Source organism: Dryas octopetala, chromosome 4, assembly GCF_963921425.1.
Source record: "Dryas octopetala chromosome 4, drDryOcto1.1, whole genome shotgun sequence".
Lineage (NCBI taxonomy): Eukaryota > Viridiplantae > Streptophyta > Magnoliopsida > Rosales > Rosaceae > Dryas > Dryas octopetala.
In genome coordinates, this window is record NC_141369.1 from 10773534 (window position 1) to 10917712 (window position 144179).

Sequence of the window (144179 nt, forward strand, 5' to 3'; positions counted from 1 at the left end):
TGCATGTACTTAACAAAGGCACATTTAATGTATGTTGTTGATTATAAAATTTGACAACGTTGCGTGATCGAGATGCGAGTTGTCAAAAGAGTAGTTTCGCAACAGCTTACTTGTATCAATTTGCTTTTCATAATTCTAAATTAAACAATTTAGATATTTGACTTTTCAATTTTGCTAATTAAGTTTGTTTTCCATCCAAAACTATTTTTGGCAACACAAAACGCTCTTTGTAAAATTCCTCACTCCTTGTAAAACATTAACCCTTAACTATACCCATTTTTGTAAAATTTCTTACTATGCGCGCTCTTTGTTTAGCATAATGAAAATGGGTGTAAATAACATCAAAATTGACCTTTTTTTGCTCTGTGTTGCCAAATAGAACTTTGGATCAAAACAAACTTTAATTGGAAAAATTGAAAAAGTAGTAACGTAGGTCCCGTTTAGTACCCTATTTAAAAACAACTTTTTAGTTTTAAAAACAAAAATCATTTTTAAATTCAGAAAATGTGTTTGATAAGCCTTTTTAAAAAATTAAAATATGGAAATAACTCAAAAACAGGCTTTGTTTTAAAAACAATAAAATATTAATTTTTGCGTGTTTTTTCTTACTTGATTCTGCTATGACAAACTCTCTGCAATGTTGTTAGCTTCACAACAATAGATCTATGCAAGGTTGGTTTCTAGTCTGATATAAGGCTTTTGGAGTCGCCCAGACCTCCATCCTCTTTAACTAAAGAGACACACTAGGAGTGTTTCAAAGAGACACACTAATTTAGAATTTAAGTTAGTTTATCTTTAACCTAGCTTAGAGTTGATAGTTGATTTTTGAGGTAACTAAAACAAAAAGGAAAAGAAATGCAAGAAAAATAAAGTAAATAAAAGGGCAATAACTCAAATATTAAATCTAGATGGTATGAAAACCAAGATTAAAATTTCACACCACCATGTATACACCAAGTGAATTTTTTTAGTAATTTACCATAAAAGGAGGGCATCCAAGAGTCAACTTGATGCCATTTTCTAAATATGTTTATGATTTAAGCACAAAAATTGATTATTTATATGGTAGACCTTGTTTTTGCTTAAAAATACCACCTTTTAGCAACCCAAGTGAAACCAAAGTTAGGTAATAACTAGAGTTCAAAAAGATTGTATTTTAAAATATTAAAACCAAGCAGGAATGTGAAAATAGTCTCTAACTACCCATGATACATGATATCATGGGTAAAAAATTGCTTTTTTCTCATTTTTTAAACAAGATCTAAGACTTGTAAGATCTAACCAAGGAAAAATTAACTAAAAACTTTAACTTGATGATATATCATTGTGGTGCTTCATCCTTACCTTGGTATCTAGTGACCAACTATGGCGAAAATAAAAACAAAGAAATAAATACTAAAACTAAAAGTGCAAAAGAATAAATAAACTAAGCTCATAATATTAAAAGATAAGAAGGAAATAAAAATAAACTAAATAAAAAAGACAAGAGTAGAAAATAAATAACTCAAATACCCATTAAATAAAAATAGAGAAAATGACTACATAAAATAAAAGCATAAAAAGAAAAAAAAAAACTCTCATAACTCTCCATAAATTCCACCCCCAAAGAGGTGGATATTTCCTCACCAAAACAGAAAATAAAACTAAGAAATTTAAAAGCTATAAATAAAAGTTCCTAAAAATGTGGCCTAAAGCTGCCTTTTATAGGCAAATATACAATGGAGACGGGAAATTGCTAGGAAATTTCACAGCCAAAATATTGGGGAGGAAAGGACATGTGGCGGGCGTGCATTGGCTGGGAGAGAGGGAAGAACAGCACACAAAAAGCTGGAGGCAGCTGTGCTTGGACAGCTGTCGCGCGCAGAGAAGAGAGCAAACGGAAGCAGCGGCTTGGCTGGGCTTGGAGTTGCAGCTTGCTCATGTGCGGAAGGAAGAGAAAGATGAAAAGAAGGAGGGGCGGCTCAGCGGCTTGGCGGCTTGGCTGGGCTGGAAAATGGCTCACATGGGTAAGGATTGAGGAAGTTGGCATGCGGAAGTGGGATAAATCTTATATGGGGCTTGCTCCATTGGGGCATCTCTCACATGAGGTGGGACCCACATGCCCCACCGAAGACTCACTCTGCAGAAGGGAGAGAGAGAAAGGCTGGGGCGGAAGCTTCAAGAAGCTTCCTTCCCTCTGCTGTGACCCTTCAGCTTCCACAGCTGGGCTTGGGCTTGGGCTTCATCTTCATTCTTTCTTTTTGTTTCTTTTATTTGGGCTGAAGCTTTTGTTTCTTCTTTGGGCCTTTTCTTCTCCAATTCCTTCTCTCTTTTATTTGGGCTTTCTTCTACATTTCTATCTTCTTTTTATTTTGTTTTTGGCTTTTTAATTTATCATCCTACAAAATAAATAAAACACCAATTACTAAAAACTCATAAAATTAATTTAAACTAAATAAAAAAAATAAAACATAATTAAATCTAAGAAAAAGGATAAGAACTAATAAAACTCACTAATTAACTAAATAATAAAAATAAGAAGTAAAACACTAAAAATGTTAAAAGACATAGACAATAATGTATGATTTTAAAGATATAAAAAATATATAAATTGAGCTCAACAAGATGCAAAGGTTGAAGGTGAAGATGCAGAGCTTGAAGGTTGAAGATGCAGACCATGAAGGTTGGGGATGTAGAGCTTGAAGCAATTAGGGCCTAATAAAAATTTTTTATTTTTTCACTAACATATGGGTTAGCAGAAATTTTCATTAAAGATTGAGGGAGATGGTTGGTTCAAATGGTGTTTTATAAAATGTCTGAGTGAAAATGGCAAGACTAACTGTCTAGATGTTTTTATAATTCAATTTTAGATTTACTACCAAACGGTTATCAAATTTTGCAAAAACTCAAAATAAAATTCATATTTTTGGATTGTATTTCAGTTTTTGAATCTTTTTTTTTGGGAATGATACCAAACAGACTCTTAATTTTTTAAATTGAAAGTCTAGAGAGCAAACTGATACAAGTGTAATAGTCAGGAAAGTAAAATGACACTTATCTCTTTTTACCCTCGTGAAAAAAGGTCAATTTTTACGTTATTTACATCCATTTTCACAGTGCTAAACAAAGAGCATAGTGAGAAATTTTACAAAAATGGGTATAGTCCCACTAAAACTTAATGTTTTGTGTTGCCAAACATAGGTTAGTGTGCTATTTAACCTAATTTGGCTCTAATCCTGCCTCACTTTAATTTTCTAACTCATTTTTTAAATCGAGAGGTATTTAAATTTTTCTAATTTTCTCATTTTAGTCTATTCCGTTTACATTTTTGTTAAAATTGATCATGCAACTCTTACTAGACCACCTTTTTAAGGACAAAAATGTCTATGCACATATCTATTTAAGAAGGTTGGGTGTGGATTTTTGGCACAAATGAAGGGCGAGAATGGGGGGACATTGGGCGAAATAATCAAGGTTAGAAGATGACGAGGTTAATATTGTACATGGATTTTTTGCCTTTAAAAAAGTGGTCACGTGAGAAGCAATGAATCGAAAAAATCTAAACAAATAAACAAAATAGATTAAAATGAGAAAACTGAAACAGTTTAAGAACCCCTTGATTTAAAAAATGAGTTGGAAGATTAAGCGAGAATCAAGAAAAAGTTGAAGCACTATTGCTCTAATTAAGCATTCTAAAAAATACGAGAATGAAAGTAAAACTTGACCCAAACTATAGAAACCAAAAATAAAATTTGGATAAAATAAAAATACAAACATTAGAGATTCAACTAACTACCAATCTATTTGTATCTAACAATTATATACTTAAATTATAGGATGGATAAATTCTAAGTGCCAATCTTGTTCTAGCTCAAAAGAAATCATGCATTGAAATCTTAGAATTACATTATAAAGGTTGAAATTGTTTTCTAATATGAATAACATTATATAAAAACCCTTGGACAAATTAATATAGGTGTAAAATAAAACTGCACAAGCAATCGTGATTAGCACGATTGAGGTAGACACAACACAACCTTGACACAAGCACAAGACAATCACAAACCGGACAAGCACAGCACAAGTGTTTAAGGCCGGACCATGGCCGAGGCTTGTTTTAATTTTTTCTTTTTTATTCAATTTATTTATTTTTAATCTTTTAACAATAAACTGAAGGGGAAAATTTGAAAAAAAAAAAAAATATATATATATATATATAAATGCAGAGTGTACGTGTACGGTGTACCCGACCAACTAAATTTTCTTTTATGCTGAACTGCTATTTCTGATAAAGCAATTTTCTATCTTCAGATAAGAATTAAAACTAGTACAAATATCTCGTCATGCTTCACAGTTGTTCATTGTACAGCTTTGCCTGACCTTTTCTTCTTGCAGCCTAACCAAATGCGAGTACTAAACCAACTATCACTATCAGCCAGTTCAAACCCCAAATAAAGGAAAGTACTTGTCAAACTTTCTACTACAAAACTGGACACCCAGCATAACCCCAAAAATATGCTAGGTGTTTTCTATGCTACTCTTTCTTTTTCTTCTTTTCCTTTTGATCCCCCAACCATGGTTTTGCTATCTAACTCAAAGTTGCAGTCCTTGTAGCCATGAGGAAGACACCACCTGGGCCATGGGAGACTTGCACTCAGTAGTGCCTTCAAGTATCTAAACTGGATCAAGGCAAGGATAATTGACCAAGATTGACCCAGAAGACATTCTCAAATTGCTGTCAGGATTTTGATCATTCGTTCTCTTCCAAATTCCCACTAATTCCATCAAAATTGAATAATGGAGTAGAAAACTCACAAGGCAGGTTACTTAGGTTAGGAATACCCTTCTAGACTGACTGCATCTCACTGTGCAGTGTACTTGTTACGTTCTTTAGTTGATTGAGCGCACATTTTACCCTGTGTCTTTCTTCAATGGTCATGCTGATTTCGTCTGAGGACTGCATAAGCAAAGTGGGAGACAATTAAAGATCTCGATATGATGCACACACAAAAATGTAACTCTAGAATTATGTGGGAGATGATCATGAATTCAAACTTAAGTGCCTGGAATCAAACCAGATCGCACCCAATGTAAGAATTACTCCTAAGAAATGCTTGTTTTAATGGCAGAGCAATCAGAAATTTAGAACATCAAGGACTTTCCAAGCCATGAAGTGCTTCAAATTACAGTTTGAATTCTTTTGGCCAACAATTTACAGCTCAAACTTTTATTTGCAAACAAATGTAACGCTGTATAATATTACTATTGGCTCATACATCCATATATATATTTATCAATTCTTTCATGCATTCAATATATACATACATGTGGAATAATTATTTGTTGTATCCCGTTGCAGTGGAATTGCAATTTCCTTTTTTTTTTTTTTTTTTTTTACTAATTATGTTTTATATTTAATATTTGGAATTATCATAAGAATGATCAAAATTCAAATGAGGACCTACTTCAGGTATGCCCCCACCAACAAAAAAGAAAAAAAGAAATCAAGATTCTCGGAAATCTACAACTACTAACCTAGTCACATGCAATGCATGTATAAAAGAAAGGGTTGAGTTGATTGAACTTTGAGAAGAAATTATATATATTTTTAATTTTGTTCATCACAATCATCACTATTCATTAAAATTGTTGTAATATTTTTTTTTAGTTTTAAGGGTGTATTCACCCTTGTACTTCTTATTAGCTGACAAAGTGAAATCTCCTAATAATAGTATAGATATGCCAAGGGTGCAAACCAATACCTGTAAAGAGACAATGCTTTCCAAGATACAGTCAATCTCTGCCTTGAATGAACATATGATTTTCCAAATTTTGTCATCCTTCTGCATCAATAGAAGCATGGAAACGATTGCATCTACCATACTTGAAATATCTGTAGCATAGTGGGTGTGATCCCGAGGTAAATGTGGCAAACTACTTTCAGTTATCCATGACCCCAACGTTTTCAATACGTGATTCAGAAGTTTGTGACTTTTATCAAATAAGAAAAAGCAAGGAATGAGATAATAACAGCATGCGCTTGAACAAATGGAATTGGTGGCCTTCTTATCATCTTCAGCAATGCACTGCATCAAAGGAAGAAAACTGAGAGTAATAAAACTCAAGAAGGCAAAGGACTTTACCTTTTTCTGGAAAAGAATAATATGCAGCATTGTGCAATAATTTAAAAGTTCATGCACAGGATGGCACAAATGTAACACATCACATTGAAAACATACAGAAATCATCACAGCAAGATATCTTACAATAAATATATCCTCAAATTGATAATTATTTAATAAATAGACATATATAGACATCTCCCTCAAATTGATAATTATCTAATAGTCCATTGAGTCTTGCGCCACAGCATGCAACTATAAGAATATGACAAGGCCACTAGCAACATATCACACAAAGATCCGTTCATAGAGGTTCCTATTGGACAATGATACCTGCTATCCACACAAAACATAACAGGGTAACATGTCCCCATGTCTTTGTTGGATGTCCTTTCCCAAGGATAATGGGTTTGTGCATGCATTACTATAAAACTAGAAATATATAAATAAGAATGTTCTAATTACAAATATGATACGGGTGTACACTACCGAACTGATGGCAAGAACAAGAGAAACCCAACCATTCCCTAGCTTCAATGGGATAATCCGCTGCTACAAACATGATGAAAGATATTCATTTTTAATTAAAAGTCCTTTCAGGATGCATGATATCATATATCAGATTTGTGCATGCTGTAAAACCACTTAACTTCATGTAACAGACTAAAATACATACAATAACAGATTCCAAAAGGAAATGCCATCCTCGAAACACATACGCCAAACTAAGTGGAGAGTGAAAATGAGGAAGTAAAAAGTAAATTTGTGGGTGGGGGGTGGGGGGAAGAGATGCTTACATGCACAACGTCAAAGAGATATCGCGGAAGGAAATTGCCTAGGGTTATAAAAGCTTGTTCAGAAATTATTGCTGCTTTAGAGTCCAGTGTAATAAGCACCCTAAGCATAGCACAAGCATTGTCTAGAGGAGGATAATGCGACTGAAATAAAAACAAAAACCAGAATCAAGTACAACATTATAACTTACGAAAGATAAACATGAAAGAAAAGTCAGTTAAGAGGAAATAGATGTGAAGTTAAAGAAAAATAATCAAATGAAGTTATTTAGTCAAATTACCATCTGATCGATTATCATATTCTCTAGTATCTGAAAAACAAGAGAGTTATCACCCATCTGCGATAGGCATGAACAAACAATGCTGGTGACTGACTTAAAAGTTCCCCGATTTGAGATATTCACATCACTCTCTATAACAGGATAAATATTTTCTGCAAAGATAAAGCCGTTTCAGGTTTAGAAACCAATTAATTACAATCATAAATCTGCATACAAGTAATGAATTGATTCTCTTTTTTTTTTTGGTCATGACTGAATTGATTCTGTAGAAATTAATATTAAGGCATCAGATATTTTAGCAGCAAAAGAACAAGCAGTTTAGTATTGTCCAGAACAGCAACTTTTTGGGTCCAAAATTCCTTCTGCAAATCTCAGAGCAAGATAGTCAGTTTCAAAGCAGAGCAATAATTTTTTTTTGTTCTGAAGCAGCTTTTTAAAATTTAAGTTGACAACAATGTCTTACACTTGCAATTTAATTACCCTATTGGTAAATTATTCCATAAAGCATGCAAATTGATAAATAATTTGATACCTATTTTGCAAAAACAAACCTATCATGAGTACATAATTGAACCAATACAAAGAGAATATTTCATGTTAGTCATACGCATAACATGAACGGGCCAGAGAAGAACTTCTGTCAGATGTACCTGGGAAAACTCTGAAACGGGAGAGCAAAGTGATGAAGAAACTAATGTGATCAGAAATCTGGATATGCCCAGACTTATAAGCTGAATGCAGGACCTCTACGATTCGAAATAATACATACTGTTCCAGATCAGGACCTGAGATGCATAGGCAAGAAATAAAAATCTCACCAAGAAAAAAAATCCAATATCGCTAGTAAACACTATACTTCAACAATGTTCATACATTCCTGGAAAGTAGAAAAGAGAATATTCATAATTACTTAATACTGTTAGCATACATCATCAATTATCCTACAATTGAATAGGAACTGCTTACAGCATACCAAACCGTAAGCTGTTAAATTCATCTAGAATCTAACCGGGGCAGACATGAAAAACTTACATTGGCAACAATAAGCTATTGATTTCAGAAAAAGTGAATCCAAGTTAGAGAAATAATAGAGGCAACAAAGAGAGAGTTCCTGAGAATCTCTGGGAAGCCTTACAAAAGGACCATACACTATATTTCCTGCAAGGACAAAAGAAGGTACCATAAGAAGCCAAATTGTACACCGGTGGGTGATTAATCAATAAAATGAAGACAAGTGCCTCTATAGATTGGGCTCTTTACCATCATCTTGTTTTATGCTGAAAAATTCTGCCAGTGAGAATTGTATGTTGTCATATTCCCATGCAAAGGAAGAGTTCATCAAAGCATGTTGTCCCAGGCGAAGTAGAAAGCGCAACACAACCTGCAAAATTATTTAATTTTAAAGGAAGATTAAATGAGTAAAAAGCCTATGTGATGATTAATAATGACAATGCAAAGAAAAAAAAGATAAATAATGACAATGCAAAGAAAAAATAGATAAATAATGACAAAATTGCAGATAAGTCATGACATAGAGATACAAGAAGCAAACAATTTCGGGCATTTTCATCTTTAACACTGTCACAATCCAATGTCTTGTTTCTGACTGCATACTGCTAATTCTTTTACAAGGTTAAACAGATAATCACCTGGGAACAGGATGGGTTCTTATCACCTAGCAGGATTAGCAACATAGGAAGCTCTCTTATCCAGGCAATCTGAAAGCCTAATATCTCGGGATCACTTGGATCCAGGTACAGCATGTCTTGTCTCTACAGTACGTAGAAAAGATACCAAAATTGATCTTAGAGAGAGAGAGAGAGAGTCTCATATTTTTTGTGCATAAAAAATGCCAACTGGTTTACTGAAAACAAGCTTGAAGAAATTGCAAGTAGAAGGTACAGAATCAAGCTTACAGGAACTAGCATCTCCTCTATTATGGAAAGGCAAGCCAATGTCAAAGAGGACACAGGATTGCAATCCTTGAATGTCTTAGTAAAAGCCTGCAATCAAAGATGATTAGATAACATCATTTTCAGAAGAAGTTAATTGTTTTAACACCATTGTAGTATGCATAGCTTGGGAGCTCAACCATCGAAATCAAAGAAAAAGGAATTCAGTTGACATAATATGGCAATCTGCTGATGACAAGCTGTTGGAATTTAAATGTTTTTAAAGCACAGGTCACACCTGAAGAAGACGATACTTCCAGTCATTTTCCACTTGCAAAACAAGTTTAGGAACAAAAGGAAGAAGTGATATTAAATGTTTCTCCTGGGCAGCTTTACCAGAACGTGTTCCAGTGCAGATCTGAAAAATAACAAATCCAACTATTTAAAAGAATCCATTTACAGAAAGTATCAGAATGTTAAGATAACATAAAACATACTATACTACAGTACTTTTAACTTACTGTCTATGTCTCCTAAAATACTACATACGATCAATGGAAAATTTTAGACCATAATTTTTTTCCTCAAAGTTTTGATACTGCAAATAACAATCTATCACTCACATTATTCTATTAAACACAGCATCATATATATCTTTTTTTCTAGGAAAATTACACAAGCACCTACCAGTATTTCAACCCAAAACTAACCCCCACCCTAGTGATTAAGGGGGGAAAGGTGATGAGGCCACCACCAACTTTGTTCATATACATTTGCAAAATGAGAATATTTGTCAATAAAGATAATTTTTATAAACTGAGTTTGTCACTAAGAAATGTTTCCTTATTTTTTTTTCTTTTCCTTCCATAGGGAGTGAATTAGTAAATATTATAGGTTGATTTAAATACATATGGACCCCATGACTAGCATGTACCAAACAGATTGGATGGGAATCATAACTTTGCCCTCAGACAATTGCTACAAATGCATCAATTCATTGTACCGGATCAATTGAAGAAGCACATTGCTATTATATTTGTACTGTCCCCTCTTTCTCAATCTTATCAAAACTATCAAGAACAAAATATTAGTAATACAGGTGCAAGATACAGAATTTCCAAGAGCATGCAACTTCATATTAAAAATTAAAATATGATGGTGCAAGAATCAGACCTTTCGAAGCAGCGCATTTTCTAGAAATTCTAAAAATTTCTCCAATAGAATAGCAGGAGGGCAGATCCATTTTCTTAAGTGCAAAAATATCTCTGTGATCACAGTGTTCAAGACAAAATATTTAACATCATCCTGCCAAGAAGAAATAGAAATGAACCGATTCAAGTTATGAAAAGAGCAAGTCCAGTTAACAGAGCACTTGTTTCAGAAATAAGAGATCCTTCATGACGAGGGAAATGAGTTACTACACAGAGAGAGAGAGAGAGAGAGAGAGAGAGAGACCCCACTGCCGCTGCACTTTTGCGCTGCAGTGACACCTACGTAGCCCTAATAAAAACAGTAAATCCTACATCATAGGCCCATTAATCCCCTAAACCAGACTAAAACATACTCCCAGCACACCTAATAACCCAAAAAACACCATTGTAACTGCTTCTTTTAGTGTCACTACATCCACTGCAACTGCACTGCAGCGACGAACAAAAAAAGAAAGAACCAAGTGTTCAAAGGGAGTCCAAACGCTTTCTCAAGAGGGTTCAGAGAGCGTTCAAATGCTTGACGCAAAGTTTAAAAAACGCCGTGAATTTGTCCTTAAAAGTTTTTTCTTTTAAAAAAAAACACCTGGAGGTTTTTGAGTATTTCTAAAAATTTTCTAATTAAAATATCAATATTGAGAGAAATTAGAAGCAAGTGGTAGAACAAAATTGCACGAAGAGAAAATAAGAGAATAATAATGCAGCTAAAAAGAGAACTATCAAGGATAATATTGATATTTAATACTATAAAAACTGGTATCGGCTTTCATGTTTTCTAGACTATGAAAACAAAATGATGAGTGTAAACTTATATTAAGATTATACCTTTTCTGAAAGTTGATTTGTCATGTTAAGGGGAAACAGAATTAGTAACTTCTTCAATAGTGTCATAGATATAGTTACACCCAACGTAGTCACATCAAGCCCCCCTTGAGAAGGTCCCGATTCCAATTTACCCTCATCAGTCATATGTACAAAGAACTTGACTGCAAGATTTATACTGTTAAGTATGGACAGCATACAATCAAATGATTGTGCATCAAGAACTGAACCAGTCTGAACTGCCGGTATAAAATCTTGGAAACAATTGACTAGAACTGGCACAAGGTCTTTTAGTTTTGGGATGATGATAGAACACCCTACAAAAATAAAGAAAAAAGATGAAAGGCGAATATAAAAAGGAAAGAAAAAAAAAAAAAAAAAGCATGTTTAATAAAATGGAAGTGCTTGGATTGTGGAATGATTTGTCCCACTTATTAACAGAATGTAAGGGATAAACTATATGATAATAATATCAGAGTGAAATGTGAATTCTCCTGTTGTGAGAAACACTGTAAAATGCAAGGCATTTTAAAGTAAGAAGTGCAGACTAATAAAATTCTATAAATAAAGTACTAGGATCTGAAAGTTCATGTACTTCAACTATCAAGGTCATATTGGTCTATGCTGTGAGTCTATGACATGACAAGACAAATAGTGCCATCAGTAGAACATATACACACAACCGGTAAGAACAAATACACACAAGGTAAGAGTGTTTCACATACCAGAAGATTCTGCAGGCACATCAGGCTCAAAAGCATGCAGAATCCCTTGTCCAGCATCATTCTATTAAGTAAAAATAAAGTATTAGAAAGCATTTTGCATAACAAAGGCAAAAGATTAATAAATTCAAATTCTTCCTCTCGTTCCAAATTTTTCATCCAGCTTTAGAAGTCAGATATGAAAGGAGCATCATATAATGCATGACACACATAACAAGTCCATAAGTATTTATTCTAAGTTTTCACATGTTTAAACAAGGTTACTTTTCATGGAATCATGTCCAAACCATGCTTAACACCCACTTTTAAAATGAATGTTGAAATAAACAACAGAAAACATATTTGAAAATTTGGATGTGTCCAAATTCAGAAAGATAAAGATCCTTTTAATTTTAACTTTACGATTATAAGTTTCTATTACAGTAAGCCCATTTTAGGTTCAGCCTAAGTGCAACCAAAATGCCTTTCAATTTTTTTGTATTTGGAAGACAAATGCATTCCAAAATTAGTACATATATTAAGATTCAGTTAATTCATGTGCATGTTCCTGGTGCTATGTATTCCCATGCTACATGAGAGTCTATATACTTCTTAAGCTAGCACCTGATTGGTGAAATTCTCATTATAAACATTAAACTCACCCACAACTCCAGATGAAATATCACAAGCTTAATGATAGGCACACAAGACCCACAGTAGAACCAGACAAAGCCTCTACAGATATAGACTAATATTGGTGAAAATTTTAAAGGATCAATAAGACAATGATTATGATAACAATAATCATAACAACAAAAATTAGCAGCAGATTCTACAAGTACCATGAAGACATACGGTTAAAAGATACAAGAAAACAAGCAGGTTCATGCTGCACACAATTACAAACAGGAAAGGGGAAAAAAAACATGCAAACCAGCGGCAACTTCTCACATGAGCAAAGCAGGCTTATTAGTAGTATTCAGAATTAAAAAAAAAACTAAAAAGAACCTTTTCACATGAGCCAACTTCTCTCTTGTTACATGGCAGCAGCGACAAGCATCGCTCCAACCCGGCAAGAGCAGTCTTGAGCTTGCTCTTGTCCTGTAAATAAAACTGGTTCCTCCGCAAAATATCCTCAAAGTTTTGAAGAATCTGTCAATAAAGCAATCAGTAAAAAAGTCTTAAAATTATCCCTAAACACAAAAGAGAGTGGTAACATGGAAAGACTTTTGAGTGAACCTAAACCTTGGCATCAAAAATAAAAAATTTAAAGCACAAAGTGACAGAAAACACACATGCAAAAAGGACGAAGCCATAATTAATTGATAGGAAATATAGCAATGACAATGGCAGGATATAAAGGCAAACCAACAAACTGGATCACAGATCCAAACCCCGATAAGGATTCAATAAAGGATATCTGCTTTTATTAATCACACGTCCAAGGGGAAACAAGTAAGAAAGAATGAAACATTTAAGGTAAAAGATAAAGAAATCAAATGAAGTCCAGACTCAATCCTATTTAGCCCGAGGAATGAAAAAAAGCATTTATTTCCAATTATTTTGATTCCATTACATTGACCTAATTTTTGTTTCTTTCTCACACTGAATAACAACCTGAAGTCAACATTTATAAGAAAGAACCAGTAACTTGCCTGTTATTGAGCAAAATATGAGCAAAGGAAACCTAAAGAGAATAGGTCAAGAATTACAGAACAACAAGTTATCCACCATAGTCTTGTAGCAAAAGAATATTGTCCAATAAAGCCTCATTCAGCAACACATGACCACAAAACAGTACCGAAGCTCCTAAGTTAAGTAAAAAATTTCCAAATAATATTTAGTAAGGAATAGCATGCACTATTTCAAAGACGATGATGTAACATTGAAATTTTGTGACAGCTACATAACCACAAGCAAATACCCAAATTTCAAGTCCATCCCACTAGAACAACAAAAGCATAGGAGAACAACTTATTATATAACAGTTAGAAGTTAATGATAAAAACATAGATCAGAGATCCTCAAATTGTCTACATTTGAATAACGCATCTAGTATACAATTCCAATAAAAACAGTTTTTTATGTGATCCAATAAAAACATTTTTTTATGTGATCCAATAAAAACATTAGATACAGTTTTACAGCATAATCTTAGGTACCTTTTCAGAATACAAGAAAAAGGAAGGCGGATAGTACTGGATAACAAGCTCCAAAAATTTGAAAGCCATCAACCGAACATCAACTGCTAAATGTGTCATTGCATTAAATATATAGGTCATCATCAACGAAATGAAAAGCTCTTGATTATCCTGGACGACAAAAGAAGGAAACAAATGACACAGTAAATTCATTGGTTAAAAGAACAACAAATTGAACGATAATAAAGATGATAACAACAATATATCTCAAAAAACAATGTTATAATTAGATGAATTCATAAGTGCAACAAAAGAAGCTAACTATCAAATTGTTTTACAGTACTGAAGCTGCATAAAAAAAATTTATAAAGAAAATTTATGTCAAATTATAAAGAGATAAAAAAAATTAATTGCAGTTCCCCAGCTAGGAACTGGCTTTTCAGATCCATTTCTACTATGCAAAACTGATGCCTACTGCTCCAAATGGTGGAATTCTGACCTGGCCTTTAAAGCTTAAAAGCAAGAATGTTGTGGATGGCAACAATTGAATGAAAAAAGGAAGACACATATATCTTCAACCAATTAAGAGCAAAAAATAGCATAATTAACCACCCAAAAGTTACTTGAATAGGGAATTATCTAATATAATTGTCTTTCTTTCGCACTTATACATTAAATGTTGAACACAATTTTATGTACTTCATGTATTAGTGTTCAGACAAGAAAGAAAAAAATTACCTCCTTAAAACCAGGGAAAATCACTGCCTTAAAAAGTTGATATAGCGTTTCTCGAACCACTCTGTCATCATCGCCAATGCGTTCACGCAGTTTTTCAATAACAGCGTACTTGTGCAACCTCAACTCTTCTGGATACTTAAGGAACAAATCCTTAATACCCAACAACGCATCTTTAAAAAGAAATAAAACTTAAGAACATCAGAATTACGAGTAGATACAATAGAAAAAGTCAATATGGGAAAATAAACTTCCTAAACAACATAATTATTGGACAGGAAGTAACTTCTTCAAATTGAACACAATGAAAAAATCAAATGAATGTGCAGAAAAACATGATCAACGATCTAGGTAATCTGTTTTAGGATCAAAAACAACAATCTACAGTTATACTTATATCTATGGTATATATTAATAAAAAAAACACTACTAGAAGTATAGAAATATGTAACCCCAATAATTAGGCATATTTAGATTGATGTCCCCCATGAAGCAGCACCAATCATATCCAATTTTTTTTTTTTTTTTTTACCATTCTTAGGCTGGAGAAAAAATAAATTGAATTTTGAAGCTTTTATTACATGTTTCATTGATTTATTGACCTTAACATTTTTTTTTAGGAAAAAAAAAAAACTAATGACAACTTTGCAACATAGCCTACATTTCTATGAGGCTTATTGAGTACATATTCCCTTATTGATTACGAATGACAGATAATAATGGTACTCTATCGAACTCTATTTCCTAAAACTTTTTGAATTAATGATCATATTTTACAAGGTACTATTAATATTTGCATTAAAAAGATATCTCAAAATAACAACAAAATACCTTTACGAACTTTGGAGTTGTGATGAGATGTTTGCTGAAGCAGTTCCTTCAATGTCAAACCTTTCTTGTTCACTGCTAATCCTGCTTTCTCCGATGCCACACTCTGCTCGGGAAGAGTAATTGCTGCTCATAATGACCAATGTTCATGAGACATGTTTAATTATCCAGGGTAACAAGCACAAATCAATGAAAAATGACACACAGAGTACAACAATTAATAGGAGCAAAGGAATTCAAAAACAGCTTAACCTATACCTTTGGATTTTATTTCGGTATTCGTAGCATTGTTTGCTGGTGGCAATTTTCTGCCAATCTTTCGCTTAATTTTCTGCAAAAAATAAAATAAAAAATAAATAACAAAAAGAAAGAAACAAAGGCATCCCATTAAACTTTCAATACACAATAAACTCAGAGTATCAAATAAATTATTGATTACTTTGAAGTCGACGCCGCGCTTTTGCTGCTTCTTTGCAGGAGCCTTAGAGCGTGCCATTTAATTTCTGAACAAAACGAGTTACATTTTTTGTTAAATGGAATACAATTTAATTGACGAAATTAAAGTCTACGCTAAAATGCTAATGATAATGCTTGAAGTGCAATACGGCGTCGTATTCTAAAGCCTTAGTCGATGAGTAAAACCCAGAACTCCAAGAACACAAAATCAGGCTAATCAGCTCAGCTTCGTTTGGTGGCTAACAAAACTAGGTAAGTAAACCAAAGATAACAATTTCATACTTGAAGTAAAAGCTGAAGTAAACAGAGGGCACAATCAGTAATCGAGCATTCAAGTGCAGATACAAAAACACCCACCTGAAGAAATTTTTGAACTTGAGTGCAGAAACACAACAACACCCAGTTACCCACTGAAGATGAGAGCTTGAGAGAGAAACCCAACTCGTTTTTTTGGCTCTTGGCGACGGAGGAAGAGAGAGGTGTACGGAAAAAGAGAATTAAGAGGGTGAGTTGGGTGACTATAAGGGTCATTGGACACGTGGCGTAATACTGACCATTCGATTCTTTCAACGGCCAAGATTAAAAGCCAAAAGCATGGTTCGGTTTGTTAATGTTTTGATCAATTTTTTTTCCCTCCAATTTTGATCCATTGCGCACACAAAGCAGTTATAAAGAATCCCAATTCCGTTAGCAGAGGGAAGAAAGAAGAGTTAGAAGCGGCCATGGAAGAAACACCAACTGAGATCATGTTTCTTGAAAACCCAGTTGCAAAGTCAGAGCTTCAGGAGCTGAGGATTGGGGACCCATTTTTGCTCAAGTTTCAGAGAGACCCTTCTGATCAGAAATTCCCCAAGAAACAGAAATTGCAAAGTCAATGTGGGTTGGTAATTGATGGAGCCAATGTGCAGAAAGAAGAGGCTGTGGAGTCAGAGAAACAGAGAAAAAATGAGTCCAAGAAATCGAATTGGGTCCCCAAGATAACTGGTTTCACAAAGCAGCCATGGAGTACATGTGGAGAGAATATGATCAGGAAAAGAAGCTTTGAAGAGGAAGAAGAAGCTGCAAATTTGAAGAAACAGAGAAAGAACTGCAATAACTTCTCTGAGTCTGAATCTGAACCACCATCACCACTTTCTATGGATGATACATTGAAGATGCGTTTTAATATCATGCAAGATTCTGAAACAATGTTGGTCCTTCGGAAAAAAGCGTTGGCCACAGACTCGAATACAAAGAACAACCGTTTTTCAATGCCTCTGAGGAAAATCAAATCAGAATTCATGGAAGCCAGAGAGATGGAATCGCAGGGTAAGCGTATCCGAATTAGAAATGCCTTATTTTGAACCATGAAGTAGTGAGAGAGTTATACTTTTTAGCTATGGTCATCAGAGAGAGAGAGAGAGAGAGAGAGAGAGAGAGATTGCACAACTTAATGTGGAGTTTCTTGAAGCAAATAATGAGGGAGAGGGAAAAGGAACATTGCACAACTTCAATCTCACACATGCAAAAGATTAGGGTCTTAATTCAATTGACTGACTTCACATGAATTAGATCAGCTTGTATGATATTTCATTCCTTAGTGAAATTTTACTTTCATTGTTCAAAACCCTGAGATGGACAATAGATATTGGTAGTTTGATCACAAGTACTTCAATGGTGATATCTGATGCTTCATGTATTTTACTGAACATTTGATCTTAATGGTACATAGTTCAATGAGTTTTTTCAACTTCAAGTTGAATGAACACTAGTCCACCTAAGACAAACAAGTTTATCCGCAAGTTTAGATAAACATAAATCTTAATTGCTAGCTTTGGCAAATCAAGTGGCTACTGCTTACATGGTTCTAATTAAAAGAGAAATGACCATGTAATTAATGTGAATTAGTATTATATAACTATGGTTGTGTCTAGTACTATTGCATATATTGCATTTGAAAGCAATGAGCAAACTAACAGAAGAATAAATTATATTCTAAAATTACCATATTTTATATCGGAATTCCATACCATCCAACATATATAACAAAACATTAATTATTGAGTTCTGCTTATAATTCTCAAACTAATTAGCAAGCATTTTGTATGAGAAGTACATTTTTTTTTGGCCATGGTATGAGAAGTACTTAATTACGTGTATTGTCCCACAAATAAGGACGCACATAAGGACACAAGGACATAAACACATATGGACATAAGTTTAATTAGCTAATAACTTGTCGTGACATCAAATAATTGCATAAATAGTCATATGAGCTATATATTAATCTTATTAGTCCATATCAGAACATTTTATGGGGCACGAAGCTTATTTCAGATCATTTTTTGGGGCACGGAGAAATACAGCAAGGCCATTCTCTTCTCTACATAAACTGCAGAGTAGTCTACCATTTCAGTGTACCTGCTCTTTACTTCATTTACTGTATCAAATCCTAGCTAGGTGTTTCTACTAGCTACCCAGCAACCATGGAGTTCATTAACCAACAGCTGTCCAAATGTATTTGTTTGGGGTTGTTGCTTATATGCATGTTGGGGGCTTGGTCTTCTGATGCCACTTCTCGCACTCTCCAAGATGCATCAATGTATGCGAGATACGAGCAATGGTTGGCTCGTTATGGACGTGTATATAACAACATTTATGACAAGGAGACGCGTTTCAAGATATTCAAAGAAAATGTGGCATTTATAGAATCTTCCAATAATGATGCAAACAAACCTTACAAATTAAGCATCAATCAATTTGCAGACCTTACCAATGAAGAATTCAAAGCCTCAAGAAATAGGTTCAAGGGGCATGAATGCTCCACAAAGACCACTTCTTTCAAATATGAAAATGTGACTGCAGTTCCAGCTACAGTAGATTGGAGGAAGAAAGGAGCTGTAACGCCCATCAAGGATCAAGGCCAATGTGGTGATTATCAAGCATCTAATTTTTATTCTCCTTTTGAAAGAAGTTTAAATTGTTTCTATATGTTCTAACTTCTAGCTATTTGCAATCAAAATATATAGGATGTTGTTGGGCTTTTTCAGCAGTGGCAGCCATGGAAGGAATTACTCAGCTTACAACTGGTAAATTAATCTCTTTGTCTGAGCAAGAGTTGGTTGATTGTGACACCAGCGGTGTAGACCAAGGCTGCGAGGGTGGCTTGATGGACGATGCCTTTCAGTTCATCAATCAAAATCACGGGCTTAGTACCGAGGCTAGTTACCCCTACACCGGTGTTGATGGTACTTGCAATACCAAAAAGGAAGCCAACCATGCTGCCACCATAACTGGCCATGAAGATGTTCCTGCAAACAGTGAAAGTGCCCTTCTTAAGGCTGTTGCTATGCAACCAATTTCCGTTGCCATTGATGCTGGAGGTTCAGATTTCCAATTCTACTCAAGTGGTGTCTTTACAGGAACCTGTGGAACGAGCCTTGATCATGGTGTTACTGCTGTTGGTTACGGGGTCAGTGGTGATGGGACTAAGTATTGGCTAGTGAAAAACTCATGGGGCACAGAATGGGGTGAACAAGGCTACATAAGAATGCAAAGGGATATTGATGCAGCGGAAGGTCTCTGTGGCGTTGCTATGCAGGCCTCTTACCCCACTGCTTAATTTTACTTGCAAATCAAAACCAATGCCTACTACATATACCTTGTAGGTATTATGAAAATGTATGAACTTATGTAACCAAAAATAAAATGTATGAACTTATACGTGTAATACTTAATTAATAGACTTGAATGTATGTATAAGAAAACTAGCAAGTTTTAATTACAGAAATGAACTTCAGTTTCTTTTAATTAGTTGAATTCTCCAAATATATGTCTAAATTCAACCACTTCATTTGCTTGAATTATGCAATTCTCCAGCAGAAAACGCTTTCCTATCAAAAGGAAAAAAGAATTTTCTTTAAATAGCTTTGGAAGAGATAATTAAAGAATCCAGATAACCATTTTCTAGACACTTCACTAGTATGAAGCACTGGGGCATAGGGTAATTAAACATGTAAGCAGGGCAGTTTATGAGAATATAGAGCCATATACCTGAAGTTTATATCTTTCATTCCCAAAATCAAGATGCATATTGCATTGATATAACAACACCTATTGGTTAGATGTTGGCAACTTGTATATCTATTAATTGGCATCCTAAAGAAGTATAAATTAAAGTTCCAAGGTGCATTACTTTTCTTTCCCAAGCAGCAGGCAGCTGCCTCATATGACTAAAAGAAGGAAAACAAAAACAAAGAGCTTGCAACAACCTCATATGAGTAGCCAAAAAAAAAAAAAAAAAGAAACAAAAAAACAGAAAAAGCTGCATGTTGAGGACACACAGGTACGTTCTGTTCTCTAGCTGAGTCAGAACCACCACCACCTTCTTTGGCATAGAAATTGAAGATTCGTTTTGACATGCAAGGTTCTGAAACAATGTGGGTGATTCAGAAAAAAATTGTTCCCCATAGACCCGAAGACGAAGAACAACTGTTTGTCAATGCCTTTGAGACAAATCAGATCCAAATTGCTGGGTAAGCCTATCCGGATTAGAGGTGCCTTTTTTGAACCATGAAGTAATGAGAGAGAGAGAGAGAGACATTGCACAACTATGTTGAGCTTCTTGAAGCAAAACACAAGGTAGAGGGAAAAAAGATAGCAGCCAAGAGAGATATATTGCACAACTTAAATCTCATGCACACAAGATTAAGCTCTTAATTCAATTGAATGACTTCATATGAAGTGGATGAGTTTGTATGATACTTGTTTAACTAAACACCTTTTGTTCTGGAATTTTTTAAAAATGTTTTCATCAACAATAAAGCACCAATATATGTTCAGTCCAAAACCAGTCATTACTTGTTAGAACATCTGATTTGAAATCAATTGGCACTTTGTGAAAGACCCCGCCAAATCTTGAAATATATCCTACTCTCAATTCAATAAGGATGTCCAGCTAAAAAAACTTGCAATATATCCGGCAACTGAAGGTCCTCTCAAATAGAGATGCTCTAATACTATGTGGAAGTTAGAACATCCAACCAAAAACCAATTTTCAATGGATGGAGTAATTGAAAATTTGAATTAAATTCTATGCTTATGTCTAAAACGTTGTTGTTTTAGGGTTAAGTATTTTTGGATGTGGCAAAAGCAAGCACGAGGAAAAATGATTTTCAATATGATTTAAAATGAGAAAGTTTTTGCCAAACCATATGTGAAATCCCTTGAGGTGTTCTGAATGAATAGCCGGCTCTTAGAACGTACAATTGTTCTTGAATAAGCATTATTTGGAGACATCACCAGCTTTTCCCTGGCAACTCATCCAATGATGAACTGCCCTCCTGAAAGCTCCTTTAATAGGTATGATGTTTTTTAAGGGGTTTATGCATTATGTGGTTTTGCAAACAAATTGGTCTCCGATAGTCATTCTTCACCAACACCACATTTGTTTTCTCTTTTTGTGACTTTGGTATCTAACCCTCCCAATACTGATAAGCAAGTTCCATGGACAAAACCAAACATATTTAGAGTCTTTCCAACAGCACGAAGGAGTAGCTAGCAAACAAAGACTTTCAAAGGTGGTCTAATGTCATTACACAATGACAACTTAATAGGATCTTGCCTATTAAGATTTAAGACACATGTGCCGAAGCCATTGAACTCTTTGAAGAAAGAAAATGCAAAAAAATAAAAGCGATAGCTATATATGCAGTACTTGAGCTCATGACCAATGATATTCCTCCAGCTCAATTAAGTAAAAGGAATTAAAAGCAAGTCAGTGCTATTCGATGGGTGCAGGCTTGCTAAAGCTTTGCAGTCGTTGGAAACAGAGAAATTAATATTAGCCTTAGGAGAAAAAGAAGAAAAAATTGCTTAGTAGGTAAAAAGAAAATTAAACACACTTAACGTACGTATCAATATCCAATTATGATTGATTTATAAATAGACTAACTTGTTATCTACAACTTGAGAACTCCAACATAAGGTTTTACCGCTGATCCTAACAACAACCGTCCATTGTGTTCTTCAACACGACTAATAGACTCTAGCGTCATACCACCATTTTCATCCAACATCTTCAAAATATGTCATTGTTCATCAAACTTTACTGTTATAGGATCTCCTATATTAACCATGGGACCACCGAATTTTTTGGCAGCTCCTTAATTCCTCTCTCGCTATTCGATCAATGGTATTCAAAATTCTCCATTACTGTTTCTTTTTCTTAATGTTATCTTTAGCCCTTTCTAATTGACCAAAAAGTTCTAAGACATGAGTTTTGGGTCCCCAAAGCCAATACCTATGAATTTTATGTGTCACCCCTTCGGATATTATTATGAAAGAACTGTCCTTGCTCAGAGCCACGCCATTTGGAAAACGTACGTACTCAAGCCATAGAGCAACACTGTAACCATCTTTGTCCAAGAGTTATATTGTAATAACCTTCCTATTTTGTCTCCAGAGCAGATTGACGAAGGCCATTCCTTTAAAAAAAGGAAACAACAAAGAACATGTTAAGCAAATTAAAAAGAAATTATTCATGTAATAGGTACTTTCTTTTGGTAATCAAAGGGTGTCCTGGCCAGCTTTCGCGCTAATAGGTACCTTCTTTGGTATATAGTGCTACTGTCTGTAAAATAAACCATTCAGGAAACATAATGAGACTCCTCCTACATAATTGGCAAGTTTTTGACATGTTAAGCAAATTAAAAAGAAATTATTCATGTAATAGGTACCTTCTTTTGGTAACGAAGCGTGTCATATGCCAACTTTCGCGCTAATAGGTACCTTCTTTGGTATATAGTGCTACTGTTTGTAAAATAAACCATTCATGAAACATAATGAGACTCCTCCAACAGAATTGGCAAGTTTTTGGGCTAGACCACCATTAAGGGAAGTTTTATTTGCATTAAAAAAGATTAGTTTGGATTAATCCTAATTAGATGGTTAGAAAATATAAATTTTACATCATATAATATTACTCCATATGATCGAACTCAGTTTCTTTTGGTTAATTGCATTCAATTTTGAGTGTGGGATAAAGACTCTCTACCAGTGGCGAAGACATGGTGTGGCAAGGAGGTCAACTGCCAACCCCTTTAACTTTTTGTTCATAACGAATTTTGTTTTTTCATGTATTGATAATGAAGTTGATAAATATAGCATAAATTTGACTAAATTTGTTTTTAATATCAGGATTGATCATTTTGATTTTCCATCTCTTTATCCTTTTTTGTTTGCAAAGATTTTATTCATTTAAAAAATATATATGGATTTGTAAAAGTGATCTATATTTCACTTTAGCTTGAAATACTCAATTTGATCTTTTATCAATAATGCTAAGAGCCTCAACTGTTTTTCCCAACATTTATTTTCCACCTTATGTGTGTCATTATTTTACTGGACATAGTATTTCCTTTTCTTTTTAGATTTTCTTTTTTAGCGTCCAATGTATGAATGATATGTAAACTGGGAAAAAAAAGTTGAGATCTTTAGCACTACTGATCTTTTATTAACATTTTTACAACTGGGTTCGTGAATTGGGGTTGGCCTAATTGGCCGAGGATAAAAGCTCCTCACCTACACACTCGGGTTCGAACCCTCAATGAAATTTTCTACTTTTTTTAGACATATAATAGGTATTAATATTATAGGTTACTCCATTTTTTTATAGATTGTCTTTACCAGGTTTAGTGAAATTTTTGAAAATTTAAAAATATCATTTGAGACCTCCCCTCCCTCCCTTCATTGACAAAAAATTAAGGACAGTACTTGGGTCACCCAACCCACCCAAATTTTGATTTCGACAATGATGGTGCATGATCGGAATGTTCACTTTTTAGATAACCTATTAAAGATCATCTTTGTAAAAAATCAAATCAATCGGAAATTGTTTGATTATATAACTGTTGTCAATTAAGTAAAAAAAATCGATATTTTCTGATTAAAGAGTGATTTTTTGACCAAATTGTTGATTTTTTCTATTTAATCGACAACAGTTATATAACTAAACGATTTCCGATTGAGTTGATTTTTTGCAGAGATAATCTATAATAGGTCATCTAATTAAAAAGTGAACGGTTTCAATCATGCGCCGGAATTACCAAAATTGTGATTTTGGGTGGTGGGGTGACCCAAGTACTGTCCAAAAATTAAACAAACAATATTGATGAAAAGGACTAAAGTACAAAGTACACGGGAAAAATAGGAGGACAGTGTGACACATGGAAATGATTGGGGACCATTGCTACAATTAACCCAACAAAACAATAAATTATTTAAAAACAAAACTATTTACAAAGATCAACAACTAACTAATGAGGTGAAAGATGTTTGTGTCTTTATAAGTCCACTAAATTATGAATAATTTTTAATACTTTAAACGTGATGGTCAATAACTTCTACATGATAAGTTTGTCATAATAAACTTATTGATAACAATTTATAAATGTGTGTGTGAAGAAGCGTAAGAAACTAAGAACTATCAATGTAAGTAATTTTAAGAAACACTATCAATATAAAGAAAAACTTGAGTACTTGATATGAAATGATCAATTCTGTAAATATATATAATATATATAAGATATTGGAAAAAATTAAAAAAAACTACAATATATTGATCTTAACCGTACGAGGAGGTGTAGGGGAACTGTGTCCAACCAAAGCAAGATCTTTTATTCCTCTCCACTTGAAGATTCTTCCATCTGAAACCCCAACATAAGGTCCAGTCAAAAGCAATGCTTTCGGTCCGTCACTCTCTTGAGGCCAATTAGCTGCGCTAAGAATATATGTTAATTAGTTGCAAATTAAGATTGACTTGTCTGAAAAACTCTTGTAATAAGAACATTTATAAACAACATAACAGCTCATGTATGTATATATATTTATTCATATACTTGTTTCTAGATTTCCTAATTAATTAAGAAAATTAGTGTTCTAAGCAAGGAGTAAAATTTCGAAATTTTCGCCGAAAATTTCGTTTTTTAGAGATATGAAAATTTTAACACCATACCAAATTAATTTCGAAAATTTCGCCGAAATTTTCGATGTAGAGACCGGAGAGAGAGAGAGGGAAGGCTGAGACCAGAGGGAAAGAGGCAGAGCCGCCGCCGCCGTCGCCGTCGAAGGAGGGAGAGAAGAGATCCGAGGAGGGAGACAAAGAGGGAGATCGGGAAGGGGGAGGGAGAGGGAGCAGAGAGAAGAGAACATGGAGGAGGAGGGAGTGAGGGACCAGGAGAGAGAAAGAGAAGATGAGAACTGAAGAAGAAAAGAGAAAAAAAAAAAAAAGGAAGAGGTGAGGTGAGGTCAAACTGGTTAGTCACGGGCTGGGCAGGGGAGGTTGAACTGAAGAAGGAAAGAAGAAGAAGAAGAAGAAAAAGAAAAAGAAAAAGAAAGAGAGAGAGAGGAGAGAGAAGAGATCGAGAGAATGAGTGTGTAGTAGGGGGTAGGCGTGAATCACGGGGGAAGAGAGGAAAAGCAAAGAAAAAAAAGAAGAGAAAAGAAAGGAAAAGGAAAAAAAAAAAAAAGAGAAAAGGAAAAAAAAGAAAAAAAAAAAAAGGAAAGATTTTTTTTTTTTTTTTTAAGGTAGATTGAGATTTGGAGTCTTTAGGCAATTGAAAAAAAAAAAAAAAAAGTTTGAGATTTTATTTGGGGTTTGATTTGGTCATTTTGGTGTTTCGTTTAGTTGTAAACATAAATCATGAAAAAGAAATTTATCCCCTTATCATGAAGTTTCATTTCCTTAATGTTCGGTTTTCCAATTATGATAATTTGTAAAATTGAAATTTTAAGTAAACCGTTGTCGCCACTGCTGCCATCGGATTGGTTCTATTTTAACCAAATTCGGCTTAATTTAACTATCAAAGACCATTTTCAAGTCCCTTTAAGTAAGCTTGCTACTTTCCATTGGCACATTGGTGATTTATTCGTGTAATTTTATTATATAATTATTAATTAGTGAAGTATTTTTTTAATGGTATTGTCTCCGGCGCGCATTATATTCATCACATATCACATGAAATATACTATATTATTTGATTTATTCAATGTTTTTTATCAATGTAGTAGATAATATATTAAATAAACATATGGTCAAGTTTCATTCAAAATTTTCATATTTTAATAGCAATTTTCGTCGTTTTTGTCCAATTTTATCGAAATCGATATTTTAATCGAAATTTCTGTAAAAATTTCCATCGAAATTTTCATCGAAAATTTTTTCGAAACCGAAATTTTACTCCTTGGTTCTAAGCATGACAAAATTAGCTCTAGCTCAATGTTTTTTATTTTTTATTTTATTTTTATTGATGTTAAGATTAATTAGATAAAAGGCACCACAATCAATGTCCATGGAGTATATATATATCAAGAATGGTCGGCAACTCAGGGAAGGGAGTCAGTTGAGCTGCTCACTCATGTCTGGCTTTATGTCGCATCTTGTATAACTGATCGACCAGCTTCAAAAGGGCTATGCTGAAGCTATTTTTGGTGTAGGGTACTGAAAGGATATGTAAACAAACAAGATTTTTTTTTTTTTTAATTTTTTCCATACTAAAAATTCGATAACATAAACATATATGTAATAATCCCGAGTAAAAAACATGCTGATTCTTCTCTTAGTTTGCATATGCTCAAACATTAATTATGTTTTGTTCTTGTATTTGGAGTAGAGCAGAAAAAAGTACATGCAAAATATTAGGGAATTTGGACTAGATCGATTGATCTTTTCCTTGATAATCAACATACACACACACACATATATATATATACACGAATAAAGGCCTAAAAAATAGACGATTTGGATTGTTAAAAAATTACATAGAGTGGGCCCATTCGCTTCATCCAACATTTAACCCTAAATATGGGATTCCACACTTGAAGCTCCCTATATATATATATATATATCAACTATTGATAGTGACGCAGCGTAACACGCAAATAAAAGAGATTAGGGAAAACCAACGTTAACCCTAAGAAAGAATCTGGAGTCCACTAGAGAAATGAGAGAAATGAGAGAAATGAGAGAAATCTCAAAGTTTTCTGATTGAAAATGATAATAATGAATAATACAAACAGCCAAAAAGGTTGTTTAAATACGTTAATCCTAGATGTTTGAAATTCAAAACGGAATTAAAAATGGAAATAAAGTGCAATTTAAGAAACTTATTCAAAAACACTAAATTGCTTATTTGAAGCCCAAAAACACATTTGTTTTCTCTTTTTGTGAGTTTGTTATCTAACCCTCCCAATGATTGATAAGCAAGTTCCAAAGGTAGATTTTTACTCTGTTCGGCTAAGATTAGATTTTTAGGTTCAGGACTTAGAACTACAATTACTGTTTTTTTCATGCACTGAGAAAAAGATGGTGTAAAGTGTAAACTGGATTGTATGTGACATGAACAAGATTAAATTTGGCATAAAAGTGAGGCATAGCTACTCAAATTATTTAATTGGTCCTCTTGTGCCTAAGAAGATCATTAACCACAGTAACATTGTCATAAAAATTAATAGAATTTAGGGGGAAAGAAAACCATATATTAAGTAAAAAAAATGGTCCACCTTTCTGAAATTTTATTTTCATTGATCAATTTGATCTAAAAGCTTGAGATGAACAATAGATATGGGTAATTAATTTGATCACAAGTTCAATGGTGATAACTGATGCTTTATTTTACTAAACACTCTTGATGGAAATGGTAATTGAATGTAATTAAGTTGTTGCTTTACTTTGAAATGAGTTTTCCAATCTCAAATCAAGTGGGAAATCAAATTTTTTTTTTTTTTTTTTTTCAAACGGCATAAGTTGGCAAATCAATTGGCTGCTGCTTACATGGTTCGAAAAGAAAAATGACCAAGTAATTAATGTAACTTAATTGAAGTATTATATACATGAGGTTGTGTCAAGCTATTATTCCATGTATAGCATTTGACAACAATGAGCAGACCAAAAAGAAATAAAAAAGTTCTACCACTATCATATTATATATGAGAATTCATTCATCCACACTTTGGTCATTCACATCTGGTCCAAACGAAATCCTATACAAAAAACTTTTAATGCTTTAAAGATTCTCATATAGAATCACATCCGGACCAGACGTGTACGCGAGAAAATTTCATATATACCATCAAAAATATATAACGAAACATTAATACTTAATGAATTCTGTATACAATTCCCGAATAGAGTTGATGAAAAAATAATACATATATTATTCTTTATAAGAAGTACATACGTGTATTGTCCCTCATAGTTTAGGGTGCACCAGTCCATAATAGGGCCAAAAAGAACCAGTACACACACAAGGACATATGTTTAACTAGTAACTTGTCGTGACATCAAACAATAATATCAAGAGTCATATAAACTGATCTTAAAGGTCCATATCAGAATATTATCAAAGAAAAAAAAAAAACAAAAAGAAGGTCCATATCAGAACATTTTCTGCTGCACCAAATATATTAATTGCAGAACATTTTTTGGGGCACGGAGATTTATATGTAGCAAGCCCATTCTCTTCTCTATATAAATTGTGGTGCAGTCTGCCATTTCAATGTACCCTCTTTAACATTTACCTTAACAAATCCTATAGCTGTTAATTCTCTGGCCACCATGGAGTTCATTAACCAGCAGCTGTGCAAATGCACTTGTTTGGGGTTGATGTTGATATGCATGTTGGGGATTTGGTCTTCTGAAGCCAATTCTCGCACTCTCCACGATGCATCAATGTATACGAGATATGAGCAATGAATGACTCGTTATGGACGTGTATATAATGACAAAAGCGACAAGGAGACGCGTTTCAAGATATTCAAAGAAAATGTGGCATTGATAGAATCTTCCAACAACAACGCAAACAAACCTTACAAACTAAGCATCATTCAATTTGCAGACCTCACGAACGAAGAATTCAAAGCAACAAGAAATAGATTCAAGGGGCATGAATGTTCCACCAAGACCACTTCTTTCAAATATGAAAATGTCACCGCAGTGCCAGCTACTGTAGATTGGAGGAAGAAAGGAGCTGTAACCCCCATTAAGGACCAAGGCCAATGTGGTAAGCTTCTATTTAATTAATCAATGATTTTTAGAGGAATTAATACTGTTCTCCTTAACACTTAAATGGTTTCCTTTTTTTTTGGCCCGGAACACTTAAATGATTTCTAATTATACTATTTGGAATGAAAATATATATATATATATATATATGTAGGATGTTGTTGGGCATTTTCAGCAGTGGCAGCCATGGAAGGAATTACTCAACTTACAACTGGTAAATTAATCTCTTTGTCTGAGCAAGAGTTGGTTGACTGTGACACCAGCGGTGTAGACCAAGGCTGTGAGGGTGGCTTGATGGATGATGCCTTTCAGTTCATCAATCAAAATCATGGTCTTAGTACTGAGGCTAATTACCCCTACACCGGTGTTGATGGTACTTGCAACACCAAAAAGGAAGCCAGCCATGCCGCCACCATAACTGGCCATGAAGATGTTCCTGCAAACAGTGAAAGTGCCCTTCTTAAGGCTGTTGCTAGCCAACCAATTTCCGTTGCCACATGATGCTGGAGGTTCCGATTTCCAATTCTATTCAAGTGGTGTCTTTACAGGAACCTGTGGAACAAGCCTAGACCATGGTGTTACCACTGTTGGTTACGGGGTGAGTGATAATGGGACTAAGTATTGGTTGGTGAAGAAGTCATGGGGCACAGAATGGGGTGAACAAGGCTACATAAGAATGCAAAGAGATATTGACTCCGAGGAAGGTCTCTGTGGCATTGCTATGCAAGCCTCTTACCCCACTGCATAATTTTGCTAGCACATTAAAATCATTGCCTACTATATATACATTGTAGGGTATTATGATAATGTATAAACTATGTGTAATACTTAAGTTATAGACTTGTTTGTGTGTATAAGAAAGCTAGCAAGTTTATAATTATGAAAATGAACTTCTTATAGTCCGGATCAGAACTTTGTGGCTTGCTTCCAGATGTCTCTTTTACACTCTTAGATTAAGAAGATGGTTGAGATTTTAGAAAGCCAACTGGTAATACTTAAAAAAGCATCGGTCTGTGCCCCATTTTAAACAAAAGGAAAAGTAAATTCTTGAAACTCCTGACATCTCATTAGGAAGGACAACTCAGGAGGAAAAAAAGAAAACAAATCTTGTACATAGCACCAAGCCTATGTTTATGTTCTTTGTGCTAATATTGTGCTTATGTTCAAAACATCATCTTTTTGAGCTTTTGTGTTAAATTTTTACCTGTAAAGATATAATTAAATGGAATGTTGGATATAAAATAAAATTATTAAAAAAGTATATATATCAACAGAGAATGTCAAGTCTTTCAGGAGATCACATTTCGAAAAGTGTGGGCTCACACAAGTGTTCACTAATGTGTGCCCAATTAAGAAAAAGATATCTAAGCTAGGATACAGTAATGATCACTCGCTCACCATAGAGTGGGGAATTCCCCGCTCACCTAACCACCCAGCAACAAATTTCAATTATCGGAACCGTTCATATTTTAGGGCATCATTCAAAGATCATCCTTGCCAAAAATCAGCCAAATCGGAAACTGTTTAGCCAGTGTATTACTGTCAACATCATTTCAACCTTATCTGATGAATTGTATTTGTCTGCAAAGTTTAGAGGACCAAACAATTATCGATTTGGCTGATTTTTTACAGGGACGACCCTTAAGGATGGACCTAAAAAATGGATGGTCTTGATCATTGAATTTCCCGCTCCGTGGTGAGCGGGTGGTTAGATGAGCGGGGAATTCCCCGCTCTATGGTGAGCGAGTGATCATTTCTGAGGATATATACTAGTTGCTACTGTTCTAAGTCCATATGAGTTGATAATTGTTGGAAATTTTTACAAATTCTAAACCCATAACTGATCTATGATTATGGGATTATGATTTGATTAGCTCTTGATTTTGTCATTTTGAATTGATTAGCTTTTATTTTGTGATTAAAAGTTTATTAAGTAATTAATTAGGCATATATTATGGAATTATACCTATTTTCTATATTTGGGCTCATTTTGTACTGCATGTGCTCGTGTTGTGCTTAGCCCGGCCATTTCGTGCTCGTGCTATATCATGCATGATGGGATTAAAATTTCGAAGCAGCCCGACTCGTTTTATGCTCGTGTCCCACTGATGTCGACCTGGCATGTTTGACAGTACCCTTAGAAGAACGACAACCTTCTTAATGGCCAATGTGGTTGGTAGATAATGAGAAATAAAGAGAATGAAAAAGTGAGGGTTTCTAGTAGGGGGAGTTTTCGACATAGTTGACAGGGAGGGCCAATGTCGACAAGCCAGTAGAGGGAGAAGGGGAGGAGGACACAAACCCAAAATTCATTTCTTTTTAAGTTTTTTAATTTTTTTAATTTTTTAATTTTATTCAAGGGGCAAAATTGGATTTTGAGGTTAGAAAAATGAGGGGTATAGTGAGCAATTTTCGGTATAAGTATGATTTTCCTTATTTTCAAGGATAGGATGCATTGTCCCTCACTTGTCCCTCAAATTATGTTACTATTGCATATATAGTGCTAATGGTTGTTACTATCCAACGACAACTATATTATAAAACACAAAAACAAAAAAAAACAAAAAAAATTGGCGAGCACTCAGCATGAACACCGAGCACTTGGCTCATTAGATTGGACCAACCTAAAGGTGATTAGTTTTATCAGCCCAATCTTGATTGTATGGCTATGCATGTTGATATAAGGTGCCCATTTGTGATGGTGCATGGTGCATAGGAACACATGCATCTATAGCAAAGTATTCAAACAAACTAAAACAATATAGCTATATATATATACATATATACATATCTATACACTTGGGTTGTCTGTAAGTGTACGTGGGTGTGTGCAAGTGGGAAGCAACTGGTGGCAGTTTGTTGTGTAATTTTTTAAAAGTCTATTACACACCCATGAATAAACAGCTTTCATGAATCAAATTGTGGGCCACTATTGGAGCACCCATCTTCCTCTCATTACACACCCACTTCTCACATTATACGTACTATTTTTCTTTTAATTTATTAAATTGCTATACACCACTAAAATTCTTAAAATATCCTCGTTACACAAGGAAAAACAAAAAAACCAAAACCTAACACAGGCCCCAACCCCATTGCTCGCCAAAACTGTCGTAGGCGGTCCAAGCCACCGGCCTTCCTTCCCTTTCCTTTTCTCTCCTTATCTCCTTCCCTCTCTCCATTTTTTTCTTTTCTTCTTTCTTCTGGCCCTTTCTTTCCAGTTTGTGTTAGAGGCTAGCAACCTTGTTGGCCTTTAGCTCGGTGGACGTTGACCACTAATCTGGACTTGGCATATGCAACAGACTAGAGAAAGATGGAGAAAGGAGAAAATAGAAAGAGATGCAGAGGGAAGGAGATACGAGGAGAGAGAGATATATATATATACATGTAAAAAGAGAAAGATCGAGAGAGAGAGAGAGAGAGAGAGAGAGAGAGAGAGAGAAGGAGGGGAGGCCGATGGGTATGTTGGGCCGCCAGCGACAATGGTGGCGATGAGGTCGAGGCCAGGGTAGGGTAGGTACTTTGTGGTGGCTAGCTAGGTTGTCCTTTATGGTTATTTGGGTTTGGGCTCAAATTATAATTCACAACATAAAAGAGATGAATGTGTAATGAGAGGAATATGAGTGCATATATATAGCAATTCCCTTTTGAATTTGAGTGAATGGAGTGACTTTTTGTCTTTTGTGGCGATAAATTGTCCTTAAAAAAAAACCCTAAATAATATATATAACAAAAAGTTTAGGCTGAGTTATTTTAAAGGAAGAGGTCAATTTATTTGTGGAAGAAGGAGTCCAAAACATTCAGCCACACAAGAAAACAAGGGACTTTTTTATTTTTTATTTTTTACTTGTGGGTCAAATATAAAAGGTCATATTCTTGGTCAGGCCTTAGGCAGCCTGCCTATCTTCAGGGTTCGAGCCCTTGGCAGCCCGCCTACCTTCAAGGCCGGGCCCTACGCAGCCCGCCTACCTTTAGGGCCTGGACCTAGGCAGCCTTCCTACCTTCAAGGTCAGGCCTGGTATTGTCCATGTGCATCTCTTCACGCAATGTTTTCATAATTTCATTTTGAAATATAAAATGAAATAAATTAGAGGCACTTACACAAAAGATAAGTAGATACTTACCCAATTTGTCATATAGAAAAAATGTTTTGAACAGTCCAACATTTTTTTATTGTTACACGTATGCTTTCTTAACCAGTCTTTGATTACAACACGTGTTAATGAAATATCTTTTTCCATAAAAGAGCAGCTAGCTTGGAAAACATAAGTAATGCACTTAGAATCTCTATTTTTGTTTTTATTTCTTAAGATGCATGCTAATAAACATACAACATTAAATTATAATTCACTACATAAAAAAGATGAGTGTGTAATGAGAGGAATATGAGTGCATATAGCAATTCCCTTTTGAATTTGAGTGAATGGAGTGGACGTTTTGTCTTTTGGGGCAGTAAATTGACCTTAAAAAAAAAAAACCCTAAACAATATATATAACAAAAAGATAAGGCTAAATTATTTAAAAGGGAAAGGCTAATTAATTTATTTGTGGAAGAAAGAGTCCAAAAAATTCAGCCACACAAGAAAATAAGGGTCTTTTTTTTATTTTTTATTTTTTACTTGTGGGCCTAACTAGTGGCCAAATATAAGAGGCCCTATACTTGGTCGGGCTCTATGCAGCCCGCCTACCTTCAGGGTTCAGGCCCTAGGATGCTCACCTACCTTCAGGGTCGGGCCTGGTCTTATCCATGTTCATCTTTTCACGCAATGGTTTCGTAAATTCATTTTGAAATATAAAATGAAATAAATTAAAAGAACAAACATAAAAGATAAGTTGATACTTACTCAATTTGACGTGTAGAGAAAATGTTTTGAACAGTCCAACATTTTTTATTGTTAAACGTATGCTTTCCTAACTAGTCTTTGATTACAACACATGTTAATGAAATATATCTCTTTCCATAAAGGAGCAGCTGACTTGGAAAATATTGTAGATTGGACGAAGAAAGGAGTTGTAACGCCTATCAAGGACCAAGGTCAATGTGGTAATTAAGCATTTAATTCTAATTAGAAATTTTTATTACTCGTGTTTCCAAATTTATACTTTTTATTAAATTTTTCATTCCTTTATCTTTTGTTGAGAGAAAGATCCCACATTGAAAAATATACAAAATATATACAATAAAAACATTCAAGATAATTTCTGGTATGATTGGCATAAGTTGCTTGGGAAGAACCATGTAATTCAGAAATTGGATGGTTGTGATTTCACTCCAATATAAGATTGGTATTAAAATAAAAGGAGAAGAAGAAATGTAGAATTGAGTAAGGAACAAAATGACACCTTGAAGGAAGAGAAATTGGAAAAAGAGGAGAAGTATATGTGGGCTATTGTCAATGGTGTTAAAGAGAAGGTTGGGAACTTCAGTGTTGGAATTATTCGTCCAAATGATGTTACAATCAATATACAAAAGGATGGCCCGATCATTCCCCATCCTTGGTGAAAGCTGGAAAGAAATAATGCATCACAATAATATCACGTGGTTAGCTTTCGGGAATGATTTAATCAATCAAAAGGAATTTGAAAGATTTAACCCAAAACCAATTGGCAATAGATGAACTATTATGTGACGTGAAAACACGTGTGGCTGTTTGGCCTAACACATGTATAACATGCTGATGCAGAACGGATGGCGGAGAAGTTTATGCAACAGTTTGATCGTTGCAAACCCAAGAAATTGGGGAAATGATTTCTACTAGTCGGAGGGTTTGGCTCTGAAAGTGGTATTAATGCATATCGTTTCGAAGGAAATCGCGAGACGAGTCAAACTCATCGCTGTATGGGCTTTTTCGGCCATCCGAGATCGTTAGGGCCTCAAAACTGCATTCTAAACTTTTAGACATTTTATTTATTTTCGTTTATATTTTATTTGGGTTTGTAATTATCCGTGGGCCTTAATTATATGGTTGTTTGCGCCCTAGGGTTTCGTTAAGCTTACTTAAGCAATTTTTGCAATTGCTAGCGTATTATTCTATTATTATTTTTATCAAACTAATTGTTGAGTTTTCTCTCAATTTCCTGGTGGATTCCAGGCTTCTTGTTCTTTTAGGTTTACGTTTGTAAACCTTTGGCTGATTGTACTGCATCACATGCTCTGATACCATGAAGAAAATTAGAACATTCAACTCAAAACTAACTGGCGATATGAGCAGAGGCTCTAAACCCTTATAAGCACTTTTATAAGGGACAACCCACTCAACATTCTCACACCTTCTTCCTTTATCTCTACTCACAAATTGTCTTCTCTTGTTCACTCCCTCTCACATTCCCCCTATCTTTCCCTAGCTCTCTCCTCTCACAATTATCATAGACCAAGTTAGTTTGTTTCCCCTTCAAATTTAGGCCTCATTTGTTTGATTGAAATGCTAGAGCCGAAATAGGGATTGATTGCACTATTTTCCCTCACTATCCTAGAATTGAATGGATTTGATATTTCCATCCAAATGTTTGGAACAAGCTAGTCTTTATTAAAGAATAGGAGAAGACATACGAAATAATTTAATACATTATCAATATGACCCTTTTTCAGTGATATGAATTTAGAATATATCAATGAAAAGTGAGATTTTGAGAATTTTATTGGGTGGGAAATATGGGGATCAGTAGGGGTAGTTGCCTATACTGGCCTTTATTTGAATCCGCTAGTGGGCACATATTTGTACGTGCACGAATTTCAAACCAAAGTAAAAGTGAATTTTAGAAACTCCTTATATCTAATTAGAAAGAAGTAAGATCAACTCATGAGGGAAAAAAAGAAAGTGGATCTTGTACATAGACAACACCAAGCTAATACAGTTGCATACGTTTGCCAAAAATGAGCCATGTGGAACTAGAGTGGTAGAATTTTGAGTCTTGACAACCTTAACTTATGAGATTTGAGACTTCGTATTTGAAGTATATTTTGGGAAGGGACGAACCTATTGTTATTGTAAGTTACAATGACTCAACCATGGATGTTTTCATATATGAAATTGTTTCAAAGTAGGTCAAGTATTGATCATCTTTAGCTTATTTTAGTTCCTTAAAAAAGATATTGTGCCTTTGAAGAAGAAGAAGTAGAAGAAGAATTAAAGATTCTGCTTCTTAAGTTTATTAATTAGAATCAGCCATGAAAGAAGCCCCAATTGGGGAAGAGGATGAGATAAAGTCAGAGCTTGAGGAAATGAGGATTGGAGATCCATTTTCACTCAAGTTTTAGAAAGATCCTGTTGATCAGAAATGGCCCAAGAAAGAAATCTAAGATGCATGATTAGAACTGAAGAAATTTTGACAAATTACAAACCATAATTGATCCATGATTATGGGATTGTGATTTGATTAGCTATTGTGTAATTTTGAATCGATTAGCATTTACTTTTGTGGTTAGGAGCAAGGAGTAAAATTTCGGTTTCGAGGAAATTTTCGATGGAAATTTCAACGGAAATTTTCGAGGAAATTTCGGTTAAAATTTCGATTTCGATAAAATTGGACAAAAACGACGGAAATTGCTATCAAAATATGGAAATTTTGAATGACACTTGACCATATGTTTATTTAACATATTATCTACTATATTGATAAAAAATATTGAAGAAACCAAATAATATAATAGATTTCATGTGATATAAGGTAAATATAATGCGCGCTAGAGACAAATACTGTTAAATAAAAATAGTTCACTAATTAATAATTACATAAAAATGACCTATTTTCAAGGGATATTTAATCATTTTGAATCCAATTGTCCTTAAAACATATGTGGACAAATAAAAAAATGGCATGTATTGTTATTTTCTAAACCACTTAATCCAATTACCAAAAACAATCTAAAGAGATTGTGAGATCCCAAAAAGTTGGTTTATAATTTATTTTGAAGTAAATAGTGATTTATTGATAATTATCTTGTTAATTCGGAGATATTAGAATTTTTATGAGAAATCTTGGAAGGAAATAAATTAATTTGAAGTCGTAGAAAAATAAAATTTATCAAGACGAACTCACCAGATTTTACAAAACGTTTTTCGGACCTCGAAGTTAATTTTGGTAAGTTATTTAAATTTTAAGTGATTTCGGCAAGTCATTGAGGAGTAATAAAAATTAGGAAAGACTCAGTCTTGATTTTAGTCTTATTGGAAAAGTCTCGGGTCAACGAGCGCATAGACGCAAATGAAACGTGTTTTTTTTTTTTCTTTTTTTTTTCTTTTCTTTTTCATTTTTTTCTTTTCTTTTCTTTTCTCTTCCTTTTTTTTTCTTTCCTTCTTCCTTTTCACCCGTGAGCTAAATATAATTCCAAACTAATAAAAAACTCCATTTTGACTAGTGAACATACTTAAATACCAGTTTTGGTCCTTAGGTTAGGGTCCTATTCTTGCAATTAAGCAGACTTGGTTTTGTTCCTTAACCTGAAGACAGAAACATATATATATATAGCTAGGTTTGACTACTAGCTTGTAGTAGTGTAGTACTAGTGCTGCTTGTATAGTTTAGGACTAGAGTTTGGCACAAGAATGCATGGGTGGCTGTTGTTGTTGTAGATATGGAAGCTAGCTGACCTATCCCATCAGATCTTTAAATTATTGAGGCTACATAACACTCATTTCTGGACGAAGATCAGTTTTGAATAGACACTGCGTGTATAGTATGATAATTCAATTTGTTACGATGCAGATCATATATTTAATTTATCTTAAAAAATTGTAAACTTTGATTGAGATAAGGATACATACCAAGTTACCAACATATTACATATCATTATATCAATGAAGGTTCTACGGGCCGTGACCACCCCTGCTATCCAATCTTCCCTTTCTCTCTCCAGCCTTCCATTTTCTTCTTTTCCTTCAGTTCTCAGTTCTCACGCAGGCACGCAGCAGACATTTGACCAAAAAAAATTCTCACGCAGACAACACTCCCTCCTCCCTCCTCCCTCCTCTCTCCTTTCTTCTCTCTCCCTAATCTCTTCTCTCTCCTCTCTCTCCCTCCCTCTCCCTCCCCCTCCCCCTTCCCCCCTCCCCCTCCCCGATCTCCTCTTTCGGAGCTCCTCTCCTCCCCGGATCTCCTCTCCCTCCGGCGACAGCAACCTCTTTCTTCCCGATCTCTTCTCTCCCTCCGGTGACGGCGGCCCTCACTCCCTCCAATCTCTGCCTCCCTTCGGTCTCTAGCCAAATTTCAGCGAAATTTCGCCCAAATTTCGACGAAATTTCGCCGAAATTTAGAGAAATTTAACAAAAATGTGCTTGGAGCATTTTCGAAATTTCGAGCGAAATTTAAGCGAAATTTCGTCGAAATTTTTCCGAAAAATAACAGATCTGTGATAAAATTTCGGAATCCCCAAAAAACGAAAATTTCGGCGAAATTTTTGAAATTTCATTCCTTGGTTAGGAGTTGATTAAGTAATTAATTAGGCATAGATTATGAAATTAGAGTTAGGTTCCTAATTTAGATGCATTTTGTGCTTGTGCTTATGTCGTACATGCTTGGCCCATTTCGTGCTCGTGCTATATTGTGCCTCATGGGATAAACACTTCAACGTAGTCTAGGCTGCTTCGTGCTCATGTTGGTCCGGGCTATTAATTTAATGGTACCTTTAGGAGGTATTATTTGTTGTTGTTCTAGGTTAAGATAAGTTGATAGTTGATAGAACCAATGTGCATAAAGAATATAATTTGGAGTCGATAAAAGAGAGGAAGGAGTCCAAGAGTGACGATTAACTTTCATAATTACCCTTTCAAGGACTAGTTGGTTGCATTAAACTTCACCAAAGACAAACAATTTATCCCAACAAGATTACGTTACGAATAAAAGAAACTTTAGAAATTAGATATAATGGCGCCTAAATTAGACGTTAATTATCTTATTATCTAATTAGACGTTAATTGATGACATGAAAATTGCGGGTCTCATATTTTTGCCAACCTATAAGGTCGAATGACCTTTCTTCAAGTGCAATTTTGGTACATCAAGTTTGATATAGATTTTGGAATAGGTCGTACGAAACAAAAAAAATATCAAACAGCTGAGATACTTTTAATTGGGCAGTCTGGGAGGTTGTTTGGCCTTACAAGTCAGGAAAATTGTGGGACCCACAACTGTCACGCCATAAATTAACCTATGAATAAACAGTTAGACAGATTATATAAATCAATTATAAGTAAATCAAAACGTTAGATACTAAATTGAAAAAATTGAAATGATAAGGTGCAAGTTGTGAAACGTACACCCAAAACCTCAAGGGTGTAAGTTGTAATTTGCTCTTAATTTAATCATTGTGTTAAATCCAAGGGTATGGTGCATTCTTAGAAAATAGGGGGGGGGGGGGGGGGATAGGATGCATTATCCCTCAATTGTCCCTCAAATTATGTCCTTAGGTAAGAACTTCTTGTGAAAACAAATAAAAATTAATAAATGTCATTATATTTTATTTTTCTTAGTACTTCTCCTCAAGTTATTTAATTGCATGATATATTCAAATGCTGAAATTTCTTGACAAAAGAAAAATACCAATCAATTACAATATTCAATGTGTATATTTACCATGTAAGAACAAAATGAAACATTAACATAAAAATAATTTTAGTATGTGCTATAGACTAAAGAAGCAATTTTTACATTCCACTTTCTCTTTTATACTCCAAATTATTTTGTTTTAATTCTCTTTAGAACTTTTATAATTACTCGTAATTTAACATTTACCCTTTTTATTAAATTTTCCAATCGTTCATGTCCTTCCTCTATCTCCACTCAAAAAACTATGTCTCCTATGTTTCACTTCTAGGTGACGAAGAAGACTTATCTTTGCTTGTTATAGAGATAACATCACTTTATGGAGAATTTTTATTTCTCAAATATATAAAGGGTTTTTTGTGTAATTTTAAATTCCATTAGTCTAATAGAATTAGAATATAGGCCCCTTCTAACTTTATGGAATGGATTCCAGTCAAATCCTTATAAGTACTTCACAAAATTATAATTTTTCAATGTGAGAACACACTCCACATTCTCACATCTTCTTCCTCTATCTCCACTCACAAATTGTCTTATTTGGTTCACTCCCTCTCACATTCCTCCCCCTTCTCTCTAACCTCTCACAATCATAAACCAAGTGAGCTAGTTTTTTCCCCTTCAAATTTAGGCCTTGCTTGTTTGATCGGAATGCTAGAACCAGAATATGGATTGCACTATTTTCCCTCATTATCCTAGAATAGAATAGATTCGATATTTTCATTATCATGTTTGGAAAAAGTCATTACTCAAGAATAGGGAAAGTGCAAATCATATAATACGTACATTATCAATTTGACCCTTTTCATTAATATAATTCTTAAATTTTTAGAATTATATCAATGAAAATGTGAGATTTTGAGGATTTTATTGGGTAATACGGGGAGTAGGGACAATTACCTATACTGGCCCCTATTTGAATCCGCTAGTGGTCGATCATACTTAAACAAGCAAAAGTTTGTACATGCGTGAGTTTCAAACAAAAGAAAAAGTGAATTAATTCTAGAAACTCTTTATATCGAATTAGGAAGAAGTAAGATCAACTCAAGAGGGGAAAAAAGAAAGTGGATCTTGTACATACTCAATACCAAGCATTTGCAGTTGCGTACGTAGGTTTGGCAAGGATGATGTGGAACTAAAGTGGTAGAGTTTTGAGTCTTTACAACCTGTTCACATGAGCTTTAGGAGGGGCCGTGGATGAACCTATGGTTGTTTGGAAGTGTTGTAGCCTGCAATGATTCAACCATGCATGGATGTTTTAATATATGAAATGTAACGACCCGACCCAAATTTCTACTAGAAATTTAAATTTTTATTAACTATGTTTTTAAGAGGTTTTTTTTAAAGGATATTGAATTGTATTTTAAAGATTTTGGGATTTATTTGGAAAATAAAACAAAGTTTTGATTAAATTATAAAATTTTTGTTTTAAAATTTTTGTTTTAAATTGGGCTTGACCTAAAGTTGATTTTTAAAATAAATGGGCTTTCGGTTTTGACTTTGGGTCCGTTAGATAGGTTTCGATCCCACGATTTCATAGACACGTAGCACGCGTCGAGATAGGGTCCGTTATATGAAATCGTTGCAAAGTAGGTCAAGTATTAATCTTTAGCTCCTTTTTCGCTTAGAAAAAACCTTGTGTCTTTGAAGAAGAAGAAGGAGAAGAAGAAATATCATGCTTCTTGACTTAATTAGTTAGAATCAACCATGAAAAAATCCAAATTGCAGAGGAGGATGAGATAATTCTCCTTGATAACCCACTTAATTGCAAACTCAGCTTGAGAAACTAAGGATTAGGGATCCATTTTTACTCGAATTTCAGAAAGATGATGTTCATCACAAATTGGGTTCATAATAAAAAGAAATCTAAGGATATATACTATTTTCTGTTGTTTCAAGTCAAGATGGGTTGATAATTGTTGGGAGTTTTGACAAATTATAAACCCATAATTGATTTATTATTTGATTAGCTCTTGATTATGTAAATTTTAATTTTTAATTTATTAGCTTTCAATTTTGTGATTAGGAGTTGATTAAATTAATTAATTATTCATAGATTATGGAAATAAAGATGTATTTCCCAAATTTGGTCCCACTTTTTGCTTGTGCTCGTGCTAAATCATGCGTGATGGGATTAAAACTTTGACCCAGCTCGAATGGTTTCGTGCTCGTGTCTTGCTCATGATCATGTCGGCCTGGCCTGTTTGACAATGCCTATAAGAGGTACTATTTGTTGTTGTTTAAAGTTAAGATGGATTGATAATTGATTGAACCAATGTGCAAAAAGAAGAGGCTTTGAAGTTTGCAAAAAGAAAGAAAGAAAGAGTCCAAGAATGACAAATTAAGTTTGGAAATTAGATATAATGCCGCCTAAAATATATATGTTTAATTTTAGTATATTCTTGTATGATTCCTCGATTGATCCCTTCCCTCTTTTCCCTCCACTCTGCAACTCCTCTCTCTCTATGTCTCTCACTTACATCTTCCATAGAAGGAGTTCGGTGACTTTGTCACCTTCAAGATTGGAGAACGATAAGCTTCTCTATGGTCAATGTGGTTGGTAGATAATGAGAAAGAATAAGAATGAGAAGGTGATTCTCTTGAAGTTTTTCTTTTTGTAAGAACAGTTATTTAATTGCATGATTGAAATACAAAAAGTTTTGTTGACAAAAGAAAAATATCAATAAAAAACAACATTCAAAGTGTATTTTTTACCATGTAAGAACAAAATGTAACATTAATTCTCTTTAGAACTTTTTATTACTGGTACTTGAAGATTTACACTTTTTTATTTAATTTTCCATTCCTTTTTCTTTCTCTATATATCTCCACTCACAAACTATATGTCTCCTCTCGTTCACCCCCTATCACATTCCTTCCCCTCTTTCTCTCTCTTTCTCCTCTCATAATCATAGACCAAGTTAGTTTATTCTCATTTAAGACACCGTTTGTTTGATCGAAATGTTATAACCGGAATATAAATTGCACTCTTTTTCCTTACTATCCTAGAATAGGATAGATTTGATATTTTCATTCAGATATTTGGATCGACAAGTCATTAATTGGGAATAGGAAATAACGAAATAAGTTAATACATCATCAATATTACTATTTTTCTTTTTAGATTCAAAGATTTTTAATATAAAAAATCTTTCAATTTCAATATCAAATATCCATTGGACAGAAAGTTGAAGGCCCTGTGGCAAATCTTTTAAAAAGTTGAAGCTTAAATTCCAAATGGTTAAATACAAGAATGATACATGAACTTTACACTGATTCTCAATTTGATCCACTAATTATAAAAAGTGTCAATTTGATCCACAAATTTTTCAAGTTGTATCAAAATAATACAAGCGTTAACTTCTATTCAAAAATTAACAGAATTTGTCATATGAAAATATGATGAATGGATTGAAATGCCCTTGAAAATGTGGTCATTTGCTGGACACATGACTAGTTTCCGTTAAATTTTTCGATAGAAGTTAACATTTGTACTGCTTTGTCACAACTTGAAAAGTTTGTTGACCAAATTGATATTTTTTATAGTTAATGGACCAAATTGAGATGCGCTATAAAGCTTATGGACCTTTTTTGTATATATATAGAAGTAGAACAAAGATCAAATATACACAATTCAATATTTATGATACAGCCATGCTCTTGTACCAGAAGTTGTGCAGGAGAGTTTTACACGACAAGCAAATCGACGATGTTCATGTTCTGATTGAAGGGTTAAAGGAAATTAAATAATATAACAAATCATATGCCAACACGTGTCCAATTTTTAAAATAAAACATTCCAGCTTTTGTCTCATGAATATATGATATTATTCATGGTATAAAAAAATCGCAGGCATTCAATCCCATCTAAGCTTGGAAAGCCTTGTCATGGAAGTAGAGAAATCGAGCAAATGCGACTGCAAAGACCACCACCACAAGTATCGATCATCAAAGGACACTGATCATCACTGCCGCCATCACTATCGATTGGAATGGGTGGAGAGGAGGAGGCCTAAGAGGAAAGAGAGGGATGATAGGAGTGAGCCAGTGAGGGTAGAGATGGTGATGTTGATGGTTTAGAGGATAAGAAGAAGATGACTAAGTGGGTTTCGAAGGAGGAGGAGAGGGAAGGAGATGATGGTAACTATGTGAATGTGAATGTGGGTGATTTTCATGGAACGACAAGTGGACATTAATTTGTCTTTTGATCCTGTACAAAAATTAAAGAAAGTTTTAGAAATGCACAAGGACTTGTCTGAGAAGCTGAACAAGTTGAAGAACAAGAAGAAAGAAGCATTATTCCAAATTCTTAAACCTCAATTGGATGTGGAGGACCCTGAATCAAATCCTTTTTTCGATCCAAACATGGGTATTATTATTAATAAAAATAAGACTTTGAGGCCAAAGAGGAGGATGAGCTTCCAGTTTGTAGAGCAAGGCAAATGGTCAAGACATGCTGAGCATATCAAGTGGAAGAAGAGTAAATTTGGAGAAGCACAAGTCAAAGAGCAAAAGGCCAAGCAGGCACAGTTGGAAAAGGCAGCAAAGGCATCACGGGATCATATTAATCCCAATTTGATCAAGGTATCAGAGAGAGTTATCACCAAAGAAAAACCCAACAAAGATCCAATTCCTGAAATTGAGTGGTGGGATATGCCCCTATTGCACTCTGCTACTTACAATGAAACCATTGGCATTGATGGTACAATAGCTGAAGATAAATTAAACATGGAAAAAATCACTATCTATATTGAACATCGTCGTCCTATTGAGCCCCCTACAGAGCCAGCTCCTCCACTGCCTCAACCTCTGAAGCTGACAAAGGAGGAGAAGAAAAAGCTACGTACACAGTGTCGTCAGGCCAGAGAAAAAGAGAAGCAGGAGATGATTAGACAAGGCTTGATTGAACCCCCAAAGCCAAAATTTAAAATGAGTAATTTGATGAGAGTTCTTGGCTATCAAGCAACCCAAGATCCTACTAGGCTTGAAAAGGAGATTCGCAGTGCAGCTGATGAACGTGAACAAGCTCATATAGACAGGAACATTGCCTGCAAACTCACTCCTGCTGAGCAAGCTTCAATACATTTTATGCTGCAAGACCAAGCTTCAATACATTTTATGTTCATGAATGCATGACTGAAGCTGGTGCCCGGAAAGTGTTTGCTTATGCTGTTGTTGCTCACTACTAGGATCTTGCAGTCAATTTTGCAACATAAAAAGAGTGCAAATTAAAGGAGAAAAAAGGAGTTCAAAAATCGCCTCCCAAAATTAGTTACTAATAATTTCGACTTCTCACACATTATATAAGGCAGTTTCATCATCTTTGCAACATTTTTTGAGTCTTCAAAGGAATGGAAAAGAGCCATGAGAATACTGAGTAAGACTCTTGTTGACTTCAAATAGATTTATTAGTATTATCTGACCACTTTCCTTAACTTTTTCTTTTTGTGTTTGACATGGACCAAAATTTCAATGTTTTGGTTTGCATGTGTACAACAAATAACAGTTTCTTTGTATTGTTTCTCAGATAATAATTTAATTACTTTTCTTTGCTTAGTATTTTTTGTGACAATTTTCTCTAGTGATATGCAAACTCATTCCATTAGAGAAATCCATTATACTGTTAAGAAATCCTTTTAAAACTTCTAGCATATTTAAATGTTTATGCATGTGCATTGTCTTGCAGGGCCCCCAATATGAACAAGCTAGCTAGTATGCACATAAGGACAAAGGTAGAGCTAGTAACTTATCCTGACATCAAATTAATTTATATATATCAATAGTCATCTATATTTTATGAGCTAACCTTAGAGGTCCATATCAAAGCATTTTGTCTGGCACGAAGATCAATTGCAGATCAGTTTTTGGGGCACAGAGACCATATATAGCAATTAATTAAGACAACCCTCTTCTCTATATAAACTGTGGAGCTGCCTACCATTTCTTATAACAAATACTAACTACTGCTTTCATTAATTAATTAGGTACCATGGAGTTCATTAATAACCAGGTGTGTATTTGTTTGGTGTTGATGTTGATATGCATGTTAGGGGCTTGGTCTTCTGAAGCCACTTCTCGCACTCTCCAGGATGCATCAATGTATGCGAGATACGAGCAATGGATGGCTCGGCATGGACGTGTATATAGCAACATCAACGATAAGAAGACACGTTTCAAGATATTCAAGCAAAATGTGGAATTTATAGAATCTTCCAACAACAATGCAAACAAACCTTACAAATTAAGTATCAATCAATTTGCAGACCTTACCAATGAAGAATTCAAAGCCTCAAGAAATAGATTCAAGGGGCATGAATGCTCCACAAAGACCACTTCTTTCAATTATGAAAATGTCACCGCAGTTCCAGCTACTGTAGATTGGAGGAAGAAAGGAGCTGTAACACCCATCAAGGACCAAGGCCAATGTGGTTATTAATCAAGAATTTAAATTTTATTGTCCTAACTATTGGTTGGTGAAAAATTCATGGGGCACAGAATGGGGTGAACAAGGCTACATAAGAATGCAAAGAGATATCAATGCAGAGGAAGGTCTCTGTGGCATTGCTATGCAGGCCTCTTACCCCACTGCATAATCTTACCATGTATCAAATTAAAATCAATGCCTACTAAATATACCTTGTAGGCATTATGATAATGAAATTGTAAGTTTAATACAGAATTAATAGAGCTGATTGTATCTATGTAAGAAAACTACCAAGTTTTATAATTACAAAATTGAAGAACTTGTTCAGTTGTATTTTCATTTTGCTGAATTATATATCCAACTGACTAAATCTAACGACTTAATTGCTTGCAATCATTGTATAGCGAAATACCTTTCCCATCTAAAGAGAAAATATTTAACTTTACATCAATAAATTGAAATATATATAATTTTGAGCCCAATATTTGTTTTTAGACTTTTGGACTACATTCTTTGTCTGTCAAAGAAAACTACATACGTAAACTGTTCACCAACAAATCACAGTCCTTTGTCTCTCTCTTATAAAAATTCTATTCCATTTGGTTTGACAAAATCTCTGGCCTCTTGGTCTCTATGTCCCTCTATCTTATTTTAGTTGTTTTTATTTTTGGAGGATATAACAGGAGAGGGAGGTGAAAGTTCAAGGGAAATCACAATTGGTATGATAGAGAAAAATTAGAAAATGAACTGAAAGTCTATATGTAACAGTAATACCATACCCCTGAATCCCACATCGGTAATGTACTTAAACAAGGCTTGGAAATCAAAAAGTTAACTTTGGATGCACTTTTGGATGACAAAATAGATATCACTTTTATATGATGCATGCTTAATAGAGTTTTGTTGTTTATTGTAAAAATATTTTATTGTCAAACAATTTAGCAAAATAACATTAACATATTGTTAAACTGTGAATGTAGATAATTGATACTGTTGACTCTAAACTAAATGTGTGATTGTAAATAACATCATGATAACATAATTTTACATTTATTAATTTTTCAAGGTTTAATATTTAAGACATTAAAAAAATAATTAAATGGGACAATCAAATAAAACAAGCTTAACTCTTTCAGGAGATGTTGACCAAAAAGGAAAAAAAAAATCTTTCAGGAGATCAAATACTGAAGTATGGGAGTGTGGGACCCATAAAATCCAAGAATAAGATGGTGACTTTGTTTAGATCAGTTCTTTTCTTTTCCCTCCAATTTTAATTTGGTAGCCAACAGCAAACTAAAACCGAGCTTTGCCTATTCAATCCGTTAGTAGAGCCATTGCTTGCAGTATATATAGTCTTAAGATCAAGTGAAATCTGTCTTCCACTTTCTTTGTTGGACTCCACATTTCATCAATCTTACAAACAGTTAGTGATCTCCAACGAATCACAGACTTCTCTTTGCTTTAACAAAGTTTCTTCCTTCTTTGAAGAAAGCAAGCAAGGACAACAATTAGGAGTCAGTCTTCAACGAAAAAGAAGAAGAAGACCCTACTGGGGGAAGATTTAGAAGCAGCCATGAAAGAAACCCCCATTGCAGAGGAGTCTCAGAAAACAAAGCTTCTAGATAACCCACTTGCAAAGTCAAAGCTTGAGGAGCCATTTGTACTCGAGCTTCAGAAAGATCTTGTTTCCCAAATGTCCACGAAAGAAAAAGCGGCAATGAAAGAAACAACCTCAATTGGGAAGGAGTCTGAGTCTCAGATAGTGCTTCTTGATAATCCAGTTGCAAAGGCAGAGCTTGAGGAGCAGAGGACTGGGGATCCATCTTTGCTAAAGTATCAGAAATTGTCCAAGAAAGAGAAATCTCAAATCTAAGGGGGTACTGGTTGATGCTCATCCAAGTGAACATGGGTTGATAATTGATGGAGCCAATAATGTGCAGAGAGAAGAGGCTTTGAAGTGTACAAATTTACAGAGAGAGGAAGACCCATCTGGGAAATTGTCCAAGAAAGAAAAATCTGAGGAGGTACTGTTTGATGCTGTTCCAAGTGAAGATGGGTTGATAATTGACAGAGCCAATATTGTGCAGGAAGAAGAGGCTTCGAAGGTTAGAGAAGAAAGAAAGAAAGAGTCCAAGAATGACAACTCTGCTCAAAACCCTGTTGGGAAATTGTCCAAGAAAGACAAGCAGATTCAAGAAGGAGATGTATCTACGAAAAGGAGATCAGAAAGGATCGCCAAGATGTCAGAGGAAGCACAGCAGCCATTGGATGGAGATGAATCTACGAGAAGGAGATCAGAGAGGATCGCCCAGATGAGAAAGTCTGAGGAGGAAGAAGAGAAAGAAGAAGAAGAAGAAGAAGAAGAAGAAGCTGCTACTTTGAGGAAACAGAGAAGAAAGACGAAGCTGCTTAGTCAGCTTAGATGAGATTATTAATGGCTTGGAGGGTCCTACTGAGAGAATTATTTTGACATTTACATGCAATTTTGGTAAAAGAAAAGGTACCATGGCTTTTCTCTAAATGAATAGGTCATGCAGATAGGGGTTAGATTTTGATTTCAGTGCTAAAATCTATCCAAATTTGTGAATTTTTAGATATTTTTACTAGTTTCCAGATTATTGATGTTGCTTAAATGAACTGGCAATGATTTGTTCATCCAATCCTCAAATTGAAAGTAGTGTGATGAATTTAGCTCCAAATATGATGTGATTAATGAAAAAAGAGCAATTCCTTTTGGGTTTTTATATGCTCTAGTAATTGTCTCCAGCTATGTTTATATTATTTAGCATCACTTGTCACTTTCCACTAAAGTTTCTCAAAATCATGTACTGCATGTGCCAACTTGACCATAACAGTATGCAAGATTGAAAAGAAGCATCAGTTTCAGACACAATTAGCTAATGCCTATCAACTAAGCAGTAAGACTTGTTACCTAAGTAGCTAATAATAAAGTTTATTGCAGAAACTCAGTCGTCTGTAAATTAAAGAAGTAAAGCAACTCAAAACTCAAACAGCAAACAAATTTTCCCAACTAGAGTCAACAATAATGTAGTAATGAGGCACTGCTGTAGTCACTGTCCTGTATCTTGATATTGTAAGAGCTGTTCCTACATTCACAAACAGCACTTTACAATGTTCCTTTCAGACTAGTCAGGAAGTATTCATCTAAAAGAAATATTCGTTTTTTCTATGGTTGAATCCATCCCTTCAATTGATTGTATAGTATCTAAAAGCACATAATTCCTTGAAAGTTTCCATTCCTTTTTTCTATTGGGAACAATATTTGGATTTTTCAGTCACAGAAGCAGAACAGGAGACAAATACTGCAAAATTTGAAAACAAGAAGCCATGGCTTACAGCCTTACTGCCTTACTGCCTTAGGTACTCTCATGCTTGTAAGTCTTGAAGAGATTTTAAGCATCATCTTAAACATTCTAATTAGCTATTAAATATGATTTTCAACCATATGGATATTCAATCTCTGCAGTGATCTTACAGCAAAAACTTAAGTCAACAACAAAATATAGAACCTTGACAGAGAGGCATATATATATATATATGAGATAGTTCTATCACTTCTATAGTGTAACTGATTAGTACATAAAAATTTGGACCTTTTATCTATACTGAAACACATTTAATTATGAGGCACCATGCGCAGTGGTGCAGTGGAGATATGAAAAAGATTTCATGGATTATCCCAATGATTTTAAGACAATTATCTTTATAATTCTGTATGTTATTTTCTTTATCCTTAATGGTTGTGAAAAACAATTAAGAATATACAGGGGTTTTTGGGCTGAGACAAATCCAATACAGGTATATAGGTGTTGAACACAACCTGTCTCCTTTATATTGTTGTTGAGGAAGGAAAAGCCAAGCACTTTGCAAATTTTGTTTAACCTTTTTGGGAAGCCATTAAACATACCAACATCTAGCCAACAGGTGTTGTTATATTAATGCAAGATATAAGTTTGGCTTAATAAATTCATTTATTAACCTCGATTCCCACCAGTTACTAAAAAAAACAAAAAAAAAACCCTCCTTATCTAAAAATAAACACATTCTTATAGTTTAGAAACAAAACAGACGTATTTTATACACCATTCAAAGGAAATTAAAAGGACTCCATTCTTTAGTTCATCAAACTTTCTAGTTTCTTATACATACAATCAGGTCTACTAATTAAGTATTACACGTGTACAAGTTCATGCATATCATTATACCTACAAGGTACCCATCTATAGTAGGCATTTGATTTGAATTTGATGGTAAATTTATGCAGTGGGGTAAGAGGCTTCCATAGCAATGCCACAGAGACCTTCCTCTGCATCAATATCCCTTTGCATTCTTATGTAGCCTTGTTCACCCCATTCTGTGCCCCATGAATTCTTCACCAACCAATACTTTGTCCCATCATCACTCACCCCGTAACCAACGGCTGTAACACCATGGTCTAGGCTTGTTCCACAAGTTCCTGTAAAGACACCACTTGAATAGAATTGAAAATCGATCGGAACCTCCTGCATCAATGGCAACAGAAATTGGTTGCATAGCAACAGCCTTAAGAAGGGCACTTTCACTGTTTGTAGGCACATCTTCGTGGCCAGTTATCGTGGCTGCATGGCTGGCTTCCTTTTTGGTGTTGCATGTACCATCAACACCGGTGTAGGGGTAATTAGCCTCGGTACTAAGCCCGTGATTTTGATTGATGAACAGAAAGGCATCGTCCATCAAGCCACCCTCACACCCTTGGTCTGTACCACTGGTGTCACAGTCAACCAGCTCTTGCTCAGACAATGAGATTAGTTTACCAGTTGTAAGCTGAGTAATTCCTTCCATGGCTGCCACTGCTGAAAAAGCCCAACAACATCCTATGTATGTTTTCATTGCAAATGGCTAGTAGTTACTAGTTAGAATATATATATATATATATATATATATATAAACGATATAAGTCAAAGAAGTGCTACTATTAGCACACCTTTTTTTTTCTTTTTGCACACATTTTTCTCTTACACACTCCTATATTTTTCTAAAATTTAAAATTTCTCTTTTAACACACCCCTCCAATTACCTCAGTACCCTCATTTTATCCAACACACCCCATCTATTCAAACAAAAAAAAAACACACACACACACACACCCAATTCCTCTCTTTCTTTCTCTTTTTTCCTCTCTCTCTCTCCACTCCCTGCAACACCAAAAATTAAGAGTTCTTTGGTTAATTTTTTGTATGTTTGAGATAATTTGGAGTGTGGGTTTTTTAGAGTTTAGGATTTAATTTTCGGATGGAGAATTATTAATGTCGCAGGTCGTTCGGCACTGCACTTCCGAAATTTTTCTCTTCATTCGGCAGATCACTGCCGAACATACTGAAAGTGTTCGACACTGTACTTCCGAACGGTTTATTGATGTTCGGCACTATACTTCCGAACCAGTTACAAATATATATATATATGTATATATTTTTGGCTGTTTGCTTGGGCGAGAGAAGAGAGGGGTGGCGTGGTGGCTGATCTTGACGGGGTGGTGTGGCTGGGTTGGTGCGAGCAGAAGGGCGTGGTGGCTGGAAGGTGGTGCGCGCGGTGGTGCTGCAAGCAGAAGGGGAGAGAAGCCATAGAGAAAGAGAGAAAGCCAGAAGGGGGTGGTGTGGCTGGATTGGGGCGAGCAGAAGGGCGTGCGAGTGGCTTCGACTGCACGCGGTGGCTTCGACGGTGCTGCGCATGGGTGGCTTCGACGATGCTACGTGCAGGTGCATGGCTTTGACGATGCTGCACGCAGTGGCTGGAAGCTGTTGTACGTGCAGCTGCTGTGGAGGAAGCTGCTGAGCGCGGTGGTGCTGCAAGCAGAAAGGGAGAGAAGCCAGGGAGAGGAGAGAAAGAGAGAGAGAGAGAGAGAGAGAGAGAGAGAGAGAGAGAGAGAGAGAGAGAGAGAGAGAGAGAGAGAGAGAGAGAGAGAGGCTGGGCTGGGTGGTCGCAGACAGAGATTGCAAGGCAGAGAGGGTCGGGCAAGGCACAGTTAATTGGGAGGGAAGGAAGAAAGAAGATGGGGTGTGTTGGGGAGGGCTTTAAGGTATTTTTTCAATGGGATAAATTTGTAAAATCACTAATAGAGTGATGAGGAGTGTGCAAAAAGAAAAAAAAGGGTGTGTAAATAGTAACACTCATTCCAAAAGCAGAATAAAATTAGATGCTGGATAATTACCACATTGGCCTTGGTCCTTGATGGGTGTTACAGCTCCTTTCTTCCTCCAATCCATTGTAGCTGGCACCGCAGTAATATTTTCATATTTGAAAGAAGAAGTCTTTGTGGAACATTCATGGCCCTTGAATCTATTTCTTGAAGCTGTGAATTCTTCATTTGTAAGGTCTGCAAACTGATTGATGCTTAATTTGTAAGGTTTGTTTGCATCGTAATTGGAAGATTCTATATGCGGCCTTGAAGCTTTGAATATCTTGAAGCGCATGTCCTTGTCGTTAATGTCATTGTATATGCGGCCATAACGAGCCATCCATTGCTCGTATGTTGCATACATTGATGCATCTTGGAGAGTGCGAGAAGTGGCTTCAGAAGACCAAGCCCCCAACATGCAAATCAACATCAACCCCAAACATATACTTCTGCACAGCTGTTGGTTAATCATGAACTCCATGGTAGCTTGTACTGGAAGCAGCTAGCTATCGAGGATTTGATATTTAGGTAAATGAAGTAAAGAGAAGGTACACTGAATTGTAGACTGCTCCACAGTTTTTATAGCGAAGAGAGAGGGGTTGATTTGCTATATATCGCCGTGCCCCAAAAAATGATGTACAATATTCTTGGTGCCCCATAAAACGTTCTGATATGGACCTCTATGATCAATATATATATATATAGCTGATATGACAATTGATATATATATATATATACTTTAATTTGATGTCACGACTTTGACCAAAAAAAAACGTTGATGTCACGACAAGTTAATGGCCAAACCAAACCAGTATAATGTCCTTATGTGCATACCGGCACTACTACTATGTACTTGTGGTGGACCTAAACTATGAGGGGCAATACACGTTATAGGATCTACTTCTCAAGTGCTAATAATGTAAACCTGTTTAGCTACCAAAATTGAAGGGAAAGAAACTGATCAAACCATGTCCTAGGCTTCATGGGTCACATGATGGTTAAGAAAAATATAACCAAAATTGTCACAATATGTATATATGTCATTCATTGTATCTCAAAAGGAATAAAAAAGAAAACGCCATAGATTTAGTGAGGGTGGGAGGGTGCTAGGCTGCTAGTTGATTCAACTAAAAAAGTCCCTTTTTGTCATATATACACACTAATAGAGGTCTGAGAATTGAAACTAGTTAAATCATGCCTTTATGAGAATTAATTTAAGACCGGAGCTACAAACCTTCACATTGGGGTGGCACCAAATATAGACAGAATGGTGGTATGAGATAGTGGGATTTGGGACTTACCTTTCTCTCTATTTAGGTGATGCCACCTCAGTGTCCCTGTTACCGGAATGTTCTTCTCAACAATATATTATAGTACTATTAACTAGTGATACTAACAAGAGGAATGCTAGGTGCCTTCTCTTTTGTGTTTTTTTGAATCGTTCAATTTTTAGATCACTTTTTAAATATCATCTCTGCAAAAATTTGAATGAATCAGAAATGTCTGATCTTAATACTACAATGCAGAATGAACAAGAGAAAAGAGAAGACACAAGGAGAATGAGATGGCACAAAGAGAAAGCACCTAACATTTATCTACTAACAATACTGTCAATGTACACGCACACAAAAAAAAACCAAAAACAAAAACAAAAGAGTAGCCACTAAAAAAAGTCGGATCACACAAATTTTTTTCGCGTGAATCGCTTACTCTTTGGATCTTATCTTTTGTCCTTGAAAAATAAAAACCCTAAGAAAAAACCAAATTACCAAATAAAAGAATAGGACATAAATCACTAATATGTATCCAAGACATGCACTCGGAATAAAAGCAGATGTTTTAGTAAATTTTCATCCACACTTGTAAGACACACAAGTTTGATCTAAAGATTGCTTTGTATGAAGTTTTTCTTACCAGAATACAACTCAAAGAAATTATTTTAAGCACCATTATATCTAATTTTCAAACTTTATTTTATACATATCTAATCTTGCAGGCAAACAGTTTGTCTTAGGTGGAGTAAGTAATTCAGCCAGCTGGTACATGAAAGGGTTTTGAGCCAAGTTGTAATCCTTGGCATCTCCTTTCTGCTTATCGGCTCCATCAATTATCAACCCATCTTGACTTGGAGCAGCAGCAGATACAACCTTCTTAGATTTCTCTTTCTTGGGCAATTTTTGATCAGCAGCATGGTCTTTTTGAAACTCAAGTAAGAATGGATCCCCAATCCTCAGTTCCTCAAGCTCTGCTTTTGCAGGCGGGTTATCGAGAAGCTTTATCTCAGGCTCCTTCGCAAGTGGGGTGTCTTTCATGGCTGCTTTTTAACTAATACACTTGAAGACCAACTCGTAACTTTCGTCCTTGTTCTCTTGCTTTCTTCAAACAAGGAAGAAAACTAAGAGAGAAGTGTGTGAGTCAATGAGCGCGCAGAGGCCTAAACCAAATCATAATGAGATGCAGAGTCTAACAAAGGCATTGAACGAGTGACTTGTTCTCCAAGCAATGTACAATGCAAGTACTCTACGTACTCTCCTAATAGAATTGGGATTCTTTATAAAAAAATAAAAAAACAAAACAAAACCTTATGAACCCTTAATTGTTCACCCCATTCCAAGGTCTAAACCATATCTACAACAAAGTTAGAGCTAGTCTACTCTTTTCAGAATACCGAAACGAGTAGGAATCAGATTACTTTTAGGAATTGATAGAGTTTTAGGAAACCCTAAAATCTCTACAAAAACATAATCAATTACAATACGTACGTACGTACTTTTTATTGAAATCAATACCACAAGAAGAAGAAGATGGAGAACAATAATATGGTACCTGAGCGCTGCCTCCAGCATTGAAGAATAGGATTGCAAATATCGGGGGGACCAACATAGTTTTGGTCATGCAAGGAGACTGTAGTGAGGTTAGACATGTGGCCGGGGGTTTATAGGAGGCTTGAAGTTGATGTATGTGCTGAGAAGTGGCTGGAATGGGGTTGTGAACACGAATGGGTTGAGGGTAGGGGATCGTCTCCAGTTCTGGGCATTCAGGGTCATGCAGCATCTCCACTTTGCTCTTGTTAATTACCTTGTAATAATAGTTAATTTAAGGGGTCGTAGTTAAGATTGCTATTCTCGAATAAGATCTGATTTTTATTAAATTCTGATAATATGTGCGTGGCAATCGAGCAAGAGATTTCCTTTAAATTATTACTTTTTTTTTTTTTTGTCAATTGAGATTTGATTCAAATGGTTCATACTTAATAGACTTATAATACAATACAAATAAAAACTTCAATATTTATAGGTAAATAGTAAATTTATGTTTATTATGCATAAATTAATATGAATTTATGATCCATATGATAGAGATATAAAGTAATTACAGTCCTTCTCTCATGCAAACTCGAGTCATGAGGATCTAGTCCAAATATTATACAGCCATACATTATGCACATCTTGTGTCTTGAAATTGTAAGAGCTGTTCTTATAACTATATGCTTAATTGATGTTTTGTTTGCTTTTATTTTTTTATTTTTTAGTTGTAAGAGGCAGCTGCTTGGGAAAGAAAATCCATGCACTTTGGAATTTTAGTTTTTACCTTTTAGGATGCCATTAAACATTCCAACATCTAGCCACAATAGATTTTGCATACATGGCACCTAGGGCTGCCCTTTGGTTTGGTTTTTACTGAACCGACTGAATTTTTTTAGTTTGGTATACCGATTTTCACAATTTAAAAATCGGAAATCCAAAACCGAAAAAAGTTGGTTTAGTTTTGGTAAAAACAAAAAAAAATTGGTAAACCGACCGATTACCGAAAGAAACCGAATCGATTATTACCGAAAAACCAAAATATATACCGAAAAAATTGAAACAATTATCGAAATTTAGTTATATATGCTTATATAATACTATTATGTTAGTGGTACAATAAATATTAAACTACTAATATCTTAAACAATTATAAGAAAATATAATTGTATAATGTTATCATATTAATATTATCAAAAGTGTAAGTTAAGATATAGAGTCATTCTTTAATAAAGTAAATGTTATTATTTTTAGGAAAATAAAAATCACATCTTTAGGTAAGTAATGCATATATATACTCATATTTATCGGTATATATACATACTAAATTAATAGGATATGTACTAATACATACTATTAAACTAATTATACTAATATATATTATTACTAGGGTAAAATACTAGTACTATACTAAACTACCAATACTACTCGTGCAAATATATATATATTCATCAAACATTATATTTTATACATCATATTTGATTAAATTTTAATTTATATTGGGTTATAATAATTAGTATTATTATAATTAAACCGAAAATGAACCGAAGATATACCGAAGTAAATAAAAAATGAATCGAAAGTATCCGATACCAAAATTACCGAAATCGAACCGAAAACTGAAATTTACCAAAAATTACCGAACCAAAAAATACCAAAACTAAAAAATACCGAATTTTTTATTTTTGGTTTGGTAAGCCTCAATACCAATCCGAACCGATCGATGGGCAGCCCTAATGGCACCTATACAGCACCATGTGTCCATTTGTTGGAGGGTATTTTCGTCTTCATCAGTGTACTTCTACTCTCATCACACACAAAAAATTTCTCAAACATAAAGCCACGTGATGGTTGCCAGTAGGCAAACTAACGAAATTTGTAACTTTTTTATGCAATAGGGTAAAGTGTTATAACTTTTTTATTGTTTTTTATTTTTTTTGGTTGTTGAAAAGTTCTTTCAAATGAAAAAAATTGTTAAACTAGTCTTTCTTAGTTTAGGCCCCATTTTGTGTTTGTGCTTGCCGTGCTTGATCATGTCATGTCTAATGATGGAGCTAAAAACTTCAACCCAACGACTCAGCTCATTAATTTACTTGTGTTGTGCTCGTGCTGGTCTAGCTCGTTTTGTGCTTATATTGTGTTGTGCCTATTTTAATTGTATTATGCTCATGCCAACTCGACCTGTATAACACCTCTATTTTTCAATAAGTTCTAATTTTTATTAAAATTTGGATCATATGTACATAGTAAAGGAGCCAAATATTTGCTTCAAAGTGTTTATAGACACATAATACATACACCTACAATTTATATGTAAATTTTTGGTTTGTTATGCATAATTAATATGATCAATATGATTTGTACCAAAAAAATATGATCAATATGATGGATATAAAGTAAGTGTGTGTATATATATATATATATATATATGATGCCCTAAAATATGAAAATTTGTTGCTAGGTGGTTAAGTGAGCGGGAAATTCTCTGCTCTATGGTGAGCGAGTGATCATTACTGTGTATATATATATATGTGTGTATCTATAAAAAAAATTGACCATATTTTGTTTAAAACTTTTATATATTAAAAATTGTCCACGACTAAGGATGACAAATATACCTCGTTGGGCAAGTATTAAGACCTAAACTCGTCCTGCCTAATAAATTCTTTACCCATTACTGGTAATGACATGGTGAGAACAAAATCGAAGTTGGTCACTTGGTCAGTGGTGAGGGCGTGAGACCCATGGGAACAAAAGGCACTAGCAACTTTTCTGGTGTCAAATGCGCAATGGATACACGTGCATTAGCCGTTGGGCAATGGCCAGTGGCTACCCAGTGGCTCATGATAAAAGGCCACTTCCTTACGGTGGTTGTTACCTTCAATGGGCACCATGCTCCCCAATGTCTATAGAGGGGTTTCCTAGTAGTGACAACTCGAAAATGCAATTCAATAATTGAAATCGTCTACTTAGGTTCCTTTTAAGATCTTCATAAATAATCAGTCACATTGATAATTGTTTGATCATCTAAACTATGCAAGCAATTAAAAATAGTTTGCTAGATAAAATTGAAATGACTTTGATGATAATCATATAACTAAATAATTCTCGATTTTGCTAATTTTTTACATAGATGATCTTTGAAGGATATTTTAAATAATAGACATTTCTTATCATCATTGAATTATAGGTCCAAAATAGAATGTTCTCATTTTGCTTAAATAAGTACATCCTTACTTTAATAAAGTAAGGGAGAACAAATCTTACTATATCGTAAGTGATTTATAACTATATCAATGCAATTAAAGCAAAATATCAGAATGAAATTAATGGAAACTGCAATATATAAAGAAGCTGAAAATGGACGATATCATAATTAATTGATTGAAGAAAAGGGAAGAATAATGCTATACCTTCAAAAGCAGCATATATATAATGAAGAACATAGAAGCTTCTCCAGTGGTGCACAAGATGTAGGGTTTTGCAGAGAGATAGGGAGGGAGGGAGGAGATGATAAATTGGTTTTGTTTGAGAATAACCCAAAAATTTAAATAGTTATTGTCGTAACAATTATTGTCACTGTCTAACAATGGCAATTTTAGAGCGCACAGTGGCAATTTGCCGATGATTCGATGGATTGTACCGAGTGCTTAGTGAAGATCTCGAACACTCGGCTCATTAAAGTGGACTGGCCTATCATCGTGTTTTTGAAGGTGGATTAGCCGATCAGGGTATTTTTCGTTCTGGACTTAAAAAAAAACCCTAAAAATTTAAATATAGTTTTCTTTATTTTTTAAAAAATTGTCACTTATGTATCACTTATAAAAAATATATATATATATTAATCACGATATTAACAAAATCATTAAAAAATCTCCGGAAATCATAGCATTTATTGGACCCCTCGAAATTGCCATCCAAATTTGGGTCAATCCCAGTAGGATCCACCTCAGTTCTACAAGTTGACGCTTGGGGTCTGCATGAAGGTCTGTTTTGGGCAAAGCAGCATAGCATGCAACATTTGGTCATCAAAGGAGATTCCAAAGTTATTATTGATGCTTTAAAATCGAGGCAATGTACACCATGACACCTTTCACCACATTCAGGGACATAACAACATTACTTCAGCATTTTGCACAAGTAGTTGTTCAGCATGTGTTTAGGGAGCAAGCTTTATTGCAGATTACTTAGCATCTCTAGGCCAAACTTGTCAGAATACTACTATATGCCATATGGACCCCCCACCCCCCCCCCCCCCCCCCCAACCCAACCCAACCCAACCCAACCCCTATCTCAACATATTTCCCTAAACTGTTAATAGGACTATGTCAATACTGATCTTTATAGAGGGTCTTCAGTTTTAGGCCATTAAGGGACATGCTTGGCATGAGGACACCTCACACACCAACCTAATACCGCCTTATTTTGCAGTAAATGGAACAGACTTACAACACAAGCCCCAACCTTATCCCCATCCTTGGTACCACCAAACCCCATTTAACGGCTGCTCAGTTCAAGATATAACTGCAAACTCACTACTCACTACTCACTAGTCACATGGATGAGGCACATCCTACACCAAACCTATACTGAGTCTCATTTCACCTGAAAAAGCGTTTTTGGTACCCCATTTAGATTTTTGAAACTGTCAACCACTCACAGTCAGTCTCAGTGCTCTGATGTCCCTCTAAAGCTCTAAGCCTACTAGCCTAGTTTAGTACAAAATAGAACTTCTCAAATTACCATGGTCTACAATTTTCTATATATTATCTGTTGTATTTTTTATATAAGAAATTAATGCTACAAGGTTTAAACTGTTATTCTGTTAACCATGCACGCATACATATATAGATAGTGAGGGTGGTGTCTACAAAGAAAAGCCAGTTTGGTATCTTAGACACATCTCATAACTTTATCTCCTCTGTTTCTCAATGGAATTACCAACAAAGGCACAAGAGACCAGTACTGGTAAGAAAACCCAATACAGAATTAAGACCATGAAACTCTGTTATAAATTATCTTACCCAGTTGATGAATTCAAGTGGCTGTTCAGGAGGGAGGTGACCCCTGAAACATACATTTTGAAGAATGTGGACTTTGAAGCTAGACCAGGAGAGATTACAGCTATTGCTGGTCCAAGTGGAGCAGGAAAGACAACATTGTTAGAAATACTAGCTGGAATGATCCCTCTGAGTTGTACTACTGGCCAAGTTATTGTCAATGACCAGCCAATGAATGCTCACTATTTTCGGAGAGTATCGGGTTATGTCACGCAAGAAGAAGCCCTCTTCCCACTTCTTACTGTAGAAGAAACACTCATGTACAGTGCTCGATTAAGGCTTCATAGCAGGCTCGAAAAGGCCACAGCTAGAGTGAGTGAGCTACTGAGGGAGCTTGGACTGCAGCATGTTGCCAATGTAAGAATTGGTAGTGAATCAAGCCGTGGCATTTCAGGTGGCGAAAAACGTAGAGTCTCAATTGGAGTTGATCTAGTACATGACCCGGCTGTCCTTCTGCTTGATGAACCAACATCAGGATTGGATTCCTCCTCGGCATTTGATGTAGCCTTGTTGCTTAAATCCATGGTTGCAACACAAGGTAAAACAATTGTGTTAACCATCCACCAACCTGGTTTTCGAATTCTTGAGCTATTTGATCAAATTGTATTGCTATCAAATGGAACTGTGCTTCACAATGGATCCCTGCACATACTCGAGCAGCGCCTTAGATGTGCAGGTTATTCCATTCCTCTGCATGTTAATGCGCTTGAGTTTGCCATTGAAGTTATAGAAGACTTAGTCATACATATTGAAGAAAGTGAAATCGAAGATGGTGAAAAAGAAGAAGAATATAAGCATGTCCGACCAAATTCAATCATAGGTAAGGCTCATGAAGATAAAGTCCTCTATGCCAATCCTCTGTTCATGGAGGTTTTCATACTGGGGCATAGATTCTCCAACAACATTTACAGAACCAAACAGCTCTTTGCTGCAAGAATAATGCAGGCAGTAGTAGCAGGATTTGTGCTGGGTACAATTTTTATGAATGCAGCTAATAACCCAAGAAAAGCTAAGTTACAAACACAAATTGGGTTTTTTGCCTTCACCCTCACCTTCTTGCTGTCTTCCACAACAGAAGGTCTGCCAATTTACCTGCAAGAGAGGAGAATACTAATGAGGGAAACCTCAAGAGGTGCTTATAGAATCTCTTCTTATGTCATATCAAACACTCTAGTATTCCTTCCTTTCCTATTAGGTGTGGCTCTTCTCTATGCTACCCCAGTCTACTGGCTAGTTGGATTAAGAAGGGAAATTGATGGGTTTCTCTACTTTTCACTAGTGGTCTGGATGGTCCTTTTGATGGCGAATTCTTTCGTTGCATGCTTTAGTGCTCTTGTTCCGAACTTCATCATGGGAACATCTATAGTGGCAGGTCTTATGGGGTCCTTTTTTCTGTTTTCTGGGTTTTTCATATCAAATGAGGATATACCCAGGTACTGGATTTTCATGCACTACTTGAGCCTGTTCAAGTACCCATTTGAGTGTTTCATGATAAATGAGTATGGGGGAGAGCAGGGAAAGAGGAGATGCTTGCAGAGCATTGAAGGAGACTGTTTTCTGTATGGTGACTGGTTCCTGAAGCAGCAAGGTCTGAAACCATCACAGAAGTTGATGAACTTGGGTGCAATGTTGGGTTTCATCCTTGGTTACAGATTACTTTGTTTTCTGATTCTGTGGTACAGATCTTGCAGAACCAGTAGGTAGAAGTTTTTTGGGCCCTTTGTCTGTTTACCTATATATCAGTATGTTTCTTTTCCAGTCCATTATATCATCAGTATGTTGGTTTATGATAAATAATACATTTTATGTAATTGTATCCTATTTCATTCATGTTATGGTAAAGTTAACATGAAATCAGAAATGTCAGACCTTGGCATTACTGCATTTCAGAATGCATGTGGACTCATCATCATCCAATTCACTGATACTGCATTTTGATGTTTCTGTCTAGTGTCTACCAACTTGATCTTATCTCAGGATTTCTTAATTTTACTTAAAAATTATCTGCATAAGTGACAATTAGATATAAGTCGTTCTTATAACCCTCTAATTTAATCAAATATTAGAGACAGAAACAGAGAAAAAGGGAAAAAAAAAAAAAACTTATTCAACCATCTTCAATCTCATTAACAAAAAAATTACAAAACCCAACACCCATTCCAAACAATGCACCTCAAAATTTGAACTGTTTTTAACAACTTACGTTTGCGGCAGTGGTGGCGCCGGCGGCAGCTTGTCCTGGGCGCTCCTCTCTTTTATCCTCTCTCTCTCTCTCTCTCTCTCTCTCTCTCTCTCTCTCTCTCTCTCTCTCTCTCTCTCTCTCTCTCTCTCAAATGCGTTGAATATGGATGACGACATGAGCGCGTCTTCCCCGGTGACGGCGACGGTGGCAAGACCGGGTTCTCTTGCCAAATGAGGTCGAATGCAAATTTTTTCCTTGTTTATTGCCTTTTTTTATTTTGTAATTATAGCAATAAGAATGACTGCTAGTCTGCTACTAAATTACTAATTACCAGATAATTAATCTGCCTAGTATGCTAAAAAAATAAATAAATGTCATGCCACACTGTGACACTGGCAGGGGTCCCTAGTTATAAGTTACAACTTATAACGCAGGTTTGTTTATCATTGTTGAACAAAATTTTTAAATAAATAATAAATATTACCCAACATAATTTCACCCAAATTCATTTATGGAATAAGGGTTTTATTATTTTGGGTACGACCCATTCAAGATGGAGTACATCTCTTAATTATAGTCCCTTGACTCAAGGGAACACCCTTTGATTCCAAATGCAATGAAACCAACAGATCACTTAGTGAGTGTTTGGATTTCCAATGGATAAACGACCCATTGAAATGGAATTTATTTGTGATTGCAGTTGCATCCGTATTTTAGGTTGCCTACGTACCCACTGCAGGATCAAACCACACGTAGTTCCAAGTTTTTGGGAATTAAATGAGTGAATGACTCATTTAAATGATTTGTGTAATTTGGGTAGGGTTTAGAGCCCTTGGATTTGATTTGAGAAATTAATTCAGGAACTTTTGTGTGTAAAACTAATTTCTGAAGGATTTGGGTGGATTTGATTTGGTGCGAAATTAATTCAAAGAAATTTATATGAATTAATTCCTAAGGGAATTTAGAAAAATTTTGTAAATGAGGTTGAGTGTGAATTTTACTCACATTGCCTACGTACCCATGATGGGATCAAACCGGACGTAGTTCGGTGAAAGAATTTGACTTGATTGGCTTTGTGCCATTTTTGGAGTTGAGTTTAGGATTTAGATTTGAGATATTTGGTTTTGTACCAATTTAAGAGAGATGATTTTGTGCCATTTGAGAAAGGTGGTTTTGTACCAATTTGAGAGTTTAAATTTGGGGTTTGAATTTGGTTTCGGTTTTGTACCGATTGAGAGAGTTGGTTTTATACCGATCGGAGAGTGTTGGTTTTGTACCAATTGAAGAATTTGGGATTTTGAGGAAAATGTGCCCATTAATATTTTTTTGTATCATTTATTTGTTAAATGATACATTCTTTTATAATGGGCTAACATGAATTTGATTATGTGCCCACTAATTAATATCTTTGTATCAATTATTTATTAATTGATACCCTTTATATTTTTAATGGGCACTCCTACTTTGAAAACAAGCTGGGAGCATTCTCAATTAGGGAGCTAGCCCAAGTCCAGTAGCTTTCTGACTTGGCTGGCTTGATGGATTGGACAAAAACTTGAGTACCACAGCACTACAGCAGCCAGGCTTTATGGCATTAACTTGTCTTTGTGTACAGTAAACATTCATGCCAACTCTTTAAATGCAGCAGCCCACATTTGCTTTATCCTTACTTCTTGCTGTACCCGTAGGCTTGCTGCATGTGTGAGGTCATGTTGCAATTGAGTCATGCAACTTTCCCTTTTTCTTTAGTTGCAGAGCTTTGCTTTTTTTTTTAATTTTTTTTTCCTTGCGGGCATTAATATAGCAACAAGAGATTTTTATTTCTCTTAATCTGGTTGGCAATTGAAGGCAGAGGAAGTAATTTCCTTTGTGGGGTTCAGCATAGAACCACCAGCTTGGAAAATTAATTTTGTGGGGTTTAGACCAGAACCCCCATCTCTTGAGAGGATAGATTTATGGGGGGTTCAGACCAGAACCCCCACCTTTAAAAGAAAGAACACCGCCAAGGGCCACTACCTTGAATTTGAACAGCAACGATCTTGCAGTAATTCTCTCTTCTCTCTGTACTTTCTCTTTCAGCCTTTCGGTGTCTTCTTTCCCCCTCTTCTCTTCTCCTCTTTTTTTTCTGAATCCCTTATGCTCTATTTATAGAGTCCATGGGAAGTCCAAGTGATGAGATCAGATGGAGATGAGATAACTCTCTCCATTTAAATTTAAACTCATCAGATAAGAGATAATTAAGCTTTCAGATAAATCCACATTATCTCACTTTTCAATTTGTTTTCATTTGAAATTAATGTGGCACATGGCATATGGGGATCTTATCTCAACCTCAACCTTTATATTTTTTTTTTTGAATTTTTTTACGGTTCAACAATCATTATTTAACTAAAAGGCGGACATTTTTAATAGGCGGACATTTTTATCATTGTAATTTTTAGGTGTGTTATTTATTATTGAAAACTATAAAATAGACTTTAAATCATTTATTTTTTTAATTCAAAATACAATAACAAACAAATACATATGCTGGAAAAAGTGAAAAATCGGTCTATATTTTAATAGGCGGATGGATTGGTATATAATGTTTAGGATTGTAACTGTTAAACAGTTAGGGCTATCAGCTTAATACAATTCAAGTTCAACTCATGTTCGTAAAAGAAACGGTCTAAGCCAAGCAAAATATTAGGCCTGTTAGAAAAATGAGCCAAGCATAAGCTTCAATATACTCAACTCGTAAAGCTAGTGAGCTTGAACTTCGGTTCGGTATACTTAGCTGGTAAAGCTCTTGAGATGAGCCAAGCCAAGTATAAGCTCGAGCTTGTTTCACAAACGAGCCGAGCAAAATCGAGCTTAAGCTTAGAAAAAAAGAGTATACGAGTCGAGTTGAACATAACTCTCCAAACTTCATTCGAGCTTGAGCTTCAAGCTTGATAAATATTATTCAAGTCGAACTTGAGCAACCTAGTATTCGGCTTGGCTCGGCTCATTTATATCCCTATTGACAATTATAATTCGACTCAAATAATTGTTAGTCAGTTACAATTTTAAAATCGCATAAAAATAATACATTTATAATCTTTTTTTGTTAAATATACATGTTAACAATGAATCTGATTCTATTACGTATATTTATTATTTAAATATTATAAAATTTTAATATTTCTGATGCAAGTTGAATTTTAAAACATTCTATCACCTTCGTTTTATCATTTCAAAATTGCCTATAACATATTAAATCTTGTCATTTATGATATTTAAATCATTAAAATCTCACCATTTTAAATCTCGAAAGTTACAAAATTTATTAAGTTGATTGACAAAGAAAGATTGCAAAATTTAGAACTTTACCTTGAAATTGAGAATTTTACCTCTTAACTAAGAATTTATTATGTTTTGTTTTTTTTTATTAAGTTGATTGACAAAGAAAGATTGCAAAATTTAGAACTTTACCTTGAAATTGAGAATTTTACCTCTTAACTAAGAATTTATTATGTTTTGTTTTTTTTTATTAAGTTGATTGACAAAGAAAGATTGCAAAATTTAGAACTTTACCTTGAAATTGAGAATTTTACCTCTTAACTAAGAATTTATTATGTTTTGTTTTTTTTTATCGGCATGATACCTCAGAAAGTGCGAGGTTTATTTTATATTTTATATTTTTCAATTGAGTTTACATTAAAAAATGGGCATATATTCTGAAGAGCAATGCTTTGGTACTCATAAATGAGTACAAATTTGTCTTCACAACCAATCACATGAGCCCATAATTGAGTCCACCATGAGAGAGAAGGTGGTGGGCTCCATCATAAACTCATGTGATTGGTTGTAAGGACAAACTTAGTACTCATTTATGAGTACCTAAACATTTTCCTATTCTCAATTGGGGTCCTTTGGTGGGTATGAGCACAGCTGCACATGCACAACGCCAACCTTGATGGAGGTTAGGTTGATTTTGTTTTTTATTTTCCTTTTTATTTTGCCTTGGAGTAATTTAGACTTTACTGAATTACATAGAAAGTTGACCAAATTTCTAATTTCTTTTTCTTAACCGTGAGATGAGCCATCTTTATTATAGTACTGCTAGGGATCTCAAATTATTTTCTCAATTTAATTACATGACATTTATGCATTAGATACTAAAAATAAGATATAAAATCTAAAAAATAAAAGAAAATATTTTATCCAGTAAAGTAATGATACATAAGGTAGAGAAGGAAAGTTGAAATTCCTAGCATTACTGTTTTTATTTCCTCCATCTATAATAACTGCAACTGCAACTGTAAGTCTGCAACTTCAATAAACTGCAGTTTCTGAAACTGCAACTGCAAGTCTGCACCTTCAATAAACTGCGGTTTCACTTGCAATTAGTAACTGCAACTGCAAGTCTGCAATTCCAATAAACTACAGTTTCACTTGCAATTAGTAACTGCAACTGCAAGCTTGCAACTCTAATAAACTGCAGTTTCAGTTCATTTACAACATTCCAGAAATTGCAGTTTTAAAACCTGAGCTTAAATTCCAGAGAGAAGGTGGTGGGCTCCATCATGAACTCATGTGATTGGTTGTAAGGACAAGTAAACATTTTCCTATTCTCAATTGGGGTCCTTTGGTGGGTATGAGCACAGCTGCACATGCACAACGCCAACCTTGATGGAGGTTAGGTTGATTTTGTTTTTTATTTTCCTTTTTATTTTGCCTTGGAGTAATTTAGACTTTACTGAATTACATAGAAAGTTAACCAAATTTCTAATTTCTTTTTCTTAACCGTGAGATGAGCCATCTTTATTATAGTACTGCTAGGGATCTCAAATTATTTTCTCAATTTAATTACATGACATTTATACATTAGATACTAAAAATAAGATATAAAATCTAAAAAATAAAAGAAAATATTTTATCCAGTAAAGTAATGATACATAAGGTAGAGAAGGAAAGTTGAAATTCCTAGCATTACTGTTTTTATTTCCTCCATCTATAATAACTGCAACTGCAACTGTAAGTCTGCAACTTCAATAAACTGCAAGTTTGCAACTCCAATAAACTGCGGTTTCACTTGCAATTAGTAACTGCAACTGCAAGTCTGCAATTCCAATAAACTACAGTTTCACTTGCAATTAGTAACTGCAACTGCAAGCTTGCAACTCCAATAAACTGCAGTTTCAGTTCATTTACAACATTCCAGAAATTGTAGTTTTAAAACCTGAGCTTAAAAAAAAAAAACTACAGTTGCAATTAGTAACTGCAACTATAAACTTGCAATTCCAATAAACTACAATTTCAGAAATTGCAGTTTGTAACTGCAACTGCAAGTCTGCAATAAACTGCAGTTTCACTTGCAATTAGTAAATGCAATTGTAAGCTTGCAACTCCAATAAAAACTGCAGTTACTAACTGCAACTCCAATAAACTGCAGTTTCAATTCACTTACAACGTTCTAGAAATTGCAGTTTCAGAAACTGAGCTTAAAAAAAATCAAGAACCTTCTACTAATAAGAAATCAAAGTAGGAGTCTACTACGAGCTGTGATCATGCCCAATCGAGGAGAAGCCGGAGTGGTCATAGCAGATCCAAAAGGCTTCGATCGAGCTCGGAGCAAATTCATTGCTTCTTTGTCAGCTTTGAGATTTTCAAGGCCGTTGACAGCAGCGCTGCTCATGGTGGTGGTGTTCGTCCCAGAGATGCTTGCTCTGCGAAGAAGAAGAACAAGAAGATGATAAAGAGGAAAGAGAAGAAAGACATAGCGGGGGGAGATAGAGAAGAAAGAGGAAGACAAAAAGGAAATAAAATGACAATTGATCAGATTTCAAGATAAGCCAGGTAGTTGTAACTTACCTTGTTGTTAAATAAAATTAATTGGTGTACTGGAGAGTAAAAACAATAAGTAAAAGGTAGCCTAAGATAATTAATTTTTTGTTTTAATAGAAAAACTCTAAATTGTCCCTTCAAGCCAAGTTTACACAGTGTAGAAATTAGAAATTGCCCAAACGCTGCATGAATGACCATCATAGAAATTGTTAGCAATAAAACTATAATTATAAGCTCTACTCATAAAACTTTATTATTAGTTATATAATACACCCTTTCAAGTTACCTAATACACATTAAACACAATTTCTAACCTTTTTCTCCATCCTTACTCACCACTTAGAATATTCCTTGGGACAATATTTTACTAAGATTTTGGTAGATACGACAAGCTGTAATGTATAAAAAATTTATTAGATTGTATGTGACTATAAAGTATAATATGTGTACAATTTTTATGGTTATTGTTTAGGGTTTAAGGTTTTAGATGTTAATGATTGTACACATATATTATAATTTAAATGAATTAGTAACACCATGTCAATATACTACATGGTATTACGATCACACATAATATTTCTTGTGATATGCGCCATAGTTTCATGCCTTGATATATGTCTTTCTTTTGTTTGATAGCAAAAAAAAAAAGGGAAAATGACCATTTTGTCCCCATAGTTTAGTGGTTGTTTCAATTTTGTACCTATCATTCCAATTTTTTCAATTAAGTACTTGTAGTTTACATTTTGTTACATTTAAGTATAAAGTTAAAATTTTGTCTTAATTTAGACAGTGAAATCCTTATTTTTATCAATGCAGGAGTGGAACTATATGAATTTTATGGTTGTTTTGCTCCTAAACTTGCAAAAACTACCATTGCACGTAGTTTTCATATGAAAATTATGTCTAAAATTTGGACTTAGTTGTAATAAAATATAAATACATGACTTAATTGAAAAAAGTCAAAACAACATGGACGAAATTGAAACAGGTGCAAAGACCCAAAATGGTCATTTGCCCCAAAAAAATAAAACTATAATTATAGGGGCGTTGAGGTTAATTGTTGAATAGGTTAGCTAGTTCATTTACTTCCTCTCTATCTCTTCCTATTCCCATCACATTTCATAGCCTTCTCTTTTCAGTTCCTCAATGGAATTACCAACGAATACAGCAGATTCCGATGGCAGGGAAACCCGTTATAGAATAAAGACCAATAAAATCTTTTACAAATTATCTCACACAGCTGAATTCAATTGGCTATTCTGGCCTGATGTTTCTCCAAAAGCATACATTCTGAAGAATGTAAGTTGTGAAGCTAGACCAGGAGAGATCACAGCCATTGCTGGTCCAAGTGGAGCTGGAAAGACAACATTGTTAGAAATACTTGCTGGAATGATCCCACTCAATACTGTTATTGGCCAAGTTCTTGTCAATGAGCAGCCGATGAATGCTCAACATTTTCGGAGAATATCTGGTTATGTCAGTCAAGATGAAGCCCTCTTCCCGCTTCTTACTGCAAAAGAGACCCTCATGTACAGTGCTCGCCTGAGGTTGCACGGTGGGCTAGAAAAGGCCACGTCTAGAGTTGGAAAGCTACTGAAGGAGCTTGGACTAGAGCATATTGCCAATGTACGAGTTGGTAGTGAATCAAACCGTGGAATTTCAGGTGGTGAAAAACGTAGAGTTTCCATTGGTGTTGATCTGGTTCATGATCCAGCAGTTCTTCTGCTTGATGAACCAACATCTGGGTTGGACTCAGCATCAGCTCTTGATGTAGCCTTGTTGCTCAAATCTATGGCTACAGAACAAGGGAAGACAATTGTGTTAACCATTCACCAGCCTGGTTTCCGAATTCTTGAGCTATTTAATCAAATTCTGTTATTGTCAAATGGAACTCTTCTTCACCATGGATCTCTGCATGTCCTCGAGCAACGGCTAACATATGTAGGTCATCTCATTCCTCAGTACGTTAATTTGCTTGAATTTGCCATGGATGCCACAGAGGACCTGGTCATAGGTATGGAAGAAATTAAAGTCGAATATAGTGACGTAAAAGAAGAAAATGAGCATATCAAAATAGGTCTAAGTCCAACCACATGTATTGTTGAAGGAAATAAGCTCTGTTTCCCTAATCCTCGACTCAAAGAGGTTTTTATATTGGGTCAGAGATTTACCAGCAACATCTATAGAACCAAACAACTCTTTGTTGCACGAACAATACAAGCATTGCTGGCTGCATTTGTTCTTGGCACTACTTTTATGAATGCTGCAAATGACCCAACAAGAGCCAAATTACAAACACAAATGGGGTTTTTTGCCTTCAGCCTAGCCTTCTTGCTGTCTTGCACAACAGAAGGCCTCCCAATTTATCTGCGAGAAAGGAGGATATTAATGAGAGAAACCTCAAGAGGAGCTTATAGAATCTCTTCTTATGTCATATCAAACACTCTAGTGTACCTTCCTTTCCTTCTAACAGTTGCTCTTCTATATGCAATCCCAGTCTACTGGTTAGTTGGACTGAGAAGGCAAGTTGATGGGTTTTTCTACTTTTTACTAGTCGTTTGGATGGTCATTTTGATGTCGAATTCTTTTGTTGCATGCTTCAGTGCTCTTGTGCCAAACTATATCATGGGAACATCTCTAATCGCAGGGACTATGGGATCTTTTTTTCTCTTTTGTGGGTATTTCATACCAAAGGATGACATACCCAGGTACTGGACTTTCATGCACTACTTGAGTTTGTTTAAGTACCCACTTGAGTGTTTTATGATAAATGAGTATGGAGGACAGCAGGAAATGAGCAGATGCTTGGCTATTGTGGAAGGAGAATGCTTATATGGTGATAAATTTTTGATGCAGAAAGGGTTGAAACAGTCACAGAAGTGGACTAACATAGGTGTAATATTGGGTTTCATTCTAGGGTACAGATTTCTTTGTTTTTTGATCCTGTGTTGCAGATCTTATAGAACAAGGAATTAGAAAGGTTCTGCAGCAAAACAAAGGAAAAAAATTACTGAAAGATATGCTTCTGTGTTCTGTTCAGTTTTTTTTTTTTTTTTTTAATATCAATAAATTGGTTAATGATAATAATCTTATATAGTTATATGCACACATTTTCTGCATTATTTTCCAAACTACTTAATCTTTCATACGGCTTGATATTAAGAAAAAAAAAACTTTCAGACGGCACTCCAGCACAGATATGGACTCAGATCATTACAGTATTTCAGCGGCCTGCATATCTTCCAGTCAATGATATCACAGTAACTCATAGTCATAGTCTACCAAAAAATTGGCTGAAATAAAGTATGCTTTAACAGGCATATATTTACAACAGGCCTCAAAAACTACTCATGAATAACATATTTATTAGCAAAAAAATAATAATAATCAATACATATTTACTCTAAGATACCACTGCTACAAGTTTTCTAAGCTTACACCCATGCATAAAATAAATCCAAGTTTCCTCTTGTATCCATCACCACAGAAATATAAATATTCTTCCAAGTTCTATCACCCTATCATATCCAACCAAAGTATTTGCATACCCTTAAAAGACCTGTGGCAGCAAAAACTTTCTGATAGATTCATAATTTCTAGGCCTATTGTCCCTCTCCAATAGTAGTTGTGGTTTCCCTCTTTCGAATCAGAAAAAAGTTCAAGACTGTTTTAATTGTGTTTAAGACTAAAAATGAAAACGAAGATAGTGTCAAGCATTGCCTAAATCGCTATGATAGAAGGAAATACAATAAAGCAATAACCATATTCCTTTTCTAATAGTATGCAATCAGTATCTAGATTCCAATGCCTCCCCAGGAAAGATATTGCATAACAGGAATTTAGCTAAACAGAACAAAGGCACTATGTGGATGCACCATCTTTTATATCAACCTTATTCATCTGAACAAAACGCTAAAATTTCAATTCCACTAGTTACCAACAAAATCTGCCAGGGGGATCATCATTGAAATAATTTTCTTGTGCAACTTACAGTAAGACAAGATACATTTGTTACCATCTGAAATCATTATTCAGCCATCTAAACTGCATACACAACAGTTTGTTATATACACCACTTGGGATTATACAATAGATGAAAAATGTTTCTGCCAGTAACTTATCACCACACTCTATGCCAATGCACATGGACATAATAATAACTAAATGCAAACCATCAGTATGAGACTATGTGCTCACCAGATATCTCCTAATGAAGATGACTTTGACGAATTGAAGATAGATATCCTTTGCCTCTTGTTTGAAAGTGTGGTTCCGAAGAACTCCTGTGAAGCAGAAAATTTATCAAGTATAGACCTAAGGGCCTGGTGAACAGAGCTTGCAAGCAACTGACGGACTTCATCACCTCCAATGTTCTCTTCTTTGCAGCTAGTCATCACAAAAACATTCTTCATTCTTCCTCCCAAGGTTGCAATCTCGGCCTTCATTATTATAAGATGAAGAGAATCAAGTGCTTGTCTTATATCAGACAGAAGTCCAGGTTTATAATCACAACATAGAGAAACTCTAATTGAATAAGGCGTTCCATCCAATCCACCTTCCCCTTGTTCAACCCTTAATTCATCTATGTCCTTTGGTATGAAACAATCTTCACTAGCTTCAGATGCTTTCCTCTGCAGCTGTTTCAAGTGGCTGATTACTTCAGCAAGAATTGATGCCTTGTCCATCTGTCAGTTCAAATTACCAAATTCAGCTATACAATTAGAATGAACAAAGAAAACCAAAATTTGAACCATTATGGTGGTGGTATCCATTGGAACTGACAATAAAGGGAATAGTGTCAACTTCTAAGGGCCCATGTTTGAGACGGTTAATACCAACATATACCTTTCATTTTTTTAATAACAAGCCAAGAAAAAAAGAATTCCATGTATATCCAAAAACGTGAAGTCATGGAAAATTGTTTTAAATTCATTTTACAGGGATGTTCAAAGACCTTCACATAACCTGTGTTTCTGAACATCCATCACACAGTGCAGCCATGATGCACGGCAAGACTCCAAAGAGAATAAAAACTAAATGAGACTATGGAAAAACCTGTAATTTGTTCACCTTTTCAAACCAAAGTAGTAATTTATATTTATGAAAAGTCCAATTAAGTATTACACTGTCAAAAATGTACCTGAATCAAATGAAACAAAGCAATAAATACATTTTGTGATCAGCTAGTAATTGGTTATCCCCAGCCAAAATTCACTTTAAATATATTTCAATAGTTTACAGAAAAAAGTTGACCAATGTTATTAAACATCTAAACTGATCATTGTATAAATATGTCACACAAAAGAACTGCCAAAAACAATTGGCATGCAAACCATTGCAGCATATATTACCATATACCAAAAGCTTTTAAGAATTCAAAGTACTCAATTTAAAAACAAAAAAGGAAAAACAAAGAAAGACCCATGTAATATACTATTTTCAGAGTTAATCACCCATTTCTCACTATAGTCAGACAAATTGAAAGTAGAGCAAATTCAAGTTCAAACCAAACATAAACAACAACACAAACCTTCTTTGCGCCCGGTACTAAGCTCCGAAGTGTATCAAGGTGCGCATTAATCCTCGCTCTGCGCCTCTTCTCTGCCTCCCTATGATTCTTCAGAGCCTCCGTGGTTCTCTCCGTCGACACCCCTTCACTATCCAACTTCACCGGAGCCTCCTCCGCAAGCTCTCCTCTCACACCATCCAAAACCAAACCCGAATACGAAGCCGACCCATTTCTTATCTCGGAATTTACTAAACACCCACTGCTCATTCTCGCAGAACCAGAGCTATACCAGCCTGAACTCCAAGAAAACGGTTCCATAATCAGGCAATAAGCGAAGGGTATGAGTGTAAATTTAGGGAAAACAGGTGAGCAAGAGAGTGAAACCAGGAGGCAGATTTGGCGGAGAGGACCTGAAAGTGGCAGTGCTTGTTGTTGTTGGTCCGCTTGTTACTGTAACTTCCATTAGGCAAAGAAGACAAAGCTGTTTTAGTGTTTGCTTTGAAAGGTGGCTGTTTAGTGGGTAAGTGTCAGCATTTTCTTTCTACTTTGTGTTGTTGGGTTTGAGCTGTTTTGGACTATTATGTGGAAAACCAAAACCCAATTGCAGAATTGTGAGAGAAGCAGGAAAATCGAAGGCTTTGAAAGTGGTCAGTGACAGTGTTTACACTATGGTGTATGAGATTGAAAGGTGAAGGGTGTTGATGTTGGAAGTGCTGCGTTTGTGGAAAGAACCACCAAGGCATTAAACAATTCCAAACAAGTAAAGGCTAGTCAAGTAGTCATACTGTGATGGACCGGGTCGGGCTCATTTTCTGGGCCAGACCTTGGCCCAGCTCAGTCCGGCAGATAATCGGAAGATATCGAACCGAATCGGCCGAGTCAGTTGTTGCATGATGCTTGGGCTAAACTTGCCCATATGGATTGGGTAAACGGGTCAACTGAGCAGTTCATTGGGCTGACCCAATTGAGCCCATTTTGGGCTGTTTACAAGTGTTCAATAAATTACTGAGGGGGGCTATTCAGATCACCCAAAACCACTAAGTTGACCACCCTCATAAATTTTTGCCCATTTTGCCCCTGCATGCCCATTCTTCAATTTTGGCCGGCCACTCCTCCCCGCCGCCGGCACAACCCCACCCCCTCCCCACCGCCGACGTGACCCCACCCCTCCTCTTCGCCGGTCGACCCCACCCCTCCCCATTGCTGGCGCGACCCACCCACCCTGATCTCCCTTCTCTCTCTCTTCCCTCTTTCTGCCTCCCTCCCTCACCAGACCACCATGGGTGGCCGGCGCGACCCCCGATCTGGAGGTCTATGGGGTCGCGTCGGCCACCCATGGTGGTCCGGTGAAGGAGGGAGGCAGAGAGAGGGAAGAAGGCAGAGAGAGGGAAGAGAGAGAGAAGGGAGATCGGGGGTGGGTGGGTCGCGCCGGCGATGGGGAGGGGTAGGGTCGCGCCGGCGATGGGAGGGGTGGGGTTGCGCTGGCGGCTGGGAGGGGTGGGGTTGCGTCGGCCACCCATGGTGGTCCAGTGAGGGAGGGAGGCAGAGAGAGGGGAGAGAGAGGGAAGAAGGCAGAGAGAGGGGAGATCGGGGTGGGTGGGTCGCGCCGGCGATGGGGAGGGGTGGGGTCGATCGGCGAAGGGGAGGGGCGGGGTCCCGCCGGCGGTGGGGTTGCGCCGGCGGTGGGGAGGGGTGGCCGGCCAAAATTGGAGAATGGGCATGCAGGGGCAAAATGGGCAAAAATTTGTGAGGGTAGTCAACTTAGTGGTTTTGGGTGGTCTGAATAGCCCCCCTAAATTACTAGGCTACATCTAAAATCTATTGCTCCTTTGTTTTTTGTTTTTGTTTTTTTTTTTTTGAGAAAAGAATAAGGAGGCTGTTGGACTTGCTCATCTAGGTCACACCTTGGACTTAGGTCTCTACTATTTTGAAATGGCTCCTGATCTCTGTGAGCAATTGCTGATCGATGACTTAGAAATCGTCCAAAAAAAAAAATACTTTACTTGACAAATTGAAGACCCAAATTTGTTATCTTAAAATGCTTCAACACACTTTACAAACTCCATTAATTCTTGATTTGCTATCTTAATTTTGTGTAGCTTTTTTGTGCTCTTAATAAATCACTATATGCAATTTTATAATAAAAATATTTTGAAGAGCCACATTTCATTCGACTGCTCAGCTGAGTGAAAATATGCTCAGGAAATTGATAACTAATTTGCAGAGGTACTCGACTACAAAAATGTGTGTTTTGCTTTTTTTTTTTTTAAGCAAGGTATAAGAAAAAATTACAACGAAAAAGCTTTATACAGGTATCTACAACAAAATTTGCTTCTCTAATAATATGCTTAAAGGTGATGACTCCAAAGATAGTAGAACTTGATGTCATTAATGATAGTTCTACTGCGTTACAGTATAAAACACTTGTCATTGATGCAATTTATAAGAATCTTTTGAGTCTCCTTCAACTATAATGTTGAGGTAACCAGCATTACGAGCATTTCACAAACTATCACATAATGGTTTAACCTTCGTGACCAAAAAATCTGTTAGTCCAATCTTTTTGGGCCCCACAAGGTGTATTTCGCTTTTGCAACTTTTTTTTTTTCTTTTTTTTTACTAAGAAAATTAAATTACAAAACAAAACTCAGACTACAAATCTGTGTGGTCCAAATTGAAAGTCGAGATAACATCAGACTACAAATCTGCATATGCTCTAATTTGCTTTCTTTTATTTTTCCTTACATTTTTTTGGTTTATGCGAGTGTTTGTTGAACAAAGATTTTGTGTTTTTTCTTTATTATTTCTCACAATAAATACGCTACAATAATTTTGTTTGGAAGACAACCTACCTCATCGCCAAAGATGCTCTATAGGACATGCTGCATTAACTACTAAACCCCATTTTGTTCTCACAATCTCACCTGTCATTTCTTCTCACATTATTTTTGCTTTTCTTTTTTGGGTAATTTAATTGAATAATCCCTTTTAATATACAATAAGTTTTTTTTGACCCTCCCCTCTCAAAACTTACTTTATAAACCCTTTTACCTGTGAAATGTCAAATTTACCCTTGCAATAAAAAGCCTGACCTTATGTAGACCGCTCATTCGACCGAAAATTCGACTATCTTCCTCACCTCTTCTGACGACCGCGCATTCCACAACTGGACCAAAAAATTCTCTCCTCTTATGGCGACCATCTTCTTCACCTTTCACATTTAAAAGTTCAGATTTGGGTCTTCTTCTTCATGGTTAGCCCAACCCATTCCTTTGTCCTCTCTCACCCTCTCTCTCATCCGAGTTTCTCTCTCCCACCCCCAAAAAATCTGACTTGCAAATCTAAGAAACCCTCATTTCGATTCCAAGCTTGTAGCCCAACCTTTCGATTCTAAGCTTTCACTTTAGCCTTCGATCAGAGAAGGGGAGAGAGATAGAGATATGAGATGATGGGTCACTGGCCGGTGATGGAGGGGAAGGTTTGGGTTGTCGCTCTCCATGACTGTTGCATGATGAAGGTAAAGGAGGGTTTGTCTACTGCAGGAAGAAGGTGCAACAACTGGTGGATTATTTGATTGAATTTTTTGTCTACACACATATATATATAGGCTCCTTCCGTTGAGGTATACTTCATCTTGAACATGATGAGGTATGACTTGTGTGACCTAATCTGCATTGTAATTTGATGATCGAAGCCGTCTATTTTATAAGTCTCTATACAAGGATCATCTTTCAAAAAATTAGGTAAATCGGAAACCATTAAGACATCTAATTGTGATAGAATAAATATATGAATGTATGAATTCCATTAACACTTGAAATGATGGCCCTTTAATCAAATAGTTAAATAATTTTTAATTTATCTAATTTTTTGTAAGGATGATCCTTGTATATAGACTTAAAAAATAGACGGCTTCAATCATCGAATTACAATGCAGAATGAGTTCCACAAGTCATACCTCATCATGTTTAAGTTGAGGCATATCTCAATGGAAGAGGCCTATATATATATAAGAGTATTTCTCAACGGAAGAGACATGTATATATATATATATACAGACTCATTCTATTGAGGTATATTTCAACTTATTTATGTTAAGGTATACCCTATTAGGGCCCACACGAGTCGTTTTGTGTCGATCCAAACCGTTCATTTTTTACATCTTCATTAATAGATCATTCTTGCAAAAAATTAGCCAAATCAAAAATCATTTGCCTATCTAACTTTGATCTAATAAATGGACGAACAAAATATTTTCGATGAAACTGTCCATTTGTTTTATCAAAGTTAGATAGGTAAATAATTTCTGATTTGACTAATTTTTTGTAAGGATGATTTATCAATGAAGATGATCGTTGCAAACGGTTCAAATCGACACAAAATGACTCGCGTGTGCCCCAACAAGTTATACCTCAACATAAATAAGTTAAGATATACCTTAATAAAAGAAGCCAATAAAGTCATATATATATATATATGTAAGAATGTAAGATGTATTTTTGTTTGGAAAAATGTAAAAGGATTAGAAATGTAAATTTTGAGAAAGGAGAGTTAAAAAAGCTTATTGCATATTAAAAGGGGTATTGAATTATATTACTTTTGTTTTTTTGTGTTTTTTTTTCTCCAATAAACAAATATTCATTTTTATCTCAATTACCCCAAGTGACTCAGAAGTCAGAAGAGTCACAAGACTCACAACTAGCAAAACGACAAAAAGAAACACTCCAACTCCACCCGAACACAAATACCTCCACTATAAAAACCTGCTTAAACTCCGACTCCACCCCAACACAAATACCTCCACTATAAAAACCTGCTTAAACTCCAACTCCAACCCTTTGTTGCTCACTGCCTCTCTTTGCTTTCTCCCAGTCAACAATGGCGGCCGCCACTTCCTCTTTCTCTCCTGTCCTTTCTGCCCCACCATCATCCTCAGCCTCCAAAACCCATGTGGGTTCCTCCACTCTAGGGTTTGCCTCTGTGGTCTCCAAGTCTGTCAAGCCTCTCAGAGCCGGAGCGCCTCGTGCTGGTAATAATGTCAGTGTCGGTGGCGGCGCTGGGGCTCTCGGAGCTCGCATGGTGTCAATGCCGAGTATCAAGGCCCCGCCTTCTCTCGATTTCGAGACTTCTGTTTTCAAGAAGGAGAAGGTTAACCTCGCTGGTCACGACGAGGTCTCTCCCTCTCTCTATATTCATACAAACGCATTTTTTAGTTTTTTTTAGTTAATTTTTCTGTTTGGGTTGTTGGTTTTGTTTGGATTTTTGATAAATGAGTTGGGTTAAGAAAAAATGCAAACTTTTTTTAATGCCCGAGCATTTGGGTGCATGTTTTCTATACCAATCAGTAACAAAGCAAACAAACAAAGCACTTGGGTATGTGAATGAGAAAAAGGAGATTAAAATGCTAAACATTGTCCATCTATATATCTAAATACATGTATATTTATAATGCTTATAGTGATTGGAAAACATTTTCTTTTGGGGATTTTTATGAATTTTTTTTATCTGGGTTTAATGCTCACTGCAGTATATTGTGAGAGGAGGCCGAGATTTGTTCCATTTGCTTCCTGATGCCTTCAAGGGGATTAAGCAGATTGGTGTTATCGGTTGGGGTTCTCAGGTGAATGAATAGCTCTCATTACTTGTTATCTAGTTGTTGAACGATTTTGTTTATTGAATTTGATTGACTAATATTTGGGGTCTGCTTTGGTTATTGGTATTTCTCTCAATTTCTGTACTGGCAGGTTTGATTCAAAAAGTGAAACCAAAAACACTTACTTTGAATAATTGGAAATCATGGGTGTTTTTCCAATGAGTTGCAGGAACACAGATGCATGATTTATAGGTGTCTGTTTTTTTTCTTCTGTACCAATAGATTTATTTGCTGTCGAATCCTAAATCACGAATAAAGTACACCCCTAATATGGTATATGGGCTTGTTGTTGCTTCTACTCAGTCTTGGACTTCTGGGTATGGCATATGAGCTTGATTTTGTCTCTTCTCAATATTGGGCTTCTGAATCTTTTGCACATGACTCACTTGTTCATCTTCAAAATCATCTTTAACATGATCAAATTGTGCTGCTGCTTGTTCTTGTTGATAATTTGACCGTATACTTCAATGCAGCATGGATCTTTTCCTGTAGGATATATTATCAATTCTGAAGCGTAGTTTGTTTCCATGCATTTTTGTTGAACTGTGAATGTGTTTTGTGTTCCTTTATCATTCAATATGTATTTACGGTTCTTTAACCTTTCTTTTTTTCAGGGACCTGCTCAAGCTCAAAATTTAAGAGATTCTCTTGCTGAAGCAAAGTCCGATATTGTGGTCAAGGTAATTTTCTTCTTAGTTTCCTTACAAAAAATAAATTTCAAACATAAGTTTTTCTTTTTGGTATTATTGAGTTATTTTTCAATCTTTTTTCAGTTAACTAAATTCCTTACATATATGTATATTTTAATATTCCATGCTGTGATTTTTACAGATTGGGCTCAGGAAGGGCTCCCGTTCATTTTCTGAAGCTCGTGCAGCTGGTTTCAGTGAGGAGAATGGGACTTTGGGTGATATATGGGAAACAGTCTTAGGCAGTGATCTTGTGTTGCTACTGATTTCTGATTCTGCACAGGTCTGTTGATTGTACTGAAAATTTTGTTCCTGATAATATAGGCTGTAACTTGCAGTGCATTTATGGCCTTAGTTTGTTTCTTCTGTGCTGTTCTGCTTAAATTAGTTTTGATTATGCTAATCTATTTACCACCTTCAACTCTCTCTATCTTGCCATCTCTGAGTTCTGTCTAGTTGTACTTACTAATAAGTTTCTTAGGAAAAAGAGTTTATAATGAGGTACTGGTTCCTCTTACACCTCTTAATGTGGTTTCACAATTATATTGTTTTGTTTTTATGGTCTTGTGTGATGTAACATTGGACAGACTGTATTTGTTTAAAGGTTTTGAATGATGGTATAATATTTAAGTTTCCTATAAGTTATGTACTATGTATAAGGAAACTTGTGTCTAATGTAACTGAAATTTTGAGTGTGTGGAGAGAGTCTTTTGTTTTCTGGGTATCCTGAGAAGTATCTTTTGTTCTGAAAGGGTTTAAATTTTTTCTCATGTTGCAGGCAGATAATTATGAGAAAATATTTTCACACATGAAGCCAAATAGTATACTTGGTCTTTCCCATGGTTTCCTTCTAGGGCATTTGCAGTCATCGGGACTTGACTTTCCCAAGAACATCAGTGTAATTGCTGTATGTCCGAAGGGGATGGGTCCTTCTGTAAGGAGACTTTATGTCCAAGGCAAAGAGATAAATGGTGCGGGAATTAATTCCAGTTTTGCAGTCCACCAGGTCAGCACTCTCTCTCTCTCTCTCTGTTGTCTCTTCCTTTCTCTGCGACCAAATATTACCTGGCATGGTATAACTGATCTCCCACATACTAAGTGTGTTTTATTTGTACAGGATGTTGATGGTAGAGCCACAGATGTGGCCCTGGGCTGGTCAGTTGCCCTTGGTTCTCCTTTCACATTTGCCACTACACTTGAGCAAGAATACAAAAGTGACATCTTCGGCGAGCGAGGTACGTTTGGCCTCCTACATCCCTTCTTTATTTCTATTATTTTATTTTGTTTTAATCCAGTAAACTTGATTCCTGATCTCTGCTTCTCTGGTTTATAGGCATTTTACTTGGTGCTGTTCATGGAATTGTGGAGTGCCTGTTTAGAAGGTACACCGAAAATGGAATGAGTGAGGATTTGGCTTACAAAAACACTGTTGAATGCGTAACAGGAATTGTGTCAAGGACCATCTCGACTAAGGTTCTACTCAATTTGGAATTTCATTCTTTAGTCATCTGTCTTTGTGTGTGTGAATGTGTTCTTGTATATGAATCTGATAAAAAGTTGTTGTTTCTATTGTTTTCTATTTTCAACAGGGCATGTTGGCTGTATACAACTCTTTGTCTGAAGATGGCAAAAAGGAATTTGAGACTGCATATAGCGCCTCATATTATCCTTGCATGGACATCTTGTATGAATGCTATGAAGATGTAGCTAGTGGTAGTGAGATCCGTAGTGTTGTCTTGGCTGGAAGGCGCTTTTATGTATGTTCTCCCATTGGTTGCCACTATTTAATAATTGATGAAAGCCTGGTTTTGTCTTATAAGTTGAATTTTGATTATTGTTATTTTGAAGTTTATGATCCATATAGTTCTTTCAATACTTTAATTGAAATAATATTAATGTTGTTATGCACATGACAATGACAATACCTTTGTCTACAGGAGAAGGATGGTCTACCTGCTTTCCCCATGGGTAAAATTGATCAGACTCGCATGTGGAAAGTCGGTGAGCGTGTCCGATCAGTACGACCAGCTGGTGACCTAGGCCCATTACACCCTTTCACTGCTGGAGTTTTTGTTGCCTTAATGATGGCGCAGGTATGAGCCTAACCCTTTAGAATGGTTGAAAATGTAATATTTTACAAAAGAAGGCAAATTACATGCATAAAGCAATGAGTCTTAAAGTTGCTTACATGTTAAGAGGATTTCGTTCTGATCTCAAAGTACAGTAGACCCTCATGATACATATTCTCAAACTTGGTAATTTATAATACTTGACGAATTTTCGGGGAACCAACTTGGTAATGTGTGATAAATTCTTATTTTTTGTTAACTGATAATATTCTGAGTTTTTTTACCTGTAATATGCATAGGTAGAATGCATTATGTATGAGAGAAATAATTTTTATTGTACATTTATAATGTTTGAACTTTATAAAAATGAATAAAATGTTTCCACATTTAATAAGGTGCCATTGTTGAGCTTATATTGACACTAAGATAAATTAATTAAAAGGTCCAAAGAGCAAGTATATGCCTAAAAAGTATTAGTCCAATTCAATTTAGTCGTATCTGATTGAATTTGGGGGAGAAAAGAAGGGGTTATGAGAATATTTTGATGCCTTTTTACTTTTCTGAAAGTAAGATGCATGTCATGTATAGTTAAAATGCTTGAATAAGGGATCATTTCAGCTATCAATATATCCAATGAAAAATTCTACTTTAAATACCTATAAATGATACTGGTTATATCAATTATGCTCATGTCTATTAAGGTTATCAACTATTAGAGGGTCTATGGTAGATGATGAGCACATATCCCTGATGTAGCATGATAACATGATGCAAATGGTTGGTTACTTTATATCAATTGAAACTTTAGTGCCTTGGAATTTAAACCTCCATTATATATTCCTTTTCAAGGGAACTTTGATTGGTTAGTTAGAGTTTTGTAAATTCTGTTGTTTTTTTTATATTAGAAATAAATGCTGTTGTTTAGGAACTTGGGATAATTTCTTCTGCATGCTGTTTGAGGTCTTTTTCTTTCCCTGGCTTTATGAATTTCCAGATCGAAGTCTTAAGGAAGAAAGGGCATTCATATTCAGAGATCATTAATGAAAGCGTTATTGAGTCTGTGGATTCTTTGAATCCTTTCATGCATGCTCGTGGAGTTTCTTTCATGGTTGATAACTGTTCAACAACAGCGCGGTTGGGATCAAGGAAATGGGCTCCACGATTCGATTACATCCTTGCTCAGCAAGCCTTGGTTGCTGTGGACAATGGTGCACCCGTCAACCAGGACCTCCTCAGCAACTTCCTGTCAGATCCAGTCCATGGAGCCATTGAAGTATGTGCCCAACTGAGACCTACAGTTGATATTTCAGTGCCTGCAGATGCAGACTTTGTGCGACCAGAGTTGCGCCAATCTAGCAATTAAATCTCAAAAGAACCTACTGCCTGAGCTGGCCTACAAATCCCTTTTGGCAGCAATGTGTGAGGAGTGATGTAGTTTTACCTAGTTTATTCTATGTTTGCATTTTCATATGTACTTTTATCGCATTGCAAGTTGTGTTTCATGTATGACGCCGAATGTTGTACTAATAATTTTGCGGTAGTAATAAGTCCTTAAATTATTAAGGAGGTTAGTCTTTTCGAGTGCATGTTAGTAGTTACTGGCTTACTGCACATGGGGTGGTTCCATTAAAGGCCTTATTAATGGTTTATGGATACAATTCCAGCCAAAAAAGCAGGCTGGTTACTGGTTAAGTCTTGGTTTTGTATGTAAAGACATCAGCCGATGCTTGACTGGTCCCATAAGGGACGAGGCAACAGCAGCAGCTCTATGACACCAAACTCCATGACACCTTTGGTGTCACATCTCCTGCAAAGACAGAACTTCAATTCAAACCCTCTAGGGCCAATGGCAACAAAATCTGGTTGATTACCCACAGCTTTAGCAGTTCTTCTTCATTGCTGACAGGTACTTTTCTGTACCCATTTAGTTCTGCTGAATGGTGGGCCACTTTGTTAGAGTTGCAAGTGCCATCTAACACCCTTGTAGGGGCAATTAGCCTTAGTGGCAAGGTCATGGTCCTCATTGCTAATGTCATAGTCATTACCTCTTGCTTGGGCAAAATAAAAGAGATTAGTTTACCAGTTATCACGGTAATTCCTTCCATGGCTGCCAACAACATCCTATATGTTGATTTGAAAAGAAAGAAGTAGTGAAACATCAATCCATCAAGGGAATGGTGTTTGCCTAAAAATTATTTAGGCCCTTGCTGCATTGTTAATTAGGAAGGCGATTCTTGTATAATTATTCAAGCAAGTGGTTGAGTTTAGAAATAGTTGGATGATTCAACAAAAAGAAACTAAACAAGTTTTTCATTCTTAATGTAAATGGATAGTTTTCTTACAGATACAATCCCCTAAAGGAGTACACGTACAAGTTCATACATTATCATTATATATAATACAAGGTACGTATAGTAGGTATCGGTTTTAATTTGATGGTAAAGTTATGCAGTGGGGTAAGAGGCTTCCATAGCAATGCCGCAGAGACCTTCCACTGCATCAATATCTCTTTGCATTCTTATGTAGCCTTGTTCACCCCATTCTGTGCCCCATGAGTTCTTCACCAACCAATACTTTGTCCCATCATCACTCACACCATAACCAACTGCGGTAACACCATGGTCCAGGCTCGTACCACAAGTTCCTGTAAAGACACCACTTGAATAAAATTGGAAATCGGAACCTCCAGCATCAATGGCAACAGAAACAGGTTGCATAGCAACAGCCTTAAGAAGGCCACTTTCACTGTTTGCAGGCACATCCTCATGGCCAGTTATCTTGGCAGCATGGCTGGCTTCCTTTTTGGTGTTGCAAGTACCATCAACACCAGTGTAGGGGTAATTAGCCTCCGTACTAAGCCCATGATTTTGATTGATGAACTGAAACGCATCGTCCATTAAGCCACCCTCGCAACCTTGGTCTGTTCCACTGGTGTCACAGTCAACAAGCTCTTGTTCAGACAAAGAGATTAATTTACCGGTTGTAAGCTGAGTAATTCCTTCCATGGCTGCCACTGCTGAAAAAGCCCAACAGCATCCTATATTTTTTTTTTCATTGCAAATGGCTAGTAGTTAGAACATATAGAAACAATATAAATTAATTCCAAAAGAAGAAAAATATTAGATGCCTAATAATTACCACATTGGCCTTGGTCCTTGATGGGTGTTACAGCTCCCTTCTTCCTCCAATCCATTGTAGCTGGCACTGCGCTAATATTTTCATATTTGAAATAAGTGGTCTTTGTGGAACATTCATGCCCCTTGAATCTATTTCTTGAGGCTGTGAATTCTTCATTGGTAAGGTCTGCAAATTGATTGATGCTTAATTTGTAAGGTTTGTTTGCATTGTTATTGGAAGATTCAATGAATGCCACATTTTCCTTGAAAATCTTAAAACGCATATCCTTGTCGTTAATGTCATTGTATACACGTCCATAACAAGTCATTCATTGCTCGTATCTCGCATACATTGATGCGTCTTGGAGAGTTCGAGAAGTGGCTTCAGAAGACCAAGCCCCCAACATGCATATAAGCATCAAACCCAAACAAATGCATTTGCAGAGCTGCGGGTTGATGAACTCCATGGTAGCTATGGTAGCTAGAAAAGAAGCTAGGATTTGATAAAGTGAATGAACTAAAAAGAAGGTACACTGAAATGGAAGACTGGTCCAAAGTTTATATAGAGAAGAGAATGGGTTAATACACATCTCCGTGCCGCAGAAAATGTATTGATATGAACCTCTATATTTAATATATGGCTTATATGAGTAAGTATTGATAGATGTTACGGCAAGTTAGTAGCTACAGTTATGTCCTTATGCGTATACTAGTTCATAGTGGTACTTCTCAATTTCTCATACCAAAAAACAAAGAGAAATTACAATATTACATGGAATGGCCCTTTTTGGGGCTCTTTTTTTAACTCTGGCGCCAAGATTTCTACATGTATAACTCTTTTTGAACTTGAAAGTACTATAATACCCTTAATATAAATACTTATACCAAAGGCCAAAATTTGTGACTTCTATTCTCTCCAAACCTAGCTCTCTCTCTTCCTCACTTTCTCTCCAAGCTCAGCCCTCATCTATCTGGAATTAAACAACAAAAATCACATAAACCTGCAAAATTCACAAACACTATTCACACCAATTCTCGATCTGATTGCACCTCTCTCTGACCTCTCTCCACCGCCAGCGGCCTCATCGGCGACCTCTCTCCACCAGCTTTGTTTTAAGACTGATTTGGGTATGTAAATTGCTTTAAACTTGGATATGGGTTTTTATTTATGTGAATATTTATTTGGTTTATCTGGGAGTTTCATTTAGTTAATGGTGTTTGCAAAGATAGTGTAGTCATTTCAAATCAATAAAAAAGATGTATGGTTTTGATTTCTATATGATGATTTTGAAATCTATTTGATGAATAGGATGGTTTCAATGACTGTTCCCCAGACAAGTACACAATCGGAAGTGGAGGGCTTCAAATCTGGAGAGCTTGCCACTTGCGTGTTCCGGCCAAAAATTATGTCAAATTTTCAACACAATAGTGAAAGGCCTGGTGGAAGATTGTGAGGAAGATTTTTATGTTTGAGCGGGTTTTAACATTTTAATAATGATTTTGGGTTTGTATGGATCTTGCTTTCTCTCAATGATCTTGATTTTTGTATGATTTTGTTACAGGTCTTAGTATTGTAATTTTTGTATGGCTTTGAAGTAATATGATCTGGTTTCGTATTTAGATCTTGGAAGCTATTTGGAGGTTTATCTTGTTCATCAAAGAGATGAACAAGATGAACTGGCAACAACCCTTCACATGGTGCTGCAGTCAAATTATGACAGATTGACAGATAGAGGTAGACAGGTCAGAAAGGGCCATAAACTGGGGTTATTTTCGACCATAAAGGGCCAAAGGGTTATTCAAAAAAAGAGTTTTCCCGCCAAAATTAGAAAAGTAAGTGCATGATTAAAAATGGTTAAAATATAAAATTGCCCAAAAACAAAAGGGGTTTCTATTGTGATACCGATCTTTTGCCCTTAAAGGCATTGAATTTTTTTTTTTTTTTTTGGTTACACTTAGGCTTAAATTAACTTAAAAGGACAAAAAATAAAATATTAATCCAGCAGCAACCATTGCCACCTCCTTCCCTTGTTTGTCAGCGTTGCCTATAGCCGAGCAAAAACCAATAACCAAACTGACATGTCGAAATGGCCATTTCTGGATCCAAAAATGAATTGTGGCTGGAAAAATATGACAGGTTCAATTAATTTGAATATCTGGCAACCGAGCAGAGGTGAGATGGAGGGATCCTGCGAGAGAGAGAGAGAGAGAGAGAGAGAGAGAGAGAGAGAACCAGCGGTGGCGCAGCGTGCAAACGGATTGGGCCGGGAAGACATGTTATATGGTTTTAAACTTTTAATGAATTGTAATAATCTAATATATTAAATGTATTAATGTCAGTTTTTAATTTAGAGAGCTGCTATTTGCACACTTTTTTTTTTCTTTTTGCACACCTCCATCACTTAATTAATGAAATTATAGATTTACCCCAATGTAAAAAGACACTACACACCTCTCTCTCTCTCTCTCTCTCTCTCTCTCTCTCTCTCTCTCTCTCAGTCTTTAAAATGTGAATTGCGTTTCACTTAGTGGACACTGGACAATGGGTTGTGAAAATTTTATGACCCAAAATAGAGTTACCACTCCAACTCCTACAATTTTGGTGGAGAAATCGACCAATCCCTCATCTGTAATCTCTGTCCGTTCTTCATGAAACCTCAAATTCGCATCTGGGTTGTCTTCTTTTCCAACTCTGGTCCAACATTTCAGATCAAATTTGTAGCTTTTTTGATCCATGTACTGTTGGTCCTTTTTGGGACTCTGCTTTTGGTGATTGTGGTATTGATATCAAGTTACATAAAATTGATGTCTGCGCTTGATAAGAAGGTATCACTTATCAAGCGTTGTTGGAAGTGGGTGTGGGGGCGATGATGGTGACAAGGATGATGATGATGATGAAGGTGGTGGGGTCTATGGCGGCCAATGCAGATGCATAGATGAGCAGCGTACAAAAAAGCATAGAATGAAGAATGGTGTTGGGTTTCCTCTCTCTCTTTCTATGTCTTTTGTGTGACCACCCCTCCTCCTTCTTCCATCCCCTCTCTCTCTCTCCTTTCCTTTTCTCCTTTCTCCCTTTCTTTGTCTGGCTTCAAGACCGGAGAAACAGTTTGGAAGTACAGCACCAAACAATTGTGAAACCATTCGGAAGTACAGCGTCGAACACTTTCAATCATATTCGGCAGGTTATTGTCGAATGAAGAAAAAATTTCGAAAGTGCAGTGCCGAACAACCTGCGACATTAACAATCCTCCACCAAAAAATTAAATCTTAAACTCTAAAAAACCCACACTCCAAATCATCTCACACATACAAAAAATGTGTTAGGATGGGTGTTGGGGGTGAACCAAAAGACTGTTGGGAGGTGGGTGTCCGGTGTGGTGTTGGGAGGGGGTGTTCAGTGTGGTATTGGGGGTGAACCAAAGAACTGTTGGGAAGTGGGTGTGTGTTTTTGGGGTGTGTGGTGTTTGGATGAGTGGGGTGGGTGTGCAATGAGAGATTTGGTAAGATGACTAATTTAAGGATATTTTGGTAATAGAAAGGGTGTGCAAAAAGAAATTTCAAATTTTAGAAGATGGTAAGGGTGTGTTGGAAGAAACAGAGAGAAAATGGTGTGCATTAAAAAAAAAGTGTGCAAATAGCAGCTCTCTTAATTTATTGGGCCATGAACTATACAAACAAATAGTGGTCTAGTGGTCAAGGCGATGACTCCCTCTCTTGTGAACTGTGTTTGAATCTTGGGCAAGTGTTCTACCTTTGCATTTCTATATTTTAGGGTATTAAGTTATTAAATAGTTTAATTAAAGGTCTTTTTTAATATAAAAAACCACGATCTAGAACCCATAGAACAATCCGGCCTGGTTGCAAAAAAACTGGTATCAAGCTGATCCTCCTGCCAAAATCTACTGCGACTCAACCGCTACAACCCAGCCCAATCAACCACCGTAGCCATTGAAACGACCCACAGTGGCTCCCTCTGATTTCTGGTGTCTGGCCGCTGTTGGCCGCGAGTCTTGTGTTGGTTTGGTTCCCCTTGTTGTGTTCTTAATGTGTTCTTATTATAATTACCAAATAATGAACGACAACAACACCTAGTGGTGGTATTGTTGGCTTCCCAAGGGTCCTAGACCGTAGTATATCTTTTGTATTTTGGCTTTGACTGACCTACACACGATGAGGATATTCATTTTCATTAATTGGTTATTTCTCATGCTACATGAGAAGTTATATATAGGAAATAGAGTAATTGTAAGTATATATAGGGGAAAAAAAAATTCTCAAGATTGTGAGAGTAAGAAATTGGGGTATTTTCTCTTAGTGGTACCTTCAAGATTGTTCATAACTTAAAGAAGCAGTGGTGGTTCCTTGTATTCTCTCTAATTATTGGTCATCAAGTCATGTTTCTAGCTAGATACATATCAATACCGCTGCCCCATGGACGTAGGCACAATGTTGAACCTTTTTAAATTCTTGGAGTTCTTTATTTTCTTAATCGGTTGTTTTGAGTGTGTGATTCACATTCTATAGTAGTCGATCCTAACAAGTGCTTGTGGGACCATGATTATATTTTGGATGAGACCTATCTTTCTTATTTAGAAGGGGTCCAAGGAGAATGGGAGGAAAGGGATAAAGCGCCCCTTGGCATGAAAAAAAAAAGGGGATCAACGTATAACTTAGAGAATATGACCTATGATTATATGAATCTAAGGGGACCTATAGATAAGACATCATCACTAATGAAGAATAAAGAGACCAGAGGCATAAGACACCATTAATTCAAAGGACCCATTGAACATGGAATAAAGAGTAATCACCTACGTACACAAACGCTTAGAGGGTCCGGATGCATCCGAGCCCGCAGATACATCCATATTTGCGAATTCATCCGAACCTGCGGATGCATTTGAACCCACAAATACATCTGAACTCGTGGAAGCATCCGAGCCCGCGAATGCATCCGGGTTTTCACACAATTAAAGACCTTGGACACATCCGAATGCAAACCCACAGAAGCATTCCCATGCAACTCGCGATTAATTTAAGGGACCTAAATAATATATATATATAACAAGATTAGGGTGTGTTATTTTAAAGAGAGAAGCCCCTTTATTTGAGGAAGAATGAGTCCAAAAAATTCAGCCTCACAAGAAAACAAGAGCCTTTTTACTTTTTATTTTTGACTTGTGGGCTTAAATAGTGGGCCAAATAGAAGAGGCCCTATACTTGGCCCGGCCCTAGGCGACTAGCTCAACCCACCTACCTAAAGGGCGGGCCAGGCCTTGTCCATGTTGATCTCCTTACACAATGCCTTAGTAGTTTCATTTTGACATATAATATGAAATAAATTAAAGAGGAACATACATAAAAGATAGTTGATCTAACTACCGAATTTGTCGTTCAGAGAAAAAGTTCTGAACAATCGAGTATTTTTCTTTATGATCGATATCTATATAGTCGGGGGCAGATGTAATCTCATTTTATAATTTTTCTCAATGTTTCCTATTATATAATTTTGTTTCTGAACGGTCGAGCATTTTTCTCCATGATCGACATCTATATTACGGTTGGGGACAAGTGTAATCCCATTATATAATTTTTCTCAATGTTTCCTATTATATAATTTTGTTTCTGAACAGTCAACCATTTTTCTCCATGATCGACATCTATATTACGGTCGAGGCAAGTGTAATCCCATTATATAATTTTCTCAATGCTTCCTATTGTATAATTTTGTATGTTCTCTTTAACTTATAAAGCTACTTTTTTCCCTAAGAGGTACTCGTATGTCTCCATAAAAAGCGACTTTAGACTAAGAACTGGTAGCTAAGCCTTCCTCAAACCTACAACAACAAATGACATAACTAACCCTACAAACCAAAACCCCAACAACACCAGCCGAATCACAAACCCTAACGAACACCAACTTCCTCAACCCTAACACCAACATGAAATAAATTAAAGAGCAATAGACATAAAAGATAAGTTGATACTTACTCAATTTGTCATTTAGAGAAAATGTTTTGAACAGTTGAGCATTTTTTATTGTTACATGTATGCTTTTCTAACCAATCTTTAATTACAACATGTGTTAATGAAATCTCTCTTTCCATAAAAGAGAAGTTGGCTTAGAAAACATAAGTAATGCACTTAGAATCTTTATTTTCAGGGTTCGAACCCACCTACCTTTAGGGTTCGGGCCCTAGGCAGCCCGCCTACCTTTAGGCTTGGTCTTGTCTATATTGTTCATTTTTTCACGCAATGTTTTTGAAATTTTATTTTGACTTATAAAATGAAATAAATTATAGAGGAAAGAACATAAAAGATAAGTTGAAACTTATTCAATTTGTCGTTTAGAGAAAATGTTTTGAACAATCGAGCATTTTTCATTATTATACGTATACTTTCCTGACCAGTCTTTGATTACAACACGTGTTAATGAAATATCTCTTTTGATAAAGAAGTAGCTAGATTAGAAAACATAAGTAATGAACTTGGAATCACTATTTTCAGGGTTTGAGTCCACCTACCTTCAGTGTTCGGGCTCGAGGCAGTTCGCCTACCTTCAGGATCGATCCTTAGGCAGCCCGCCTACCTTTAGGGCCGAGCATGGTCTTGTCCATGTTCATCTTTTCACGTAAAGCTTTCTTAATTTCATTTTGAAATAAAATGAAATAAATTAAAGACGAATAAACATAAAAGATAAGTTGATACTTACTCAATTTGTCGTTTAGAGAAAATGTTTTGAACATTCGAGCTTTTTATTGTTACACGTACGTATGCTTTCCTAACCTGTATTTGATTTTAACACGTGTTAATGAAATATCTCTTTCCATAAATGAGTGGGTGGCTTGGAAAACATATGTAATTAATGCACTTAGAATGTCTATTTTTAGCGTTTGAGCCCGCCTACCTTCAGGGTTCGGGCCCTAGGCAGCCCGCCTACCTTCAGGGCAGGGCCAGGTCTTGTCTATGTTCATCTCTTCAGGCAATGCTTTCGTAATTAATTTTATTTTGAAATATAAAATGAAATAAATTAGAGAGGAAAAGACATAAAAGATAAGTTTATACTTACTTAATTTGTCATTCAGAGAAAAAGTTCTGAACAGTTGAACATTTTTCTCCATGATCGACATCTATATTAAATTCGGGGGCAAGTGTAATCCCATTATATAAACAGTAGTGCTAGATATACCACATTTTTATACCATAATTTCATACCACCTTATGTGGCAACTTACATGGCATTCATACATTGGATACTAAAAAATAAAAAGAAAAATCCAAAAAGAAAAAGAAAAACTCTGTCCAATAAAGTAATGACACGTGAGATGGTATAAGAATGTGGTATAAGAAATGTGGTAAGTATAGCATTATTCTTATATAAATTTTCTCAATGTTTCCTATTATATAATTTTGTTTCTAAACAATCAAGCATTTTTCTTCATGATCGACATCTATATTACGATCAGGGGCAGGTGTAATCCCCTTATATAATTTTTCTCAATTTTTCCTATTATATAATTTTGTTTCTGAACAGTCAAGCATTTTTCTCCATGATCGACATTGATATTACGATCATGGGCATGTGTAATCCCATTATATAATTGTTCTCAATGTTTCCTATTATATAATTTATTTATTTTTAATAGTCAAGCATTTTTCTCCATGATCGACATCTATATTATGGTCGGGGGCAGGTATAATCTTATTATATATTTTTTTCTCAATGTTTCCTATTATATAATTTTGTTTCTGAACAGTCAAGCATTTTTCTCCATGATCGACATCTATATTATGGTCGGGGCATATGTAATCTCATTATATTATTTTTTTCAATATTTCCTATTATATAATTTTGTATGTTCTCTTTAACTTCTGATCACTATTTTCAGAGTTCAAGTCCACCTACCTTCTGGGTTCGAGCCCTAGGCAGTTCGCCTACCTTCAAGATCGGGCCCTAGGCAGCCCGCCTACCTTCAGGGCCGAGCATGGTCTTGTCCATGTTCATCTCTTCACGTAATGCTTTCTTAATTTCATTTTGAAATATAAAATGAGATAAATTAAAGAGGAACATCCATAAAAGATAAAATGATACTTACTCAATTTGTTGTTTAGGGAAAATGTTTTGAACATTCGAGATTTTTATTGTTACACGTATGTTTTCCTAACCTGTCTTTGATTTTAACACATGTTAATGAAATATAAAGGAGCTGGTGGCTTGGAAAACATATGTAATTAATGCACTTAGAATGTCTATTTGTAGCGTTTGAGCCCGCCTACCTTCAGGGCACGGCCGGGTCTTGTCCATGTTCATCTCTTCACACAATGCTTTTGTAATTAATTTCATTTTGAAATATCAAATGAAATAAATTAAAGAGGAATAGACATAAACGTAAGTTTATACTTACTCAATTTGTCGTTCAGAGAAAAAGTTCTGAACAGTCGAGTATTTTTCTCCATGATCGATATCTATATTACGGTCAGGGTCAGGTATAATCCCATTATATAATTTTTCTCAATGTTTCGTAGTTTTTGGAAGGTCAAGCTTTTTTCTCCATGATCTATCGACATCTATATTATGGTTGGGGCAAGTGTAATCCCATTATATAATTTTTCTCAATATTTCCTTTTATATAATTTTGTATGTTCACTTTTACTTATAAAGCTTCTTTTTTCTATGAGAGGTACTATTGTGTCTCCATAAAAAGCGGCTTAAGACTAAGAACTGGTAGCTAAGCCTTCCTCAAACCTACAACAACACATGACACGACTAACCCTACAAACCAAAAGTCGAACGTACAACACCAGCCGAATCTCAAACCCTAATGTAGACCAACTTCCTCAACCCTAACTCCAACATGAAATAAAATGAAATAAATTAAAGAGGAATAGACAAAACATATAAGTTGATACTTACTCAATTTGTCATTTAGAGAAAATGTTTTGAACAATCGAGCATTTTTTTATTGTTACATGTATATATGCTTTTCTAACCAATTTTTAATTACAACACGTGTTAATGAAATCTCTTTTTCCATAAAGAAGCATCTGACTAGAAAAATATAAGTAATGCACTTAGAATCTCTATTTTTAGGGTTCGAGCCCACCTACCTTCAAGGCTCGGGCCCTAGGCAGCTCGTCTACCTTTAGGGCCAGGTCTGGTCTTGTCTATATTGTTCATTTCTTCACGTAATGCTTTCGTAATTTAATTTTGAAATATAAAATGAAATAAATTAAAGAGGAACATACAAAAAATGAGTTAATTACACTTACACCCCTTGAGGTTTATCGTTTTTTCACATACACCCCCTGAGATTTCAAAAATATTGCATATAACCCCCTATAGTGAGACGAAAATGATGAGAAATTATGCAAAAATGCATGCTAAGAGGTGAAGTGGCCTAATAAGATTACTCAAGGTGTAAGGTCCAACTTCAATACAAATATATTTTTTTTGTTTATTTTTTTTTTCTCTTGTAGGGGGTTATATGCAATAGTTTTGAAACCTCAAGGGATGTATGTGTAATTTTTGAAACCCCAGGGGGTATATGTGAAAAGATGATAAACCTCAGGGGGGTGTAAGTGTAATTAACTCGTAATAAATATGCAAAAGTTATTTTCCTAAATTAAATTTTTTTTTCTTTCACTAATATCGGTAAAGTAGCAAAGTTTCTTAATCTCCTAAATGTAATTTTCATTTAATATTGTAAGAAGGCAAAGATGGTAGTCTCTTCATTATGCTGCAAGGTGGATGCATTGTTTTTGTAGAAACTCATGCCTTCCTAAAGTTATTATTTTTTAATTTCCTTTCTTAAATGTTATCAAGGTGATCTTTTTCCATGTTGACTATTGAAATACCAAGGGGTAACCATGTTATTGAAGAAATTTGTTTGATGCAGGATGTGCTCAATAGGTGGCTTCGATTCGTGGTTTATGGTTGAACAAATGAGAAACGTGCCATTAAACCAAAAAGTGTTTCAAATGAAGGTGAAGATGAAAGCACCAATTTCACTGAGTTCATTAAGGATTTATGCCTCTCTTTTACTCACATTCCAAACAATCGTTTACTCATATTCATAACATTACCTAACTTAAAATATATATTTTATAATATTACATATTACAATGAGCCCCAGAATTATACCACCCGAACTCAACACCAACCACCCATCCCAGCCTAGCCTAGCAACCTTCCCCTCCTCCTCTCTGATCACCAGCACAACCCCAAAGACCCACCCTCACTATCACTTGCTTCGCTCATTCAACAATGGAGAACTTTCGATCACCCACCTTTCTTCCCCACCACCACCTCCACAACCATCGCCATAAACTCCACCTTGTATGGGCAACCTGATGCAGTACAATCAGCCAAAGTTTACAAACGTAAACCTAAAAGAACAAGGAGCCTGGAATCCACCAGGCAATTGAGAGCAAACCTCAACAATTAGTTTGATAAAATAAAAATAGAATAATTCGACTAGCAATTGTAAAAATTGCTTAAGTACGCTTAAAGAAACCCTAGGGCGCAAACAAGCATATAATTAAGGCCCACGGATAATTACAAACCCAAATAAAATATAAATGAAAATAAATAAAATGTTTGAAAGTTTAGAATGCAGTTTTGAGGCCCTAAACGATCTCGGATGGCCGAAAAAGCCCATACGTTATGGCATAGCAATGTGTTTGACTCGTCTCGTGATTCCCTTCAAAACGATATGCGTTAGTGCCACTTTCAGAGCCAAACCCTCCGACTAGTAGAAATCATTTCCCAAATTTCTTGGGTTTGCAACGATCAAGCTGTTGCATGAACTTTTCCGCCATCCGTTCTACATCACAACCAAACTAGATTCCTTCTCAGGACCAACCGCAATTTTCCATTCCCAATGTTGGATTTGATATGGTGCAAGTGGTGTGACCGCACAAAGCCCACCACAGTAGAGGGCGCCATATTTTTGACCAATGTTACATAGGCTTTATTGTTTACTAAACTCTAAATAGGTAGACAACTTGTTAAGCATTTGTTTTATGATCCGTGTCTCCAACTAGTTAAAAAGCTACCAAAGCCCTACAAAAAGGAATAGCGTGACACATGCAACTTACACTAATAATCTAATGTCAATTTTTAAAGAAATAAAAAAATATTTATGTTTTAGCTTTGTATTCTTGACTTCAAACATATTGATTTTCTATTTTATATTGTCATACTCTTAAAAAAATAAATAAACAAATGTTTTAGGGAAAATTTTTAAAAAAGAACACATATTTTGGGGTCAATTCTAGTTTAGGACACGCGTTTGAGTTTGTGTTAATGTAGGACATATATTTAGGATTTGTGATATTTTAGGACAATCTGTCAACTCCTTTAAGAATTCCGTTAAAAATAAATCATGTGCCGCGCACATGACCAATTTTTATGGGCAAATTTGACAATTCGTCAATATATTTTAAAAACAAATTAAAAACACTGAAAAACTAAAAAAAAAACCAGCACTCCTTCTCCACCCAACCCAGCCCTCCCCACCCTTCCCCTCCACCCACTCGTTCCACCACCTCCTCTTCCCCACCCAGTCCACCCCACCACCTCCCTATCACCCAGCCCCGGCCCCGACCCGTCGCCACCCCCTCCCATCCAACCCCAACCCCAACCCCAACCCCAACCCCAATCCCAGCATGCATAGAGAAGAGAGAGAGGTCAAACTTTATATCCGAATCCAGATCAGACTCCTTCATTTCAAGCCCCAATTTCCACAACCCAGACCTCTGTTTTTTCTGAAACAAAACCTAAACCCATAAACCCACCAACTACAAAACTAGTAATAGAGAGAGAGAGAGAGAGAGAAAGAGAAAGTGACATAGAGATAGAAAGAGAGAGAGATACAGGCAGAGAAATAGAGAGAGAGGAAGAAATGAAGAGAGAGGGGAGGGGGAGTCATCGCCGGAGGTGGGTTAGGGCTGGGTGGCGAGGGGGCTGCGACATCCATCTCATCTTTTTTTTTTTTTTAGTTTTAACTTTTAACCCTTTTAATTCTTTTTGTTTTTGTTTTCAATTTAATCTTTTCTGAATTTTATTTCAATTTTAATTTTTTATGTTTTCAATTTTAATATTTTTTGTTTTGAGAATTAATATTTTCAATTTTAATGTTATTTAATTTTAAACTTGTTTATTTTTTTTCTTTTGTAATTTTAAAAAAATTAGTTTTAAATATTTTGATTTATTTTTAGTATTAATCTTTTTAATTTTTGAGTTTTACTATATATTTATTAAATTAGAAATTGAATTAAAATGTTATTTAATATGAAATGACCAAATTATCCCTCATTTGGACGGAAAATGTAACGGAGTTGACGAATTGTCCCACAATAACACAAATCCTAACTATATGTCTTACATTAACACAAATCCAAACGCGTGTCCTAAACTAAGATTGACCCCAAAGTATGTATCATTTTTGAAAATTTTTTCCAATATTTTATTACTTCTTAAAGTTTGCATTTGTTTTCTAACTTAGTACTAAGCATGGTTTCTTTGTTCTCTTTGTAAATTTTGTAGACTCATTCTATTAACCTTAACAAATATTGTATATATTTGCCTTAGTCCTAATTTGGTTTCAATGAGCTCTAAAAAGCAAGGTGGGGTCTCCCATTTTAGCATAGAAGTCCAGCATCGTCAGTTAGCATACACAACAGTGGTGCTCTCGTTGTTCCGCTTGCTTTTCCGAGATCTTCATATTCATGTCGCGTGTCCTAAATTTTGGTGTGACAAAAGTTCCCTAGATCTCGCCTCTAATCTAGTATTTCATGGAGGTACAAGACATGAGGAGGTCAACTACCATAATTTGCGTGAAAAGGTGGTTCGTAGAGAAGTTGACATTTGTTATGTTTCCTCTTATGATTAGCTTGCAAATATTTTTACCAAAAGGTAAAAATCTCAGTGTTTCAAATACGTTGCTGACAAGCTTCAATTCATGTTCCTAATCAACCCGCCAGTTTGCGGGGGCGTGATAAGCATGTTGTGACATAGCATGTAAGAGCTCTTGTTCCACGTACTCTACTATTTTTTAATTACCTTATATATTATCTTTGAAAATTCGTGTAAATATAGGATAAGTATAGTTGATACAGTCCATGTTAGACTCTTGTAAACTGATCATGTATTCCCCTAATTAAAAGTATAATCAAATATGTACCCCAGCATTATCTGAGGTTTACCATGATTCAAACTCAAACTACTGCACTTTCCACGCATTGGCTCTATCAATTATTTTCAGCAACCTTTTCTAAGTTGTTATTCTTCTCCATCTTGGAGGAAGTTATAGTAGAAGAAACATTACTTAACTAAGAAAATAAATCTAATTCCATAATCTATGCCTAATTACTTAATCAACTCCAAAACATAAATTTAAAAGATAAATAATTCAAAATTACATAATCAATAGTTAAATCAAATCATAATCCCATAAGCATAGATCAATTATGGGTTTATAATTTGTTAAAATTTCCAACAATTATCAATCCATCCTAACTTGGAACAACATCAATAAGTACCAACTTGGATTTTTCTTTCTTGGGCAATTTCTGATCAGCAAGGTCTTTTTGAAACTGGAGTAAAAATGGATCCCCAATCCTCAGTTCCTCAAGCTCTAACTTAATTTGCAAGCGGATTATCAAGAAGCATTATCTCATCTTCCTTCCCGGCCAATTGGGATTTCTTTCATGGCTGATTCTAACTAATTAACTCAAGAAGCAGGATCTTTTTTCTTCTCCTTCTTAATTAATTATAAGAAGAAGGATCTTTTCTAAGCAACTAAATAGAGATAAAGATCGATGATCATGAGTAATACTTGAACTACTTTACAACGATTTTAGATATGAAAACATTCATGTCATTGCAAGCTACAACACTGGTTCATCCCCCCCCCCCCCCCCCCCTCTCCTTTCTTATATATACCTCAAAACTCAAAAGTTTACCACCTTAGTTCCACATGGCTCATCCTTGGAAAACACATGCAACTGCACTGGCTTGATGTTGAGTATGTACAAGAACAGTTCTCTTTTTCCCCCTTCCTAAGTTGGATCACTAATTAGATATGAGGGGTTTCTAATACACTTTTTTTTTTTGTTAGAAACCCGAGCACGAAACCTATGCTTCTTTAAGTGTGACCACTGGCGTGCAAATAGGGGCCAGTGTAGGCAACTGCACTGGCTTGGTGCTGAGTATGTACAAGAACGGTTCTCTTTTTTCCCCTTCCTAAGTTAGATCACTTCTTCCTAATTAGATATGAGAGGTTTCTAATTCACTTTTTCTTTTGTTAGAAACCCGAGCACGAAACCTATGCTTCTTTAAGTGTGACCACTGGCGTGCAAATAGGGGCCAGTGTAGGCAACTGCACTGGCTTGGTGCTGAGTATGTACAAGAACGGTTCTCTTTTTTCCCCTTCCTAAGTTAGATCACTTCTTCCTAATTAGATATGAGAGGTTTCTAATTCACTTTTTCTTTTGTTAGAAACCCGAGCACGAAACCTATGCTTCTTTAAGTGTGACCACTAGCGTGCAAATAGGGGCTAGTGCATGTAGACAACTGCACCGGCTTGGTGCTGAGTATGTACAAGAATGGTTCTCTTTTTTTCCCTTCTTGATCGAGCTGGATCACTTCTTCCTAATTAGATATGAAGGGTTTCTAATTCACTTTTTCTTTTGTTATAAACCCGAGCACGAAACCTATGCTTCTTTAAGTGTGACCACTGGCATGCAAATAGGGGCTAGTGTAGGCAACTTCTCCTACTGATCACCAGATTTCCCACCCACTAAAATCCTCAATATATCACATTTTTATTGATATATTCTTTAGAGATGGGGGCAAGCTGTATGTTTAAAGCCACAATGAAGGAGCAAGAAGGGAAAGCCTTATTGGTGTTATTTTTCACAAGATACAAATTAATTAAATCATTGAAGTTCTAGACTAATTAACCACATATATGATATATTCATATATATATATATATATATATAATGAAAGACAACAAAAGTTGCATGAATATAATCTCATGCTAGTTACTATATATTTCAGCTCGATCCAATGTTCCATGGCCTACATTATAAATTGCAATGCCACATAGTAATAGTCATAGTAGCAGTCCTTTTTATCACCATAATCAAGTAGTGTTTTAATGTCCAAGTAATTAATTACATAATCCGGCGGATTTCCTTAATGTTTTATAATTTAATTATACATTTTTCCTTTGTAAGATGATCGAACATGCATGACTGATGAAAGGGCTTGAGAGTGGGAGGGACGAACAATTGAAATATTGTGGAGGGGCAATCCAATGCGAGGGACTACTTGCTAAATCAAATGGGGAATTAATCAAATATAGAGTAGCAAAAAATAACTGTTAGAAGATTGTATATATTGGGAGATACTGTTGAGAAGTTGGCAAGAGAAATAATAAGGGGGACAATTATTTGTGAATGGGAGAAGAGGTTTAAATTGACTACATGAAGCTACACCATACTAGGTGAAGGGGAAGACCAGCCAAATGGCTGCGTGCAAGCTGTTGAAGGGAAAACTGAGGTGTATGATGAACACTATTAGAAGTGGTGTTGTGGAAGATGGAAGTAGCCGGTGGCTGGGAACTAAGCTTCTTAGCTAATCAGCTGGGAGGTGGATATCATGCATCCCTTGATATAGCCACTTGCAGCCTAGTAATTCGCCACTTGATCGACATTACTGCTTCCAAAGATAAAATAATGAAAGAAATATGATCGATGATGGTGCAATTAAAAAGTAAATATGATGTATTTGATTGTATTAATAATGATGCGATGATGCCGGGATTTCAATGAAAACCCGTGGTGAACAATTATAACTTCATTGACTTGTATTAATATTGGGCCTATAACACCAATAAATTTCAACCTTGTTCCTATAAATCAAAGAGGCTATCGTTGTCTTAACTACACGTTAAGTATTTTTGTCTAGACATGTTGTCATTGATGAGAAATCATTTCCATACCAAGAGATCGATTGTTCACAATTCCTCTATGGGGGTGTCTTTGTCTTCATCAACAACCCGAACGATCTAAGGCCCGTTTGGTGCAAAACAGATTTCTTTAACAACTGGGCTTGGATTTTGGGTAGACATTCAGCCCGGTGGTTAATCACGGTACCATTCAGTTTATTTTGTCTATTTCGGTCCATCACAACTAGCCCATTAGTTGCCTAATGCTCAAAATGCATTCTTACATGGGTATTTGATAGTAGAAGTTTTCATGTGACACCTTAGTGGCTTTGTGTAAAGTCACAAAGATATGATTGAAAGCCTCCCCTTGAGGTAATGCAGTATATCTTATTTATAGTGTGTCAGATACAAGTTTGAGTACAAAGGATGAACAACATTTATCTCTATCTCTACCTTGTTACAAACAAACACCAGTAACAAACTACAAAGCATTTGAATTTAAACTATATATGAGCCACTGATCTGATATTTAAATTGAATCACGAGTAACTGAATTGGATTGCTTATCATTGTGGACCCCAATATCCTCATTTTGTGTGTAAATTGAGCCAGTCTTTGTATGGGCTCAAGCAGCCCCCGGCCCGGTTTGTTTCTAGTGTTTTTCTCAACATATGGAGTATTTTGGGCTTTCGATCAGACTTCCCAAGCATACTCATCTTTATTCAATATAATTCATGGCATAGTGATTATCAACTTATTAATTGATATTCACAACATTATTATTACTGTGAACAATGTTAACATTGATTCAGGACTTGGGTTGTATGCTCTCAATTGTTGGAAAATGTGCATGTTGTGTAATTAGGAGTAAGTTATTAATGTAATGTAATCAATAGAAAGTAGTGAGGAGCTTGTGTAATTAGGTTTACTTTATGTGACTAGGAGGGTGTAACATGTATATATACCACACTTTATGGAATTAATAAATTAATGAAAAAACAATTTCCCTAAAACGTTTCTTGGCATGGTATCAAAGTCAGGTTCTCAAACCCTGGGAGCATGATTTAGGTTTTAAGTTTTTACCATAAACACGTATCCTGAAATGAATGAAGGGTCTTGGCCTCTTCACTATTTCTTCGATATGAAGGCTATTTTCTCCCAAATTGGGCTTTACTAGATCTTTTGAAACATACAAATGTTGGATGCGAAGCCGGTTTGTACACCTACAATAGGAGGTTTCCGCCTTAGTCTTCATGATAATAACCTCTTTGCCATCCCTCTAAACATCGAAGCGTGTGTGGGCCTCTCGCCCTTACCCAACCAGACATAGCATTCTCTATCAAATAGATATGATAGTTTAGCCATATTCATACTTCTTTTCATTGGGTTGCTATTAAATGGATTCTTAGTTATCTTAAGCACACTTGCACATGTGGGATTGTTTATACACCAAGTTCACTTAAACTTATAGCTTTTTCCAATGTTGATTATGCATGATGATCGCCGATCTACTGGTAGTTATTGTATTTGCTTTAGTCCTAATTTGGTTTCAATGAGGTCTAAAAAGCAAGGTGTGGGGTCTCCCATTTATTTAGCACATAAATCCAGTATCGACAGTTAGCATACACAACAGCAGTTCTCTCGTGGTTCCGATTGCTTTTCCGAGATCTTCATATTCATGTCGCGTATCCTAAATTTTGGTGTGACAAAAGTTCCCTAGATCTCGCCTCTAATCTAGTATTTCATGGAGATACAAGACATGAGGAGGTCGACTACCATAATTTGCTTGAAAATGTGGTTCGTAGAGAAGTTGACATTTGTTATGTTTCCTCTTATGATCAGGTTGCATATATTTTTACCAAAAGGTAAAAATCTCAGTGTTTCAAATACCTTGCTGACAAACTAGCTTCACGTTCCTAATCGATCTGCCAGCCTGCGGGGGTGTGATAAGCATGTTGCGACTTAGCATGCAAGAGCTCTTGTTCCACTCTACTATTTGTTAATTACCTTGTATATTATCTTTGATAATTCATGTAAATATAGGATAAGTATAGTTGATACAGTCCGGCCATGTTAGACTCTTGTAAATTGATCATGTATTCTCCTAAAAGTATAATCAAATACCTCAGCATTATCTGAGGCTTGCCATTATTCAAACTCAAACTACTGCACTGTCCACACATTGGCTCTATATATCAATTATTTTCAGCAACCTTTTCTAAGTTGTTATTCTTCTCCATCTTGGAGGAAGTTATAGTAGAGACAATACACTTGATTAAGAAAATAAATCTAATTCCATAATATATGCCTAATTACTTAATCAACTCCAAATCATAAATTTAAAAGATAATTCATTCAAAATTACATAATTAATCAATTGTTAATCAAATCATAGATCAATTATGGGTTTATAATTTGTTAAAATTCCCAACAATTATTAACCCATCCTAACTTGGAACAGCAGCAATAAGTACCTCCTTGGATTTTTCTTTCTTGGGCAATTTCTTATCAGCAAGGTCTTTCTGAAACTGGAGTAAAAATGGATCCCCAATCCTCAGTTCTTCAAGCTCTGACTTTGCGAGCGGATTATCAAGAAGCATTATCTCATCCTCCTTCCCAATTGGGATTTCTTTCATGGCTGATTCTAACTAATTAACTCAAGAAGCAGGATCCTTTTTCTTCTCCTTCTTAATTAGAAGAAGGAGGATCTTTTCTAAGAAACTAAATGGAGATTAAGATCGATGAGTAATACTTGAACTACTTTACAATGATTTTAGATATGAAAACATTCTTGTCATTGCAAGCTACAACACTGGTTCATCCCCCCTTCCCATATATATATACCTCAAAACTCAAAAGTTTACCACCTTAGTTTCACATGGCTCATCCTTGGAAAACGCATGCATGCAACTGCATTGGCTTGGTGTTGAGTATGTACAAGAACGGTTCTCTTTTTTCTCCTTCCTGAGTTGGATCACTTCTTCCTAATTAGATATGAAGGGTTTCTTATTCACTTTTTCTTTTGTTAGAAACCCAAGCACGAAACCTATGCTTCTTTAAGTGTGACCACTAGCGTGCAAATACAGGCAACTTCCCCTACTCACCAGATTTCCCACCCACTAAAATCCTCAATATATCACATTTTTATTGATATATTCTTTAGATGAGGGGGCAAGCTGTATGTTTAAAGCCACAAAGAAGGAGCAAGAAGGGAAAACCTTATTGGTGTTATTTTCACAAGATACAAATAATTGAAGATCTAGACTAACCACATATATATATAATGAAAGACAACGTACAAAAGTTGCATGAATATAATCCCATGCTAGTTACTATATATATATTTCAGCTCCAATGCTCCATGGCCTACATTATATATTGCAATGCCACATGGTAATAGTAATAGTAGCAGTCCTTTTTATCACCATAATCAAGTAGTGTTTTAATTTCCAAGTAATGTACATGATCCGGTGGATTTCCCTTACTTTTATATAATTTAATTATACATTTTTCCTTTGCATGTAAGATGATCGAGCATGCATGACTGATGAAAGGGCTTGAGAGTTGGAGGGACAAACAATTGAAATATTTTGGAGGGGCAATCCAATGCGAGGGACCACTTGCTAAATCAAATGGGGAATTAATCAAATATATAGTATCAAAAACAAACTGTAATTAGAAGATTGTATATATTGGGAGATACTGTTGAGAAGTTGGCAAGAGAAATAATAAGGGGATGTTACGTGCTCTATTTTTATTAAGTTGTTATTTTCTTTTGATCTTGCTTTTAACGTGGGATGGTGTGGTTGCTAGTTACTAGCTAGGATGTTGTTTCTTTATTTATAGAGATATTGGTTGTAATAAACACCTATATAAGGTGTCTACTTAATTAATGAAAGAATGAGAAGATAATTAAGTAAATTTTATTTTTCAATTTACATAATAAATCATGTGTATATTTGAAATATTTGAAAATTTGTGGACCTCGTTAAAATAGCATATATTGTTATGTGTCTAAATTGAATTTATGCCTAGATAAAACAACTAAAAAGAACCTTTAAGAAACTAGATCCGCAGAATAAATGGGCTTTACCCAGAGAGTAATGACCAAAATATAAAAGAGATGATACTTTTTAAACACTAGAAAGAACTTGGAGGGCAAATAAAAGACTAGTCAAACAAGTAAATAAATAGCATTCATTTCCAAACAAACGAGGAAAGAGCAACAACTTATTTCTCACTATTCATATTCAAACTTACACATAAAAGAAAGTAAAATAAAGAAAAAGGTAAAGAGCCAAAATAAACTAGGAACAATTAATGGACTAAAAACTATCTAAATGCCAAAAACTTGGTGAGGAAATTGATTCAAAAGACAAGACAAAGCTGAACTTTGAATATTTAGATAAAATAGTATCACCTCTTGAGATCTGGGTTTTTTTTGGGGGGAAAGGTTGATGATGTCCCTTATTTCTTTTGTAGCTTAGTATTTATACCACTTTTTGAGGTTAGAGTTTGTCATGACTCTGTTTGGATGAGCTCCACATGTAGGGCCTCTTTTGATCTCCTTTTAAAACTCATATAACCTCGTACTATTGTCAGCTTTATGCATGCCACATCTTGTCATTCCCAGCTAAAATAGTAGCATGACAATGTTACTTTTGAGAGTTTGTCTCCTTGGATGACATCTTGAATTTCTCTTTGTCTCTTGTTTTCTATCTCTAGCCCAAATTGTTGGAAACTGTTAAGTGTCAAACTATGACCAGAAGGTTAGCTTAGGCCGAGAGGCTGTATTCTCAGCCGAGAAATTAGGATTTTTTTTTTTTTTGACTGATTTTGACTTGTCTTATATTCTTCTTTCGCGCAGCAAAGCCAGGGGGTGGCGTCTTAGGACTAGCCCTAACAAATACAGTACGTAGTTTTGTTCATTGTTCTCAAGATCTAGCTTCTCTATTGGTCTTGTTTTCTGGTACCTTCAATTTAGCTTATCTATTAGTTTGCCCAAAAACGTTGTTAAACATAATTAAGCTTGAGCCAGACCACGAGCGTTGTTGTTCTTCTTGAAAACTTATTAGTTGTCTCTTTTTTAAGGAACACAATATTTTGAACTCTTTGAAAAACGTACAAACTTCATTACAAGACACGAATTTATGAGAATGATAAATCAGTGACTGTCAAGTGTCAACCCAGCATATATATATATATATATATATATATCCATGTTAGTAGGCTTGGTAGCTCAGGGGGGAGAAAGGCACCTGCATGGCCCCTCTTGAAATGGATTTCCATAGGGCTACCATTTTTTCAAAAGGGCTATGATTTCACTAGTTCATCTTAAAATAATGGCTAGTAATCAGACAAACAACCAAGCCCTTCATTTGATTCTCACGTTTGGTTGTCAAGAAAACAAATGAATCATGTATGGGTCATACATTGTTCTTGGGTCATCATGTATGGGCCTTAATTTGCAAAGTGTGGAGGACGTTAGAGCTGGTTTATTAAGGCCCTGATGGGTCAGTAGGTAGGTGTTTGTTTTGGGCTTTGGCCCCTCAATTACCAAAAAATAAAATAAAATTACATTTTTGGTCCTCATAATTTGACTCAGTTTCCACTTATGTCCTCGTTATTTTAATTTTGACAATTTTGATCATGTAATTTTGTTCAACTAGCTAGTAATCAAATCCAAAAGTCTAACACCATCAAAAATTAGACGGAATGCTAACATGTCAGCACATTACACATCATTTTTGTATAAACTTTGTGTCCCTACTATTTTTCTCTCACCCACTAAGTGAACATTATTAATTTCAAAAGATCTATATATATAATTTGATTTATGACAAATTAATTAGGATATTATAATAACGACAACTTGAAATATGTATTAAAAATAGTTCAATGGGTGAAGGTAGGTGAGATAAACGGTTAGAATTAAGATATGTTTAGGGTTCAATTTGTTCTAAAATAACCAAAACCCTAAAGGTTAAAAATTTAATGGTAAAATAAAGAAATAGCTAATATAGAAATACAATAGCTATGATATAAACTTACAAACAAATAATCACTATATTTTTTATGGGTATTTCATGTTTGACTATGAGAAATGGATATCTCATGTTTTTATGTTGTTAGTTCTAATGATTTGATAGAAATTGTTGAATTTGATTATATATACATGAGATATCTCAATCCCAAAAAAAAAAAGAGAGGGCGCTCTTCATTTTCTGTTAGAATACATAGGATCAAACATACATGCATCATGCACTTTTGTTTTTCATCTCATGCATAGTTTTCTAAAATTTAATTTCTATGAAGTTGCTAACAAGCTCAAAATTTCTCTAGAAATGTAGGATATTGGAAGAAATTAATTAAAATATGTTAAAGTTTAATTTTTTTCATTTGTTAAATGTATTTTTATCGTATTTATTTATTTGAGCAAAAAATGAACATGGCCCAAATACTCCTACTTTAGCCCAAATAAGGATATAAATATTAGAAGCTCATACCGGTTTCTTATTTTTCAAGTTATCATTTCATCTTTTGACCAACTTTCTTATAAATGCTCAAATCGTAGGCCAATTGATGGTCTTCATGTTTATTGAAAGAGAGGAAAAGACCAAATTGCTCATAACCAACTTCTCTAAAATATTAGAGTTGGTTAAGCGCCCCACGAATTGAAAAATTCAGAATTTATATAATACAAGAAAGCTCAGGAGAGAGTCATTCCATTTCAAGCTCAATTAGAATTTGTCAAATTTATTGTAATTCAATTTTCTTGAATTCAAGACCTTCAATAGGTTTATAGTGTCCAATTAAGGCATTTATAGCGCGATTAAGGCAATTACTAAATATAAACCTTGTAATAGGTTGTTTGGACTCATGTTCAAGTTATAATGAAGTTTATAGTTCTTGTTTAATTCCATTTTGATCATTGCCTTTAATTCATTGTTATTTACGTTTTAGTCAGATTTATTGTTTATTTAGCAGTTTAATTGCCTTTTAATTTCAAAATAAATATTAAGTTCTAGCCTAATTTAGGCATAAAAGGAACCTACACTTAACCACTTCCCTTTTAAGTCTCGTTTCATTCAAGTTAGACTTAAGGCAATTTCCACACATTATACCACTTACCCTTTTTACTTTGAGAAATGCTAGCTACCTCCTATATATACCTTCTCATTCGACCTTATCTCTTATTATTTTCATTTCATAATTGAAACCGTTCATTTTTTAAATCAATATTTAAATGTTATCTCTGCAAACAAAATAAAATCAACCAAATCGAAAATTATTTAGTTATGCAACTATTATGAACTAATCAGACAATTTTTGTAACAGTTAGACTCACTGTCTTTTTATTTGATAACAGCTACATAACCAAACGATTTTCAATTTGGTTGTTTTATTTGTTGATATGATCATTAAAATATGATATAAAAAAATGAACGGTTATAATTATGAAATTATACTACATAATGAGACTAATAAGAAAGAAAATATAAAAAGACAGAAGATTGGAAAATGTCATTCATTATGGTTACCCATTTTTCTAGGAAATCGATTACCTCAAGAACCAGTCGCCTTAAAATCGCAAAATAGAACATGTTTTATAGCTTCTTCTATTGGATCATAAGAAACTTGTATTCAAGGTCCAAAATAAAAAGGGCAAACAAAAGGCGACAAATAACGTGTTATTTATTTAGAGAAAAACTTATTTATGATAGGGATATAAGCTGATTTGGTATCCCAAGAGATATTTTATGTCTTGAAATTAGAGAAATTTTAGAAATTTTAGAAATTTTTATGTGATGAAGTATAAAAACATATGTATCATCATGTTATTAGATTTTGATATCAAATCAATCATATCTTTATTGTAAGGATGTGTTTCTCATTTATCTAATTTTATTATAGTCCAATTATAATCAGATTTTCTTTGTTGGGGTTCGGCCCTCCATAGTACCTATTTTGAGATTCTAAACATTATATCTCTATTCTACATATATCATGAATGAATGCCAATCAATATAGATTGTAGTTGAGTTAATCAAACTAATTATGTTGTGTGCTACTGTGCTGCGTATTTCGCTAACCAACATCACAGCCTTGAATGAATCAAGTTAAGGATTTGAATGGGCTAAATTCAACCGTCAACCCATTCAAAATTTCAAATCCTTTATGCCCATTGAATACTACGTGTAAGAGTAAAACCACCTCCCACTGGCCCATATCATTCCCAATGGCCCAATCCAATGAGCCCAATTGCTCTTGGCATACTATAACTGGTTCCGAGTTTGTGCACATTTAAGTGCACACATGTACTTGTTCATCTTCTCTTCAATCCCATCAATTAAATCTCCCTAATTCAAACACAATCTTAAGAGTAATATCATGGCAGGTTACATTGGGCAAGGGTTGAGCTATCGTGTCATACAACAGCTTACTATATGGCTTATACGAAAGACATTAGATTTATATATATATATATATATATGAAAAAGGTGATTCAAATTTGAGATTTGTCCAAAATTGTGGAGATTGGAGAAAAATATCATGACACTTATATAGCTTGCTGGTGAGAGGGATTAGATCTGATGTGACTTTTAGAGGGGACCCAAAGTTGATAGATTTCGAATAGCCATCAAGGCTAGTTCCAAAGCAAAAGGAGAAATCTCCTACTTTTACGAAACTTCTTCAATGTTATTGTATTAATGATGTAGCCACCTGCCATAATATTACTGCATGCAAACAAACTATTCATACATTAATCAAAGGTCTCCTAACATCGTTTGATTTGTTATCAATTGGCATTCTAATCTTTATGTTTGTCTGGTAATAGCTGTAAGTTCATATCAATCGGATAGGTATAAGAACCTGCTTTTGGAATGCATATCTCATTTTACAAAAGAGAAAAACATTTTCTTGTATTACAAAAACAACTATGCATTTAATTTCTATGTAAGAATGTTATGTATGTTGGAGAAAAAAAATTAGAAAAAATAGTTGAAGTGAATAGTATTGTCCTTTTGTAAATCAACACTTAAGAGCATTCACAATGGTTGTTTAATAGTTCAATGAAATAGTTCAATTTTTTGAACTATTTTGACATTTATTGAACTTAACTGTAGTTTTACTTGCAATGATACACTTCAATAGCTTCTTATTAGGGTTGTTGATTTGAGAGTCAGCCGTCACCCCTCCTTCCCCTTCCCTCCCCTCCTCCCCCTTTTGTTGTACCCCTCCCCTTTCCCCTTTAGTCATCCTTTGCTGCACCACCTCACGCGAAAAGCACACGACATTTTTTAATAAAAATTTGGCTGAAGCCGTAAGAAATTGATCCCCATTACCTATTTTTTAAAATTTTGATATTTTCTTTTTTTGAAAAGAAAATTTGATACTTTAATTTACCAAATATTTAAGAACAAAAACATTCGTCTCTTACTCGTGATCAGTAAAATATTACTTGATTTTTGGGGCCAGTAATTTGCTCGCTCTTCATAACTATTGTTTCGATCTACTTTACCATAATTTCTCAACTGCCACGTTTTACATAGCAGCTGACATCAATAATTAAATTGTTTTCTGGATTAAAGACATAAGATGACTGCACTTTAAATTTACTCAAACAGCTAGATTAATAGGTAATAATTCATTTTAGGACCGAAAATGATGTTCTTACTCTAAACTTAATTATGACCATATATTTCATTTACTTGGTATTCATTATTGCAACATTGGCTCCTTTTACTCTAACAAAAAGAGAGAGAGAGAGAGGTAACATTTTGAATTTTTGTAGCTTTTATATATGTAGCCAACATCATTATTTCCATCAAACTATTTCTCCACTCACTTTATATTTTAACCATATTCTCATTATTTTCAAATTACTCTTACCCCTTCTCCTTCATTAAACCATAAAAATTCCTAACTAATTAAAAATATAGAAAATTAGGAAATCCCCATCAAATTTATATTTCTTTGATTAAAACCCACATACTTCTTTTTTAATGTATTAGCCCCTTTAACTAGTTATCAACTCACCTACTTTCATATATAGAGGAGTACTCTAAAACTAAGGAGTGCTCTAAAACTAACTGATTAGCAAGTTAATATAAAGCTAATCATGTTTTTGGGACCACCACATAACTAATCTCATAATCCGAATCGTCAATTATTTAGGCCATACTTCAAAGATCATCATTGCAAAAAATCAACTAAATCAGAAATCATTTAGTCATTTAATTTATATCAAATAAATAGACGATCAGTATTTTTGATAAAAACATATACATAGTTATTGTTATAATTAAATGACTAAATAACTTTTGATTTTTAAGATTTTTTACAGGGATGATTTTTGAAGTAGGACCTAAAAAATAGACGATTCGTATTTTGAGATTACATTGTGCGGTGAGCTCAACATGGTTGTTAGTTTTGTATTAACTTACTAACTAGTTCGTTTTAGAGTATTCTTATATATATATATATATATTTCCTAGTTCGCATTTTTTAAAATTCAAATATTGTAAATCTTTTTTATGCCTTAAACCTCTTGTGAGACATTTTATAATTATTTGATTCTTAATTGTTGGTAACTAGTGTTATTGCTTCTTAAATCTTTGGTGCTTTTAATACTCATAATTCATTGTTTGGACTTTATTGTTTTTGAATTTCAAATATGAATTTTTTATAAATTTCTAAACAATAATAAAATTCGAATTATGCAATAAGTACGAATCTAAGGAATATACTTCAACGCACCTACACCATAAAATTTCACTACTCACGTATCTATTGATTTCTATACTTTATCTTATAAGAATTAATGTGTATTAATAAGGTTACACAATAACTAAGTGACCTACACTAACAAGTAAATATAATGAACCAACATATAATTCTCATAAACAAATAAATAACTTACAACAACAAATGAACAAATATTTGTATAAAAAACAAATTAAGGAAACTACATGAATTATTCAATAAGAACTTACGTTACCATAATTTAATAAGGAACATACATTTAATAAAAATACTATAAAGAACCTACATCAAAATCCTACAATAGAAACCTACATCATGAATTATTTAATAAGGAACCTATATTTAATAAAAATACAATAGCTAATACATGGCAACATGAGACACACAAAAAAAGAATAGTCTTATAACATAAAAACTCACATATCTCCAATAAAAATAAAAAAGCTCACATATCTATTACTTTCTATATTTAAATACGAACAATTATAATTCTAATAATTTAATGATTCTCTATAATTAGTGATTTGAAGAGAGAAATTTGAAAGCAACATTAATTACATAATGACAAAACATGTAAACAATTAAAAATTAATAGATTATTGTTATCCTACGTGACGTCAAATTTTGAATATAGGGTTTGCCTTTAGCTATTAAAAAAGAGTAATAATGTTAGACTTTATAAAAAATTAATTTAAGGGATTAATATCCTAATATCCCTTTTAAAATAATGTAGCCATGAACGTCATTATAATTTGTGTTTTTTTTTTAAAGTCCATTACATAAAATAGACTATTTTTAAGGTCCAACAATTACAGTGAAATATTGTAGCGGCCCACTTTAACAGGCCAACAATAACAGCGTTACTGTATCTAGTGCGCTACAGTAACTTTTGTGCCATTTTTTTTTTCTACCTTTTTAAAAAAAACCATAGTGGCAATTATTTATTGCCACTATCAAACAGTAACTATTTTCAATTTTTTACTATGCGAAAAAAACTCAGAAATAAGACAACTTATATAAATCATAGCCTCACTTACATATATAAATATACAATCATAAACCCACTTATATATTGTTACTGCTTGTTAATAACAACCATATGCCCCACTTATATATTGTTACTTATATATTATTACTGACAAGCAATAACAACTATAATCTCCACTTACATATTGTTACTAAAATGCAGTAACAACCATAATTCTCACTTATATATTATTATTGACAAGTAGTAACAACCATAGCCCCACTTACATATTGTTAATACTTGTCAATAACAATCATAGCCCACTTACATATTATTATTGACAAACAGTAACAATCATAGCTCTCACTAATATATTGTTACTGACAAGTAATAACAACTATAACCCCACTTACATATTGTTACTGCTTGTCAGTAACAACCATGGCCTCACTTATATATTGTTATTGCTTGATAGTAACAATCATAGCCTCATATGTTACTATTTGTCGTTAATAATCATAGTCCTCACTTATATATTATTAGTGAACAAACAATAACAATCTTAGTCCTCACTTATATATTATTACCGACAAAGAGTAACACTTCAATAACACTTCAGTAACACTTCAATAACACATGCAATGTATAAACTCGAAGCAGAATTCAAGTTGTATCAGTTCCTCATCCTCAGAGTGAGCTCCAACTGGAAAAGAAAAAAGAGAAAAAGTTTGTTCAGCTAAAGGAAACAGTAACAACAACCGCTTTTAAGAATGAAATCATTTATACAAGAAAAGAGACACAGCAAAACTGATCTTTTATTACCACCTAAGATTATTTCACTAAACTATTTTCCCAAAAACCAAACACAGACACACCAAGACAAAAAAAAAAAAAAAATCCTAATCTATTATTAAACTATACAGTTCACTTCATTTCAGTAATTAAATCTCTAAAACTCAAAAAGGAATATTCCTTGCTCAATTTTCAGCACCCAATCAGGCCACAAGAAAGATTTCACAATCCTATACCTCCATTGGTTGCACTCAAACTAACTACTTGACTTTAATCAAAATAAAAATTCCAAATTCCACTTTCTAGTCTTTTCCTCCACTTTCTCAGCAACCAAACACAGCTTAACCGAAACCAGAACATAAAAACACAAAAAACAAAACCAAGATCAAACTTACCCAAAAGAGAAGAAAGAACAACGAGTACATACCCTAGTGATCCACATCACCTAGACCTCCACCGAGGCATAGGGTTCTGCCTGTCCTTCCAACCATAAAGAGCGAACTTGGTAGCGACAAACCCAATCAACAAAGAGGCCCCGAAGAGCACGAACTGACCAACTGCGATGGGCAAGCAAATTGCGATCTTTACCTTCAATCTTCATCATGTGGTTCCAAAACGGATCCGCGGTGAACCCGGTGGACCCGAGAAACGCAAATGGGTAGCGGAATCCGAAGTGGTGGGTGCTGTTGCTGCTGCTTTGATGGATGTGGTTGTGGTGGTGGTAGTGGTGGCCGTTCTCATTGTCATTGTTTTCGTCATGGACGGTGAGGATGTAGTTGGGGTGATCGGACGATGGAGAGGAGAGGAGAGGAGAGGAGAGGAGAGGCGAGATGAGACTGTTGTCTGCTATGGAGAGCCGTAACAATATGGCAGATGAAAAATGAAGCTACACTCAGAGAGAGAGAGAGAGAGAGGGAAAATGATGGAGACAAATGTGAGAGAGGTGCGATCTGAGGGATCTGTGAGACGAAGAATAGAGAGTGAGAGGGAAAGAGACGGAGTGACAGACGGAGACTTATCTTTTTTTTTTTTTTTTTTGCCAAACACTAGACCTCCTTCAAATACAAAAAAATAAGACCTTAGTTTTAATTAATTTATAAGCGGGTTACAAAGGTGGTGAAATAGAAAACATCTCAGACAGTCGGACCTCAAAATTTTATAAATTCATTTTATACTTAAATACTATATTAAATAGAAGTAATATATACGAAGGGTCCCCCAAAATTTCAATCCCCTGCGTTGTCGGATCATGAATAACGCCCAAAAAGGAAACCCTTACAAGTTACAAGCTTCGCGCCCTCTCTCTCACTCCCTTCTTAGCTTTATTTTATTTTTCCTTTTTAATAGGCAACGTCCATGGTAGGCCCCTGTGTTTTAAGCATGGTGGGCAACACGCCAACACGGCAGATGGTAGACCCTTTATTTTTTTTAATTATTAATTTTTTGCAAAGATGGGTGGATAAATAACTTGGAAATAGTAATATTGCCACTTTTTTATATAGTAATGGGACTCTTTAAGATTTGAATATTTGATACAAATGTTGAGATAATTTGAAAACAATTGGAGAGAAATTATTTGGTGAACTTTTGTGTGAGAGTCAGACTCACACAGTCACACATAATATAGTGCACTGCACGATGTATACAATAATTTCACAAAATAATTATTGCCACTACATTATGGGCTGTAATGTGGTGTTAAGGCATGAGAGGGGCACTTTGGTAATCTCACATATTTGTCTCAGCCTTCTTCCATAACTAGAGGAATCCCAGAAGTATGACCTCTCCCATAGACTAGTGTGTGAAGAAGTCAATTTTGGGTAAATACACGTAAGCCCATAATTAGTACCATAATGGAAAGGGCAGGTTCTCCAACATCACCCCCAAGGCCAGCTCGCTCTTAAAAAACAATGGATTCTGAATTTTGCTATTTCCAAAATATATATATATATTATATAAATTTATAAATCAGCTTTCAAATTTTTGTATGAGTTGTATTATAGACACCTATTATAGGGAAGATTTTCTCCACCAACTATTAGTCTATTATCTTAACCATCTAATTAATGTGACAATAATTTATTTATTCTTATTTTGGCCCACTTTTATTTTTTTGGCAAATTATTTTGACCTACTTTAAGTCTCATTTATTTAGAATAAGTAGAATATTGTTATATCATTTGAACATAAATTAGTAACAAAGCTAGGAACACAGTCAGTTACTCTAGTTTTATTAATTGCATAAGAGTACACATAAATATGTTCACAAATCGATACCTTAATATTTCAAAGTGAATTCGTTATAAATTTAGGATTAAAAATGTATTTCTATGTCATATGTATTTGTACTATAATTTTAATTTTTTTTTTTTGAGATAACAACTTTAGTGAATAAGTCTAATATAAAACAGAAAATTATGAATTGTTTTACTATTTCTATTTTTATTTTTCCTTTGACCCACAACTTGAACATGAACATGATGCCATTTGGCTAATGGCTATTGAGCATTTGAGCCTATTTCCAATTCAGGATAATAGAGGATAACAAATTTGGAGGCAATTTTAAATGGGTTGCTTAAAATAATGTGGCGTTTTAGGAATTTGGTATTTAATTAAAATGAGGAAAATTTAGAAAAGAAAATCACATTACCAAACTTGGAAGTATAAAAAGGAATCTAACCTGTAAGAATTCAAAGTTTGTCTGTTTCATGTTTTATCCAAATTCAAAGGATCATTCTAGAAGAAAAGAAATAGTAGGATAATGTTTTGTTTTTGTGTTTTGATTTTTAATTAGAGAGAGAAACTATAAAGATGTTAAGAAAAAAATGAAAAGAATCATATATTATGATTTCAAAATAAAAATAATTTATAATAGAATTAAGCTTTTAATATATCCTCTCTACTTTTGTCCTCACCTCTCTCAACTCTCTTCTCACCCCCTTCTTTATCTCTTCATTAAAAAAATAAATTTTCTAGTTTTTTTATTTATGTGACTACATTTGTTTCTCTCAAGAAATAATTGTTTAAGAAACTTTCAAATGGTTCTATTGAGCTTCATTTAATTTCATACGTAGAAATTGAACAAAGTCTACAAATTAAACAAAGTAAACGATAATTATGAGTCGATCAAAAAAATTCAACTTCAATAAAGTTCAACTTCCTTATAAATTATGCACTTTTTTTATTTTGAATGTAGTTTCAACTCCGAATAATTAAAAAATATTATAAAAGAAGTGTGAATAGCGCTTCTAAAAAAAAGCATTAAAGCAAATTAAGTAGGAACCAGTTAGTGGCCAAAAAAAAAAAAGGATAGGATCGAGTCAAATTGAAAATAAACAAGGTAATCATGGTTAGCCTTAAATTCATAATCCAATGCAATCTCATCCAATGTAATAGAGAGAGGAGAAGAAGAAGAAAATAAAAAAAATACTCAAAAATAGAAAAAGAAAATAAAAAAGGAAGAGGAAAATTCAATTTTATTTAAAATTTATGAAAGAAAAAGAGAGAAAATCTCTCTCTGGCTGACTCATTCAGTCATTCTTTGCTTGCTTCTTTTACATCACGGGATCCCCATCCCTTCTTTTTCTTCTTCCCTTTTCTTCTTTCTTATGTCTTCCTCTTCCTCACTGTCTTAACAAAACCCACCTCTGTTTTTTCCTACTGCTCTCTCTTTCTCCCTTCTCTTTGCTCTTCTTCTACTTACACACATTCTTGAATAACAAAGAAAGCTAGAAACACAGAGAGAGAGAGAGCGAGAGAGAGGGTAAGTGAGTTTGTGTGTGGTGGGTGTATTTTGCTTTCGGAAGCTGAGCTGGTTCAAAATGCCCCACACAGGAAAATCTATGCAAGAAATGGGTTTCGATTCCCTCACCAACAAGTTCCGTGACTCGCTGAGCTACACCACCGACGACGACAACCACCACAAGAACAAGCCCGATTTCAAAGAACTCGATCTGGGTTCGCCCGTTTCGCCATTGATGACGAGGAGCTCGGTCAATGGCAGCAATGGCGGTATTGGCGGCTGTGCAGGAGCAACCACTTCGAGCTGCAGTTCAGGCTCTTCCGGTTCGGTTTCGAGCAAAACCAGCAACACCCAGTTGGGAAAAAGATCGGACGGCAAACCCAAGAACCACTCCGGCGAGCTCTCGGTCTCGTCTGAGACGAGCTCGAGAGAGTCCGAGACCGTCCGATCCGGTACGACGGCGCGTAATTGGAGGCCGGCGCATCGGAGATCGGTCTCTGCTGGACCCCCATTGATCTACTCTGGTGGGAGCTTCACTAGCGGTGTTAGTACTAGTGCTAGTCTTGGTAATGCTTGTGGGAATGCCGCAACGAATTCGTTTTCGTCTTCTTCTTCTTCAAGCTCAGCCACCACTGTTTTTCCAAGCGGCAACATATGCCCATCTGGGAAGATCGTGAAGTCTGGCTTGGCTTGTAGAGCAAGCAACAAGACCGATGTTTTGGGGTCAGGGAGTGTGAACTACGGTCATGGAAGCATAGTCCGAGGTGGTCCGAAACCAGATGCCAGTTTGACTGGGAACATACAGTTTGCTGGAGAGTCTGTGATGGTGAAGAGGACAATGGGGAACTCTGATCCAGAGGAGGTGAAGAAGGCTGGGAATGAGCTTTACAGACGAGGCCATTTCGCCGAGGCATTGGCATTGTATGATAGGGCCATATCTTTGTCACCCGACAATGCCGCCTACCGGAGTAACCGGGCGGCGGCGTTAACGGCGCTCGGGAGGCTGGCCGACGCGGTGAGGGAGTGTGAGGAGGCTGTCAGGTTGGACCCTGGTTATGGGAGGGCCCGTCAACGGCTGGGTTATCTTTATCTTCGGTGAGTGTAGAAAACTGGGGACTTAAATTAATAGTTAAAAATGTAGGCTTTACTTGTTGGTTTTGTTGTTCCTCTTTGTTTGTATGGTTATGCTTTCTAGGAAATATATTTGTTCTACCTTACTTGTTTTCTCTGGATGAATGTGATTGGCCTGTTTGGTTTTCATCTACTTTGTGCTTAAATTGTGTTTCTTTTTGGTGTTGGTGTATTTGATGTGGGTTGGTTTCCGTTACCTCTGGTTTTTTGTTTCAGTTTTCTATTCTTTGGATTGGTAGATCAGAATCTTAGATATCATTGCTCTATGTTCCTGACAGTCTGAATGGTTGTTAGACCAGCCAATTATGGGGTTACTTTCTTTGAGTTTAGCATTTGAGCTTTAAGAAACTGTTGGGTTCTTTCTGTTTTTCTGTGCTGTTGAATTATGTTTCATTTATTTCTGTTGCCTCATCCTTGGTATATCTGGATTGATGAGTCTATGGGATATATGTTTGCATTCTAGTACTAGTCAATATGTTTCTGCCTTTTCAGTTTCAAGTCTGAAAATTCAAAGGTTATCCGTTGATAGATGCAAGGCTAGTAACATTCATGGGTAATTTATTTGCTCAGTTTTTAGTTTTAGTTATCTCCAATTGCTTCTGGGATTCTTACAAGTTTTCTCCAGTTTATGTTTATGCCTATCCATTCTCTGTCTTGTTGCATCATACTCTGTGCTGATCAAATTTAGTATCATCTCAGTTAATACATAGATTGGACATTTTACAGTTTTGGGCAAGTTGAAAATGCCTGCCACCACCTGTGTTTTCCTGGGCAACACCCGGATCAGTCTGAGTTGCAGAAGTTGAAGTCACTGGAGAAACGTCTGAAACAATGTGAAGATGCCCGTAAGCTTGGTGATTGGAAGAGTATGCTAAGAGAATCTGATGCAGCCATAGCAACTGGAGCAGAGTCCTCTCCTCAGGTAGAACCTAGCCTAAAGTCTCTTACTTTTATAAATTCATTTGGAACAAAGTTTTTCAAGTTGATTCAACTAATTAGAATCAAATTACAGCTTCTTGCTTGTAAAGTAGAAGCTCTGTTGAAGCTCCATCAACTCGAAGATGCAGAATCCAGCCTAACAAATATACCCAAGTTTGAAAATTGCCCTTCTTCTTGCTTGCAAACCAAGTTCTTTGGTATGCTAGTTGAAGCTTATGTGCTCTATGTCAGAGCACAGGTTGAGATGGCATTGGGAAGGTAAGCTCTGAAGTGGAAACTTAAAAAGCACAGCAGCTATGGCTTTTAGAGTGAGTGAGAAAGGATAATAGATTTCTTGCAGGTTTGAGAATGCAGTAGCTGCGGCAGAGAAGGCTGGACTGATTGATTACAGTAATGTTGAAGTTACGAGGGTATCAAATAATGTGAAAAAGGTTGCAAAAGCTCGTTCTCAGGGTAATGATCTTTTTAGCTCTGGAAGATTTGCTGAAGCCTGCTCTGCTTATGGGGAGGGCCTCAAATATGATAGTTCCAATTCTGTTCTCTATTGCAATAGAGCAGTTTGCTGGTCTAAGCTTGGACAATGGGAACAGTCTGTTGAAGACTGCAACAAAGCCCTCAAGATTCAACCTAATTACAGGAAAGCCCTTCTTCGGAGAGCTGTCTCAAATGCAAAGGTAATTGTCCTTCATATGTACATGTGGGTGGGGATTCCACTTTTTGAAATTTGTATTTGTTGATTTATATGTGATTGTTAGTGTCTTTTCTTGCGAAATTTTATAGCTTGAACGATGGGCAGAGGCAGTAAAAGATTATGAGGTCTTGAGGAGGGAACTTCCTGGAGACAATGAGGTTGCCGAATCTCTACACCAGGCACGAATTGCATTGAAGAAGTCTTGTGGAGAGGAACTTCATAATGTGAAGTTTGGTGGTGAAGTGGAAGAAGTTTCTAGTCTAGATAAGTTTAGAGCTGCAATATCATCTCCTGGTGAGTTTGATCCAATTTATTGGCCAGTAATTCAATCAATTCTAAGTCTCTTGCCTAACTGAAGATTTGAAATTTCAGGTGTTTCCGTCATTCATTTCAAAGTTGCATCAAATGAGAAATGTGAAGAAATATCCCCATTCATAAATATGCTTTGTGTCCGATATCCATCTGTTAAATTTTTCAAGGTAGGAAATTTATTGGTGTATATTCACCTCATGTTCAAGTGATCATTCCACTTCATTCCTACTGTTTTAGATGAGATTTATAATATGTTCACATTATTCATCGTATGTTTCAAAAGATAGATTGTCTCAAAGACCAGGATGCATTATGCTTATAAAAAAAATTTGGAAGGATGTCATCGTTGCACCTTATAATCACATCATCTTTATCTGTTGGAAGAATTTGCATTTAAATGGTTTGTTGTTTGGTTTTAGGTGGATGTGGAGGAGAGCTTAGCCATAGCAAAAGCTGAGAGCATAAGATCCGTCCCGACATTTAAAATTTACAAGAATGGTGAGAAGGTGAAGGAAATGGTCTGCCCAAGCCATCAGTTCTTAGAGGACTCAGTGAGAACATGTAGTCTCTAGCAGACACCGCCCATTTCTGGTCTGCCCTCATATATTTTATGGTAACTCTCCTAGTATTTACCATTAATCATTTCATACTAGGAATACCATTTTTACCTGTGACATAATCAGCAACTCAATTGTTTCATACAGTTTTTTTTTTAAGGCAGAGAAATCCTGCAGAGAGAAATAGCTTGTTAGTCCACATTTGGAATTATATATATTCTTTTTATTTAATTTTCTCTCTAGTTTTATTCCCTTTGCGGCTTTGCCTTTGGATTCCAATATTGGTTGTCCTTTTTCAAACTTTTTTGGTTCATATGCCAGCCTCATTTTGTGTCCATGTTCCTGATTCTGAGTAAAAGGAGCTGTGAAAGTGTGTACAGGTTTCATTATATTGTCCATCTGATTGAAAATTTTGGAGAGAGAGAGAGAGAAAAGGGGAGATGTTGGCTGGTAGGTGGCATTTGTGTAAGAGCATGGTACATACAATGTTTTAAAAAAAACGAGAGATTGAATAATAATGATGGTTGAGTGATGTAAAAGGTGGTGAATTTGGGATGCTTATTCTCAACATTTTTCGTTAATTCAATACCTTTTTCTTCTCAGCGACGTCAGCGTGGCTTTTGTGCTTTCCAAGTTTTGGGTTAATTGTTCCTCGTCTCGGTAACAGTCCATTTGGTGCTAACTTCATAATTGTCTTTTCTTTTCTTTTTCGAGTATGGAACTGACGCATACACCATTTTTCTCGTAATAATGATTATATGACTAACATGTGAGAAGAAGATGTGAGATAGGCTCGTTATATATGCAAGTTTTTTTATTATTGTCTAAAATCCACATGTATTATGTAATTTCAAATACTTGAAAAAATATTTTGAAAGTGTTATTTTAAATTTATTCTTCTTAAATAATCTATATCATATGTGGATTTTATTAGTAAATAAATTAATACTTTTAAAGTCTAATTAAGTAATTTATGCTAAAATCTAAAAAGATTAGGTAATAAAATTTCAAAAATAGTATAATTCTTTTGAATTGACACAAAAGGAAGTAAGGGTTCGTTTGGTTCAAGTTTTAGAGGCTTGAGAATGGAAAATTAATTCATTTTCATATTTGGTAAATACGGGGAAGAGAAATCAATTCCTGGCCTAAGGAATTTGATGCCCTTATTAGGGAGGAAATAAAACCATTGCTGGAGTAATGTAATTGATTTTCTCTTTAGGAAAGCATTTATTGCTTTATTTTTTTTGACAAAATTAACCATGTTATTATTTTAAAATAAATAATAGATTAAGGTATAATTGGAAATCTGACCAAACACAGCATTTATTGTTTTTAATTCTTAGTTTACTTTTCTAAACTTACCGAACACAAGAAAAAAAAATTCACATTTTCTTTATCCTGAAAAAATGCAAAGAAATTAATTTTCTAAGAAATCAATTCCGTGAATCAAACGGCCCTAAGGTTGAGGAATCCAAGCCCACTTGGGAAGTACAAAACTCATGTCCTAACAAACCCAAACTTATACACTCTGAAGCTCGTAACCAAACACTTCATCAAAGACCCAAAGCTCCATTTGGGCCTATACATCATAAGATCAATGCCCAAATATTCTACAAATAAATTCTACATGCTCCTTTAAATTCATCTGTACACCATCTGCATGTAAATAGATTAAGATACCTCCAATATTTTTATTATACAATTAATGCATGTAACCAATCTTATTATATTACATGGAGATAGATTAAGATACCTCCAATATCTTATTCGCACTTGAAGAAGTCATCCTAGCTCACGAGCTTGCTGATCATCTTGAACTCGTGCTCCACCTTCTTCGATTGCACGATCCACATGTACCCACTGCTCTCCACGAACCCCACTTCGATCACTTCAGCCAGCAGAAGAATGCCCCGAGGGAGTTCGAATTGTTGGAGGATTGAGATGGCCAGTTTCAGGCCTTCTTCGTGGCCTTTCTTCACAATGCCTCCTTCCTTCTCTGCCATGTTTTGGTTGTGTGTACTAGTACTCCTTGATTATAATGGCGCTAGCTTAAGACTATGCATCCCAATTTATATACTTGATTTGTGTATTTAATACTACATACATGGAACAAAGTACATGGTGGCCGGAAACCAAAGTATTTGCTTAAGGTTGGTCGTCACAAGTTTTGTACCACTTTGTTCTCTCGATCGTAAGTCCCACATATCACTAAGCTTTAGTCGATCTAGATTAATTTTTAATTCTTCATTTGGTCATGACTGCATATCCATGTTATATGCTGTATCAAAACCCATATTAAATGAAGCTACGTAAAGCTTTTGAGAATGCTAGCCTATAACTACATTTTTTTTTATGTATCTATCACCCATGGTTGATCAAATAATGGAAATTATGGAATTATGTTTGAAATAATGTCTGATCTCATATATAATAGACAAGTTACAATCTATGAGAAATTATTATATGTGTGATCGTAACATTACGTGACATAATGAAGTGGCGTTACCAATCCACTTAAATTGTAATACACAACAATCTTTAATTTTTAAAATCTCAAACCTTAACAAATACCTTTAATATCGTACATGTGTTATAATTTAAGTGGATTAGTAATATCACATTATCATATCATGAGGTGTTACAGTCACATATAATAATTTTTTACAATTTAAGTTTTCAAAATGGTATGGGCAGGGGATGAGTTGGGGTGGGTTGTGATTGGGTTATAATTAGACTGGGCTGTAGTCTAACCCTACGAAAAACTATAAAGGAAATTTTGTATAAGGTTATCCCATATAGTCCTCAATATATGTAGATTTGTTTCTGGTTTGATAGCCTATAATACCAAAATTTCTCGCAAGTGACATAATATTACCCCAAATTACATGAAACTCACGTATTTATTTTAAACTATAATATATATTGAGGTCATTTTGGAAATACTGAAATATGGTGACACTTTTGTTTTGGAAATAGTGAAATATGGTGACAATTTTCGACATGGTAACACAACAATAGGACCTAGCTAGTACAACAGAAAATTAGCGGGTTAGATTTGATCATTATTTGATACTAATTCATATATAACACAACATGTTAAATTAACATAAATAAATAAGAAACATATTAAGTTAGTGTGAATAACTTTAATTTTTAACCCATCAAACTGGTTCAATTGGGATAGAATCATAGAAGTAATCGCTAGACTTTGATACAGTATTGTATGAAAGGACTATAACATGATTAATAAGCAGATGGACTGAATTAGTATCCAAAGTAAGTATTTTGACTCGATTAATTAAATAGATTGAGTTACAATTGATTAATATTTGAAATAACCAGGAAATTAAGCGCCTTTTTGGTCTGGTAAACCGTAAATATAACAACCGGCCTATTAAAAGAAAATTAAAAAAATGATATATATTGAGGTCGGAAATTAAAAATTGGACAGCATATATAAAGAGAAGAGTAGGCAAAATAGAAGAGCAGAAAAAGCAAAAGAGAAAGCAGTAGAGTGAAGATCGATGGAGATGGCGAGTGCTGTGAGCAAAGCGAAGACGATGAGAGTCAAGAACGACAAGATGTCTCTCGAAGATTACCTCCTTCTCCTTCACTCTCACTCCCACCTCCACCTCACCGTCGTTCATCTCAATCAGGTACCTAACTCTCTTCTTCTTCTTCAATTACATTTTCAATTTTCAAATTCATTTCTTCTTATTTTTCCCTAATTTTTGTGGTTTCGCAGCTCATCAGCATGCACGGCTACAAGAAAATCCACAAAGTTCCCAAGGTCAAATTCGATCCTAGCCTCTGTTTGCCTGTTTGGCTCCCGAGAAAATTTTAATTGTTGAATTTATGTTACTTTGGTTTGATTATCTATCGTCATGATTTGCTCTCTCGCGTTTTATTTTCTTATTTATAGTTGATTTGTTGACAATGTGCTTGCTACGCTAGCTCTCGATTTTCTCACACTTTCTCGGTAACCAAACGCAATATTCTAACTAATTCCGTCCAATTCTTCTCTGTTTTTCCACGATTTTCAACTCTCTAGCAAAATCTAATCGACGCGGTGAGCACACTGAACCTGGTGGATCCGAGTCGCTCCACGCTCAAGGACTACATCTCGCCCTTGGTCATCACCACGCTCGATGACGTCATCGCCGACCTTAATGAGCTCAACTGGCAAGAGTGCTGCGTCACCTCCATCGAAACCCTGAACTCGTGGAAACACGCCGTCGTCTCCTCATCCCCTGCTTCTCCTCCTCCTCTCGCGAGCCCCCGCAGCAACGACGCCGTCCGACACCGCAAGACTCTTAATCCGAGATCCAACGGCGTCGTTTCAGCTCCCAACGGTGCTTCCCCGCAGTGTTTGGCTTCGGAGATCACTGCTGATCATCCGGCGAAGAAACTGGTTCCGAGGAAGAAGAGGAAGAGATCGGCGAAACGCGCCAGCGGCGGCGGCGGTGGCCCCAACCATCGTGCTCTGGATTGCGTTTCGTACGGATCGACATCGTCTTGAATTCGTAGGGTAATGAATTGAATTTGAATGGTTTGTTTTGACTTTTGAGGTCTCTGTGTGTGTTTCGGATTTCGGATTCTGTTTTCGTGTTTCGGTTTCGGTTTCGGCTGTTTTCGTTGGAATTGGCGGGAGCTATGTCACGCGATCGGTGCTTGCTTGCAGTGATTGGTTAGTGGTTAGTGGTAGATCTGTGATATTCGTAAAAGAGGGGGTGTTTCTGTACATTCCACTTCAGACAGTGGTACATTTGTGTTTAACAACTAGTGTTATGGGTATTTCGGTCTTTTTCCATTTTCTGAATCTGTGGTTTCCGCTGTACAACTGTACAAGGCTAGTGAATTAATACAGCTCAAATTGTTTAATCAGATTTCGATCTTTTGCTTTTATTGGCCAAAAAAAGTGGATTTTCTGTTAGTAAAACTTTACTGTATTCTAAATTTCTAATATCTATATATTTGGGATTATAGGGTGCCGCATTAATACTGAGAACTTGACCCATTTGCTTCACAAATTTTAAGCCCTTACTCCAAACCAACTTAAAGAGGCTTAAAAAGGAGACTCCATAGTTCTGCAAAAATTGTAATTTATCAAATTATGTACTCCATTTCGAACATAAATAAAACCTACTTATACAAATGGATTATCACCTCTATGAAGTATTAACAATGTAATACATGGTTTTAAAATGTAGTAGAATGAATTGTTTTATCCTTCTAAAGAAGACACTGATTTTCCATGTGGCTAATCTGGTCTAAACTTCCTGAGCTACTTCTCTATATTTACTTTGGCTTTGAAGGGCCATATAAATTTCACTGGAACTTTCTCAACCATGGAGTCATGGAGAGAAGTTTACTTCTCAAACCCGCACAAATAAATGGCCAAAATTTTTTTATACATAATCAAGTATAAGAATATAATGACGAAATCACAAACTAATACAATTGTATTTTTTTATATGAATTTGTATTTGTTTTACAGCAGCAGATACTAATGACATTAAAATTTAACTATTATGATGAATATGATTGACGAGCAATTAATCCCCAAAATATAACCCCAAAAAAAAAAAAAAGGAAATCCACATAACCCAGATTTCAATATAAAGAAGTAGAATAAGAAAAAAAAAAAATTGTAACACTACATGATATGTAATTGCAGAATTATCTGAATCCCATTCTTAGCGACCTGGACTTGGAGTTGGAGCTGGTGGCTTGAATGGTATTAACCTCCTGATCAATTGCTTTTCTTTTCCTAGAATTTGATGCAGAGGAAGGGATGAACTGAATTGCTGATTGAAGTGAATTGTTGTTGTATTTGTAGAGGTTGGTTACATCAGCAAGAGGCTTCCTCCTCAACCTTATAAGCTTACATTTCTTGGCAGACGACCCATTTTCAGTAACTGGGTTGCTCAGATTTGCCTGCTTTGCAGAGAATGGAGAGATGTTCTCTTTGTTGTTGTGGTCACAGAAAGCAATGGCCATGGCCTCCACTATTGATAACAAAGTGTTTGAGAGTTGAGAGTTGAGAGTTGAGAGAGGGTGAGAAAGTTGGTGTTAGTTTGTGAAGGATGGTTGGGTTGGAGTTGAAGCTGAAGGAGTGAGCTATTTGTAATGTTGGTTTGTGCCATGGCTCCCAATTCTATTTGGGAATTGGAGGGATGTTTGAATCTTTCTTCTTTGCTTTTGTTTTTTCTCTGTTTTTTTCAGAGGGTTAAATGTTGAGCTTTTGAATTTTAGTTTCAAGGAGGGAGGGAGGGAGTTGAAAATTGAATTTCATTTATTTTGATAAATAAAATGTCGGCTATATTGCTCTCATTAATTAATTAAAAAATTAATTAGAATTGTGGTCATGACGTCATGTGGCGTAGGGATTAGGAAGGGAGGGGCAAGAGTGAGATTTTAAAATTTTGGAGGTGGCAAATGCCAAAATGCCGACGATACAAAAAATGTTAAAAAGTTTGTGAATTGAATTCCCGGGTCTTCTTTAGTCTGAGCCAAATGTCAAGACTCAAATGAAAAATGATACACAAGTAGTAGAAAACTTTGGGTTTGGCGGGGAGTGGAAGGAGTCAAATATTTCCTTTAATATTTTGTGGTTCCATTTTTTTGTTATTTACTGAGACAGTTAGCAATTAATAGAGACGACATCGTTTAATCAAATTGAGATTTCCCTTTTGATATTTTGCTCTTTTTTTTTTTTTGGCTAAAATTTGCATTTTGGTTTTTTACAGCCAGTAAAACTGTTAAACTGCTTGATTGATTTTCATCACGAATTAGTACTAGCATTTTAGTTGTATTAGATTAATGACTACTTGACTAGTATCTTAATCCAAGAAAAATGGGATCTGTCATTTTTTTCAGAGTTTCAGTGTTGTTTAATTATGTGCTCTTACCAAGTATAATGCAGAGAGGTCAAAATATAACAACCAAACACAAGAATGAATACAAATTCAGTTAGCATGCTAAATGAAAACTAATTACACCATTTGTGTCCTTCAAGGAAAAATAAAAAAGTACAGTATTTGGACCAACCAAATAGGATATTAGGAGCCATGGTCTAATAGAAGAAAAAAAGTAGAATTATATTTTTTTTTTGTTTAATATGAATTTATATTTGTTTTACAACAGCAGATACTAATGACATTGAAATTGAACTATTATGATGAATATGATTGATGAGAAATCAACCCAAAAGAAGTGAAAAGAAAAGCTTCCTAAAAAGCCACATAACCCACATGTCAATATGAAGAAAGTAATTGCAAAATTATCTGAAGCCCATCCTTAGAGACCTGGACTTGGAGTTGGAGGAGCTGGTGACTTGAATGGTATTAACCTCCTGATGGTCAATTGCTTTTCTTTTCCTAGAATTTGATGGTGCAGAAAAAACAGAAACAGAGGAAGGGAACTGAATCTGAATCTGAATTGGTTGAAGTGAATTGTTGTAGACATTGGTTATATCAGCAAGAGGCTTCCTAATCCTCAACCTTATATTCTTATTGGATTTCTTGGAAGATGACCCATTTTCATGAACTGGGTTGTGGCTCAGCTTTGCCCTTGCAGACAATGGAGGAGGGATATTCTCTTTGTTGTTGTGGACCTGGTCACAGCAAGAGCAAGCAATGGCCGTGGCCTCCATTAGTAAGAAGAAAGGGGTATGTTTGAGAGTTGAGAGAGGATGAGGAAGTCGGTGTTAATTTGTGATGGAGAGTTGGATTGGTGTTGGAGTTGAACCAAGGAGGGAGGTATTTGTAGTGTTGGTTTGTGCCATGGCCTTTTAATTCTATTTTGGAATTGGAGGGATGTTTGAATCTTTCGTCTTTGCTTTTGTTTTTGCGTTTGTTGTTTTAAAAAAGGTTGAATGGTGGGTTTTTGAATTTTAGTTTCAAGGAGGGAGGGAGTTGAAAATTTGACTTCGATTAATTTCATGGGTTCATGTTGTAATGTATTGCTTTGCTCTCATTAATTAATTAATTAATTAATTAGAATTGTGGTCAATGGTCATGTGTCATAGGGATTAGGGAGGGAGGGGCAGAGTGGGATTTTGTAATTTCAAGGTGGCAAATCCCAAAATGTGAGAGCCAAATGCCAACAACACAAAATGTTAGAAAGTTTGTGAATTGGATTCCCGGGTCTTCGCTCTTCAGTTTGAAGGTGAAGTGAATGATACAAAAGTAGAAAACTTTGGGTTTGGGCGGGGAGTGAGAATTCCAAAATTCCAAAATTCCAAAATTCCAAATTCCAAAATTCCAAAATTCCAAAATTCCAAAATTCCAAAATTCCAAAATTCCAAAATTCCAAAATTCCAAAATTCCAAAATTCCAAAATTCCAAAATTCCAAAATTCCAAAATTCCAAATTCCAAATTCCAAAATTCCAAACTTTGGCTTTGGGTTTGAAGGTGAAGGAGCCAAATTCGAAAATTCCAAAAACAAATTAATTAATGTGAGAGTGTGAGACCCAAATTAAATCTGGATTTGGATTTCTCTCATGTTTGTAAATGGCGTCATCATCAACTATGATCATGCTCATGCGACCAATAAAGCTAGGAGCCTAGGACATTATTTACCCAAAAAAAAACTTAATTATCTATTAATTTCTGACAATATTCAAAAACTTTCATGTAGCTTTTTTATTTAATTTTTTTTGGTGTGCACTGCAACAGATGTAGTGACACTATAATGTGTTGTTTTTTGGGATTATCAGAGGTTATTTGGGTGTATAAATATGTTTTAATATGGTATAGGAAATTTATGACTTTAGATTTTAAGATTTATAGTTTTTATTAGGGATACTAGGTGTCATTGCAATGCAAAAGTGTAGTGACAATAATATATCACTAAGCAAAAAACTATATGTTGTTTGAGCGATCAAATAACGTGTTTGAAATATTGTTGTTAAAGTTTTAACATATTCTACATGTGAATTTATGAATAAAATCAAAATGTGTCAGTCCCTCAGCAATAAATCCTCAAAAAAAAAAAAAAAGGATAAAGAGGCAAAAATTAATATATTAGATTGTAAACGATAAATGTAGGGATTGACTAGATTGGTTCCATTTTTGCTTAAAACTACAAAATGAACCGGTCTATTCCGTTTGAATATTTCCCAAACCAAAACCAACCAAATCAAAATCTTAAAGATTAGGTGGTGAGGGTAGGTGAGATAAGGGTTATAATTAGACTAGGTTAAGATTCGATTCCCTCCAATGTAACAAAAAAAAAACAACCAAATAAAAAATCATCAACAATTCTAAACTTAACTTTTCATTTCAGGCTACTTGGACTGCTTATCTGCGTTTCATTTGAGTAGTAGTTCACTGGGAATATAGTGTAGATTGCATGTTTGTTTAGTTAACAAGATCAAAGACCATGGTGATGCTACATAATACATTAATACATATCCAAAGAAAAGAGGCAAGAGGAGAGAGAGATGGGGGAAGATGGAGAGTTGGAGTCTTGGAGAGGCACGACTGGAGAGAGAGTTGTTTTAAAGACAGGCGAGACTTTCTTTTTAAGGACACGAGTCTAGTTTGTTTGACTCAATAATTAATGATAGCTCTTGGATTTCATCAAAAATTTGTTAAACATGTACATCCACTCAGCATATGAGGCACAAAGTCAGTGAGTGCCTAACCATACATCCACTAATTTGAGTGCCTAACCATATATATACAAGCATCTTGGCACAAACCAATTGATAAAAGTTCCATCTTGCAAAATAAAAATCAAAAACTTTGCTTTTAGCTTACAAAAGATCTAATCACAATCTGGTATGATGGTATCCCTCTCGGCAACCACCAATTTTTTTTTTTTTTTTTCTTAATAAAAAACAAACCTACGGTGTAAATGAGATATTAAACAACATTGGCAACAACAATGAACATATGGCATTTGAGATCTATTTGGCCTTTTGATCGTGCAAATCTCAAGCTTGCCATTTGAGGAGAATGAAAGTGATTATCAACATAGATTTCATGTACTTGAGAATATTCATGTTTAATAGTTCATATGTTTTAAGACCAAAGGCATACATTTAGTTTAACATACGATCAAGATATGAAACTTCTGAGCAATAAGCTATCAACGTTATTCACCACTTCCATATAAACGGGTCCATTCCTTTGCTGCACGATTCGAAGGAAAATGAATCAGTACAAGTAACAAATGTATTCTGTAAATTCATGCTAAAGATTTGGAATTAATAGTCAAAAAATCAAGTAAAATGATCAATGGATGAAATGAAGAAAAATTTGAAGCTCTGTACAAAGTGACAGGTTATCGTCTTTTTTCTTTATCTTTATTTTCATTCCTTGGCCAAGAAAGGCCAACTACCTCAACAAGCCTCTGCTGCTGTCAGCCATCAAGTTTTTAAACTTATTTAAACTTACACGGCTAATACCTGAATATAAACCAACTAGAGTAGTGGAATTAAATTGATAATACCTGTCTCAACAGCTTCTGCTTCATTTGTCTTCCAGTGCTTCGCAATGTTCTCGGAAAGTGGATCATCAGGGTTTGGAGCACTCAGAAGTGCTTGGATGCTGATCCAGTGAAACATAGTAAATTGTGTTAGTAGTCTATTATATATCATGGCACAGGAACCTAACAATATAGTGATGACATATTTTAATTTATTATGCCAAAATTAAGTGCAGTGACATCCCATTTAAGAAGAGAGTTGAGATTTGAATATTGATGCTCCTAACATAATGGTGAGCAGACTTTCCATTTTCTTTTCCAGATCAAGATAAACTACTATTTTAACATGCAATAATATTGCACTCTATTGTAGGGACACAAAATGTCACCTCAGCAATACTGTTCGGATTTGGAGGGCTGGACTCCATTTGTCTTTCAGAATATCAAGGCATATCCTCCCAAGCTGCCAAAAGAAAATCTTTCCTACTAAGAAACATCATAATTGAAACAAAGAAAAGGGGTGATAGGAAAAAGCTACTTGCCTTATCAATGTTAGGATGATATATTTTGGTCAGGAAACGGACCTGTTAATGGGAAAACAATAGAGGACAAGAGATTGTTCAGCATTTGACATTATCTAAAGACCACAAAACCTATGATGAGATGCAATAATGTTAAGAAAGAAATATCTTTAGGAATCAAAACCAACTTCCACTTCAAAAAAATTTCAATACAACTAAGGGGAAGCCTATTGGCCAAAATCATGAAATCAGCACCTGAAGATTAGAAAATATGTACAATAACAGTTTCAGTCAAGTTATGTGACCACAATACACTATTATTAATAAAAAAGGGTGGGATTAATTTGTTAATGAGTTCCATAATCAATATCCAGTAAATACCAAATTGCAGAAAGTAACTTCTCATTGTGGGAACAATAAAAAATCAATCGCATAATCACAGTAAGACTAATCGACTGGCCGAATCCTTCAACATATCCCCAAGATATCCTAGATTCACACTACTGAATACACTAGAACTTGAACACTTAAGTCCTTCGTAGTAATTTTGCATGAATCCATCCCCCCAGGAGAGGGGGCTACATGCACGAGTCAATTTGGCACCTGGAAAAGTTCTCCTAAACATCAGAATAGAGAAGCATACATATATAATCCTTGCTGACAATACAGTAGGTATTTTTGGTCAAAAAAACTCTACAGTCTACAAAATGGCCTCCTTTTCCAGAAAGCAAATTTGATATTGGAACTCTATTCTTCTCATGAGAAGTATTTTCATCGATAATATTGCTAACCAATATCATAAAAAAGCCTGCTTATTTGTGACTTTCATTTTCAATGCTTCATCAAGAATAACTTCATAGAATAAAAGGCCACACCTGCTTTCCCGATGAATTAATATGGTCATGGAAGTATGGAACAGGCATCAGCACGCATGCACACATCCAAACACACACACACACAATCAATAGGAACCCCATGACTTAAACTTTCAAATCAACCACACGAAAGCTGTAGTATACTATAGTGAGCATCTACCAGAAGATAAGTACGAACATATGACATTAATATACGCCTTAAGTACATATTTACCTTGGGAGGTGCCATTGGATATTCTTCGGGCAAAAACAATTCCAACTTGAAAACCCCACCTAAGTAGAAATCAACAAATAATTGCATATGACATGGCATACCAACATGAGGTGAAGATAAATAAACAAATTTATCATTTAAGAAACAAAGTGATACCAAACCCTTCACAAAATAGCACAACAGCAGGTAACTTTCTATTTAAATGGTTATGTTTGAGTGCAGATACAGTAACATGTAACCCAAAGTTACCCACCTAGCAATTATAATATTTGATCTCAGAAACATTGGTGGCATAGGAATGGCCAATGCAATTGTAAAGGAATAGCTATAAAAAACTAATCTTCAGCTAGTGTATAAGTCCAAATCTCACCTGTATAACCAATAAAAGTTTTGAACCAAAAGAAGAAAGGCATATTCTCTTCCCAATAGAATCCATTGGCACGCAAGCCATTATTTAAAAACAATCCCTTAAACCCTTAAATTTTTTTTAATAAAAAAAAATGAGAAGGAAAAGGAAGGAAAAAGAAGAGGGAAAGACTAGCCCTATCATCCTTGTGACATAGCCACACAATTTCTCTGTGTTATTCCAAAAGAAAAATGTTATCCCAAATCTAATGATCCATAGAAAACTTTTGCATGGAATCATGAGCTTGTTAGGTTGTTACTTGTTAGTCTTGTGACAATCACTCACATTAGTCATGTGATGATCACCCACAGAAATAGAAACAATACTATTAAAATTTTATCTTATGCAGATATTCCAAGTTCTAAAGTATGAATGAATTATTCAGAAATACATCAGAAGACAAGATTTATAGCATATTTTCAGTTTTCACCACAATGGAGAATAAAGTAAAAGGCGAAGATTAAGGGGAAACAAATCCTTCAACAAAAGAACTAAATTAGAGAAACAATGTGTGTCTAATCACCTTCATAAGGAGATTGAGCTGGACCAAGAATCATAACATTAAAATATCGCATGTTCTCTTCTGAAGGAGAAGCACTAATTCCCGGAGCTGCAAAACAAGATCTTAGTTTCATGAGAAGTCATTACATCAACTTTGAAATTTCAACAGCTACCAGAACAGGTTTTTGAAGTTCAAGCTAAATTAACATTATCCTATCATTTCTAGGCTCGTCAACATATAGATGAGGCCTGGTACCACAGAGAGAGTAAGAAAAAAAAGTTTATTCATAGTGCGGTAATGATACAGTTTATGTAGTGTACCTAAAGTTAGGCAACAGTAAGCAATAAAAAGCGTGTTGTCATGCTACGCTCTCAAAAGGGATTACTAGTAGCCATGAGAGCACCAACACATTTTGACGATCAAAAATGCATATCTGAAATATAACTCAGTGCGCTCACACAGTAAGATGCCTAAGGAAGCCTTTGAAAAAGAGCATTGCACATGGTATTCCCGTAAATTCTTTTGGAAAGCAGGATGCAAAGTTACCATGTGTCTGTAATTCATAAAAGCAACTGTATCTTTGGGTATGGCCTAAAACTTGGTAAAAAATGCAGAGAGAAGCATGACCCATAACTTGAAATAGGAGTAATTAATTAATTCACTTGCCAAACAGAGTCCAGGAGATTCTCCTAACAAAAGCACTTTTTCGTGCTTAACAGTAAAGCTAAAATGGAATTTTGATGTCTTTCCCTGTAAAAAGCACTAAAATCTACTTTCCAAGGGCCCAAGCACCCTAGACTATTCCATAATTACAACAATTAAGTCTCAACCTAGAAACTGCTCAACTATTCCTCAATTAATTACCATAATTTAAGTTCAAACCACAATTTCGCGTATATATAATGAACGAGAGCGAGAGATAGAAAGAGAGAGACCTGGTTCGCTAAGAAGCCTCTGCGTCTCCTATTGAATCACACACAAGCAAGCACATAAACGCAAAATCAGAAGCAGAAAATGAAAAATAAATAAGAATTATAGAATAGAGAGATCGGAGGGTATGGAGGTGAACCTTGATAATTCTTCGAGGGAGATTGCTGTTCGCCATGAAGTCTCTCTTCTTCGCTTGGAAGATTCCAGAAGACTCAGAACTCAGAAGCTTAAAGCCAAGAAAGGAAGGGAACGAAGGGGAATCTCTCTCTCTCTCTCTCTCTCTGTGCTGTTCTGGTGGTGGTGGTGGTTTTCAACTTCAGAGTCTTTGAATTTACAAGTGGCCTCCGCAATTGTTATTTATTTGTTTTCTTCCCATTATGACTTTTGACTTTATGTAGCTTTTTTGGGTCACCGACCAATGAAGTTGCTTGATTTGCTTTGCCTTTTTAACGTTTTGCAGTTGCGTGACAGAAATTATTTTGTATAATCACAGTGGCATGATTACCATCACATTACCTGGTGTAAGAAATCAACGCGTTATATAATATAGGTTGATGTGTCATCTACGATCTACCTATATTATAATATATATTATAGTTATATCACGATCATAATATTAGAGTTATATACAATAATTTTTTTGTAACGCACTAATGTGTTTATAAAAATTTTGATAAAATTTTTATATCAATTATTATTTATTATGTATTTTTTATATAATTAGGATATTCAAATTTGGAACATCTCCAAAATTGGTAAGTGAAATACAATTAAGACTGATAGCTAGTTGAGTAGTTGCCGTATCAAATTTATTATGTTAACGTGGTTAGGTTTATAAAGAATCAAGAAATTTTCAATTGATTTTAATAAATAGTTTTTCACTTTTTCCTAGTTGAAAACACAACATCCAAATTGAAAATTACTAAAAATTTATCAAATTATGAGCACCAACAAGCACTCATTGTACTTTTAATTGTTAGATTTAATACAAATTTTAGCATTTAAAATTCAATTCAATAGTGATTATACATTGTTCCTTGACGGTTATCGAAAGTTGTATTATGGTGGGTAGACGCCCGTAGAACTACAAATAATAACTTGGGAAGAAATTCTGTTTTTAAGACATTGCAATATGCAAACCCCTATTGAAGGTTCAAGATAGTATAATTAAATTTTATCTTCTGTATTTTATAATGTGTACATATATTATTGTTATTTTGTTATTCTTTAAATTTTTTAAATAAAATTCATATTTACTGATTTTAATAATCCAACAATATGAAGCTTATGTTAAGAGAGGCAATGACAATGGTTTAGTTATATTTGTTATGATTCATCAAAGCAACTCATGCACTAGCTCACTAACTCATAGATCAAGAATATACCCTCTACTTGGCCTCTAGTAGCTCGATCAGGTCCACCACTCAATCATATAGAGACTAAGCTTATTACAATCTTCACAGATTGAGCAGAAGTAACAAGCCAAATTGAGATCATCTGTTAATTAAGCAAACATTCCACTCAGCAAGACAAGACAATACTCAAAATATATATCATGTAGCTAACAATTAAACTAAAATCTAGAAGCCTAGGTCCTCATCATAGAGATGGAGTTTCCTGCATGCACTAGTTTCTTTGCTTTTGATATCAGTTTCATGGACAACTTGTAATGCAATCAGTAGTGAAAGTTTCAGGCAGTGCATGACAACTCAATTCAGTTCCTAGACCACAACTTCTGAAATTATTCATGCCTCAAACTCATCTTTATATTCGTCTCTCTTGTAATCTTAGCAGCAAAATTGGACATCAAAACCTGTTTTCATTGTTACACTTTTCAATGAGCAGAAATCATGGCTTACAAATTAGGGTCAGGAATGGAGGACATGACTATGAAGGCCTATCTTACCTTTGTAAAACCCCATTCATTATCATTGACCTCATCAACCTTCATAGCATTGCCAAGAAAAGTGGAATCCATGGATTTCCAGCAGGGGTATGTCCGTCCTATAATGTAAGGGTTGGTGGGCACTTGAGTGGAGGTGGGTTTGGTACCTTAGTGAGGAAGTATGGCCTAGCAGCTGACAATGTCTTAGATGTTTACCTAATTGATGGTAATGGAAGAGTCATTGACAGAGAAACAATGGGTGAATATGTGTTTTGGGCCATTTCGAGGAGGCGGTGGAGTAAGCTTTGGGGTCATACTGTCATGCAAAATCAAATTGGTTTTGGTTCCAGAAATTGTGACTGGTTTTTACAGTTTCCAATAACATTGGAACAAGGTGCTAGCAACCTTGTTCACAGGTGGCAATACATTGCAGACGAGCTACATGAAGATATTTTGTTTAGAGTCATCATTCAAAATGTGGGCAATGGGAATCAAAAAACAAAGTAATCCCATTAATGAATTAAGAGCTTTGCAAAGCTGCTATTGCAGGCAAAATACTGCATTGAAATGAGTTGGATCCAATCTGTCCTTAGAGGTCTTACTGGTGAGGAACCCGGATCTCTACACGAGCTATTTCAAGGCAAAATCTGACTTTGTGAAGCAACCCATACCAGAAGGTGGACTAGAAGGGATTTGGGAAAGGTATCTGGAAGAAGAAATAGTGCTTATGATCATGGAACCTTAGGGTGGAAGGATGAGTGAGATTTCAGAATCTATAATTCTTTTTCCCCATAGAAAAGGTAATTTGTAGAACATACAGGACCTACTAGTCAAGTGAAAAGTAAGTGGGGTTAATGGAGCCTTATCTTTCTACTTCTCCAAGAGCTGCCTATATCAACTATAGGGAGATTGATTTGGGGGCCAACAAGCAAGACAACACAAGCTACTTAGAAGCAAGTGCTATGGTTACAAAGTACTTCAAGAGACTTGCACAAGTGAAGAACAAGGTTGATCCTGACAACTTCTTCAGAAATGAAGAGAGTATTCCACCTCTTCCTGCATTGTTTAGCATCACAGAAGTTTAGACCAAAACTTCCTTCTAGTTTGGTTTCTCTGAGGAAATTAAGAGCTTTTTTCCATGTGCAGCTAGTAAGCCTAACAAAGCAACACCTCTCATCATAGTTTGCAGCTGAATTATAGACTTGCAGTTGGAAAGAGAGAAATACATGAAAGAATAATAAAGTACAAGGCTTGCTGTTTTAGCTTCCCATAAACTCCATCCCTAAGTAACTAAGATTTGGGATTTATTTTCTTTCTTTCTGTTTTTAGTTTAGGCTAACATTTACACATGAGATTAACCTTTTTGGCATATTTTAGACAGGCAATATTAGATGTTATGCTAACATTACAACTGTTGATTTTGAATGAAGTGAAGATTGATTGTTATAATGCTGTCAAATTTAACTGACTTCAGAATTTGCAAGCAAATGTGAGAAATGCATTCTAAGAACTTGCCATTTTGTAGCACTTAGAGCACCTACTGACCAATGTGGCCTTGCATGCACAAGATCGCATGGTTATAGAAGTGGGCAATCACAACACATTTGTGTTGCCTAACATAAGTAAGGAAGGTTAATATGCATTATATGCGTGCATGCCATATTTCAATCTTGGTAACAAAAAGAAGACAAAACCATTTTACTTCCACCATTAAATCAGTATAAATGTATTTATCAAATTTGTAATATAGAACATTTTTTTTATTTTTTCCTCATACGAGTAAAAAAAGCTCAAATAAATCGCATCAGTATTGTTCCATCTCATCAGTGTCAACCATGTCTTCTGCAGAATAAGGTTTTGGATACAGAGGCACACAAGCATGGTGCATAAATATTGGCAGATCTAATGCAGCATTTGCAATAGACTTAAATTCCTTGACTGTTTCTGCATCAATGGATGGAATTTCCTGCACACATGCATAATCTTGCTTAGATGGGGATCAAGAAAATTTATTTTATTGCATTATAAATTTTTCAAAAGTGATTTAAGTTATCAAGCAAAAGTTCTGGTGAAAATATATTTAATAGTCTTATTCTGGCATACCAAGGGGAATGATTAAATCAATTATTTTCTCCTACTTTCCAGTGACCACTAATAAAAAAAATAAAAAAATAAGAAAACTTTGCAGTGATCAAATGGAGCATAAAAAAGAAGAAACAGTATAGATACTTAGCAAAGAAACAAGTTCAGTGCCTTCTTTCTTGATAATCATTTATTTTCCAAATCGGTTATGGCAGACACACATATTAATTTGAGTAATGCTACATGTACAGCATTTACTAAGCAAATTAATAACAATTTAATTTTTATTGATCTTCTTGAGCTGAAATTCCAATTTTTGGGTTTGAGCATCTTGCTTGTGGTTTCATTGATTAAATTAGAGGCACTACCTGCACAAAGTGACACAGACCAGTACATAAACAATATGGTGTCCTCTATTGTCTTTTATCCATTTTAGTTTATCTTCACAAGTGTGTTGTTACCTTGCTATTCAGTCCTTGGATGTAGCCGACAAGCAGCAGTTTCATTTGCTGATTGGATATACAGCAATTGTTTCCATCAACTATATACATTTGCTGCATCAAAGGACAAATGATCTCCATCAATATTAAATCTGTAATTGATGAAAACATAGTGCATATCAAAACGGAACTCACAGCATCAGTGCAAATTTAGAAATCAACTTTTTCAAATTCCTTTTTGGGTATAAAATATAAATAACTTATTTTAGCTAACTTTGAAGTAAGGAAAATTATCAATTAGTAAGCTAGTTATTTTCAAAAGATTCCAATCACGCAAAATAATAAACAGATGAAGTTTAATTAACTAGTTAGGGTAGATTACTCACAATGTTTTTCTTTGGTGAACAGGAACTGTGATCCAATCCAATGCCAACCACTACCCTGTAGGTCTTCTGCAGATCAACTACACCCCAACCAAAGAAAACTCCCCAAACTTGATCAGGAAGAGCAGATCTTCCATCCTCTGATTATTTTTAGTGTGCTGATTAAATTGAATACAAATTTCCACAAATCTCAACCATAAGACCAGAATACCAGATGTGCATGCAATTTAGTAAAACACCTATTCAGTCAAACAACTAGATGAACAAATTTTATCTCATGCTAACTTACAAGTATTAAGGGCAAGTTACTAGTCAAAGTGAAACAAAACTATCAAGTAGAAGCAGTTCTGAACGCCAGCAATAAAGGGGGTGATGTCATTTGGAACTTATGTGGAAAAACTGTCTTTGCCCTACGGGGGGGCACTTTATAACACAGAATCTAATTCATGAAGCTTATGGAGTAAAAAGATTCACCAACCTGTGGCTTCACTGAAAACCCCATTGACATACAGACCACTCAAATAAATTGGTTCAATTGGCAGTGCATTATCTACCCCTGAAACCATTAATCAATCAATTATTTGAACAGGGAAGGAAAGCCCTATGGCCAAAAACATGCAAGCAATATGAAGAGAGATTTACAGTCTTCAAAAGGAGGAAGACCCCAATGCTCAGGCTGAAACTCCAAAAGAGAATGAAGCACAATATTTGCAAGGGAAGAACAACCAGCACTTTCATTACGGGATGGAATAGCCACTACCTCCATTTTAGCAGCATTGGCAGCTTTAACACCAACTCTGTTGAAATATATTGATTAAAAAAAATAATTGTGCTAATACAGACTACAACTGCCAAAGTTTTTTTTTTTTGGCTGCATAAGGAACATGAAAACCCTAGCAGCAGATGCTGCATGACTATCTACCATTTGAATGATATGATTCGCGAAAAGACAGCTTAAATTAATCAGCAACATATATCTCTAAAGACCTATATACTTGACATATAGTGGAACCTGATGAACTATTTTATAAAATAAAACAAATTCCAGTTCAGATGTATATATGTTACTAATCTTACAATGAGTCTTCAATCACAAGGCAGTGAGCTGCATCCACACCCATTTGCTTTGCTGCTTCTTCAAATCTGCAAACAATTTGGCAAGTACATTAATATATGATAGAAGGAAAATAAAATTAATATGAGGTGACATTATCTTCTGAACAGAAAACTGAAGTAAGCACTTGTGCTGTTGTGGGAATGTCCAGTGGAAATGGTATCATTCTAATAGTGTGCTAAATGATGTTTGAGATGAGTTCTTTTAACCTTCCAAAATTGAAATGAAAATTTTCTGTCGCATATGAATAATTTAAGGAATTATGAAATGATGTTCCAATTTTGTTCTGCCATTATGGCAGAAGAGATCCATTTTATATAATTAATCTTCTTTTTTCCTTTCCAAGGAAATTGTTCAGGCCTTTGAACACTTTCCAGTTTGAAAAGTGTGGTGAGTTTCAATGCTCCATTTGTATGTGTTTTAAGTAGCATTATATTTTCTGTGAATTTACTTCCTTACAAATCTGGAGAGGGCTTCCCTGCTTTAACCTGGTCACTGCCAAGAATTACTGAAAACCATTCCTTCCAACCTATATAAATGATCAAATAAATTAATAAGACATGGGGAAATCAGAGAAATCACAGGCCATCCATTATGTTATACAACAAATTGCTTGAGGATAAAGCAGAACAAAAGGTAATTTAGAACAAGATAACATGATGCAGAGAGAGAGATCCACATAATTTAAAATTTTACATTGTGACTGATTTTTCCTCTTGGCATAAAGGGAACATCTATAAGCTTTTTCATGCAACCCCCGAAATGACTATAACGAACAAATTGGTCCAAGGAACAGAGAAAAAAAATACAAACGAATAAAACTTCTTTGCCAAAATATCATCAAATCAATTTTTTGAATGGTTTTGCAGCAGTAACTGCAATGTCAGTTTAATCAGTTACCTTTATTAAAGACCATAGTATGAAAATAACAATAAAATAGTAGGACAAAGGAAGTAACAAAATGTCTTTTCATCTATTGTCAAACTTTGGCTCAGCACAGTGATATATTATTGGTTATTATTAATAAGAATCTAAAGATTTAAAGATATTTGTTTGAGCTAATATATATCAACCTGGTGAAGGAAAGAAGAGAAAAAGTCTAAAAACCTTGATGGGGAGAGATCTTTGCATCTATGTATTCTCTTAAGGAGTTTGAAGCAAGAGCAGTAGGTACTCCATGGTCATGGAGATGTTTGATTAGGCGGTTAGCACCAGGAAGAGCTTTGGCGTACATCCACCTAAAAGTATACAGTTAACATAACTTAGCACACAAGGAGACAATACAAAGATAACACCAGCACATACAAGTACATCATCTATGAAATGCTTAACAGTTATCACCATGCTGACATTTATAACTACACAGGTAATATTTCATAATTTGTGGAGTATGGTTGTTGTTATCAGAATAACTCTTTTGTTTGCTTCCAGAGAACTTTCAAACATGTTAAATATCTAATTGAATGCTCACATATACACAAATTATACGAGATAATTCGAAAACTCTGAGCAGCTTAGTGAAGTATGATTATAATAATAACAATGGTTGCTAAATACATACTCATCATTGCTGACTAACATATATGCGCTTATCTGTGACATAGAGAAAGAGCCTTACTTTTCTTGATACATGGGAATGATTTGTTGGATAAACTGCTCGGGCGTCAATGGGAGATCATAGTCCTTAACAATGGAAGTAGCTGAGTCTTTCAGTGTCATCCCTAACCCCTTCTTCTCTTCCCTTTCCTTGTCCAAAACCTTCCCATACTTGGTTAAGAACTCCTTGAAAACGCCCTTTGTAGCCCACTCTGAACCACACACACACACACACAAAAGTTTGATAATTAAGAAAAAAAGAAAATAACCCACTACGCCAAAACAAATGGGGTTGTGAGTTAGAGAGTTTATTTGAGACCTGTGTCCAAAAGGGTCCCATCCAAATCAAGAATGACAGCCAAAATCTTGGGTTTTTGGGTCTCTGCATTGGAGTGCTTGGACTCACAGTCACAGCCACAGCAGCTCATGGCTGAGCAAAAGGGTGTGTCTCTCTTTGTGTATATAATGAGGAAAGGAATTGAGTATCAGCAGATCTGTTTCAAAGATTGAGAGAAGAAGCAAACCAAGGATGTAATTGGAATTGGCATTTCTCTGTGCATGTATCTCATTATATACACCATCTGATTGTGATGGGCAGGGACTGTAAATATGTCAAGAAGATCTTGGGTGTTGTGAGGAGGAAGATGGGTTATAAATCTTGTGTGCATAATGAGTATAATGGGCATTGGAATGGCATTGTTCTAAAGTGCTTGGCTTAGCTAGTAGCGCATGAGAGAATTGTATGCATATTGGGATGCGAAACAGTGAAAGAGATGAGTAATGCAAATTGAAGAAAGACAGATTCCCTCTTTTTATCTGCGGAATGATTCGGCAATTGCTCAAAAGGCAAAAATGTCGTTTTCAGGACTTGATTCAGTCAGGACTCACTGGGTGTAAACGAGTAGGGTGAAAAGTGAAGACTTTAATTTCGGTTGTGGGTATTTTAAAATAATAAAATAGGGCATAGTTTTGAACATAAGTGCAAGATCAATCCCAAAATAAAATTAGTGCTAAAGTTTAGTTTGAATATTTCTTTCCAAATTTGAGCTAAAACTTATGACCACCTTAACTTGTTTCAACTTGATTTGTACACGAGACAAGCCGAGCTTGTCCTTGGTTTATTTGTGAAACAAGCCAAGATCAAACTTAAAGCTTTTTTTTTTTTTTTTTTTTTGTTGGGGAGTGGGAATCGAACTTGAATGCATTGTGAGTAATTCTATGGCCCTTTCAATTAAACTACTCAACAACTGCAATCAAATTTAAAGCTTAACTCGACTCGATTTAATAATAAATAACAAGTTAAATGACAGTAATACTCACCTAAGGGACTTAATATGAGGGATAAAAGAGGAAAAAGGTATATATTCCTTGGATTTAGAGAGAAACTTTCTTGTAATACGAATATGGCTGATTTGATATCTCAACCCAATAATATGATGACATATATACTCTTATACTTTTATCACATAAAACTTTTTCCAATTTTAAAATAAAACATATTTCATGAAATACCAAGTCAACTCATATCCCTCCCATAAAACATAATAGTTGAAATTAATAAATATTCTCTCAAATTAAGTCCCTTAGGTAAGCACTGAATGGAATAAATTTTATGAGCCAAGGACTCAAGCTTGAAGGAGCTGAGGTTGAATGAAAATCAAGCCGTCTCGTGACAACTCTGCTCATGAGTTTTCAAAGTTGAGCATCCGAAATCACAAGTTTAACTCCTATTTCTAACTAATTTATCCTTTATTTGAATTTGTCTTATTTCTTTTATAATTAGAGCTCAAAAGAATAGAAAGCGGACACAGCAAGTTACGAATTAGAACTCTATCAAGATGATTTACAATTGCGAGTGCTTTTTATTCATTGAAAATTCTGTGTGCTATTGGAGTGGTAAAATAATAAGTGCTATT

General features: G+C 35.3%; 10 protein-coding genes and 8 pseudogenes across 15 annotated transcripts; 10 read left to right on the forward strand and 8 right to left on the reverse strand.

Moving 5' to 3' along the window:
* Positions 1-4228: 4228 nt before the first annotated feature.
* Positions 4229-16440, reverse strand: LOC147286731 (ARM repeat superfamily protein). Of its 2 annotated transcripts, XM_086242223.1 has the most exons (20): positions 16317-16440; positions 15943-16006; positions 15762-15834; positions 15507-15629; positions 14679-14848; positions 13962-14111; positions 12808-12951; positions 11824-11884; positions 11102-11415; positions 10242-10373; positions 9367-9486; positions 9093-9179; positions 8826-8948; positions 8437-8557; positions 8209-8334; positions 7827-7961; positions 7177-7328; positions 6899-7039; positions 5742-6065; positions 4232-4936 (listed from the first exon to the last, which is right to left on the reverse strand). In XM_086242223.1, exons 2-20 carry the CDS (start codon positions 15997-15999, stop codon positions 4826-4828), a joined length of 2664 nt encoding a protein of 887 aa, XP_086098349.1. In that variant the 5' UTR covers positions 16000-16006; positions 16317-16440; the 3' UTR covers positions 4232-4825. The 2 variants fall into 2 exon arrangements, with proteins under 2 accessions (XP_086098350.1, XP_086098349.1); XM_086242224.1 differs by lacking the exon at positions 6899-7039 and having other exon boundaries at positions 4229-4936.
* A 1984-nt stretch (positions 16441-18424) lies between these two features.
* On the forward strand, positions 18425-19560 carry LOC147286732 (senescence-specific cysteine protease SAG39-like). Its single transcript, XM_086239379.1, has 2 exons — positions 18425-18869; positions 18968-19560. The coding sequence occupies exons 1-2, from the start codon at positions 18425-18427 to the stop codon at positions 19558-19560; spliced, it is 1038 nt and encodes a 345-aa protein (XP_086095505.1).
* Positions 19561-21898: 2338 nt separating this feature from the next.
* LOC147286733 (protein STRICTOSIDINE SYNTHASE-LIKE 10-like) lies at positions 21899-22585 on the reverse strand (annotated as a pseudogene).
* A 5966-nt stretch (positions 22586-28551) lies between these two features.
* Positions 28552-29746, forward strand: LOC147286734 (senescence-specific cysteine protease SAG39-like; annotated as a pseudogene).
* A 14030-nt stretch (positions 29747-43776) lies between these two features.
* LOC147286735 (protein RDM16 pseudogene) lies at positions 43777-44673 on the forward strand (annotated as a pseudogene).
* An 853-nt stretch (positions 44674-45526) lies between these two features.
* On the forward strand, positions 45527-46130 carry LOC147286736 (senescence-specific cysteine protease SAG39 pseudogene; annotated as a pseudogene).
* Positions 46131-50238: 4108 nt separating this feature from the next.
* LOC147286737 (senescence-specific cysteine protease SAG39-like) lies at positions 50239-52617 on the reverse strand (annotated as a pseudogene).
* A 7254-nt stretch (positions 52618-59871) lies between these two features.
* Positions 59872-61704, forward strand: LOC147286738 (ABC transporter G family member 10 pseudogene; annotated as a pseudogene).
* A 7279-nt stretch (positions 61705-68983) lies between these two features.
* On the forward strand, positions 68984-70966 carry LOC147286739 (ABC transporter G family member 10 pseudogene; annotated as a pseudogene).
* On the reverse strand, positions 69857-74207 carry LOC147286740 (transcription factor bHLH30-like). 5 transcript variants are annotated; one of them, XM_086241401.1, is made up of 6 exons: positions 73884-74207; positions 73521-73792; positions 72354-72675; positions 72188-72273; positions 70162-70357; positions 69918-69994 (listed from the first exon to the last, which is right to left on the reverse strand). In XM_086241401.1, exons 1-5 carry the CDS (start codon positions 73960-73962, stop codon positions 70313-70315), a joined length of 804 nt encoding a protein of 267 aa, XP_086097527.1. In that variant the 5' UTR covers positions 73963-74207; the 3' UTR covers positions 69918-69994; positions 70162-70312. The 5 variants fall into 5 exon arrangements, with proteins under 5 accessions (XP_086097529.1, XP_086097524.1, XP_086097527.1 ...); XM_086241399.1 differs by having other exon boundaries at positions 72188-72675; XM_086241403.1 differs by lacking the exon at positions 70162-70357 and having other exon boundaries at positions 69857-69994; positions 72188-72675; positions 73910-74207.
* Positions 74208-78283: 4076 nt separating this feature from the next.
* LOC147286741 (ketol-acid reductoisomerase) lies at positions 78284-83486 on the forward strand. Its single transcript, XM_086239108.1, has 10 exons — positions 78284-78671; positions 79027-79119; positions 79767-79832; positions 79984-80124; positions 80620-80847; positions 80959-81076; positions 81175-81314; positions 81431-81598; positions 81779-81934; positions 82905-83486. The coding sequence occupies exons 1-10, from the start codon at positions 78378-78380 to the stop codon at positions 83271-83273; spliced, it is 1773 nt and encodes a 590-aa protein (XP_086095234.1). The 5' UTR covers positions 78284-78377; the 3' UTR covers positions 83274-83486.
* Positions 83487-84354: 868 nt separating this feature from the next.
* Positions 84355-85493, reverse strand: LOC147286742 (senescence-specific cysteine protease SAG39-like). Its single transcript, XM_086239110.1, has 2 exons — positions 85049-85493; positions 84355-84947 (listed from the first exon to the last, which is right to left on the reverse strand). The coding sequence occupies exons 1-2, from the start codon at positions 85353-85355 to the stop codon at positions 84355-84357; spliced, it is 900 nt and encodes a 299-aa protein (XP_086095236.1). The 5' UTR covers positions 85356-85493.
* Positions 85494-117078: 31585 nt separating this feature from the next.
* LOC147286743 (inactive TPR repeat-containing thioredoxin TTL3-like) lies at positions 117079-121264 on the forward strand. The gene is made up of 7 exons (XM_086240073.1): positions 117079-118345; positions 119108-119303; positions 119394-119578; positions 119661-119994; positions 120101-120305; positions 120384-120490; positions 120743-121264. The coding sequence occupies exons 1-7, from the start codon at positions 117330-117332 to the stop codon at positions 120893-120895; spliced, it is 2196 nt and encodes a 731-aa protein (XP_086096199.1). The 5' UTR covers positions 117079-117329; the 3' UTR covers positions 120896-121264.
* Positions 121265-122667: 1403 nt separating this feature from the next.
* LOC147286744 (uncharacterized) lies at positions 122668-122883 on the reverse strand. The gene has a single exon (XM_086240830.1). It carries the CDS (start codon positions 122881-122883, stop codon positions 122668-122670), a length of 216 nt encoding a protein of 71 aa, XP_086096956.1.
* Positions 122884-124385: 1502 nt separating this feature from the next.
* Positions 124386-125728, forward strand: LOC147286745 (uncharacterized). Its single transcript, XM_086242180.1, has 3 exons — positions 124386-124536; positions 124626-124670; positions 124932-125728. Exons 1-3 carry the CDS (start codon positions 124405-124407, stop codon positions 125397-125399), a joined length of 645 nt encoding a protein of 214 aa, XP_086098306.1. The 5' UTR covers positions 124386-124404; the 3' UTR covers positions 125400-125728.
* A 5076-nt stretch (positions 125729-130804) lies between these two features.
* Positions 130805-135083, reverse strand: LOC147286746 (ubiquitin-conjugating enzyme E2 36-like). Its single transcript, XM_086240559.1, has 8 exons — positions 134903-135083; positions 134769-134796; positions 133855-133941; positions 132926-132984; positions 131858-131899; positions 131705-131778; positions 131340-131437; positions 130805-131020 (listed from the first exon to the last, which is right to left on the reverse strand). The coding sequence occupies exons 1-8, from the start codon at positions 134936-134938 to the stop codon at positions 130983-130985; spliced, it is 462 nt and encodes a 153-aa protein (XP_086096685.1). The 5' UTR covers positions 134939-135083; the 3' UTR covers positions 130805-130982.
* A 1517-nt stretch (positions 135084-136600) lies between these two features.
* Positions 136601-137733, forward strand: LOC147286747 (berberine bridge enzyme-like 23 pseudogene; annotated as a pseudogene).
* Positions 137734-138331: 598 nt separating this feature from the next.
* On the reverse strand, positions 138332-143384 carry LOC147286748 (bifunctional riboflavin kinase/FMN phosphatase-like). Its single transcript, XM_086240391.1, has 10 exons — positions 142583-143384; positions 142286-142475; positions 141775-141905; positions 141127-141196; positions 140631-140696; positions 140196-140350; positions 140032-140109; positions 139557-139693; positions 139192-139284; positions 138332-138614 (listed from the first exon to the last, which is right to left on the reverse strand). Exons 1-10 carry the CDS (start codon positions 142689-142691, stop codon positions 138453-138455), a joined length of 1191 nt encoding a protein of 396 aa, XP_086096517.1. The 5' UTR covers positions 142692-143384; the 3' UTR covers positions 138332-138452.
* Between the last annotated feature and the right edge of the window lie 795 nt (positions 143385-144179).

Bases quoted from the DNA above. Each gene is read 5' to 3' on its own strand.
- LOC147286745 (XM_086242180.1), top strand. From the start codon at position 124,405: ATGGAGATGGCGAGTGCTGTGAGCAAAGCGAAGACGATGAGAGTCAAG. The intron at 124,537-124,625 runs GTACCTAACTCT...GTGGTTTCGCAG, and splicing joins CCGTCGTTCATCTCAATCAG to CTCATCAGCATGCACGGCTA. The intron at 124,671-124,931 runs GTCAAATTCGAT...TCAACTCTCTAG, and splicing joins AAATCCACAAAGTTCCCAAG to CAAAATCTAATCGACGCGGT.
- LOC147286743 (XM_086240073.1), top strand. From the start codon at position 117,330: ATGCCCCACACAGGAAAATCTATGCAAGAAATGGGTTTCGATTCCCTC. The intron at 119,579-119,660 runs GTAAGCTCTGAA...GATTTCTTGCAG, and splicing joins GTTGAGATGGCATTGGGAAG to GTTTGAGAATGCAGTAGCTG. The intron at 120,491-120,742 runs GTAGGAAATTTA...GTTTGGTTTTAG, and splicing joins CATCTGTTAAATTTTTCAAG to GTGGATGTGGAGGAGAGCTT.
- LOC147286748 (XM_086240391.1), bottom strand. From the start codon at position 142,691: ATGAGCTGCTGTGGCTGTGACTGTGAGTCCAAGCACTCCAATGCAGAG. The intron at 142,476-142,582 runs GTCTCAAATAAA...TGTGTGGTTCAG, and splicing joins TGGGACCCTTTTGGACACAG to AGTGGGCTACAAAGGGCGTT. The intron at 138,615-139,191 runs GTAACAACACAC...GCATGTGTGCAG, and splicing joins TCCAAGGACTGAATAGCAAG to GAAATTCCATCCATTGATGC.
- LOC147286742 (XM_086239110.1), bottom strand. From the start codon at position 85,355: ATGACTTGTTATGGACGTGTATACAATGACATTAACGACAAGGATATG. The intron at 84,948-85,048 runs GTAATTATTAGG...AAAAAAATATAG, and splicing joins CAAGGACCAAGGCCAATGTG to GATGCTGTTGGGCTTTTTCA.
- LOC147286731 (XM_086242223.1), bottom strand. From the start codon at position 15,999: ATGGCACGCTCTAAGGCTCCTGCAAAGAAGCAGCAAAAGCGCGGCGTC. The intron at 7,329-7,826 runs GTACATCTGACA...TTATCTTTGCAG, and splicing joins CCGTTTCAGAGTTTTCCCAG to AAAATATTTATCCTGTTATA. The intron at 6,066-6,898 runs GTAAGCATCTCT...CCTTTGATGCAG, and splicing joins ATCTCTTTGACGTTGTGCAT to TGCATTGCTGAAGATGATAA.
- LOC147286732 (XM_086239379.1), top strand. From the start codon at position 18,425: ATGGAGTTCATTAACCAACAGCTGTCCAAATGTATTTGTTTGGGGTTG. The intron at 18,870-18,967 runs GTGATTATCAAG...CAAAATATATAG, and splicing joins CAAGGATCAAGGCCAATGTG to GATGTTGTTGGGCTTTTTCA.
- LOC147286746 (XM_086240559.1), bottom strand. From the start codon at position 134,938: ATGGCGAACAGCAATCTCCCTCGAAGAATTATCAAG. The intron at 134,797-134,902 runs GTTCACCTCCAT...GTGATTCAATAG, and splicing joins TCCCTCGAAGAATTATCAAG to GAGACGCAGAGGCTTCTTAG. The intron at 131,021-131,339 runs GTATTATCAATT...CGAATCGTGCAG, and splicing joins AGCAGAAGCTGTTGAGACAG to CAAAGGAATGGACCCGTTTA.
- LOC147286740 (XM_086241398.1), bottom strand. From the start codon at position 73,962: ATGGAAGTTACAGTAACAAGCGGACCAACAACAACAAGCACTGCCACT. The intron at 73,793-73,883 runs GTTTCACTCTCT...CTTGGAGTTCAG, and splicing joins TCCGCCAAATCTGCCTCCTG to GCTGGTATAGCTCTGGTTCT. The intron at 69,995-72,187 runs GTGAGCACATAG...ACCTATGACCAG, and splicing joins TCTTCATTAGGAGATATCTG to GTCCTCTGTGGCATCCATGG.
- LOC147286744 (XM_086240830.1), bottom strand. From the start codon at position 122,883: ATGGCAGAGAAGGAAGGAGGCATTGTGAAGAAAGGCCACGAAGAAGGC.
- LOC147286741 (XM_086239108.1), top strand. From the start codon at position 78,378: ATGGCGGCCGCCACTTCCTCTTTCTCTCCTGTCCTTTCTGCCCCACCA. The intron at 79,833-79,983 runs GTAATTTTCTTC...TGATTTTTACAG, and splicing joins AGTCCGATATTGTGGTCAAG to ATTGGGCTCAGGAAGGGCTC. The intron at 81,077-81,174 runs GTACGTTTGGCC...TCTGGTTTATAG, and splicing joins TGACATCTTCGGCGAGCGAG to GCATTTTACTTGGTGCTGTT.